The sequence below is a fragment of the Amphiura filiformis genome, chromosome 15 (assembly GCF_039555335.1).
Source record: "Amphiura filiformis chromosome 15, Afil_fr2py, whole genome shotgun sequence".
NCBI classification, from domain to species: domain Eukaryota; kingdom Metazoa; phylum Echinodermata; class Ophiuroidea; order Amphilepidida; family Amphiuridae; genus Amphiura; species Amphiura filiformis.
In genome coordinates, this window is record NC_092642.1 from 64,978,892 (window position 1) to 65,123,070 (window position 144,179).

Here is a 144,179-nt window from a genome sequence, read left to right on the forward strand (position 1 = left end):
AATACCAGCTCATTGTTCATTGCACAGGTAAAACAGACACAAGTGCAGTGTGTATTTAACCAGAGAAGATCTGATGTAACATAGTTGAGCTGTTTTCATTGAGTGTTATCTTGGTTTAATAGCTTTTAATGGGGTTTAAGTCCTTCAAAGGTCATGCACACAATTCTGCGATCTGCAGTGTATCGCCGGGAGCTGATTTATACATCTTGCGCGGCGTGGCCTGCGGAATTCGACCTTCAGCAAACCAGTTCGGATTTACTTTATATACTAGTAGTAGGGATGCCCACTCTCAATACAGTTTCCACTAGAACGATTTTTCATTTACTGTGTGCGTGCACTCACACACGTATTGTCTATGGAGAAACTGATCGATACAAGAAATCCCAGGCATGTTAAATGGCGTACATACTTGTTTTGATCCAAATGTAGGCCTATATCAGGGTGTTTCAAGAAATTCCTGATTCCACCAGAAAACATTCACCAAACTTTTTCCTGTTTAGTCAGTAAATAGAGAGGACCTTCCTGCATGAAGAGATCAACTTTTTTTAATGAAAAATGTAATGAGATGAGAACTACAACAGGTTGAAGTGACACCATTCCGTGCATCAGGTGTTCAAACGCAATTATCTCCGAATTTGGAGTGAGTCAGACAAGCAAACTTACATACTCATAAAATTTAACTATTTATGAAGACAAAATGTGTAGGATGTTAAGAAATTTAAGAATGTTTAAGCCTACCGCGGCCCATCTCAAATCATGCACTTCCCCGTGCACTTCTCACTACCATGTCCATTTCATAGGGAGTATAAAAACCGGGGACCATCATGGCTTCCACGCACACAGTGTATTGCTCAATGTAGTAAAGATAACCTTTGAGTTGGAGCAAATTTCTCAAAATTGGTAGTGATTAATGTTACCAAACTTATGCCATGATGAAATATAATAATTTTTGAAGATAAAATGTGCTGACCTTAAAAGATTGAACAATGTTTAAGACTACCGCTTTTCATTTGAAATAATGCACTTATTGTTCATCTCCTCTATGGAGATATTTTCCATGGCGGCCATCTATGATCATGCTTGAGGTTTCAACAAACAAACCATGGGTTTTGAGGTCTTATAGTTTTTGTTGTATGTCAACAAAATCGATTAAATTTTCAGGATGATCTTATTTTCATGTTGTTATAAGCAAATATAATGTTCCAGATAAGATAGTTAATAAATACATTAAGAAAAAGTACCTTAAAGTTGCACTTTCTGTTAGTATTCCTTTTGGACTTTAACTTTTTAACATGTTCTAGCAGCCCTATATAAAACCGTGACACTCGAAAGGCCATATCTCTGGAATGAAACGTCCGATTAAGATTATTTAAACGCCAAAATGTTTCTTTCATCAATTCCCATCCAATAAGTTAGGTCTGAATCAATTTAAAAGTACTTCAATTTTTAGTGGACATGCCTACTAGTAGTAGGCCATACATACTGTAGTTACGGTACTGCCCCTTTTCCTATACACAATACTCAGTGCGCTCACCATTGACGCGTGACCTAGTGTATGTTAGAAGTATTATGCCATTGCCTATATGACGTCACTGTGTAAAAAATAACCAGTCAATATTTAAAGTATTCTCTGAAATTCTAGAAAATATAGTTTTGTAACATTTCCTAAATTTTTAGCTAATTTAGGTGTTTGGAAATATTGGTACTTTTGTGTTTTAGGAAGGATATGTAAACGACAGATAACACCAAAAAATATGAACAAATTATTTCTAAACCGTGTTAAGTCTGCAAACCATTATGCTTCTCATTTTCAAGAACGCTGGTTAACAATAAGCAGACTATTGTCTCATTTCGTAAACAAAAGCCCAGACAGTATTGTTACCTTGCGTTCGCTTTATAATCATTCACCCAACTGAAACTATAATACCAGCTCATTGTTCATTGCACAGGTAAAACAGACACAAGTGCAGTGTGTATTTAACCAGAGAAGATCTGATGTAACATAGTTGAGCTGTTTTCATTGAGTGTTATCTTGGTTTAATAGCTTTTAATGGGGTTTAAGTCCTTCAAAGGTCGTGGTGAATTCTACTGTAGACATGACTGCATCATGATTATTTTAAAGTCAACAACATTCAACAATATGATCACCGTGATAGTATGACAGTATCAGTACCGTGGGTGTCAGTGATCCTGGCCTGACACAGTAGACAAACAAACAAACACGCCACACACATGGCACATGCATGCAAGGTAACATTGACTATACACTAATCAAACAATGGTATTGATCCCGTACAACTGTTTGTGGTTTATTTACATTCGATTCATTTAAAATCCACATAGTAAACATTAATTTTGGCAAGAGTTTTCTCTCTCTGGAACGATGATGCATCAACTGGCTCCGCGTAATGAAAAGATCTAACATGATTGGTCAATTTAGCTCCGCGAAGCGAAAAGTAAGCTACGCGTAGCAGCTCCACGTTGTGGCGGTTACGGCCAGCCATATACTGATCATGCGAAAATCGTAAAACATAGAATAGAAACAGTGTGGCCGGCTCTCAAAATCTCAAATTGTATGCATAGCCTGAGTCGCACGGCCTATCTCGAACAAAATAGCTCAAAATCACCATGCGTAGTTGTTGAAAAACGTGAGGATTTATCGTACTACCACGGCAATTTTTAACACGAAGATATAGGGATGATGACGGTGTGTCTGGGTTATCCACAAAAGCCTCTATCTTCAAATATCGACGCCCTGCTAAGAGCTGCACTGATTGGTCGGGGCGAGATATAAGTGGTAGCTTACACAAACGGTAAGGCAGTGAGAGCACGGACGTGATATTTTGAAAACTTGCTTGACCCAGGAACGGTATAAGAGAAATTTATGGAATGTGGAAGGAATGTTGGTGTTTTGGGTTGATTAAAAATAGCATAATCTACATTACCAGGCTTTATCCACGGACCCGGGAGGCTCTGTAGTTAATAGCGACAATTATTTACGGACATTTCGTTCAAGGGTTAAGTATATCTGCATAGGAAGCATAAAAAGGGTTGAGCATATCTTACATAAGCTGCCAAGCACGTTCAATGGAGTTAAAAATTACAAAAAATTGATCCGGACCGATGAACGTTTCTACTCATTAATAGAATAGAGTATTCATCGAAATTGGCGAAACTTATTTTCTCTAGCTTTGGTGTAGAGCAAGAGCCTTTGCCATCAGCCTGTCTGTCATAGGAGCATTTTCTTTGAACGCCTTTCGTTCTGCCAATAGAGACCTGCATCAATAAGAAAAATGGCGATTACAAGCAATTACACATTGGGGATACCGAGAACGATTGCTTACGAGAAGGAAGCGGATGAAGCTGAAAACTAATAGGAAACAATGCACAGTTACTATCCCAAAGTGTTCACAATTACACCAGACAACATAATAAACGAAATCCTGGCCGGCGTACAACTCAAGTAAAAAAATCAAGGGATTGTGCCGGCAAAGAACTCAAACCCACGAATAAAACAATTGAATACGTCGTTTAATTGTTACGATCAAAATATTTAGTCGAACGCGTACGCGATGTGCATCGAAGTAGGACCGACCTCAGTCACGTTCGATGAAGTGGCTCGCATTAGCGACATATGCGTTGGAATTAAATAGTGATTTTCATTGTATTACCTCATCTGTTCTGGCCAGAATTAAACGGGGACATATTATCTGACATTGAAAAGTAATATTTTGTGGAAAAGAAATATTTACAATTCTATTTCTTATGGAAACATTACAATATTATGGCTGTAACTTTTAAAGATAAGCAAAGACTTGCAATACCTGGCCAAACAATGATGTTCTTTCTTTGGTGAGTTCAGAGCTGCGTGAATCAGGAATAGGTTGAATAGATCCCTCTGAAAAAACCCAACAACAATAGGTCACAGTTTCAAATATATTAATTTTGAAATATTTGGTAGGTAAATTTAATACTTTGTGTTACAAATGGAATATCCACTGGTTTAAATGTTTGGAAGCCGTAAATATACGAGGACAAGACCTGCTCTGTCTTTTGCATGATCTACCCCTGTTTTACTTTTAATGTATACTCAAGTGTGGCCGAGTTTCGTACGTGCATGTAATATCACACGACAGGCGTTTACCGATCTCAACTCAAAGCCTTTTATACCCTTCAATGTTTGACTCCTAAGGCACTAATACCAGTTTGATCTTATAGCGCTATCGCTTCCTGAACTGTAGTGCTAGACATATAGAGCCATTCGGTACGTATCGGCTCGGTGTGATGTGCGTTCATTAATGCTTACCTGAGCGTTGCTTCCTCCAATGGTAACAATCTTGTATCTGAGTGGGTGTACCAGATCAACAGCTTTTGCGTAGTCTCCTTCATCAGCCGCTATAAATGCTGCACACAACTGAATACCTACTTCTTTGGCGATATCATTCTGAGTACCAACTTTTTCACTTTAATGAAGAAAGTAACAAACACCGAATTTTACAACTCATATGACCAAACATTGCGTATCATGTGTGGGAGTTTTGCAGAAATTTTAATTTGTAACACTTTTTGCTGGACTTTTATCTTGCTTTACAGGGACTTCTTCATAATTTGCACGAATCTGTTACAGTTCTTATTTCTTTCAAGATATTGAACTTAACAAATACTAAAATACATTAATACACTAACATATTCAACTTTACTTAACCCCCTGAGCACTGAGCCTGAACCCCCTGCCGATCTAACATTGCCCCTGGTTGGCCAATTACATCTTCAATTTAATCACCAATCAAAATGGAGCTTTGCAAATAATTAATCCCATTTTTTGTGTGTGGTGAAATTATTCTAACAATGATTGGTCCAATTGATAATGAAAACTTCTTTTGGTCAATCGGCAGGTAGTTTTCATGGGGTTAAGTCACCCCGGCCCTAATAAAATGGTGTATCTTAATATAAGCATCACCAAAAAAGTACTTCGAGATTAAAGGTTGTACATACAAAGATATTAAAACATTCTTACTCTCTTTTGTCATGGGCAGGGACAGGCGATTTGCGCGGAAAAAAATAGCAAATTGCGCGGAATTGCGCAGAACTCTTTTTCAGTGCAAATCATGTATCCCTGTCCATAGGAAAAAAAATAGCCAATTGCGCGGAATTGCGCGGAAAAAAAGTTCCGCGCAAATCGCCTGTCCCTGGTCATGGGTTAACTGTACTTTAGCAAAAGAAAGTAACGTCATCTTATTGTCGTTCCAAGTTACATCGTTTTACCATGTGAGGGTCGTTGAAAAAAGTCAACAGGGCGGTAAATAAGAAGTGAAATTCTTTTCATCTGGGTGGGTGTCTCCATTGTTGTTGCCCACGAGTGATATATATATATATGTTAGTGAAGTAAATAATAGATGCATCTTTTTCCATATTAGTGCCGCATACCTTACAAACTGCTTCATGGATTCCATCATTTTAATTGTAGCTTCTTTCTTCTTGGCACCCAGACACGACAGCAATATGTGCACATCATTGAAGACCAGTATGTGATCACTGGTATGTGGACGGCACATCTCATACATGTCATTCCATCTGTCGCCCGTCTTAACACCTTACGTTTCAAAAATGGGTAAAAATCAATAGTCTTTGAATTAATGAGGTTTCATGCTATCAACCATGTGAAAGCCAGTGAAAACCGAAAGTTTCAAGCCTAGCAAACTGCAACTTTGAGGACGTTTATACATTTTCCTATTCGTTATAGGATACGATGAAGAGCCATCGGTAGGTATCAGGGTACCGATGTCGCTGTAAGGCCAAACTAAACGTAGAGGCGTACCCTATTACCCCAAAGCCCCGGGCAAAAGCCACGTATCCTAATTGTGCTATCGATTCACTTTTAGCAATAACGAAGTGTATAATGAACTTTCACATCCAGATTGCTGCATTAGGACTTCCGCAAGGTTCCATATTGGGACCACTTATGTATCCTTAATACAGAGCACCACAAAAACATGTTTCATAATGTGTAATTCTACCTTCCATTTCTAGCCTGTAGATTAATGAACACGCGTCGACCATATCTATCAAAGCACCAGAAGCTTTGCCTCGTGAGATGATGTCATCCAATATTCCCAGCGCCGATTCGTACTCCGCCCTCTCAGTGTGATAGAGGGCCCAATGCCAGTAATTGTGAGCTGCAAGATAATTACAACTCTGAAGAGGAATAATTAAAGTACATTTTAGTCAATGTGCATATAACATGATACGGTTTCCTGAAAATATGAAGACAATTTGTTTGTTCAGTTCAGTTCAGTTCAATTCAATTTGTTTGATGTTTGCTTCATCTAGGTAATACACTATAGTACCTGTATACTACTTACGCACAGGGAGGCTAAATGACTTCATACGGGTATTAATCTTATATTCTTATATTCTTATGTTCTGCCTCCCCCCCCCGCACCCTCTTTTTTTTCTTCTTCTTTATACAATCTCGCTCCTAAATCATATTCTTATATATTTAATATTATACACACGGGTACTTAGTTTTTCTGTATCAAATTGTATCTTATCGCTATTATTCTCTCTGTATAAAACATCTTCCATGATATAAATATTTAGTGATTGTATATACCCTTGTTTTTCCTTTAAATTTATTATGTATAAATATGCTTATTCCAATTTTGTATTTTCTTTTTTTCGTAATTGTATTTATATTAGGCCCTTATGATATTTTTTTGTTAACCATGGGGTGCCACCTAATTCAAGCTATGCGTTCAGGTCTGGCATCCCCGTCTCTTTCATATGATATTTCACCTCCTATTATCATTATTATTATTATTATTATTATTACTTCAATATTACAATTAGTATTATTATCATTATTATGTATATTTGTGAAATTCTATGTTGAGATGAAAACAAATAAATGAATCTGAATCTGAATAATCTAAAAACGTGGTGCAAGATAGCCATGTTAGGCTTGTACCCAATGCTCTGCAGGGTCTATTGTTCTATTGTTTCCGATTAGAGCGCTGACATATTGGACAATGTTGCCAATCAATATTCATGAGAGTGTACATTCAACGTCCAGTTTGCGAAATTGGGTGAGTTGTGTTTGGTAGGTGTGAAATACATCTGACTGGGCGTTTTAATTACGTAACGAATAAAGGCATTGACATCATCGAATGGCTGCCCAGTGCTGTTCTGTGTTTAGTTATTATATAGGCCTAATAGTTATTATTAAATGCATTCGTCACTCCTTTCTTTTCCCTTCTATGTACTTATTCTTTCCTAGGCCTACACTTTATCACTCCCTCGCTCTCATTGTCCCCTCTCTCACCCTCCCTATCTCATTCCCATCATTTTCCTTATATTTCTATTTATCTACTTGTCTTTATTATGTCTTTTTATTTCTCCCTTCCTCCAGCCCTCTCTCATTCTCCATATCCCTCCTCCCCTCTTCCTCCCTCCCCCTCCCAAGACTTCTCACAGAGTTGAATCTGCCCCTCCCCAACCCCCTCCCCTCTTTGGGTACGCCACTATTTCTATACCAATCTCTTTCTTAAAATAAAAGTAATTGGAAATTTCTTAAAAACAACCTTTATAGGCCTATACTTATACTTAAATGTATACGATTACCATTATAGTGTAATATAGATATATGGACTGGACACGGCAGCCTTCATACATTTGTAATCGATCAGAAGAGCATTCAATTTATTTAAATGAAACGCCTAACTTCAGGTGGGTGGTAAAGATGATTGCATCGACAGCTAAAGCCTCCTTATAGAATTCAGACCCACACAAGCACACATTTGGGATACGTGAGTACAATGGTACCACTTTACACATGACTGCCCTTACACACGACTGTAGTGTGGTCACTTATTGATACTCGCCTGTTGTGTATAGAGCGTTAATATGATGCCGGATCAGTGACCAATTTAATGGCGGAACCCCTTTATTCGAAACAATGGTACCACTTTTATGAATAGCCTGTCGCAACTTCTAATCGGCATCAAACGAACAAAAGATTATATAATCTATTGCGACTCTATTTCTATTTAAAAGCTCTTTGCTTGTACCTAATAACTTTTTGTCCATACAGGTCACATTAATATAGATACTACAAAAGGAAGCACAAGCATAACCCATATGATACAAATTACCGGTACATTCTTTTGACAGCGTTAGACTTCGAGGTTGGCTGTAAGCATATTTAATATGCATGTAATGTACATGGCCTCTCCGGGGTACCGTAGAATGAGCCATCGGGTGTCAAACGTCTACCGATAGCGCTATCGGACCAACCTAAATGTTATGCCTAAGACGAATTGTGAATGAGTTATTTGTATTATACTTGCCGCCCAATCTGATTCTGTTCCTTTGAGGAAATTTATTCCTTCCATCTGTCTCCCTTCCATCTCTAAGACATGGCATATGGTATGCGTTGACCAAGCATCCTTTTGATTCAGTTCCAGGCCCTGCAATGTTCAATTAAAAATGGAAATGTTGTTCGTTGTTGTTTGAACTCTTATCGTGAAGGCAAGTGGTCATATCATCCTTTGTTCAACTTTGGAATCTGCATCTTTTTCATTTACATATTCGTTATGTCAATATTTGAGAGGCGATTGATTCAATGAAGTTGTTACATAACTCCTTGGTAACTGGATCACGCACCTTTTGGAATTGGTAGTGCATACCATAGACTTTGTGTTGCGATCATTTCGATCGTGGTGCAGAACTCAAAAGCGTGATCCAGTTAACACTTCGCTGGCAGAACCAAATTTGTTCGATCTTTGGATCGACCGTCAATGCTACTTCGATGACTGTATTAATGAACTTATCAACTAATTAATCAGAAATACCGGTACATTTGCATTGGTCAATATCGTTACATATATAGATTCATGTGTACTCACGATTGAATACATGATTACAAAACCCACCCAAGTCCATGGGAAGTGATTTTGAGAGAAAAACCTGTGTATCATTTTAATTCCTTTAGTTATATTTACCTGGTCAATATGGTAAGTTTTACGTGCAAATGAGTGGGTTAAACTGTATTAAGTATGACGATTAGCATTTCAGGGACTTCGTGGGGTTCATTTTAAATGCTGGACTTGGGTGGTTTTTTGAATCATATACAAAGACAACTATGTTGGAATGAGATTACCACTAGTAAGATAATACAAAATAAAGCACACAGGTATGTATAATGTTGATAAGCATTCTGCCATGTAATATAAACCACACACTTTCCTTTATTAAACCCATTTTTTTTCATTAGTCACTCTCCAGCAATGAATGTGTTACAAGCGGACTTTTATACATAGGCCTACTGGATTTCAATCAACGTGTTATATACTCAAATCATGAATTTGGATGGTTCTTTCATACATGCTATTTTTCACATGCTCAATAGACACAGAGGATGAATTTGAGTTGTTTTTTCATACATATGACAGGCATATTTATAGCAATAATTTCCCATGCTTAACTCAATTTGGCCACAGTATGGACTTGGGTGGGTTTTGTATTCATATATTCAATTAACTGATTTTTATAATAATAAGGATCGACCAAGCATCGATGGTCGATCCCAACATCGAACTAATATGGTTCTTTTACCTAACGTACGTATCAAAATGTACGGATCATCAGTTTGACATTTGAAGAGTTTTGTTTCAAAACCCCTTACATCCACTTGAGCAATTTTGAAAAACTCTACAAAAGAGTACTGATATATGGGCTTGAAGAAAAGCAGTTTTGGAGGATGCTTAGGTAGGATGAGCATCCCGCCAAAAACTGCTTTTGTTGAAAACCCTCTTATATCAGTGATTTTTTGGATGATTTTTTGATGTGTTCTCAAAATTGCTCTAGTGGATGTAAGGGGTTTTGAAACAAAGCTCTTCATTTTATGACCAGCATGTTTGGTTTGGGTCCACTCGTCTTTCAGGTGTCAATGTTTTTTTCACGAGGGGCGGGGGGAGGGGGGAGGGGGGGGGGAGGGGAAAGACCTTGCTCGCTTTTGTTTTTTGTTTTCATTTTGTTAATAAAAATTACATTTGATTAATCAATCAATTAAGACATACCTTCTTTGCAACTTTTTCCGCTTGGTCATAAAAATTGGTTTCAATAAGTCCAAATGAATGCATACCCAGCACATAACTGCAAGACGTCATTATAGCAATGACAAAGATGAAACAATAATCACAGAACACATTACAGACGATGAAAAGATGCCTAAATAAATGCATCGATATACCATAGCTGGCATTTGCGAACATTTTGGTAGTAGTAAGTAACTGCTTTTCTAAAAATTATAGGCGCTGTTATCAACCCTACAAACATAGTTTACGGTGTTTTGGTTTTCTTTTTAAATTCAAACACTGAACATTTTTAGACTCCATCACATAACACCTACAGTATTCCACTTCCTAAAAATCTGGTAGAAACTCTAATGAATAACATTTCTTCGCTGGGCGGGAAAAACCTCATTTTGTATTTTAAAAGGTCAAATGCACAACCTCATATATAAAAATGGGCCATGTTGCATAAATCTTGTAACGATTTTATCATTTTGTTTGAGACGCAAAGAAACTGTTCAACATTAACAGGATGGTGTTGGTTAATATTTGGTCATTTACAAAGAGACAAAAATGACCAAAATTGCACAAATGAGGTTTATGTAACTGGAACCCACTTACATAATGTGGTTTTGCATTTTGGCTTTTGAATTACAGAATGAGGTTTTTCCCCACCCACCGATGTTAACATTCCATTTTAACAGACAAACAGAGCAACCAACAGAAAACACATGTTACCCATAGAGTGGTGTAGTAGGTTTCCAATGAGGAAGCACTCTTGCTACGGAGTCACGCATTTGTGGTCCCATGGCACGATAGAAATACGAATCATGTGCAAATCTGAGGGCTAGCATGTCAGTAGGATGGTCCAATAAAATATCTTCCCATTTATTTCCAGCTCCCAGCATGTCTCTGTAATGTCAAAACGTTTTAAAAATGTTGATTAAGTCTTTGAATTTCATATCAATTTTAAGCGCTCTTTAAGGGATCTAAAATGAGCGTTTATTGCGTTTCGACAGTATTTTTTGTGGTACATGAGAGCACCTCAGACCTATCGAATTGCATTCTGAATACGAAGCATGTCTTTCTGATATCAAATAATTTTCATTTTTTGAAAATTACAATATAATACAAATTTTATGACAAATTATAAAAATTTGATATTTTTCAAATTTTTGATATATAACAGTCCTCAAAGTAAATTATATAAATCTAATGACATATTCTTAAAGTGTATGTAGCAGGAGGAAAGCCGACGGTCAATTGAAAATTTTGACCTTTCATATTGAAGATATGGATTTTTTCCCAAAAGACCTATTTTTTTTTTTAGTGTTTTGGGAAAAAAAATCCATATCTTCAATACGAAAGGTCAAAATTTTCAATTGATCGTCGGCTTTTCATCCCACCTACATACACTTTAAGTATAAATCATCAGATTTATAAAGTTTACTTCAAGTACTGTTAAATATCAAAAATATCGATTTTAATGATTTGCCATAAGATGTGTATTAAATTGCGAATTTCACAAAATCAAAATTATTTGATATCAGAATGACATTCTTCGTATTCAGAATGCAATTGATATGTCTGATGTGCTCTAATGTCCCACAATAAATACTGTCCAAACGTTCATACCCCAGCCCTTAACAAAGTCATAGTTCATTGAATTTACAGGTATCGCGGTGCATGCAAAACCAGACCAAATAGGAGTTTACACTACAACATTCCCCCTCCTTCCTTATTTTTTCAAAACCTGGTGGACGCTAAACATGTATTTTTTTATTCGGCCTTAACTGTATGAGTATAAACGTTTTCATATGGCATGAACTTAATAACAACAGATGGCGCTATCACTGCACTAAAATGATTGATATGATGATTTTATGATCAGTTGTAGAATGATCCATAATGATCATTTTATTATGAGGTGACTATCGACTGTCCATGCTAAACACGGCTAAAACCGAAGCTAATGTAGGACCAGAGAAGATGATGTAGGACAGAACAAATACATTTTTAAATTAAGAAATAGAGTTACATATCGTGGACCATGGTCCACGATATGTAACTCTATTTCTTAATTTAAGCTCTTCCCTGCAGGGAAGAGCTTAGGCGACCGCCATCCCCCATATCAAAAAGAAATTTATATGCCACTGGTTAAGATCAAAAATTGAGTGATTAAAAACATTCCATACTGCAGTTACTGTCCGTTTTCCTATACACAATACACAGTGCTCTCACCATTGACGCGTGACCTTTACAAATGATGTATGTTGGAAGAATGGACACTTGCCTAGATAACATCACTGTGTGAAAAATAACCAGCCAATATTTTATTTATTCTCCAAAACTTCTAGCAAATATATTTCTCTAACATGACCTAAAATTACAGCTAGGTTAGATGTTCAGAAATGGTCGCACTTTTGTAAAATATGAGTGAGGGCAAGGCATAGCTAGCCAACTCCCGTGTTAATTGAATGGAGATTTGACCGAAAATATTGGTATCGGACCGCTCACTTCTGAAGGATGCCACAAAAAACGGTAAAAGCTACATTTAAACTATTCTAAATAGGTTCTAGAAAATATAGTTTTGTAACATGTCCTAAATTTTTAGCTAATTTAGATGTTTGGAGAGGGTCACACTTTTGTGTTTTAGGAAGGATATGTAAACGACAGATAACACCAAAAATATGAAGAAATTATTTCCAAACCGTGTTAAGTCAACAATCATTATGTTGCTCATTTTGAAGAATGCTGGTTAACAAAAAGCAGGTCTTTGTCTCATTTCGTGAACAAAGATACACATACCATTGTTTCCTTTCGTTTCCTTTATAATCGGTTACCCAACTGAAGCTATAATACCAGCTTTATTGCGATGTCGCACATTGAAAACAGACACTTGTGCACAACCAGAGAAGATCTGATTTAATCAGTTGAGCTGCTTCAATGAGTGTTATCTTGGTTTAATAGCTTTTAATGGGGTTTAAGTCCTGCAAAGGTCGAGATGAATTCTACTGTAGACATGACTGCATCATGCTTAGAATCTGGAGAGGAACGCACCCCTCGAGCCCCCCTTGAAGTGCCCATGCGCAGCCTGCTTTGGTATTGATGGAAAAGTAACTGAATGTGCAGTGTCTACTCGAGTATTATACTCCTCCCTAAATAGCTCATAGTCCGAAACGTTTCAAAAAGTTAGGGTTACGTTATTAGCAGACCTTACGGACCCAGGGCTTACGGACTAGCGCACCTTAGGAAACCTTACTTGAGAATAACGACACTTAGAACTAGGGAACCTTACTTTCGGATAAGCGAACATTAGGACTAGGGTACATTACTTGAGAGTAACGACACTTAGGACTAGGGAACCTTACTTTTGGATAAGCGAACCTTAGGACTAGGGAACCTTACTTAGGACAAGCGAACCTTATTACTGTAGTCAATCGGATCATCGAATGTAGACCGATAGTTCGTTTGAAGTAATAAACGAGTGAAAGATTTGACATACCCATCTGCGAAGAGTTTGACTGCATCCACATGTTTCCTTTCTCGCTGACTGATGTCACTGGTAGTTGCTAGTTTAACCATATCATCCACGCGTTTCTTAAAATCTGCACTTGTATAAATGGACTGGCCAGTGGCCATAAGATCCAATCCATTCGCCAATGCTGAACCCATTACTGAAAATGAGGTATATGGTAAATGGTGTATTACACTCTAGAGCTAGGATTAAGGTTTTGGGATAAGGTTAAGTATATAGGGTCAGACTCTATATGGTCTTTTTCATTGTCCGATATTTAATCAGAGGCGTATGCAGCTTCGTTTGTGGTGGTGGTGGTGGTGGTGGGGGGGGTGGAGGGAGGGAGAAAGGTGGTGGTGGTGGTGGTGGGGGGGTGGAGGGAGGGAGAAATATTAATTGGGGGGGGGGGCGGGGGGGGAACAAAATTTCCCGGTTGCATCATTTTGACCCGGTATTATTAGCGGGATATATATATAATATACCAGCCTTTTAGAGAGACTGCATGTACATGCAAAGGCTTCGAGCTTTAAAAAAAGGTTTTCAGTGGGACAAAGTGCGTGCTACGTGAGCAATAAATAGTATTTTACATTATTTTGGCCCATGATCGGGGTGAATATTAACGGGCTCCTTGTCCCTTTTCTTTTCCTTTGCATTCCCGACTTCTCTTTCATTTTTGTCAGGAGGGCATTTTGTCTGTCACTTTTTTCAGGGGGCACTCTGTCTCACCTATCCACCCTCCCCCGCTGGCTACGCCACTACATGATATGAAAAGGTAGGCACGTAGGCCTGTATTATGTACAAGTTGTTCATTGCACAATTTTACTAATTTTTTACTAATCTCATGGAGATGTTGGAGCCATTGATATTACAAATCTAAACATCCATAGTAACATATAATGTTTGCTTGTTTAAACGGTCGCTCCGTGTGGATACACACTTGGGTCCTGTTGGGACCACGCTCAAGCAAAATGCTCAAGCCAGCCTATAAAAAACCCCTAAGCTGGCCTATAATGGAAAGAGAAGTAAGAAACAGAATGTGCCATAATGTGACGTAAGAAAGCTTCAAATAAATTATTTTTTACAAAACCAAGAGGGATTACATCAAGATCAAACTCTTGGTTAATATTAATAATGTCACTTACCAAATTGTGGATCTGCTGCCATCATAGTTTCCACAGACTTTTCCATTCCTCCAACACTATCGTTGTCGCACCAACTAACATACTGAAAGAAGTATTAACATTACATTCAACGTGAAATCGGTGCTAAGAATGAAAATTATTTTCCATAGAAAATGTGAATCTTTGATAGAAAACAAAAGATATGGCTCCACGTTTAATTCGGTCGATAGCGCTATCGGTAGTATCGATGGCTCCTTCTATCGTACCCAAGACAAGGAGGGGTCTCTCTGGTTGAAGGTGCACGTGGATGTGCCACAGTTTTGGGATACCTTTTAAGCGATTTTGGTATATCGATGGGTGGGTTTTCAGTGAAGACCAATGCGCCCAATTGGGTGCAATTGGGCAAAAGTGCCCTTAAAAGAATTTGGACAAATTTGGGCACTATTTGGGTGCTTTTTGTGAAAAATTGGTATAGATTGCAAAAACAGGAAAAAGAATCAACCCGGGGAGTCCAATTGCCCATCGTATACTATTATGGCTTGAAACTTACCCGAGGTCCATCAATTATTTATTCTGGTGAAAGATAGAATTTACACCATAACAGATGACCGATGGATCTCTCAGTTTCACGGGGAAAGACTCGCTGAATACACGAACAGAAATAGATGGATAACAAAATATAACTTCACAATCATCAAATATCAACAAAGTATCACAACATAGATCATGGATTGAGTACGTGTCGGAGTGTCCATTCTTGCCTCGACGACTTGCATGGATCCTTTCCTCAAACAGTAAATAATGCGAGTTGTAACACACAAGATATATTGCTATTTCACTGGACTTTAATTATTGCTTCTCTTCTTCGGTTAGGTAGTTAGTAGTTGTAGCGGCTGAATAGGTCTTCTCTTCATGAGTTCAAAATAACGAGTGACTAGAGAAGTACCTAGGCTTGCTTAGGTAGGCCCCAACCCCTGGGTGGGTCCAAACTCACTTTGTAAAGATTTGTCATTATCATCTCATTAACTCAACCAGATCTCTTGGAGTATTTATTTGTAAACATAATTATCCCCTTAACTGAGCCTATTTCTAAAGGTGTTTTTGGTACTACTGAACCCTTGAGAGATCATAACATGAGAGATCACGATGGTGCGTTTGGACTGCACTTAAAGATACTTAAGTGATCATTATGATGATAATGTAAGTGGTTGACACTTACTAGTTACCATGATTTGGTACACCCAGGTGTTGGTGCCACCTAGCAAGCTTATGAATTACTAAATATGTTTTGATAAGATAATTAATTGGCAATTAGTATCGTGATTCCTAAGACAATAGGAATCACAATACCAATTAGTATGTATGATATATCTGGCCTCTTACATACGCTTGCGGTGTGTCTCCTTCTAGAGCTGGCCATCGACTACGGAGAATCGTAGTGATTGATGAGAGAAAGACCACGGAGCGATATATTTAAATAATTGATAAATAGAAAGAAAATAGTGTCAAAACAATACTCTAACTTGTACATTTATACATAAAACACCAATTTGTATTAATTTGTGCTTAAGGGGTTGTTTGGAATGACAGGTGAGTCAGGGGTCAAAAACAAATTTTTTACCTTTTTGACCTCAGCACATGTGTATGTATGATCTGCCATATAAAAATTAAAAAACAATACCTCAAAGTATCATTTTTAATGTTTTTGTCATAATCACGCTTTTCTACAAATTTCATCTGTTTGTACCGGGGCGTGTCTGTTGCCAGGTAGGCCTACATGACAGCATAGACAAACGTTACAACCTTGAATAATAATACAGAATTGTGACGTTATATTCTTCTTAACCTATCTTAGAACTGCCTATTATTTCAATTGTTATACTGTTCTGGTTGGTTTATTGCATATACTGTATAGAAATTATGCAATATGACGTCGAGCATGACAGAGTCACCTTCATTCAAATAAAATTCAGGTACCCGTAAGGTACCACGGAGCAATTCGCACGATAATACAATAAAACAGATGAAAGGTATGAATGGTTGTGGAATCGAATTGCAGACCTGTCCCTCTGTCACCTTAGAACTGCATCTCGTAGGCAATGGTAGGTAATCAACCAACCGGAACGGTATAACAATTGAAATAACAGCATGTCTTGGCCTCAATTCAAGATGTGCAATTTGGACACACCTACTTGTTGGCTGATTTATACTTCAACAGTTCCTCAAAGCTATATCAGAAAAGCCACTATCTGATTGTTCATTGGCCCGCAGTATGCGCTCGCCCCGGGGCACTCAACTTTAGAATTGATGGGTATGTGCCTACAAGCGTCGCGAAGTAGGCGCATATCAGTACAAAACGTTGGGTTTTTTTTTTAAAAAAAAAGGGTCATTATGTACAATCAAAATGAAAAAGGGGTCATTGGGTATAATATTTTGAAAACTGAAGGTGCCTGGTCATCGGGTATAGTCGGCTTCAAAAGAGGGGCATATATTGACAGGCACATACTGTCACCTCTAAAGTTGATGCCCCCGGGTGCTCGCATTATATTTTGTTCATGGCTCGGCTTTTAAAACTCCCACACATCACAATAAGGCTATTGAAAAGTGTATAGAATAGCTAATGATTGACCGGTCCATGCGATTAGTCGCGGACCCGAGCGACAATATAGTAAACACATCGAGTTTATAACACAAGTGACAGCAGTCGTGAATTATGGAGGGTTTCATTGAACTTCTACCAGCAAAATATGGAATAATACTAACACAAGACACCAATCGAGATGATGATACCAGCCATAATGGAAGGCTTGTATTTTACCTTCTTATGAATCCAATTTCGTGGCGAGAAAAAAAAAGGTAATGTATATTTCAAGAAATTTGGGTTCAAAAATTCCGTATCAGCTCGTATCATCAATTCCGTAAATATGGCGTATAGAGGCACAACTTGACAATAAACTGAACTATTTAAACGTAAAGGACGCACTGGATACACATAAATTTGTGTTTCCTTGCTGGCGGAATAGTTGCAAAACTCTTTTTGTCAAAAAGTTGGACAATTTATGAATTATGATTGGCAAAATAGCGAAAGGAAATAGACTTTTCCAACCATGTAAAACTACACTGGGTTGTTGACATGGTCGACATACATTAAGGCAATATGCATGTTCCTAAAGTAGGAGGTAAGTACTATAATTAATTGTTTAAAGTGCTCAACATACCAGCAAAAAGTCATAGGGTCATCAGAGTACAGGGACTTTGTGAAATACTGGGTCAAAAAAAAAAGTGCGTGAGCCGATATGCAACATCAAATATAAAAGCCGATTTACATAATTTCCCATGACCTTACAGAAGTGATCGTGCTCAAATATAAAACTATAGAGTTTGGTCCTTGATATGCACCATCAATTGTGTACTTGTGATCAATATTGCTAGGCAAACAATCACAGCAAACATGCCAAAATCCTCCCATTTCTCCTCCATTTACACACATATAAACCCATCCCTTAATTGATTTCGCTTCTTTTTTACAACTGTGTTCAATTAATTATGTGTTTTAAGAGCAGGGGGCTGGTGGTTGTTATCTTTGTACCAGAGATGTGAGTTTTCGGGAAATTTCCTGGGTTTAGGCAGAGAAGATGGTTTAGGTTTTATTTTGTTGTTGTAATTTTACCGTCAATTTCATTATTTCAGGAATGGTCTGTCTTCCTGTTCGGTTGTTTTTGTTTGGTTCTTTTTCGGGACATTTTCATGCATTTTACAGATTTTCATGCATTTTTCATGAGTTTTTTCGTGGCTTACATCTCTGTCAGTACAAGGAATAAAAAACAAGCAAAGAAAAGAAAAAACAAAAACAAAAACACACAAAAAACCCCCAAAAAAACAAACAAACCATGGCGAACAATCTGGGGTGGTGATGCTGTCGATCGGGTTACGGACTTTAACAATGAAAATTTGTATATAGATATATGTCTTTAAAAAATGGTAGTACTATGCAAATATTAAGATAGAAATTGCCATCAGTGTATAGACGAATTAATCCAATTTCACACATTCCTACGGCAGCCATAGCTGGGTACCCGTCGGCTCCTTGTCACCTAAAATGTGAAATGATGCGACCTTGGAGGGTATTTTAAACTGCATTCTATCACCCGTGTTACACGTAGACAAGAGAATGATGACAGTTTACAACACGAAAGAGTCTAACAGCTTCTAACATCGAATTTTAAGCGGCTTTAATCCACCCAATTGGGCAGTCACAACACCAGTTTGGTGCTGGGGACCCAGTAATGGCCGACCAAATCCTGACCATGACTTGGCAGCTCTTGGCTCGTTGGATTCGTCTATAAGGCACAGATAGTACTGATGTATATGACCAAACTGATCCTGGTGTCTAAAGTCTTGTTGATATTTTTACCTGTGTGACAACAGCATCATACATTTTGACAGCTTCATTACTGGTAGTAGACAGAGGCAAACCGCTATCGAGCCACTCCTGTAATGATGAAAACAAAGAAATATGTGATTATATGTCAATGAACATAAAAACGCTTTTAACAATATTAATTTTCAAAATAGACTTTAATAGTCTTTTTTTTTTTATTTCAGCTTAATTTAGCAGCTGTGTTTGTAATTGCAATTAGATACGTTGCAATAAAACATAATTTTAAATATTTGTATACTAATTTTCTCTGAGGACTTATAGCAAATTGATTGATCTGATATATTTTTGTTGGTGTGGTGGTGTGGCTAGTAATCAGGCAATGACGACGACGACGATGATGATGTTGATGACAGATGATGATGATGATGATAATTAATGTAAAAAATGGATCTCTTGTCTTCTTGCAAATTATGCATACATTGTATAATCACATCATACGCCAAAACTTCAGGTTAACTTTGTTGAATGAAGGCTCGAGGTCACTGAACCATGTCTGTGGAGATGTCTTTTTTGGCTCATAGTATGGTTTCGCTTCGTTATTCCGAAGGGTCGTTATTCCGAAGGTTCATTACTCCGAATTAACGATAAGGTTCGTTATTCCGAAGGACCGTTATTCCGAAGGGTCATTACTCCGAATTTACAACAAGGTTCGGTATTCCGAAGGGTCGTTATTCCGAAGGGTCGTTATTCCGAAGGGTCATTACTCCGAATTTAAAACAGGGCTCGTTATTCCGAATTTACAACTAGGCTCGTTATTCCGAATTTAAAACCAGGGTCGTTATTCCGAATTTAAAACAAGGCTCGTTATTCCGAAGGGTCATTACTCCGAATTTAAAACAGGGCTCGTTATTCCGAATTTACAACTAGGCTCGTTATTCCGAATTTAAAACCAGGCTCGTTATTCCGAATTTAAAGCAAGGCTCGTTATTCCGAAGGGTCATTACTCCGAATTTAAAACAGGGCTCGTTATTCCGAATTTACAACTAGGCTCGTTATTCCGAATTTAAAATAAGGCTCGTTATTCCGAATTTAAAACTAGGCTCGTTATTCCGAAGGGTCATTACTCCGAATTTAAAACCACGCTCGTTATTCCGAATTTAAAACAAGGGTCGTTATTCCGAAGGGTCATTACTCCGAATTTAAAGCAAGGTTCGATATTCCGAATTTAAAATAAGGCTCGTTATTCCGAATTTAAAACAAGGGTCGTTATTCCGAAGGGTCATTACTCCGAATTTAAAACCAGGCTCTTTATTCCGAATTTAAAACCATGCTCGTTATTCCGAATTTAAAACAAGGGTCGTTATTCCGAAGGGTCATTACTCCGAATTTAAAGCAAGGTTCGATATTCCGAATTTAAAATAAGGCTCGTTATTCCGAATTTAAAACAATGGTCGTTATTCCGAAGGGTCATTACTCCGAATTTAAAACCAGGCTCGTTATTCCGAATTTAAAACCATGCTCGTTATTCCGAATTTAAAACAAGGGTCGTTATTCCGAAGGGTCATTACTCCGAATTTAAAGCAAGGTTCGATATTCCGAATTTAAAATAAGGCTCGTTATTCCGAATTTAAAACAAGGGTCGTTATTCCGAAGGGTCATTACTCCGAATTTCGGAGTAATGACCCTTCGGAGTATTGACCCTTCGGAATAACGAACCTGGTTGTAAATTCGATTCAATAGGGTTCGTTATTCCGAAGGGTCATTACTCCGAAATGACAATAATGGGCCTTATAGGTAAAAAAAGAAAGAAAGAAAGAAAGAAATGAGAAAGAAACAAAGAGAGAAAGAAAGAAAGAAAGAAAGAAAGAAGAGGAATGGAGAGAGAGAGAGAGAGAGAGAGAGAGAGAGAGAGAGAGAGAGAGAAAATATAGACAAAATGAAAGGATATAAAGAGAGGAATAAAAGAAAGAACGAAGAAAGGGAGGGCGAGAGAGAGAAGAGAGACAAAGAAAGACAAATAGAAAAAAGACAAAAAGCAGACAAAAAATAAAGAAAGTAATAAAAGAAAGTAATAAAAGAAAGTATTAAAAGAAAGAAGGAAAGAAAGAAAGAAAGAGACAGAAAAAGAATTAAAGAAAAAAAAATGACGAAAGTCAGAAAGGCAGGCAGACAGACAAAACATAAAGAAATACAAAATTTAAAAAAATGACGGATAGAGAGAGAGGGAGAGAGGAAGACAGACAGAAATATAAAAAGAAAGAAAGACATACAGACACACAGACACAGAAAGAAAGAAAGAACGAAAGAAAGAAAAAAAAGAACAAGAGCTATATAGAAAGTCATGCGAGACATGACACACAAGCCGACCTGTTAATGGGTCAAGTTTGAGCAATTTAGAAATTTGACCTTTGACCCCTAAACTTTGACCTTTGGGGTCATAAATATTTTAACATGTTTAGAATGTCGTAAGAATAATTCCTGTTGAATTTGAGCTCGATTGGACCAATTTCGAAATTTGACCTTTGACCCCTATAACTTGACCCTTGGGTCACGGATGGGGTCAACTGCTCTTGCATTGTGCTTAGGATGTCATAAGAAAGATTCCTGGTGAATTTCAGCTTAATCGGAACTTATACATGGATTTTGATTTTTTAAATTTTGATTGACCTTCTGACCCCCTTAATGACATTTGACCTCAATGAAAAAAAAACCTTATGTACACCGACAAAATGCATTGTTCCAATTTTAATTAAAAAATTCTGACATGTTTAGTTCTTGAGATAAAAAATTCTTGAAGTTATTCAGCTAAAAACAGGAAGTGACCCTTTAATGACCTTTGACCCCCAAAATAAAAATACCATGCATACATCAGGGAACACTGATTCATGTATGATGGTTATATTATTCTGGTCTGTTTATCATTTGAGATAAAACATTTTTGAACATTTTTGATAATTTTGGTTTTTGACCGGAAGTAACCCCTTAATGACCTTTGACCCCAAAACTGTAGGCATCCTAAAGACCCTGTCTAGTAGCAATGCACGTGTGCTAATGGCGACACTCTGCTATGTAATTTGTAAAGACAGTGATTTTTTGAATATTATTTACAAGTTTTTCAGACTGTAACCGGAAATGACCCCTTAATGACCTTTGACCCCATATCAATGAACACCCTATATACACCGACCATAGACGAGTCATGTGACTAAACCGTGTCATCATCGCATGTTGTTTGTAGGAGAAGATACATTTTGAAGAAAAATCACATTGTTGACCTCTTTATCTGGGTCAAAGGTCACACGTAGTTCAAAGTCATATGACATGTGCGGGCAATGCCAACGGTCCTTCTGACAACGTTTAGTTAAAATACGTCAACCCGTGACTGAGTTATACGTACGAATGTGGTCGACAGAAAGAAGAAAGAACTAGACTTAGCTGTGGTCTAAGACCACGAACACAGCCGTGTTGTTACCCCTTAATGACCTTTGACCATAAAATATATGAAAACCCCATAGACATTGGCTAATGTCAATGTATGTGTGTACGTGGCATCACTTTGCCATGTTATTTGTGGCAGAAGGGGCATTTTGAAAGTTTTTTGTCTCAAACCGGAAATGACCCCTTAATGACCTATGACCCCAAATAAAAAAATACCATATATACATTGGGAAAACACAATTCATGTGTGAACATACCATCATTCTCCTATGTTTTTCTTAGCTAATAACATTTTTTGAAAGTATTTCGATTTATACCGGAAGTGACCCCTTAATGACCTTTGACCCCAAATCTGTGTACACCACATTGACACTGGGTAATAACAATGCATGTGTGCAAGTGGTGTCACTGTCCTACGTAATTTTTGGGAGAAGATGCATTTTAAAGGTATTTCGTTTTATACCGGAAGTGACCCCTTAATGACCTTTGACCCCAAATAAAAAAATACCACATATAAATTGGATAACTGCAACTCATATGTGAACATACCGTTATTGTCCTATGTTTTCCTTAGATAATAAAATTTTTTGAAGGTATTCCGTTTTATACCGGAAGTTACCCCTTAATGACCTTTGACCCCAAATCTGTGTACACCTTATAGACACTGGGTAATTACAATGCATGTGTGCAAGTGGCGTCACTGTTCTACGTAATTTGTAGGAGAAGATGCATTTTGAGTCGAAATCACGTTTTTGACCCCTATGACCCCTGCGTGACCTTTGACCCCACAAGTTTCATGTGACATGTAGGGGCACGGTCAATGATCATTGTGACCAAGTTACGTCAAAATCGATGTAAGCATGTGAGTGCTAGAGCAAATGTAATGGTTGACAGAAAGAAAGAAGAAAGAATTAGCTGTGGTCTAAGACCACGAACACAGCCGTGTTGTTACCCCTTAATGACCTTTGACCCCAAAATATATGAAAACCCCATAGACATTGGCTAATGTCAATGTATGTGTGCACGTGGCATCACTTTGCCATGTTATTTGCGGCAGAAGGGGCATTTTGAAGGTTTTTCGTCTCAGACCGGAAGTGACCCCTTAATGACATTTGACCCCAAATAAAAAATGCCACATATGAATTGGGTAACCGCAATTCATGTGTGAACATACCGTTACTGTCCTATGTTTTTCTTAGCAAATAAAAATTTTTGAAGGTTTTTCGTTTTATACCGGAAGTGACCCCTTAATGACCTTTGACCCCAAATCTGTGTACACCCCATAGACAATGGGTAATGACAATGCAGGTGTGCAAGTGGCGTCACTGTCCTACAGAATCTGTGGAAGAAGATGCATTTTAAAGGTATTTCGTTTTATACCGGAAGTAACCTCTTAATGAGATTTGACCCCAAATAAAAAAATACCATATATACATTGGGTGACTGCAGATCATGTGTGAACATACCGTTACTGTCCCATGTTTTACTTAGCTAATACAAATTTTTGAAGGTTTTTCGTTTTATACCGGAAGTGAACCCTTAATGACCTTTGACCCCAAATCTGTGTACACCACATAGACACTGGGTAATAACAATGCATGTGTGCAAGTGGCGTCTCTGTCCCACATAATTTGTGGAAGAAGATGCATTTTAAAGGTATTTATTTTTATACCGGAAGTGACCCCTTAATGAGCTTTGACCCCAAATAAAAAAAATACCACATATACATTGGGTGACTGCAGATCATATGTGAACATACCGTTACTGTGCTATATTTTACTTAGCTAATAAAATTTTTTGAAGGTTTTTCGTTTTATACCGGAAGTAACCCCTTAATGACCATTGACCCCAAATCTGTGTACACCACATAGACACTGGGTAATAACAATGCATGTGTGCAAGTGGGGTCACTGTCCAACGTAAGTTGTGGGAGAAGATGCATTTTAGTTGAAATCACGTTTTGACCCCAGACCCCTGCATGACCTTTGACCCCACAAGTTTCATGTGACATGTAGGGGCACGGTCAATGATCATTGTGACCAAGTTAGGTCAAAATCGATGTAAGCATGTGAGTGCTAGAGCAAATGTAATGGTTGACAGAAGAAGAAGAAGAAAGAAAGAACCTGTAAGAAAAAAGACACAGCCGTGACTAACGTCACGGCTGTGTAACAAGAGCTATATAGAAAGTCATGCGAGACATGACACACAAGCCGACCTGTTAATGGGTCAAGTTTGAGCAATTTAGAAATTTGACCTTTGACCCCTAAACTTTGACCTCTGGGGTCATAAATATTTTTAACATGTTTAGAATGTCGTAAGAATAATTCCTGTTGAATTTGAGCTCGATTGGACCAATTTCGAAATTTGACCTTTGACCCCTATAACTTGACCCTTGGGTCACGGATGGGGTCAACTGCTCTTGCATTGTGCTTAGGATGTCATAAGAAAGATTCCCGGTGAATTTCAGCTTAATCGGAACTTATACATGGATTTTGATTTTTTTTAAATTTTTGATTGACCTTTTGACCCCCTTAATGACCTTTGACTTCAATGGAAAAAAAACCTAACGTACACCAACAAAATGCATTGTTCCAATTTTAATAAAAAAATTCTAGCATGTTTAGTTCTTGAGATAAAAATTCTTGAAGTTATTCAGCTAAAAACAGGAAGTGACCCCTTAATGACCTTTGACCCCCAAAATAAAAATACCATGCATACATCAAGGAACACTGATTCATGTATGATGGTTATATTATTCTGGTCTGTTTATCTTTTGAGATAAAATTTTTTTGAACATTTTTGATAATTTTGGTTTTTGACCGGAAGTGACCCCTTAATGACCTTTGCCCCCAAAACTGTAGGCATCCTAAAGACCCTGGCTAGTAGCAATGCATGTGTGCTAATGGCGACTCTCTGCTATGTAATTTGTAAAGACAGTGATTTTTTGAATATTTTAGCTTTCAGACCGGAAATGACCCCTTAATGACCTTTGACCCCTTATCTGTGAACACCCTATAGACACCGACCAAAGTCAAGTCACATGACCTAAGCATGTCACCATCACATGTTATTTGTGGAAGAAGATACATTTTATAGTAAAAATCGCATTTTAGCCATTGTGAGCAGGTCAAAGGTCAAATGGAGTTCAATGTCATGTAACATGTGGGGACATGGTCAGTGGTGTTTGTGACCAAGTATGATCAAAATCGGTCAAAGCATAGCAGAGCTAGGGCGAAACGTGGCAAATCACGCAAAATGTCACGTTTTGCTAAGAAAAAGCAAAAAATCACGTTTTTGACCATTGTAGCTAGGTCAAAGGTCAGATGCAAGTCAAAGTCATATGACATGTGCGGGCAATGCCAACGGTCCTTCTGACAACGTTTACTTAAAATACGTCAACCCGTGACTGAGTTATACGTACGAATGTGGTCGACAGAAAGAAGAAGAAGAAGAAGAACTAGATCTGGTTACAGATCTGGACCTAGCCGGGGCCGGAAATGCCAGCCTTAACTTAAAGTTTGACCTTTGACCGGCTATTATGGACATCTCACACCATTAATGGTGCATCACTGTATCATGTAGGGGCTTTATCCGTCTTCCATATGCTGAGATACAGCTACTTTTCCGTAATTTTAAACATTTTTTGCAAATTTGACGTTTTGACCTCCTTAATGACCTTTGACCCCAATATAAAAAAAAACCTCATTTACATCGAGAAAATGCATTGTTACAGTTTAAATTAAAACAAATCTACTATGTTTAGTTATGGAGATAAAAATTCTTGAAGTTATTTAGCTTAAAACCGGAAATGACGTCTAAATGACCTTTGACCAAAAAAATAAAAAATACTGTGCATACATCGGGTAACACTAATGCATATATGAAGTTTATGTTACTCTGGGCTGGTTACGTTTTGAGATAAAAAAAATGAACATATTTGATGATTTTTGGGTTTTGACCGGAAGCGACCCCTTAATGACCTTTGACCCCAAAACTGTAGACACCCCAAAGACCTTGGTTAGTAGCAATGCATCTGTGCTAATGACAGCACTCTGCTATGTAATTTGTAAAGACAGTGATTTCCTCAATATTTTTAGCGTCTCAGACCGGAAATGACCCCCTTAATGACCTTTGACCCAAATTCTGTGAATAAATTATAGACACCAACCAAAGTCAAGTCACATGACCTAAGCATGTTACCCTCACATGTTATTTGTGGAAGAAGAAGCATTTTAGAGTAAAATCACATTTTGCCATTGTGAGCAGGTCAAAGGTCAAATGGAGTTCAATGTCATGTCACATGTGGGGACATGGTCAGTGGTGTTTGTGACCAAGTATGGTCAAAAACTGTCAAAGCATAACAGAGCTAGGGCGAAACGTGGCAAGTCACGCACGTGTTGCCAGAAAGAAGAAAGAAGAAAGATCCGATAGCATCACAAGACCTAGCCGGTGTCCCGGCTAGGTAAGAAGAAGAACGCCAAGAAGACAGTACAAGCCGACGTTCGTCGTCGGCTTGTAAAGAAGAACGCCAAGAAGACAGTACAAGCCGACGTTCGTCGTCGGCTTGTAAAGAATGAGAAGAAAGAAAATAAGTAAGCAAGTAAATAAGAAAGAAAGAAAAAAAAAGAATGGCCAAAACTTGCAAAAAATATAGTCAGTCAAATATTAAAAAGTAACACAGAAAGCTCATAAACAGTACCACACAACTTAAGTTATAATGAATCATTCAACACATTTTTTGTCTCATTTGATATGATGACACATTTCAGTGAAGTGCACTTGTGAGCAATGACACCCAATGCCTTTAATTTCTTATACTTATAATAGCAAAATCTGGCCTTATTAGGCCTACAGTCAGAAATATTTTTTGTTACATAATAATTAGTTTTGAGATGAAAAAAAATTAAACATTTATCACTTATTTACAAATGCAAATTGAATCACAAAACATGGCTTGGCTATTTGCAATAATAAAAAAAGATACAAAAACAAAATTTTCTGTAATAAAATAGGTTTAATAACCAGTTTAACTACAAGTTTGTCAAAATTGCCTCATAAAAACAATAAAATACAAAAGAAATTGCATACGTGCATTAGTAAAGGAATGATTAGTCTCGGTCCCAGCCGGTTTGTGCTCCTCCGTCACTTTGTTTAGTGACGGAGGAGCACAAACCGGCTGGTACCGAGACAAAGGAATGATAAGTGGTTTCAATTTTGCGTTATCTTGTCCACGTCTATGACCATAATGAGAACCGAATATCCGATATCTTTCAAATAAAAAGCCAATTGAAGCTGCAATTTCAAAGAAATTAAATATGAGAAAACCCGAATATGACTTAATTATAGGTTAATACATGCGTATCACTTGTTGGGAGTGAAATTATACAAAATAATGCACGCGTACTGAGATGTTGATGCGTCTAATGCACGAGCCTCGAAGGGGGAGTGCATTAGACGCATCAACATCTCAGTACAAGTGCATTATTTTGTACAATTCTCGAGCAACAAGTGATACGCATTTATTAACCTATTTCATACACGAGAAAAAAAAATCCTGTTACTTTTTCATTTTTGTAACAAAATTGTTACTAAAAATTTGGGAAATGCAGGCAAATACAAATGCACCAACTCGCAAGTAAAATGAACGCGTCCGAAAGCACTGCGAGTACTACGCGGAGTGCGCGCCCGTGCAATTATACAACATTTATGCACGGCTAGTAATTTACTAAAGCTGGTTTCATACTTTCTGCCGCTTGCCGCTGAGCGGCATGACGCTTCATCATGCCGCTTGTACTTTTCTGCAAGCGGAGCGGCACACCGCTAAGCGGCAGCGGCATGACTCTGAAAGCTACTCTTGCCGCTCAGCACCGCTCCAAAATCGTATTTTGTTCTCATACGTCAGAGCGGCAGCGCTCCGAGTTGACTTGAATTCAGATGATGGTGGATGCGATATCGCTATTTTTGACGTCGCCATTGGATTAACACATAATCATGAAATCTTCACAAACAATTCTAAATTTGTTATGTGGTGTCAAAGCAAAATTATCTTACTCTAAAACCGTTGGGGTTCTGCAAAGTACCCCACTGCAAGTATGTTAATTGTCCATTTATAATCGCTAACCGTGTATTGTGAATGGGGCTGTCAGCCCTGTATCTTCGCCAGCCTCGTACGTCCGTGTTGCGTGTCCTATGCCGCCTGCTTGAATTCAACTCCCAGCGGTGCTGCCGCCGCGGCAAAGCGGTGGAGTAATCGATATATCGGCTTGCCGCTGGTCACCGCTAGCGTTTTTAGTGAGATTGCGCAGTGAAGTAAAATCATCTTCAGAGCGGCAAAGCGGCAAGCGGCAGGAAAGTATGAAACCAGCATTACGGAGGCTTTGATTGGTTCTCACTATCTAGGAGTGTATACAATATCATCATTTCGCCATTTGCCCACTTCAGTGCCCCCCCTTTGTTTTTTGGTGTTTTTTTTGTTTCTTTGCATTCCGTACCCATTCAAATCTTCGAGGTGTAACTTTTCATTAATCTCCTAATCTATACAATGAAAATTGAGTTTCTGCATGACTATTCCGACACGCCTTAAGGTTATTATGATGTTGCGATTATAAAATTTGAAAACAAAATTTGATTAGCAAGCTAGCCAGAGCTGCATCATCTTTTCTTCCATAATATAGTACATGAAAATACAATGCGTTTGGTGAATTGTAATTCATTATGGAAATATAATAGACATATTAATATTGAATAGCAAAAACTTGTTGCATCGAATATTCGACGTGGACCAAAAAGTGACACTAACAATACCAAATCCTTTTATCTAAAAACATTGAAAATCTCACCGTATTATCAAACTTTTGATAACATTTTCAAACATATTTTCTCATTTTAAATAGGCCTATATCACATTCTCAAAGATCATAGTTTGCCAATACCATGTTCCTGGTTTTGAGGAGCGATTGACATATTTTGATACAGTTTTCTTATAATTGACACCCTTCCTGACGTTGATGACGTTTTGGGCGCTTTGGCTCGGCTAACTCTAATCAGCCGGAATCAGTGGACCGGAAATTTCAGGGCAACTTTCATTGCATCAAAATGCGTCATTAAAGGGAAAACCCGGGAAAAACATATCAAGTACTGAGTAAAATAAAATCATTTACTAAGATATATTATTACTGACTTTTCCTTGGTCTCACATGAAATTTCTTAACATATCCAAACTGAATGTAGAACGTAGCTTTTAAAGTGTAGGCCTATACCCGGGGCCTATACGAGGGATCCAACATGAAAGCTTACATCGGCTTTGCCATTTCAAGCAGCTTTTGATGGCATAATGGTAATCTAGCTGAAACTTAACCAGGTATTGTCTTGTTTTGAAAGGTCCAGTAGCTTCTAGTGACAGAATTTAAACTTCTGAAGTCCAAAATCAAATATCTACAGTTGGTAAACATCATTAGCAAACATTCCTGACTTGAATATCTAAAAGTTGATATCCATGGTTTAAAAAAAGGGCACCTGAGTTTGAGAATAATTGTACAAGTGTGCTCTTTTCAAATATGTATTTGGATTTCCCTTACGATAATACATGTGAGAGATATAAAGGCTCGAAATGGTAAAGAGACTTTCGAGATAACCTATACTTAGAATGTCATGTACGTAGAACTATAATAAAAGCGTTATGCAAGGGCCAGAAAGAACCATTTTAGGCATGAGAAGCCAGGTTCTGTTAAAGCCAGAAGGAACCATTTTGAGTTCTTGCAATTTCCTAGAACCCCTAGTTGTCCTGTATGTAGAACCCTACAACCTGTTTGTTTCTAAGATTGTGTCATCAGTTGATTAATAGGCCTACTCTGTCTTCGTGTTCATGGATTTCAACCCTAAAAGTTCAGTGAGAGCACTCAACTTTTGAATAGACGGGTATAATGTGCCTGTCAAGAGTTATCTTATAACTGGCACCCATCCTGACGTTGATGGCGTTTTGGGCGTATTTGGCTCGACTAACTCCAATCAGCTGGAATTAGCGGACCGGAAAACTGCCAGCGAGATAGCTAGATCTCACACCACTCTTCGCCATACATACATTCTCCCAGCCACATTTCCCTAACATAATATGAAATGAAAAAAAAAAGGAAATTTAGTTCGGCAGAGGCGCCATCCAGTTTTCCGGTCCGCTAATTCCGGCTGATTGGAATTAGCCGAATAATAAGAAAAGGCCCGTTTTTGAAAGTCAATATGCGAGATGAGACCCTGCTTCTTTTTTACATTCTACCCAATTTTATCATAAAAATGCCATGAAGTAATTAATGAAGAAACTTAAAATCAAACTATTGGCATCTATATTTCTATTGCAAATTTGCAAAAATTAAAACTTTTGAAATTTGTTCCATATTTATTGAAATTTCTCTACCCGATAACTCCCTTTTCAAGTCTTATACCCAATAAACCCATTTTGTCAAAAATTTACACGCAATTACCCTTTTTTCATTTTTATAATACCCAATAAACCCTTTTAATCACCATTTATTACCGACAGGCCCCTACTACCCAACGCCTGTCGGCACTATACCCCCACCCGTCCCCCCCCCCCCCCCCGAGTTCAGTAGGGCATACATGTTTAGAAAATGAACGCTTTTCCAGTTTTTTTACATAGGGGCCAAAAATTACTTATATGGCCAATTTTGTCAATAACGAAGCATTTTAGACAGTGCAAACAAATCCTTCTTTGACTTGCTTTTTGCATGACGAGCAATTTGAGACCATTTGCGTTGAAATCGGAGCATTTTTAATTTTTGGCCCTGTGTGGCCAAAAAAACTGACCACCGCCCAAAATTTGACCTTTTGCTTATAACTCAAGAACGGTAAGTCGCAGGTAGGTCAAGCTATACTTTTTCTGAATCCTTGCAATGAGAGGAATAATTTGTTAACCAGATTTGAGCAACTTTGAAATTTGACCACTGTGTTGACCTTTAACCTTGAATATGGCCGGAGTGCCGGGACATATTTTTTGTTAACATCTTGAATGTGTTATAGGGGAATTAAAAGCGAAAACAAACATTTAAATAGGAATCTATTCTTTATGCAAAATCCACACATTATTGCTTTAAATGTGTTTATCGTTAGGCCATAGACCTAGGGGCTATAGTTAGCCCTTAGTGTTTTTGAGTATTTACGTGACTGTTTAATTTACTGTTTAATTTGGTTAATTTAGTCTTTACCTCATGTACCTTAACTGTAATCATGGTAACCTTTAAAGGTATTACAAAGTAAACGTATTGAAGTGTTTAAACAAGTATTTAAAACCCAAACATTTTAATTTTCGGTGCATTAATAGGGAACGCTATTATTATACCAATTCATGCTTAACAAAAATCTAACTCCATACTTTTTTTATCGTTCATTAAAAAAAGTTAGGTTTCTAGCATGTTTCGTTTTGTACCTTTACTCTGTTGAAATCCCGACATCTAAAAACCCAAGATGGCCGCCAATTAAATATGCAAATTAGGTTATTTTTGTATTTTTCGCTTTTATTTAACAAAAGTATTAATTAATTAGTTAATTGATTAATTAGTTTCTTTAGTTCTTTCTTTCTTTCTTTCTTTCTTTCTTTTGTATTGGTTTTTTTACCTATAAGGCCCATTATTGTCATTTCGGAGTAATGACCCTTCGGAATAACGAACCCTATTGAATCGAATTTACAACCAGGTTCGTTATTCCGAAGGGTCAATACTCCGAAGGGTTATTACACCAAAATTCGGAGTAATGACCCTTCGGAATAACGACCCTTGTTTTAAATTCGGAATAACGAGCATGGTTTTAAATTCGGAATAACGAGCCTGGTTTTAAATTCGGAGTAATGACCCTTCGGAATAACGAGCCTTGTTTTAAATTCGGAATAACGAGCATGGTTTTAAATTCGGAATAACGAGCCTGGTTTTAAATTCGGAGTAATGACCCTTCGGAATAACGACCCTTGTTTTAAATTCGGAATAACGACCCTTTTTTTAAATTCGGAATATCGAACCTTGCTTTAAATTCGGAGTAATGACCCTTCGGAATAACGAGCATGGTTTTAAATTCGGAATAACGAACCTAGTTTTAAATTCGGAATAACGAGCCTACTTTTTAATTCGGAGTAATGACCCTTCGGAATAACGAGTCTCATATTAAATTCGGAGTAACGACCCTTCGGAATAATGAACCTTAATATAAATTCGGAGTAATGACCCTTCGGAATAACGACCCTTGTTTTAAATTCGGAATAACGAGCCTGGTTTTAAATTCGAGTAATGACCCTTCGGAATAACGACCCTTGTTTTAAATTCGGAATAACGAGCCTTATTTTCAATTCGGAATATCGAACCTTGCTTTAAATTCGAGTAATGACCCTTCGGAATAACGACCCTTTTTAAATTCGGAATAACGAGCATGGTTTTAAATTCGGAATAACGAGCCTGGTTTTAAATTCGGAATAACGAGACTTATTTTAAATTCGGAATATCGAACCTTGCTTTAAATTCGGAGTAATGACCCTTCGGAATAACGACCCTTGTTTTAAATTCGGAATAACGAGCCTTATTTTAAATTCGGAATATCGAACCTTGCTTTAAATTCGGAGTAATGACCCTTCGGAATAACGACCCTTGTTTTAAATTCGGAATAACGAGACTTATTTTAAATTCGGAATATCGAACCTTGCTTTAAATTCGGAGTAATGACCCTTCGGAATAACGACCCTTGTTTTAAATTCGGAATAACGAGCCTTATTTTAAATTCGGAATATCGAACCTTGCTTTAAATTCGGAGTAATGACCCTTCGGAATAACGACCCTTGTTTTAAATTCGGAATAACGAGCGTGGTTTTAAATTCGGAGTAATGACCCTTCGGAATAACGAGCCTAGTTTTAAATTCGGAATAACGAGCCTTATTTTAAATTCGGAATAACGACCCTTGTTTTAAATTCGGAATAACGAGCGTGGTTTTAAATTCGGAGTAATGACCCTTCGGAATAACGAGCCTAGTTTTAAATTCGGAATAACGAGCCTTATTTTAAATTCGGAATAATGAGCCTACTTGTAAATTCGGAATAACGAGCCCTGTTTTAAATTCGGAGTAATGACCCTTCGGAATAACGAGCCTTGTTTTAAATTCGGAATAACGAGCCTTGTTTTAAATTCGGAATAACGAGCCTAGTTGTAAATTCGGAATAACGGGCCCTGTTTTAAATTCGGAGTAATGACCCTTCGGAATAACGACCCTTCGGAATAACGACCCTTCGGAATAATGACCCTTCGGAGTAATGACCCTTCGGAATAGTGAACCTTCGGAGTAATGACCCTTCGGAATAATGAGCCTTGTTGTAAATTCGGAGTAATGACCCTTCGGAATAACGGTCCTTCGGAATAACGACATGACCCCCATAGTATATGCCTAATGTGTTAAGGGACCGTTCATTATTTCTACCGGAGGGGGGGGGGGGGCCGGGAGCAGACAGAAAGTCACTGCCGAAAACTATATGACCCCCTTCTCCGATAATAAAACCATATAACCCCCCCTCCAAGCTACATGAAAATCATATGACCCCCCCCCCCACCAACCAAAATAGAAAGTATTGCTGTGGAGGAGTGGGGTCTTTGTAATTTTGGTTACAGGGATGTGCCACACAGACCTTTGAATGCTGACTTTCTCGCATCTGTACCATTTTTCATCACCATGTAGCAGTGATGTCAGTGTGCATTTCATTTATAGACACAGCTTCAAGTAGCCAGTGGACACTTAAAGCGCTGACGTATGCACACGCGCAATGACTCGCAATAGATGCGCGCATGGATCAGCTGCCTCAACGCATCACATCACTGCCACATATCAGGCTGGAAAATTATGCCTTTACTCTTTTGTTTTTGCCACCCGGCTATCAGTATACCAATTTTTCACAAATTTGCACAAAAAGCACCTAAATTTACCCTAATTGCAGTATTAAATTGGGCACTTTTCTCCAAATATTGGTCTTTACTGAATAGCCACCCATCAATATACCAAAATCGCTGAAAAGGACCCCAAAATCGTGGCACATCCTCATATACCTTCAACTTGGTAGAACCCCACAGGGTATTTTAACTTGATTTATTTATTTTTCTAAAATATTATTTATTTCACATGCATGTACACGGTTTTGGGTTCAAACTGCCACCCTGTGCTCCAGCTAGTACATGTACATGTACTTCAATACCACAGGTCCCTGAACAAACCACAGTGATATTACCCATACGACTACAGTTTTGGCAGGTTTGGAAACTTGGGGTCAAAATTATTATAATTCATTAGTTTTATGTAATTAGGCTAAAATGGCTGTAAAACAAATTTATTTCATTTTTTAAGTTGTAATTTAATTCAATTCAAATCAAATGAGTTTAATAAACTATCAAGCTGATTTATTAATTTTCAATCTCTTAAATTGTAAGTATGCATCAACTTCTCACCCGGACTTCTCATAAATGTTGATACTGGGTGCAGTACATAGCCCCCTTTGGTGTAAAATGAATGAGTTGCAAAATCTTCATCAGTATATTAAAAGGAATAAAAAGTAGTTTATCCAGCACCTTTTGGCTTCGCGCGTGAAATTTTTTGATATTTTGAAGCTAAACTGATGAAATATGGTGCTAAAGTTGAATAAATGCCCGCGAAGCGCGCAGAAATTGCACTTTTGGAGCTAAAATGGGCAAATATGTGGTCAGAAACCTATATTCAGGCGTCAACATTGGGGGGATGATTGTATGGAGCACCCCCTGGCAAAATAATGGGGGGGGGGATCTACTCCTATGGTGATGTATTGATCGGACTCAAGTCCACTTTTTGCTGGACTCAGACACAAACAGACTCGGTTCGGCTCAAACTAGGACAAAGAAGGTCCAATTAGATTGATGTAAAATGTGAACTGATTATCTAAAATGTCAAAATAGATCTCAAAGTTGATTCAAAATTTGTTGTCATAATATCCAACATATCCACAAAATTATTTAGATTTATCTGTCACTTCCCAGAATCATTACTGTTATCGTTAATGAAATAATTGATAATTATACGTATTTTCTTTCATGGAACTTTCTAATTCATTCAACTCTTGAACGAGAGAAAACATGCACACAGACATGTACACCCCCATCCATAGGGCTAGGGTGGCTGTGCTTTGTGCAGTGGCAGTGGAGTCACTGCACATTTGTCCGGAACATTTGTCCATCACACAACCATAATATAATTTCTGAAAGGGTGAATTTCTATTAGTATGATGATGATGATGATGATGATGATGATGATGATGATGATGATGATGATGATGATGATGATGATGATGATGATGATGATGATGATGATGATGATGATGATGATGATGATGATGATTGATGATGATGATGATGACGACGATGACGATGATGTTATTTTTCTATAATGTATTTGAATCTATTGCCCAAGTTTACTGTCATGGTGGTTTGGGCGAGTCTTTGTAAGTGTAGTTGAACTAGGGTATGGAAATGACACCTGTGTGGGGTGGGGTTTGATAGTGGATGTGTATTGGGGGAGCGGTTTATTTGGGGTGGTGTAGTTGTCTCTTTTCATTGTAAAAGAACAAAGAAGAGTCTGACCACAGCATTACTGTGCAGCAGCTTGATTATTCTTAATTCTCTATTACGAAAATGGTTGTGTACATGTATATTTATGAAATATGGTTCAAAATTCTCTTATTTCAGCAAATTTGTATTGTACATTTGGCAAATTAGAAGCAACATCTAGAATTTTTCTCCATTTTTTGGAATGTTTTACCCAATGACCCATTTTTTTTCAAAATGTTATAATCAATTACTTTATGTGCAAATTTATGTCAATTCACACCGTGGCAGGTGAAAAACAAGTGAGGCCCGACTTAAGTCCGGACTAGGACCAAAGTGTCGGCCGACATGCAAAGCGCAAATCTAATGGTCAGGGGTCCAGGGCAATGTTCCAGATGGGGTCCAGGGGCGAAGCCCTGAAGCTCAGGATTTTTGAGATGCAAAACCATCTGACCCCCCCCTTTCAATAACTACAAACCCCGCTGACCCCCCCTTTTTGCCCGACAAACACCACCTGACCCCCCATGTATTCTCCCCCCCCCCCCTCCGGTGGAAATAATGAACGGTCCCTAAGCAAAAGAAAAGAGAGCAGGGTAGTTGAGTACGTTTGCTTTGTAACAAGTAACATCAGTGACAAATTAAAAAGTCTCCAGCAGTTCCATTCACATTTATTCAGAGTCTGATGAGTTTATGGCAAAATGATTTATACAATAATTTTCTATACACTTTCCTTCGAAGGTTGATACCAAATTTGATATCAAAAGTTTAATCATCGTGAGCATAGGAGCCGTTGTTTGGAAATTCGTGCAATTTTAAAAATGACAAATTACGAATTGACCACGCAAAAGTCAATGCATGATATCAGCTTATTATCAAGGGGGTGACACTAAATTCACGGTTATTCTATTACGCACGCAAACCTATGACAAATCCCGCTGGTTTGCTTGGTAGAAAATGAGTCCAGTTATCGATCGGTTATGGATACTCATGTTCGACCCCTTGATTATGTTAATTACGGTTGACAAATAAAGCCGCCATTCAGTTTGCGAACTTTGTCTGTTCAATGCGAGTACCAGGCTTGAAAGTGCGCCCCCTCTGAGAGCTGAGACCACTGACCTCCACTGACCTCGTTTGTTTTTGTTTCCTCGTGTGATGATAAATATCATTCAAGCTATAGTTATCGGACCATGATCGGACGTACACGTTGTATTACCGCCCTAAGCAGTTTGTTTTTAAAAACAAGTAAATAATCATTACTCGCCGTTCTATTTGATCTTGTGCATTTCCCAAATCACGTAATAAATTGAAACGCCCTCAATTGAGCTGAGGCCACTGATTATGTAATCACCTGAGTGTTTTGAATTTTGATTTATACACTACACAGTTAGCAACCTGGACAACAGATTCTTTTGTTTAGCAAGGCTCACTCAGTCATTTAATGTGGCAATACAAACGATCGAATTTGGTGTTGAAACGAGCTAAATTTTGAGTTACACCTTTTCAATGTAAAATTAATTTTCTCGGCCAAATGAAATGTAATCATTTTTATTTTTTCAGTAAATGTCAGGTCAAATTGTAGTGCTTGATACTTATTTTTTTTTTCAAATCCTAGTGTTAAACTTAGGCGTGAAATTCAGTCATTTCGTGTAAGATTTTAGATTTTGATAGGCTTAAACTCTGCCCGCGAGCCTTTTCTTGGATCAACCTTTTAGCTTTTCAAAGTAATATAGTTCGCTAATGAAGGATTTGTCCCAACTTTCTAACGCACATCACCGTGAGCGATATATCATAGTTTTGTCAGAATTTACGTTTTGATTTCACCATTTTTTCACCGGCTGAAATTTATTTCAAAATCAACGCGTGAAATATACGGTTAATAATACTAAACCCCGATATCCCTGGGTTTATAGGAATACCGGCATGATACAGTGTTGCCAGAACTTCAATATAGCAACGAAATTCCCAGGCCTAATAGCGCTCCTATACTGATCATGTTTATAGCACGATGAGGATATTTCATCATCACGTGAGTGATTCGGACCAATGTGTTGAAATTTGCTTCTCCTCAAAACAACTTTGCCCGAAGGCTTACATGCAATTGGGCAATATTTTAAACAAAACTTTCTTTTACAAAACATCATATTACGCTGTATGTTTTATGATCAAGCAAACTGTTTGGAACACACTTCCAAAGAAATAACCTTCGTAACGCCCCGGCGTAACGCCCCAGACTTTCGTTATTTAAACGCCAGAAATAGATTGTCCTTATAAGAACCATCAGAGATTGTGGCTTATAAGAACCGTTCATTATCATTGTTAACTTAAACAGGTTTTGTTTTTAAACATCTTTATAAATTGATTGTTTTTATGTTTGTTTGTAAATTTCGTGCTTTACGCGCTTTGAGTCCCTCATCAGAGATTGTGCCTTATAAGAACCATTCATTTTCATTGTTAACTTAAACAGGTTTTGTTTTAAACAAAACCTGTTCAAGCAATTATTTAAAATTGCTTGCCTAAAAACAGAATAACTTGGATGTTAATACTTGACGTAGTGTTTCAATTGTCATGAAGGTGACTGGGTATGGTGCCTTTTGTTTGTGTTTGTTTGAAACTGCTTTTGGAAACCCACCGAAAGTCATAGGCCCTAATGAAGCAGCCAAAACAATACCAGGTTAAACATGGAAGTTTATAAAAACTTATTAAATAACCTTAAGGAAAAAAAAAAACATTTGTGGCAACAATAAGCCTTGCATTGAAAGTCATGGTTAAAGTGTGTTGATTACACACCAAAGTTTCCCTACATACACCCCCACTACCCACCTCACACACCCCTGCACCCACCCCACCCTATAGGCCTACATGTACATGATATTACATAATAATATATAGCATAGCTATACATTTAGGTATACATAATATGGTTAGGCCTATATATAGGCCTACATGTCAAATTAAAAACAAACCCGAACACTGATGAATCTCTACAGAAACCCGAACACAAGTCTGAAGGGTGTAATGAAAATGGTAACCCGCGATGGGGGGGGGCGGTGGGTAGGTCATACAAAATTCACATGGAGATAGGAGGGACAGAAGATTAAAATCGCCTATAATAATACGCTAATTTTTCTAGGTTTGGACCGTGGATTTTCATGAACCTCAAGCGTGCGTCTCTTAATACGGACTAACCTAGGTAAACAAACACACAGACAGACAAAATGGTTTTCATAATCATGGAATCCATATAAATTGAAATTGCAGGCTATCACGGGAGCGCATTTTTAAAATTCACCTCATTAACCAGAAAACCCAATTGGGGATTTGGGCTACCAAATCGCTAGTCGGGCAATCTTCATGATCTTTGCTTTTCAATGGAAAATTGCCCTGGATGACAACAATGAAAATATCGACTATTTCTGCTGGTTGCGCACGAGATAAAAGCACCGAATTTGACATTTTCAGAGCATGAAGGGAAAAAGGGTAAAATAAAAACGGAAATTCTGACAAAACTATAATATATAGACCCACACGATGTGCTTTACAGAGGTGGGAAATATCTTTCTTTAGCAAACTATATTAGTTTGAGACGCTAAAAATCAATTCCGTAAAAAGCTCGCAGGCGAACTCAAGGCCTATAAAATCAAAAATATCACACTAAAAGATACAATTTGATGCTTAATTTTAACACCAGGATTTTAAAAAAAAATGCATATCCAAGCACCAAGTTTTTAACTGACATTACTGAAGAAAAAAAAAAATTGCTTTATATTTGACCGAGAAAATTAATTTCATAGCAAAAAGGTGTATCTCTGAATTGTGCTGATTTTAACATGTATCGATCGACTTTTAGCGCGACTAAGCATTTCTAAAGAATCGGTTGTCCAGGTAGGTGACTGTACAGTGTGTGAGCCGGTTAGTAATATTAATGAAGTGACACACTGATGCACGGCGTTTATAGCACTAAGTATACATCTTACTTGCTGAATACGTATAGGCCTACTCATAGTATTTAAAATCTATGGCCTACTAGAAGAGTTTAGGTCTATCAAAAGAATGATTGAATGATTTTGGAGATTATCCCCGGAGATTATCAAGGGCTGTGTAATAATTCTGAGCCGGGGGGGGGAGGGTTTTTATTTGCACATAGGCCCTATTCATGGTAGGCCTACGCCTATTAAATAAAATGCTCTAAAGAGGCTTAGGATAACAGTACGTTACCGGGGGTAAAATTTCCGAATGGCCCGCCAAATATCGTTCCCCCCTCTCAGCCTGCCAAAAATCGCTTGCACCCCCCTCTCGGTCCGCCAAAAATAGCCCCCCCCCCCCTCTTGCACATGCCAATGATTTGCGGGTATCATGCGGTATGGCTTATTATGTTGCGAGCGCGGCGAGCAGGAAAATTTGCATATTAAAGCGTTTCCGTACTGTTTTTCGAAGCCTTTTTAGCGCGTTTTATTTAAAACGCCTCCCCTGGATGTGTGCCAAAAATCGCGTTCCCCCCTCTCGGCTGGCCAAAATTGCTTGTCCCCCCCTTGCGGCTCGCCAAAAATTCTTGCCCCCCCAATTTTACCCTCCCCAGGGATCATAACTATTGCACAGCCCCTAATGATTTCAAAAGAGAAATAGGCCTACAGCAATTTTATTCATTCATCTAATAATTAATTAGTTAATTAATGAATGAATGTATGAATTAATTACTTAATAAATTAATGAATTAATAAATAAATTAATAAATTAATAAATTAATAAATTAATAAATTAATAAATTAATAAATAAATAAATAAATAAATAAATAAATAAATAAATAAATAAATAAATAAATAAATAAATAAATAAATAAATTAATGAATAAATAAATAAATAAATAAATAAATAAATTAATTAATTGATACATCAATTCTTCAAGTTATCAATCAATCAAACAATAACAATATTAATAATTATATAATAGTCAATTTCGATCAATAGACTTATCAAACCATCAAACAATGAAACAATGAACTGATCGACCAATCAAGTTGTCGATCAATTTTAATTTTATGACTTGTGATGACGTGAGACTAAATGACTGACAGATTGACTGATTGATATGTTGATGTATGGGTTGATTGATTGATGAATTGATTGATTGATTGATTGATTGATTGATTGATGATTGATTGTTGGAATAAAGTGTGAAGGTATAACAGGTAAATGAATGAATGCAAGAGTAATTGAGAGGAGGGAGTTGATTGGTTGATTGATTTACTGACCATATATTATTTCACACAATATTATTTTGTAAGATGGATGATTACTGAATCTGTCATTATGGTAAAATAGACAGTGGTGACGGTAGATTTCTTGGCATTGGTGGATGAATTAATTTTTCTGAAATAAATGCGAGCAATTAATTGCCATTTTGAAATTAAAGTGAGACAGGTGTCAAGAGAAATCAAAAAATCATCATTATATCAATGTGTTTTTCATTATTAGACACATTAACATAATGCACTTTTGATAATACATTTAACAAACTTTCAAAAGTTATGCAAATCGGATAAAAAATTTAAAACAACGTTTTTTTTAAATTTTCAAACGCGTTTTTACACATTTCATTTTTTCACCATATTTCGACCTGAAATAAAATGTAGCTCCAAAAGTATACCCACCATAAAAGGCCTTAAACTTTGCATATATTGTCTTTAGACTATTTTCTACTGCATTTTCTACAATCAAATTAATCTTTCTGGGACAATTATAAAATATTTGGTCAAATTTACAAAATTTTAATAATTTAAATAATATTGTTCATGATATAATTAATTGGGCTGTTTTGTCATCAGAATGAGATTAATTTTAAGTGAGTGAGTGATGAAGTGAGTATAAATGTTAGTGATTAAATAATTAAATAATTAATTAATTAATTAATTAATTAATTGATTGATTAATTAATTAATTAATTAAGTAATTAATAATAAATAAATAATAAATTATAGTACACACAAGTTATTGTAATATATTTTTTTCCAATAGAGGCATAACATTCTGTTTCAAAATATTTATTTAAATTTATTTGATTATTTTCTAACTTAAATATTTTCTTTACAGCAAAGACAAATATTTTCCCTTTTCTCTAGTAGAGCTGTCTCCAATTTGAGCCCAAAATAAAACTCTGCTTCTTTTATTATTGATTTAATTTCACGATTTATTCCATTGAGCAATATCAAGGATTAAAATCACACGTCTCACAGCAGATACTAGAGAGCTTGCGAAATGACGTTACGTTAACTTTAACTTTAATCTTCTAGAGGATTATAGAGGATTATGTATTCAAAACCAAGATGGGTTTGGATACATAATCCTCTATAATCCTCTAGAAGTTAAAGTTAAAGCTAACGTAACGTCATTTCGCAAGCTCTCTAGTTACTTGGCGTAGTGGTCGTACGCTGTGCCTTTCAACCGAGAGGTACCGAGATCGATTCCCGCCTCCGCCTACTATTTTGTTCAAGACTGGAAAGAATGAAGCTTATTTGACTTGACAACACTAAATTATTCATGGCTTACCCTACCTGGTGGTGTAAAGTGCTACTGGTAAACATGAATTTATAACACAATGGCTAATTTAAATAAGAATGCGGCCTCATGCTAATTAGGGAGTGCCTCTTCCTATCAATTATTCCATGTTATTATGTGGCCTGAAGCAACCCGTACAGGAATCATTGTACACTTGCCTGCGCACAATTGAAAGAGCAGGGTATTTGATTTGCATTTTGACATGCATGGGTAAACCTTTAACCTGTCGGCCTATTCAGGCGACGTAATTCTTGGCACTCACGCTAGTTCCGCTACGTGATACAATTCCCTGTCATTTTTAAAATTGCACGAATTTCCAAACAACGGTTCCTATGTTCAATCACGATGATCAAATTTGGTATCAACCTTCGAAGGAAAGTGTATAGAAAAGTATTCTATAAATTATTTTGCCATAAACTCATCAGACTCTGAATAAATGGGAATGGAACTGCTGGAGACTTTTTAATTTGGCTGTGTTTATTAACCCTAACACTGACCCATGCTTTTTGGTATCGGAAGTCAGAGAAGATCCGAATTTTTCAAGAAGAAGAAGAATTTTTGACTTGGCACCCCCGGGATTCGAACCTTTGACCCCTCGCATGCCAAGCGAACGATCGCGGACCGGTAGCTGCTCGGGTTATTGCTGCCCGGCCAGCAATTCCGTGAGCATATCACACTTCGGGTGATTGCGTCATCGCAGACCCTGGGATGCATGCATGTTATGAATTTTTCATTGTGGTATTTTGTGGTTTTTACTGGTGTTAGGGTTAATGTTTCATATTACTTGCAACCACCACCCCCCTTCCGACAACCAATGTTGGAGCCAACACTATTTGGCATTCAGCGTTTTCCAGTAGCATTGAACACGAATGTACGTTTGTATGTACTCGTATGTATAACATGTTCGGGATAGCATGCATATTATATTCACTGACATAAAATAATGTGGTGTTCAGGTCGTACATCAATGATTATGTCTGGTACGGCATCGGTATCAAATAATATGTCTTCAACTGTGCTAAACCGGGTGCTAAACTGTTTGCATTTAATATACACGTAGGCCAGCGTTATTAACAAATAAAATCAACAAACTTACCTTACAGTCTCTCCACTGACAATGCATTTTGGTCCCGGGATTTTGGTTTCTATTTAGTTCAGCTTTTACCACTCGCTCCCGGCACTCGCTATTATAAGGCTATTATACATGTACACAATACAGGCCAAACTGCAGACGGCAATTTAATAGGCTTATCAATAAGGGGCTGTGTAATAATTATTTGCACCCGAATGGAGAACTTAATGTGAGTGGACACTACGAATGAGCCGTAAACTCGGCAAATTGTATTCTGAGATACAGTGCAAAATGTGCCGCAAGTCGTATTCATAGGTGTCTCAATTAGGCGCGACATGTTTCTCATTTGATAGCGTTTAAACCAATCAATAATCCTATTGCTGAAGAGGATAATACTTCTACATATAAAATCATTAAATAGCTCTAGCCTTTGTTTGTTTTGGCTAAATCCTGTTCAAGTGGTGCGTTACAATTGCATTGTATTTTGGCTGGGTATGTATAACCAACAATTAACAATGAGAGGACATTTCTGTACCTCGTTGACTCGGGGATGATTTGAAATGACCGCCAATTATGATGTTATTACCAGCAAAGTGGAAAAAGAGACACATTATAGAACCGAAAAGGGTACTATTTTGTTGAAGGAGCAGAGTTCAACAAACCATAACCCCGCTTCTGGATATCGTTTGAAGTCAAATGATATACTATTTTAAAGCTTATTTAGAGAAAATTTGGGCAAAAATGGGCTAAAAAGTACAAAAAAGACCTAAGGGCCTGTGCAATTATTATGTGTACCGGGGTGGTGACTTTTCCCTCCCCTTTCGACATGCCAAAAACCTTTGCCTTCCTTTCGAAAAAAAATCCTTGCCTCACTACAAAAATAAGATTTTGGGGAACCCCAATTTAACAACTGTTGTCTAGGGGCTGTGAAATAATTATGAGCCCTGGTGGGAGGGTAAAATTTGGGGAAGGGGGAGCGATTTTTGGCACACATTCATCGGGCGCCTTTTAAATAAGCTTATTATAAACCCCTCTAAAAAGGCTTAGGAAAACAGTACGGAAAATATTTGCTTCCATAGATAACAGTCTGATCCCCGCCAAATGCCCCCTTTTATTATTAATTCCCCGATTTTTACTTCCCCCCCCCCCCCCACCTTTTTACAAATAATTCCCCCTTTTTAATTTCCCCTGTTTGCAAATAGTTCCCCCTTTTTTGTAAATAGTTCCCCTTTTATTTTTACCCATTTTGTAAATAGTTCCCCTTTTAACAAATAATTCCCCGTTTTAAATTTCCCCCTTTTTACTTTCACCCGTTTTGTAAATATCCCCTTTTTACTTTCACCCGTTTGGTAAATATCCCCTTTTACTTTCACCCGTTTTGTAAATATCCCCTTTTACTTTCACCCGTTTTGTAAATATCCACCTTTTTACTTTCACCCGTTTTGTAAATATCCCCCTTTTTACTTTCAACCGTTTTGTAAATATCCCCTTTTACTTTCACCCGTTTGTAAATATCCCCTTTTACTTTCACCGTTTTGTAAATATCCCCTTTTACTTTCACCCGTTTTGTAAATATCCCCTTTTACTTTCACCCGTTTTGTAAATATCCCCTTTTACTTTCACCCGTTTTGTAAATATCCCCTTTTACTTTCACCCGTTTGTAAATATCCCCTTTTACTTTCACCCGTTTGTAAATATCCCCTTTTTACTTTCACCCGTTTTGTAAATATCCCCTTTTTACTTTCACCCGTTTTGTAAATATCCCCTTTTACTTTCACCCGTTTTGTAAATATCCTCCTTTTTACTTTCGAGCTAAATAAAATGAATAAAATGATACTTATTGTGTAATTTATGAATTCTATAGGATATAGATCTACATTTAAGAAAAATCATAATCTGAATTATATCATGCAACTAAATATAGACCCAGGAATCGAATCAATTCGATTGGCTTATTAATCGTTATTATTTTGGACTTGTCTCGACTTAAAAAAAAGACTAGGCTTAATTGCTACTTAATTCTCCATCTAACATAATAGGGCCTACTAATTCTTTTTGGATTTTTGAGGCGTGCACCACTGACCGAAGTCCCTGGTTCATTTGTCTGGTCAATTGAATATACGCCATAGAGCCTTTGATTAGAAAGCACATTTTTATTGTTAACGGAATTGTTGACAAACAAAGAATAGCGAAAATTACTCGGAACTGGCTTAAAAATAAAGTTGCATAAAATCACACAGCCACACTTGTCATAAATATGCAATGCCCATTTTGTCCAGGCCCGTTTTATAAATGTATGCTTTTATTGTCATTTCACTGTTAAGACCGCTTGTTTTAAACTTTGGTGCTAACTTAAAAAAAACCCTTTTGAATAATATAGCACAAACAATTCTTATTATCTAGGCTTCTGTAACAATGGCAGCCAGTTGTTTGTTGTCTCTGACATATCCCTGTTTATAGACAAGTTCTTCACAGACTTTCAAACATCATTGCTATGAATTTGACCAGCATAAATATTTATGCATGCCAGTTTCACCCGTTTAACATTCTGAACATCATTTGGTTTATCAATCATATCGGATTTGCTCTTTGTACAGCCCCTCTATAAACGTGCATAAAAGTTGACGGATCCCTAACCCATTGAATTTAGCGGCGCTTGCACAACAGGCTATAAATCTACCTACGTTGGTATCCAAATTCATATAGAACGCCTTTCCAATAATGGATGTAGCGAAATGAGCTGTAGTGAGTGCACGGTACTCTCCAGGGTCCAGGCTTACTGGTAAAGCCTACGCACGGAAAACGGGGAGTACCAAACAAAAAGGGAGTATTAAAAACAAAAAGGGAGTATTATTTAAAAAGGGATAAACTATTTAAAATGGGAACCTATTTGTGAAAAGCGGGAGGAAAGTTAAAGGGATTATTTGTAAAAAGGGGAACTATTTACAAAATGGGTGAAAATAAAAAGGGTATTATTTGTAAAGGGGTAATTCGAAAACGGGGAAACTATTTGAAAAGGGGAAATTAAAAAGGGGGAAACTATTTGAAAAGGGGGGATTCGAAAAGGGGAAACTATATGAAAAGGGGAAAGTTGAAAAGGGGAAACTATTTGAAAAGGGGAAAGTCGAAAAGGGGAACTATTTGAAAAGGGGGAACTATTTGAAAAGGGGGGAAAGTCGAAAGGGGGAACTATTTGAAAAGGGGAAAGTCGAAAAGGGGGAACTATTTGAAAAGGGAAAGTCGAAAAGGGGGAACTATTTGAAAAGGGGGAAAGTCGAAAAGGGGAACTATTTGAAAAGGGGAAAGTCGAAAAGGGGGAACTATTTGAAAAGGGGGGAAAGTCGAAAAGGGGGAACTATTTGAAAAGGGGGAAAGTCGAAAAGGGGGAACTATTTGAAAAGGGGAAAAAGTCGAAAAGGGGGAACTATTTGAAAAGGGGAAAGTCGAAAAGGGGGAACTATTTGAAAAGGGGGAAAGTCGAAAAGACTATTTGAAAAGGGGAAAGTTAAACGGGGGAAATATTTGAAAAAGGGGAAAGCATTTCGCAAAAAGGGGGAAAACTGAAAATTTGGGGAGATGAATTATAAAAGGGGGAGTTTGGCGGAGATCAGACACCGTATAACAGAGTACCGTGACACATAATTATTGCACAACCCCTAAATGATTTTATTATCAGGGCGGCCAGCAGACTGGGGTGGGGGGCTAAAGCTTTCACAGGAGCAGTTAATCCCCTTGGCTACGCCACTGCAGGTGGAATCATTTTGGTAGGACATTTTGAAATTTCCCCCCTGTCCATCCCCGGCTCGGGGCAAAAAATAGTGCACAGCCCCTAAATGCACACAATCCGATCACGTACGCGCAGACCTCCTTTGCGTATAGACCTATAACAGTGACACTGTCTATGCAGTAATCATGATTAAGCGTTGAGCAATACCAGGGCTATGACACTCTATTCACGTGGTTTCTTTTCCAACGCTAAAGATTACGAATTTTGGTGGTTTGTAAATGAAAAGTGTCCGCACTATCGATTGATTACGTAACTGTTATGAATAATTTATTAGTTTTTCAATGCAATCGCCTCGACCCATTAATACATATTATCTGTATTTATCAAAGTACTTGGAATAGCAATCTGGTGAGTTCACTGAACTACGCCCAAATACTGATGGAGTTTTAATGGCGCTAATCCTCTCCATACACAGATGAACAAATACAATAGGAGAAGGTCAACACATATGACCTCCTATATGACATGTTATATGAGATGTACAACAACCTGAATATCATAAAGATCAGTGTTCGTTTGTGCATATGAACTGCATATTTACAATACTAAATATTACTCGTTATATATTATGTCAAATATTGGTATTATGACAACACGGTATATACATTGTATATAAAACGACTAATAGATCCTACTATCATGGCGTCAGGTCATTGGTTCATCATATCCCGTATGTTTCTTAAAATTCATTCATATTTGAGACAAATTTCTGTGCCCATTTTATAGGCGTACAGGTGGATCCGTTTTTTTTTGTCATTTTCATTTCTTTTTGATGAAAGAATTAAGGTTTTCCACTGCACGGAGGCCACTATGTGATACTAATTTAATGCTATTTGTAAATGAATGCGGATTCCCGGTTGTTGTTTTTCCACAGTGTGACAACTGTCCACCCATCCAGACAACATCATCACATAATAAAACGTCTGTATTTGTACGATGAGTAAATATTAAACTGAACTTTGCCTTGGAACATTGTGTAAGACGGTGTAAGATTTTGTGGGCGCCCTCAACATTATTATCCTCTTTGTATCCGTAAATGACATGGCATAGACTGTGTGAATTCTATGAAGACTACTTATACATGGGGTCATATCCATGGACACAAGTAACGATAATTGACAACACGATACGCGACTGTATTTAGGAGGCTAACCACTAATAATTAATAATGCCGGGTAGGGCCTACTCCTGGGCGACTCGTGTGGGCAAGGACGCTTAGGACGGTGACCAAATGAGTCTCAAATTTCACCGGGGAGGGGGGAGGGGCACTCAAGTATGATAATGTAGGCCTATACACATGTGGCCAACTTTTTTAAACACCCCCCTAAAACGAGTTTTACCCTACCAGCAAATTTAGGATCAATAGGCCTAAGCTAACTTAATACACTAAAGGAAGTTTTGGATGAGAAAACGGACATTTTGATGAGAAACGGCCAAAATGGTGAGAATTTAAATTTTCTCATTCTTTTGGATGAGAAACTTCCTGGTGTGTGTGTCAATCATTATTAGCTATTATTGTCTTATTAAAATCCGGGACTTTGGTTGACCTGTGCTAGACTCCAGCACATGTTAATGACGCAAAGACAGTTGTGGTAACACCATGGTCGCAGACCTGCAAAAAAGCTCAAAAACAGATAGTAATGAAACCAGTTTTTATTTTCCTTGCTCTAGCGAGTTCACAGAGACGGTGTTTCTAGTACAATGCAGCGTCGGACTCTAGCTGAGAGCGTAGCCTGAGTCCAAACGGACTCCAAGAAGGGCTCTCCATACACAAATGAACAAACACAAAGGAAAGTAGTCTCCTCCGTGACCAGCTTGATTTCGATGGAGCGAAACCAAATTGGCTGCAGAGGAGACGGGTAATTTTGCCATGCAAATGAGGTGAGTGCCCTCTCAAGAATAACTACTCTCTGGCAATACCCGATACCAGTGGTATCGGTATTGATCACTCGATACTATTAGGTATCGATTATTTGCCGCTACGATACTTGTATAAATAAATGCATTTTAAAAATGATCTAATTATGATTAAGGGATCTAAAATGAGCGTTTATTGCGTTTCGACAGTATTTTTGTGGGACATGAGAGCACCTCAGACCTATCGAATTGCATTCTGAATACGAAGCATGTCTTTCTGATATCAAATAATTTTCATTTTTGAAAATCACAATATAATACAAATTTTATGACAAATTATAAAAATTTGATATTTTTCAAATTTTGATATATAACAGTCCTCGAAGTAAATTATATAAATCTAATGATATATTCTTAAAGTGTATGTAGCAGGGAGGAAAAGCCGACGGTCAATTGAAAATTTTGACCTTTCATATTGAAGATATAGATTTTTTTCCCAAAAAGACGTATTTTTTTTGGTGTTTTGGGAAAAAAAAATCCATATCTTCAATACGAAAGGTCCAAATTTTCAATTGATCGTCGGCATTTCATCCCACCTATATACACGTTAAGTATAAATCATCAGATTTATAAAGTTTACTTCGAGTACTGTTAAATATCAAAAATATCAATTTTAATGATTTGCCATAAAATGTGTATTAAATTGCGAATTTCAAAAACCAAAATTATTTGATATCAGAATGACATTCTTCGTATTCAGAATGCAATTCGATATGTCTGATGTGCTCTAATGTCCCAAAATAAATACTGTCCAAACGTTCATACCCCAGCCCTTAAACAAACCGAACTTTGAAGAAAAATTAGCCTAAAAAGAGTAACAAGTTAATTCTAAGCATATATAAGAAAGGTTTAGTACATGTATTTGTATGGGATGTAGAGAATCCTATCCAAATTCAACATCACACATGATATAGATATCCCCCACAACCTTTATTACTACAGTTTATAACATATTCATACTGTAGTTACTGTCCATTTTCCCCTGATTTTCCTATGCACAATATACATTGCTCTCACCATTGACGTGTGACCTGTTAGAGGTATATGACATTGCCTAGTTAACGTCACTGTGTGAAAACTAACCGGCCAATATTTTTTGTACTCTTTGAAATTCTAGAAAAAAATAATATCACAATAGCACTGGATGTTTAAAATTATGTTATCCTTGATTAATGACAATAAATTGTTTAATAAAACATTGAAAAAAAAATCAGTTGTTCACCGGGTTTCGAACTCGGGATAGCGTATCTGGAGTCAAGCCCCCTAACCATTAGGCCACGGACCTCTGCTGTAAATTACTGTGTCGAAATACAGCATTTATTATATTAATGGATGCGTCGTCCGATAAGAACAAAAGAATTGTGAAAAACTTGATTTTTTGGCTAATGGGGCTCAGAATTTGTATGTAGGGTATCTCAGAAACTGCTAGGGTATATTTGGAAGTGAATCTGAAAAAGTAGTGTGAAGGTGATAACCAGGTAGGCCTAGACCTGTAGCAGTGTCCAAAAATTCTGGATCAGTATGATTTGCAACTAATTTTCGCTATGAAATACCGCGTGAAATGGAAGCAAAAATATTTGTTTATTACGAACAATGATTGACTGTAGGATTGGTGGCCCTTTTGGAATTAATGAGTTGTCAAGATATTACATATGGGACTGTAAATAACATTTAGCATGGTTTTAGATACATTTTGTACCCAGCGAAAAATAACATCGAACAATAGAAGTCAAGTGTTTTAATGTTAGGTGTAAATATAGTCTCGCGGGAGCATCTGTTATTAGTCTTCTTTATCAGTCTTTTTTTTAAAAAACTTGCTGGTCATGGCTACCGCGTGACTCTAATGCAACTTTTAGTGACTATCACTCATTTTGTGGACCGCTCTCTTCCGAAGGGCATTAAAACTAAACCACTTGACGGATATTTTTCTGCTTCTGCCTCCGCAGGAGGTAGTTTGCTTTGAAATTGACACCTAAAATGCCGCACATTGCGCGGCATGTAGGCCGATTGTACAAATTTATATTCTGACAAGTACTCTAATTTCCGCCCAATATTGAGAGCCCAATATATATCCCCCACCTCTCTGCGCCATACATAAATTCGACTATCGCCATTTCCGAATGTTCAAAAAGGTAATCACGCTTCCTCAGCATGTGCAATAAATGAGCATTAAAATTAATCTTATTCTATAGGGATTCTAGAAACACATAGCACGTGGCGCCAATGGCGTGGGTCTATCAAGTTAATGAATTATGCATTAGAATATTTTCAAACTCATATGTTGTATAATTGAAGACCGAATTAAAAAAGACTAGCTTGCGTATGCCATCCTGTAAACCAGACCAAAAATGCCATACTGCGCAGGTCAGCAACCAATCACGGCGCGCCTTTGTCATGACGTCAGACGCAAACTAGTCTTTTTAATTCGGTCTTTAATTATAGGTTGTAGCCTCAGCGCTCATGATTCAGCAGCTTTATCGTAGAAGACAAGTTGGAAAACCGTTACCGTGGCAATGGGAATACACATCAAACAAGGTTTAATTTCATGATTACATGAAACCTGATTATCAATGCAAAAACTTTGGCTGGAGAAGTTGAAGCTGACGTTCATGGCGACACTTTGGATGTGATAATTTGACATCATGGATTGTTTTGTGCAAAATTGAGGTATTTTTGTGCCGCGGCGAGTCAGCAGACCGACTGGCATGCATGCTAGGCTCGACTAGGCCACAATCATGATCATGATGCATTTGAACTGCAGCTTAGCAATGTATGGTATGATACGCCTAGCCGCGCCTATGGCGGGCTTCATTGCTGTTCAAATACTTGTACTAAAGTATTGCAATTTTATTGCGTTGATATAATTCGGAATAATTCGTTTTAAAGTATTTGCTTCCCCAATTCCCATGCGTGGTTGGTCATGTATCAGTTTTTATGTTCTACTGAGTACTGTTGCAATATTTTTGCATGCATACCCATGACCGTTTCAAGACTTTGACTGAGAAATTTGCTTTTTGTTTGTTAAGATAAAAATAAAATGCAAGAATCATCACACAATACTTCTTACAAACAAGGTGTTGATATTGGCCCTTTCGATGCAAGACAAAGCACAAATGAAGGAAACAAAACAAAACAATAATGTTTTTGATTTTTTATTCAATTACACATACAAAAGAGTAATGGCCTATAAAAAGACCCCCCTAAATATAATAATATTAATATTATTTTAGTCCTGAATACAAAATATAATAAACAAGCATAAACAATCTGATACGAAAATGTGTTACTCTGAAACGTTACAATCGTAATTTTCAGTCAAAAAATCCACGAGAAATGACTCTTGATACAACTTGGGCATATATGCATTTAAAAAACAGAAATGGCTGCCTGCATCTGGAACTCTTCATATCTGAAAGTTTGAAGGTCTTAGGGACCGATCGTTATTTACGGCAGGGGGGAATGGGTGTTTTGGCAAAATATCGACAAAAATTTTGCGTTCCCCCTCGCGTCCGCTCACAATTTTGCATTCCCCTTGTTTTCCCAATTTTCTCCATTTAAAATTTAACAATCCCCCTCCTGGTTCAACTAAAATGTCAGGTTCCCCCTCAAGACCACAAGAAAATTTCGTGTTCCCCCCTAAATTTACCCATTCCCCCCCCTGCCATAAATAACGATCGCTCCCTTATTTCATACATCAGAATTATCTGCAAGATTGCAAGATGGCTTTAGGTGACCGTGGCCCTATTGGCTAATGCACAAATTTAGATTTTCTTTCTATTTAAATAATATGTTAAAGCTTATGCCCTGTGTAGATTACATTCGGTTCTTGAGATATGGCCTGTCAAAATGGTGCGAACCCAAAACAAAAAATTGGCAACAACTTTCTTTTTATTTTCTATATTTTGACAAGTCCAGTTGCCAGATGATTTTCTAATTACATGCATGAATTATGCAAAGTAAAGATTTCAGATACAATTAAAAGAGCTATAGTAGGCCTACTGAGGCATGGTACATGGGTAGAACACACACTGTAGACCTACTACAAAATTACGGTTGCGTTTTGGCAAATTTCAATTTGCATAATTAATTAGGGCCACTTATTAGAAAAGCTGATTAGGGCCCTAATTAATTATGCAAATGGAAATTTGCATGGAAAAAGGCATCCATGGGTTTTATATCTTATTTTGTAGCCGATCTGAACATTTTACTTTGTACAGTTCTTGCATATGGCCACGCGTTTTGAACTGGTAGATTTTCGCGTGACATGAAAAGTTCACTTTTTCTGTTCCGAGAAATACACCAATTTTCATTTGAAACTAATTATTTCAGTGGTTGTGTATGCTACTACAGGAAAAGTATACATATTCTGCAAGGAAATTTCACAAGGAATCCAAAAATGACATTGTTTTTTATGGGGGGCTAATGGTTAGGGAGATATTGCAAGAAGAAAGTGAGATTTTTCATGAAAATTTTTCTGAATTTTGTGTGATTTCTTTATTTTTGATCTTATACCCACATCAAAAAGAACATTATATTTGAGCTCTATAGAGCTAGAGCTTTCAGAAAATGTGTACTTTTACTATGCTACCTGCTATAGATTTTCCATGGCGCGAACATTTTGTCGGAACGCATAAAAATGTACACATTTTTTTCAAACTCTTAATGATATTGATAATGCATGTACAAATAATTACAATTTATGTTACAAGACACAATTTTGCACAAAAACACATGTACAATGTTTTCTAACTGATTGATTAGGAAAATTTAACAATCTTTTGTAATAATGGGGCAGTTTAAAGAGAGAATCTAGTACCGGTATGTTACACGGAAATGGAACACATGATCTCGCATTCATCTACGGACTTCAGAAGGTACAACTCTGGTGAATTTCCTCTGTCTTGTAAGCTCTTGTAAATCCACACCTACATAAAGAACACTTTCCTTGGGCACTATGGTTTCCTTCATAAGTTTCTTATAAAAGCAATCTTCTCTGGTGGTTTTAGTATAGAGCCAATAGCCTTCAATAACCTTTTTGCACCGGGAAATTAGGTGTGTCCATATTCTGAAACATGGATATAGTTTCAGTTAGTTTGATGAGTGATGACACCATCAGATGTAACATGAAAGAGAAAATATTCTCTGTTACTATAATACTATCTGATGATGGCTTTAGTGCTATGTCAATTCCTCAGAAATGCCCATATTGTCATCATCAAATTCTTCAGTATCTGTTCCAAATATATGATATGACAAAAGGGTTCCACATAGCCTGTGATGGTGGCATTATTGATCTTACACATGGTAAACTAGGTCTAGGTCAGTGTCACATTCACTCTGTTGTGATTTTTGCCAAAATAATTACCAGAGTGTTCAGTTCAGATTTGATTTTTTATTGCAAATTTTGCTCAGCACTTTTGTCCTTCTTTTTCTTCGCATTTAAGGCCACAGCCCAAACAATTCTAAAACTTAATTGCTTTTAACTTACTGTAGGGACAAGCAAAAGTATTTTTCAATTACACTTATAATAATAAAAAGTATTAATTAATAATTTCACCAACTAGAATACATACAACATGATTTTACCAATTTTGCGGTATGAACATTTTGCCTTTCTGCAAGGCAACAGTCGTAATTCTGCTCCAGGGCTCCATCAACTTCCAACCTCTAAACTTTAATAAACTGATTATAGGCCTAAATTATACAGTTATCTTTAATGCTGTATGCCAATGATGAAATGAAAGTTAAATTAGCTGAGTTAAATCATTTCAGGTAGGTAACAAGCTATTGGTAAATTAGCAGAATCCCATTCTAAATTTTGACGTGTGGGAGCCACCGTGTGGAGCCACGGCTCCACCCTGTCATTTTTTTACTTTAACAGTCCTAACTTTAGAAGTTTACATGGTATGTGCAAACCTATGGTACCATTTTAAAGAGCTCATCAATAGCTTTAATTTGACATGTATTTTACCTATATAGGGTATCATGATGTGAACTAAAATTGGCAAGAACGTATAAAAATCTCGCGCCAATGTCACGGCTCCAGGCTATCAGTGTACCAGTTCAAAACACATGGCCATATATAATTAGAAAATAAGGCCTACCTGAAAACATTGCATAACAAAAATAAAAGAAATTTGTTGCCAACTTCTTGGTTTCGAGCCATTTTGACAGGCCATATATTTTGGTAACCGAATATCCGATTAAAATAAAATTTTCAGTCTTGTAATCAGGAGAGAATGGACTCACATATTTCAATCAGACAAAAATCTATATCCAATAGCGTTACCTTCAAGCTAGCATTATAAGTGTCTCCTTAACTAATAACAAAAGGTGCCCACTGGTATCTTGGAGGCATTGTCTTTTTTAAAGACATTTCTTGTTTGTACTCGTTGTCAATCAAGAATGATGTATACATTACATGTAGGCTAAAAACTGAGTAGGTGGGGCATCTGCAAATGGTCGAACTTTCCTGATATGTAAACGACAGATAATAGCAAAAACAACTCCCAAATCTGTCCATAACTTTGGTCAGTGAAGAGAGTCAGGGAATTTCAAGTGGGTGATTATTGATTGGCAAGTGCCATATTTGGGCATAAGTGCAGTCCACCATTCAATGTGGAGGATGTACTAGACTTTATCGATTGATTTGGCTGGAGCAATTTCCTGTTGACCAGGTTTAAGTACTGCAAAGGTCGAATCATGTTTGCTCTGCAGCATAACTGCACTATGTTCTGAACACAAATCTGATTGAAACTTTCATGAATAATACTATTAGAATGTACACCTGCTGTCATATGCGGCGGAAGTAGGGAGACGGGGGGGGCACGTTCCCCTCAATTTGTCCATGAGATGAGGGTAAGAGAAATAAAACCTTAAGAATATTCCTTTTTAGCTCGATAAACGCCATGTTTTGGGCCAAAATGGCGCTCATTTGTGCACACTTTGCGGATGATCGCCTTCTCCTTGAGTTTTTTTGAAAGAGTTTAGCGTGGATGAAAATTATAGTTAAAGAATAAAGATGCAATGATTGTGGTTGTGTTAAATGGGTCTGATGTGAAACACAAAAACTAACAATAAAGATATAGGCCTATATTGTTAGCCTGTTTATATGTGTCATAATCAAAACGATATAGGCCTAGTTGAAAAAAAAAAACTTGCCCTCGTTTCAACTTTTCTGTTTCGGGAGCTCTATTGTTCAGAAACGAAAACGCAAGGGATTAAGTAGGATGGTGTGTAAGTTGACTTCATTGTTACGTTTGGGGCATCATGCTTCTCATTTGAAGAGGTAATAATAGGTGCTGTCAATCACACTTATGTCTGTCAATAAAGGTTGGATAAGTCAATTATATGCAACACTGGCGTCTCAAGTGGGCAATCTTACTCACTCTTACTTTAAAAAAAAAAAGGGACCCCCTGCCCCTTCTCCTCTCGCTTTCTTCTCTTTCTAGTCTGTCTGTCTCTCCCCCTCCCCAACTCTCACCTGTGCCATCTTTTGAATTATGTGGATATCTGAATTATATTGGATGTTGTGTTTCCTTTACCCTTCTCCCCCTCTCACTGTTTTAGCAGTAGGCCTATGATCAACGTAGAAAAATCAAAATAAACGGAATAAACTCCTCCCTACTCTGCTCGCCCCCTCTCTTCTCTCGATCTCCACTCCTCTCCTCTCCTCCTCTCCTCCCCTCCACCAGATCATCTCCTCGTCTAGCATCCCCACTCTCTCATATAATATACATTTAAAATATATTTTGAGTCGGGCAATTTTGACTGAAGCAATTATCAGATTACCAATTCCAATGAAAGAAATCCTATTAGTTTCACTTCAACGCATTTCTCTGGTGTTGCATATTACCAAGTTTTAAGGTGTATTTGGGACGAAAACAATTCCCCGTTTAATCGCTACATAATCATAATATAACCGATTTTTGCGCGATTGCACGAACAAGTACGTAATTCTTGGCAACACTGATTACTCGTGTTAATGTTTATATTTCTACGTTGGGCAATTTTCACAATCTACTCCCGCTTAGGCTGGAGTACCTATACACCCAACGCAAGTCAATTGAAGCCGTACAATTTATCGCGAATTTACGACCGTAAAATTTAGACACTTCTTTTGTCTAGATTAGCATCAACCCTCTCATCCCACTTTTTTCCTGCCAGAAATTAACATAACTCCCGAAACCGAAACCTAAGTTATCTTCGTTCAACTTTTCTGTAGTCAACAAAAGACTAGAATAAAAGGATTGTTCACACGTACCATGCTAACACTTCAAAATAACAATGAGATCCGAAACCGAAACCGGAAACCGAAATCGAAACAGAAAAGATGAAAGGACCCTTGGTACCGATTTCAGGTATTGTTTGAAATATAATAAAAGCTGAAACAATCTGAAAGAAAACATTTTAGTGTTTATGAATCAGCATTTAGTATAAAAAATGGGGGGAAGAAATTTTGGCGAGCCGAAAGGGGGGCAAGCAATTTTTGGCAAGCCGAGAAGGGGAGGGCAAGCGATTTTTGGCACACATTCTTGGGGCGCCTTTAAAAAAAATAATAAAACGCTCTAAAAAGGCTTAGGAAAAACCGCTTAAACATGCAAATTTTCCTGCTCGCTGCGCTCGCGACACGTAAGGTTTGCAAATTGGGATCCCACAAATTTGACATGTGCAAGGGGGGCGATTTTTTGGCGGGCCGAGGGGGGGGGCGCAAGCGATTTTTGGTGAGTCGTTTGGAAATTTACCCCCCTCCGGGCTCATAATTATTGCACAGCCCCTTAGGCGTAAATACAATACATACAACTCTACTCTTGTATATGTATATAGTGAAATACACAATGCACCCGAGTAAAATGGTATCGGTATCGGAAGTAGCCTGTCGGAGTATCGCCAATGATACTTTTTGGTATCGGTATCGAAAACCGATTCCAAAAATGATGCCCATCCCTATTGTATGTTATTGTAGTTCTGATAAAACATGGTGAACTGTAGGTCAAAGACGTTATCTGGTGTAGTCTCTGTCCTAGCCAATTTGTGCTCCTCTGTCACTAAACAAACCATAGCTAACCATCTGGCGACAGCCTCGATAACAATCACTGATTGCATAGGCTTATGAACCGGGGGGGGGGGGTTTGCTCGGCCCCTCAATAATTCCAGATAATTATAAGGCCTATTATTGACCTCTTTTTCGCAAAATTTCCTGACACCGAAGGGGAGCCCCCTCGGGCACCCCGAGAATGGGTCAGCCCCCCCCCCCATGTTGAAAATCTTTCTAAGCCGATGGATTAGTTTATGAATTTCCATATAAGCATGTTTTCAATTGGCTAAGAACCACGTGAGTGCGTACTTTTAATAACAAGAGTCTGACCTCTGTACGCCCAAAATTGTAGCTCCGGGAGCCACTGGACACCTTCCAGGGCTGTATACGCAGTGACGTAGCTAAAGTTTGTAGCGGCGCCCCGCCGCCCGGGGCTAGAAACAAAATTGGCGCGCCCCAACCGAGAATATCTTAGACGCGGGCAGTGGCGTAGCTAGGGGTTGTGGCGTCCAGGGCTAAGGATACATAATGCCCCCCCATTCTTGAAACAATTGCCCGCGGAGCGAGTGAAATTTTGGACAAAATAATAAGACCTACCACTAATTAATGTTGGTTACTAGAAGTTGAATATCGGTCTTAAAATGTTCTTTCAATTGATTTGTGCTGAAAATTTTTCATCGCTTGGAAGGGCGCAGAATCGATGCTGAATTGGTCAATTTGGCGCCCCCCTAAGGGTGGCGCCCGGGGCACGTTGCCCCCCCCTAGTTACGCCATTGTGTCTACGGCTTTGTAGCCTCCACCAACACGCCCTGCCAGAACAGTGTGAGCATATGGTAGACCCAGGATGTGAGTAGGCAAACTATACCATATACCCTGGATCCCTTAACCCACAGTCCCGTGAAGGACCACATTCATAACCCTTGTACATGTTGTACAAGCATGAGAAAGAATTAATTAACCTAATCAAGACACAAGAGCCCGTGGAAGATATTGAAAATATGTTTATCATTTTTAATTATAAAATTATATTTCTATTAATCTTTAACAAGATGTTTAAAGCCATAACGATTCACAATATAATTATAAACATTTTGCGCCCTTTTCACGTTGTCTCCAAGCATGGCACTGCTGTTTGGGTGGATATCAGAATCGGTTAGATTGTGAATATCCAAAGAGCAGGACGGATGAGACAGTCAGGGGTTAACACCCTACTCTTTTCGAAACTGTCGTACTACAAGATACATTGTATAGACATGACTTTCTGTACACAGGACCGAGATTAACATCCCCTCCGTAGAACGGAGAACTCTCACGGCTCATTTATCCAATTCTAAATACACCATAATCCATAAAGGGCGAAAATTTGAATTTACAGTTATTTCCCATAATTAAGTTCATACTTTTGTTTTCCCCCCAAGTTAATACGCCAGCAAGTTTCCCCTGACATAAATTGTACATGCATAATTATACTATCTGAAGAAAAAACCAAAAAAAAACCAGTATAGCTTTGACGACTAATCCATAAAATTCGAGGTAGAAAACAAGCCAACAGCTTGATTTAGTGTTACAAGTTGTGGTCTGATAATACTTTTGTACTCTCCGCCCTATTATATAATAAACACAGCCAAAATAAAAAGTCTCCACTAGTTCCATCCCCATTTAATCAAAGTCTGACGAGTTTATGGCAAAATAATTTATATGATTTTCTATACACTTTCCTTCGAAGGTTGATACCAAATTTGATATTAAAAGTTTAATCATCGTGAGCATAGGAACCGCTGTTTGAAAATTCGTGAAATTTTAAAAATAACATAGGGAATTGTATCACGTAGCGGAGCTAGCGTGAGTGCCAAGAATTACGTTGCCTGAATAGGCCGGCAGGTTAAAGGTTTACCCATGCATGTCAAAATGCAAATCAAATACCCCGCTCTTTCAATAGTGCGCAGGCAAGTGTACAATAATTCCTGTAGGGGTTGCTTCAGGCCACATAATAAGCTGATAAGCATTGGCTTTTGCGTGGTCAATTCGTCATTTGTCATTTTTAAAATTACACGAATTTCCAAACAACGGCTCCTATGCTCACGATGATTAAACTTTTGATATCAAATTTGGTATCAACCTTCGAAGGAAAGGGTATAGAAAATTATTATATAAATTATTTTGCCATAAACTCATCAGACTCTGATTAAATGGGGATGGAACTAGTGGAGACTTTTTAATTCTGCGGTGTTTACTTCGTGTACATAATTTTGAATATATAGCCTGATGCAAATTATATTTACTTTTCAAAATTACAAGAATTAAAACTGGCTATCTATTAGACATCAACATTCTGCATGTCAAGACGATTGGTCGGTTCAAATACTTGACTTACAACTTGCAGCTCGCAGACAAAGAAAAAATCGGACCTAAGCTTTAAAAAAAAGGTTTGTACTCTGTTGTAATAGGGACTGTTCGCTCGTCCTATAGACGAATCCAACGAGCCAAGTCATGGTCAGGATTTGGTCGGCCATTACTGGGTCCCTGCAGCACCAAACTGGTGTTGTGACTGCCCAATTGGGTGGATTAAAGCCGCTTAAAATTCGATGTTAGATTCTTTTGTGTTGTAAACTGTCATTATTCTTTTGTCTACGTGTAACACGGGTGATAGAATCCAGTTTAAAATACCCTCCAAGGCCGCATCATTTCACATTTTAGGTGAGAGGGAGCCGACGGGGACCCAGCTATGGCTGCCATTGAGGTGTAGGAATGCGTGAAATTGGATTCGTCTATAAGTTTCGCCAGGCTCGCTTGTCCGAGAAAAATGAGTTCGTTAGTCCGAAAAATATTAGAAGAGGTCGCTAATTCGAAACGTTTAGGTTCATGGTTAGAGTCACGGGTTAGAGTCACTCGTTTATTGTTGGAAAGGACCGCTAACAAATTCCTGACTAGAAAAGTGAAATCACATAATATGATAAGAAAGTGTCATCCTAATGTTTTGACATACAAGGGTTGGCCAGACTTTAATAAACGTTAGTACATTCAATGGAATTACAAATACAAAAACCCAGACCAAAACCAAAAATTAAACATTTTAACCGGCCCAATGAACATTTCTACTCAATAATAGAGTATTGTCAAATTTGGCCAAACTCAATTCTCTCTAGCTTTGGTGTAAAGCAAGAGCCTTTGCCATCAGCCTGTCTGTCATCGGAGCATTTTCTTTGAACGCCTTTCGTTCTGCCAATAGAGACCTGCAGCAATAAGGAAGAATAAAGAATATTGCTATTAAAGTGTAATTGGGGTTGTTATTTGCAAATTCATACAACTAGTCCAATAAAATTCCACTTACATGCAGACGTTTCGTAAACTACCAGATTGGGGATTGGGAAGGTTGGGAAGAGATGTGGATATAAAAAGTGGTTAAAGACATAAATTCAAGGAGCACTAGCAACAAACTGCACTAAATGAGCTGCAAAAGTAAGAAGTTCATTGTGTCTTTCATACAGATTTGTATTTCAGGCCAAATAGTTGCGTTAGCGTTGATGACCCAGAAATATAAACTAGGGTCATCCAAAACAAACGGCAACTTGTCTTCGGAAAACTTCGATTTGAAGAGGTCTATTTGTTGATCGTTTGACAAGTTCAGACAAAATATTTTGAACAGAACATCTCCGATGTACCCTTTATAAAATTGGTTGGTCAGACAATAGCATATATTGACCTTCAAATGCATTGTCATTGTTCAAGGACCTTGATAATGATGACAAGAGAACTTTTGTTGGGGGAATTGAACAACTACTTTGTTATTACTGCCACCAGTCCAACAATAATCCTAACGCTAGTATCTTAATCTTAACCCTTAAACATCACCCTAATCTCTTGAGATAAACAAGTTGCGGCTTGCAATACCTGGCCAAACAATGATGTTCTTTCTTTGGTGAGTTCAGAGCTGCGTGAATCAGGAATAGGTTGAATAGATCCCTCTGAAACATAAAAGAAACAAAACACCATTACAGGTCACGTTGGTATAATTTGTTATTACAACTTAATATTTGGGTAGGTAAATTTGTTATATTTTTTGTTACTACATCAATGGAATATCTACCGGGGCAAAGTGTTGCTACCAGCGAAAATGTGAGGATAAGACTTGCTCTCTTCTACATGATCATCGTGATCTGCCCCTGCCTTTTTACCTGCTTTAAAAAAAAAAAATGTTTACTACAGAGTTAAGTTTGGTCAGGGATCTACACGAAGGGATAAGCATCCTAGACTGCTGCCCTCATTCGGAATATGTATCCTAGGTTTAGACAATAGGCGGATTAGCGGCCATTTTGTCTTCGACATGATTTTATTCACGTGTGCTTATACTTTAGTACACAAATATATAAGTTAACAGGTTTACAATATTGAAATTATATTTTGAATATACAATATATATAGTAAATCGATCAAATGACGGTGATTGTTCAGGTATTATATGCTTGATAAAATTAAACTGTCTGACCAGCTAGTATTCTCCTCCGCCGTCAGTGTGATTCCAGACACACCACGTACCGTGTTGCGAAGGTGGAGGAGACTAAAGCTGTAATGACGAACACGCATGCGTTAAAAATATGTAGCCTAGGTCGAACAATAGCGTGACGTAGTTTCCGGCATTGTTCCTATGCACTTTCACCCTCCTGGTTTGGTCCTATAGTTCTCTACATTGCCCTATGGGTTCCGATAGCTCTTTCTATCGTACCATGAACATGGAAAAAGAAAGAGTCATCGGTACCACACTAAAAGACCACACTAAATGTGGCGTGCTTTCATAATTGCTTACCTGAGCGTTGCTTCCTCCAATGTTAACAATCTTGTACCTGAGTGGATGTACCAGATCAACAGCTTTTGCATAGTCTCCTTCATCAGCCGCTATAAACGCTGCACACAGCGGAATACCTACTTCTTTACCGAGGTCACTCTGAGTACCAACTTTTTCACTTTAATGGAGAAAGTAACCGAATTTTAAAACTTAAAGAGAAAGCCCCGCCAGAGCAAGTTCTTCTAGTGTGAACCAAATCTGCCTGGTTATCAAATTAATCAGTGACATGGTTATCTATGAAACGTTCTAACGTGATCGCATTTGACTGTCATCAGTGGGCTTGTGATCGGATACACTACGTCGCTTTGTATGTAATTGGTTTGAAAATTATGGCATTTGTCATTTATACTATGTATTTTTGAAGTTGCGAAATAAATGTTTCTTGAATTGAATTGAATTGAATTGAACTGAATTGAATATGACAGGTGCTAATTGATATAATAACATTAAAACATCAATTAGCATCTGTTAATCAATTAGAATTCAGAGATAACCTTGTCACTGTTTAATTTGATAAACATGATAAACCGGCAGGTTTGGTTCACCCAAGAGGAACTGCTCTGGCGGGAAAAGGTTTTGATTATGGAAGTGTCCAAAATGTGAAGTTCTGGCAATACCGAAAATATAAATATGTTTGTGCAGACGTAGATTTAAGGATTCGGATAAGTTTTAAAATCAACTTCTGGTGTGGTATAAAATGTAACTGGATACCGACCTACCCACCTTCGTCACCACCCGTCCCCCACCCATCCACAAACAATAAATGCCTACCTTACAAACTGCTTCATGGATTCCATCATTTTGATTGTAGCTTCTTTATTCTTGGCACCCAGACACGACAGCAATATGTGCACATCATTGAAGACCAGTATGTGATCACTGGTATGCGAGCGGCACATCTCATACACATCATTCCATCTGTCGCCCGTCTTAACACCTTACGATTCAAAGATGGATAAAATCTAATAGTCTGTTAGGCAATAACTATAATAATTATTGCCGCCAAAACACTATATATTCTAATTGTGCATATATTCATGACTTTCTTCTATATTGTCAAATAACATAAATATTGTAAGGGTTTGCTTAAAAAAGTTCATCATATACATATTGATATTGCTAATAACAATATCGATGTATATAATTAACTTTCACATCCAGATTGACACTTTTGGACTTCCACAAGGTCCCATAATAAGGCCACTTATGTATTCTTAATACAGAGCACCCTAACAAACATGTTTCATAAGCGATTTTACCTTCCATTTCTAACCTGTAGATTAATGAACACGCGTCGACAATATCTAACATAGCACCAGAAGCTTTGCCTCGTGAGATTATATCATCCAATATTCCTAGCGCCGATTCGTACTCCGTCCTCTCAGTGTGATAAAGGGCCCAATGCCAGTAATTGTGAGCTGCAAGATAACCACAACTCTGAAGAGGAATAATTAGAAGATTTGAACAGCTCATATTATAATGAAAGATCGAATTAAAAAGACTAGTTTGCGTATGACGTCCTTTCAACTAGACCAACAATGCCGTACTGCGCAAGTCAGCAACCAATATCGCCGCGTCTTTGCCCTAACGTCAGACGCAAACTAGTTGGTCTTATGTGTAGCTAACATCGTTATAATTTTTGCAGATTGCAGAATATATATTTTTCAGTTGAAGTGTTACAATTTGCAATAGCTGACATGTGTTATATGGGTACATAGAATACAGAAATTGTCAGTGTATATGGCAGCTGTTACTGATAGGGCCTTCTTGCACTAAACGATCGATTTGTATGATACTTACTGCCCAATCTGATTCTGTTCCTTTAAGGAAGCTTATTCCTTCCACCTGCCTTCCTCCCATTTCTAAGACATGACACATAGAATGTGTTGACCAAGCGTCCCTGGGATTCAGCTCCAGGCCCTGCAATATTCAATTAAAGTATAAGGTAAAGGTAAAAGAGACGATCCTGTATAACCAGTGATCGGAGTGCCCATCTCTCTTTCATTGGCGATTGGGCCAGACTCCTCCATGTAATGATGCTACAGGGGGATCGCTACACCTCCTTCACAGCGAGTCTGTTATCTTCCCGTCATTTAAGAATGCCGGTACCCATTTATACACCTGGGTGGAGAGGAGTAATCGAGATAAAGTGCCTTACTCAAGGGCACAACACGATGGCGTCGCCGGGGCTCGAACCCGCAACCTTCTGATTATGAGGCGGAGCCAGTTTCCCTCGGCCACCGTGCTCCCTCAAATCAATGTTCAATTAAAAATATGTTTTCCGTTGTTTGTTTGTTTGTTTGATGTTGCAGTTATTGTGCCTCCTATTGCAACTGCAAAAGGCGAAGACACTATATTATATAATTTCTCTAAAGATCATGAGTTTTATTCGTCATATAATCGGTGAAAGCCGCCTTCAACTGTATGGCACGATGGATTGTTTTCATATTTCGGACTACTGCGTCACTATTTGGTCACCGCATAATAAAGGATCACACCACTAAATTAAGTTCCTATTTTTTATGTGTTAAAAGGTACAGAAGAATTCGCAATTTTATTTTCTCATGGCGGTTAAAACGTCATCTGCATTCAAAACACCATTTTCATGATTTTGCCAAAGGTTTATGACATATCCTACCCTAGAACCAGCATTTTTTGATAGTTGAGCGGCTCGATTTTTGCAGTGGTGCATCGAACATGAGGTACCGTATACCAAACTCTACAGCACAGTTTCTCTGTTGTGACGTCATATGGTCAACTGAACTACACCCATCGTATGTGTGAGTTACGGCTTTTCACAATCCTTAGATGGTTTATATACCGGCTCCATACATTCGATGTATGTACAACTAATTAACTGAACTAAAACACTTTCCTAAAATTTCTAAAAACTGTATATTTTTATGCTTAGATAGTGAGAAAAACATCCACAGAGCAAAACTCATCCTAGACTTCTCCGTAGTCCACTTGCCCATTTTGCATACTCTGGCTATTACATTTAAGCATAAAACTCTGATTTATATTGATTTGTGTGCAACTGATAGATTTTCACATCTGTATCTGATCTTTTCAGTCACCGCACTCCCTCTGTTTGTTAGCTTCCCAAGTGGACTACTGACTTTGCCTTGCGGTTACGATTTTTAACACGGGACTCTATGGAGAGTTAGGCCAAAACTAAAATTGGCCATGATGTAATGCATCTTTAAATGGATCTGCCTTGTGATTGGTCGCCCATATCTCGCTATGGTTTAAATCTTCCGGGCCCGCGCCATTACCATTGACTACACCGTACACAACTATCTGTAGTATTTGCGGCGCTTTTGTGTTGACGCGAAAGTTAATCTCTCATCAAACATCTAGCGCGTCTTGTACTATACCATGCTTAGTACCTGTGGTTAATGGACTGATAAACAAGTATGCTTGACAGTGTGTTTTAGAGAGCAAAGTCCCGGGGCAAAGTTCTGCTTAAAATTCAAAGTCCATAGTCGGATTTTCGTGGTTCGCTATCAATAAACTGGTAGATTCCAAAATCAGAATTGTTCAGTATTAAAGTGAGCCATTATAATTATGCAAGATAATGTTGCATTCAATTACTTTTATTGTCACTAATCATCTGATATTCTTAATTCTTTATGACCATTTTACTATTGAATACTTTAATTTTAATAAACATCAGTATAATTTTGAGTTCAACGAAATGGGTTCATCATGACTAATAATAACATGTTTTTAATAAAATTCGACTATGGCATAGTCTAAAATCATCCCAACTAAATGCGCACATCAGCCTTCGTTCCAAACTTTTTTCCATTAAAACCAACCACGTGTGGTCAGCGAATGGAAACACTGGCTGCCGTTGTTCGGTCAGATAGGTGGCGATCTGATTTAGTGGTGTGATCTCGTAACACTATTGAAAATGCTCTAAGGTACGATAGAAAGATGCTGCGACATCTGTACCCATCGAGTACAGACTCAAGTAAAGAGTTAACAAATACAATGAATAATAACGGTCCCAAGATTGATCCTTTAGGGACCCCGATACCAATTTCCTTAAAATCTGAAAGGGTTTATATACTGATCGTTGTATGTTTATGACCAGCTCGTATTTTAGCTGTCAATGTTCCCTTTCACTTTTGTTGGGTAGCCCTTATGGTCCATTTCGTTGTTTTCATTTTTTCTGCTGAAGTATAAATTAAAAAGTAATACAAAAATTGATTAATCAATCAATCGATCAATCAATCAATCAATCAATCAATCAATCAATCAATCAATCAATCAATCAATATTTATTAAACAGGCAATTAAAACATACCTTCTTTGCAACTTTTTCCGCTTGATCGTATAAATTGGTTTCCACCAGGCCAAATGAGTGCATACCCATCAAATAACTGCAAAACGTCATATAGCAATTACAAAAGATAAAACAATAACGACGGAACACATTATTTACTATAAAACGCTGCACAAGTGCATCGGTCTTCCAACACAACACAAAAAGAAAGTCCTCGTTTACATAAAACCAGTCATATAAGCTACTGATGACCATATGATTGCCAAATTAGCTCCCAATTTGATACCGCATTTGTTACCAAAAGCTCTAAATTGATCAAGATTGATACCAGCATTTGAAATTTGACGCATTTTCAAAAGTTGCAAATCAAAACGACCCCGCAATTAGAATTCTAGGCATGGCCAGGATCGTTTGCCAGCGACGATCCCCTCTCGAATGTCCCAAGTGCCCGGTTTATTCAATTGTTAACTTGAAACCCATGGATTGTTACAATGCTTTGCGCTGATCATATTTGGGCATGATGCGACGGATATTACCTATAAAGTGGTCGTTTTGGGCTATGCCATGGCCATGCTCTGCAATTCACCTCTACAACTCTGGGTGCTCCTTTTTAAAGTTGCAACTTTTGAAAATGCGCAAAATTTCATATACTGGTATCATTAATCTTTGTCAATTTAGAGGTTTTGGTAGCAAATGTGGTATCAAATTGGAGCTCAGAAGATACACGATCGTATCAATCAAATCGTCAAAACATATGCATATTTTATTTATGGCGTGTTATATAAGTGAGGACGTTCTTTTTGTGATGTGTTTATTATATTCACGAGGTCCGCTAGTCCTAAGGATCACTAATCCCAAAGGTTTGCTAGTTTATTTGTAAAACTTCGGGTTAGTAAACTGTTCTTTCTTCCTTACAATAAACCTAACACTAATCCAACTTGCGGACTACAGCGAACACTTTTATTTTTCGGACTAGCATTTGTCGGACTAGCAAACCTTATTTTCAAACTAGTAAACCTTATCGGAAGTCCATAATGCATATCGATACCCCATATACAGCTGAACATTTCGGTAGTACGTAACTGTTTTTAAGTATAAAGGCGCCGCGCGTTTTCAACCCCAAAACGTATATTACGTTTTTGATTTAAACTCTGAACATTTTTTAGATTCCAACATCCTGAAAAGCTGATACCAGAGAAGATGAGAACTCATCTTCTCTACTGATACCAACTTTGATGAATAACATTTAATGCATTATAACATTTTCAGTTTGACAAACAATCAAAGTAAACATGTTACCTATAGAGTGGTATAGTTGGTTTCCAATGGGGAAGCACTCTTGCTATGGAGTCACGCATTTGTGGTCCCTGGCCGAGGTAGAAATACGAATCATGGGCAAACTTGAGGGCTAGCATGTCGGTAGGATGGTCCAATAGGATATCTTCCCATTTATTTGCAGCTCTCAACATATCTCTGCAGTGTCAAAAACGTTTTAAAATTGTTGACAAAGACTTCTGTTTGGTCATAATACCGTAAAAATTCGTTTATAAGCATAATGTCCCTATTAACGAGTAGCTCGGACAAAAACAAATTTTTTAGGGTAGTTTGTTAACCTTTGTCATTAATTTTCCTTTTAATTTATTAAAACACTAAACATTTTTCAATTCCAACATCCTGAAAAATTTATTATTTTTTCTTTTAATTTATTAAAAGAAAAAAAGTTAATCAAACTATCCTAAAAATGTGTTCTCAAGCAAGTCTATTTAAATCACTATAGCAAATTACTTTCTTTTGCTATTGTTGCGGTTAACCTTTCTATTTGACTTGCGCGGGAAAAGGGTTAACTGTCTGGCACATACTTTGGTAAAAGAAATTATCTTGGTAAAAGAAATTATCTTCCTCAATGTTGCCTTCACAAGTTACTAATGTTTATGTTTGTTTAAAAAAATGCAAATTATTTTGAATGAAGTTTATGGTGTTCTGGTTCGGTAGTGATAATTGTAGTCCGTTTAAAGAAAAACATGGGCTATTCCAGTAGAATTCCATACACCCCCTATAGATATTCTGATATGATATGACCTTAATATTCTACAAAAGGAGTGTGAATTTAAAAAGGGGTTACCTGAATGTGAGATCCCATTTGAATTCTACACCCCTTGTGTGGGAGATTAAGGTCATGTCTTCCATAGGGGTGTATGGATTTCAACTGAATAGCCCAATAAACGAGTGAAAGAGTCGACATACCCATCTGCGAAGAGTTTGACTGCATCCACGTGTTGTCTTTCTCGCTGACTGATGTTACTGGTAGTTGCTAGTTTAACCAAATCATCCACTCCTTTCTTCAGATCTGCGCTGGTATAAATAGACTGGCCAGTGGCTATAAGATCCAATCCATTCGCCAATACTGAACCCATTACTGAAAATGAGGTACACGGTAAATGGGTAAATTGTAGGCCTACACGGTGCAGTAAGGTTAGAAGCTTAGGATTAGGGTTAGGGCACGTGTCAACCGTGTCACATGATCACGTCTAGTCTATTTTTTTATGTTTGTAGCTCGGCTTCTACTAAATAACGTAATGGACAGTTTGTATCTTACCAAACTGTGGATCAGCTGCCATCATAGTTTCCACAGACTTTTCCATTCCTCCAACACTATCGTTGTCGTACCAACTAACATACTGAAAAAATGTACAATATACAAATTACATTTTACAAATGACATCGGTACTAAAAATCAAAATTATTTTCATAGAAAAAGTTATAAATATATAAAAACAGAAAGATTTCAGCCAGATATACCAACTTGATGTGGGGAACAAGACAAAGACAAAGAAAGATAAAAAATAATGCCGTATGCAAACCATGCAAGTGTATACACAGCACTAGTAAAAATACAGAACCGTGGGGATAAGTAGACAAAACTTAACAAAAAACCCAACCGATGTTTCAAGCATATAAACTACCCTTCCTCATCGGGACAAACAACACAAATCTATTACAGCAACACAATTACACAATTATAAATGTTTGTCATTCGTCCCTGAGGAAGAAAAAGTTTCTGTTGAAACGTCGGTTGTATAATTTTTGTTCTTTTGTGATTTTGGATTGTTACAACTAAATACAAGTATACTCTTCCATGATTTGCACACTGCATTAGTTTTAATCTTTCTTTGCCCTTGTCTTGTTCACCGTATAGCCTATACCTTTAATTTTAAATAAAAGACGAAAGTACTATGCAAATATGTGGTTTTCGTAATATGTATAATAAAGGCTTATGCCTGACAACTCGTCAAAAAATAATTTTAAAAAAGTACTATGCATATGTTCAGGGCATCGGGGCACCGATGGTGCTATATTGGCTAGAAACTAAATAGCGAAGTATAAATTCAGCTTTTCTTGTTGAAAGTTTTACCTGTGTGACAACAGCATCATACATTTTGACAGCTTCATTACTGGTAGTAGACAGAGGCAAACCGCTATCGAGCCATTCCTGTAATGATGAAAACAAAAATACAAGTCTTATGTAACCAACTTATCGAGGCGAGTCGGATGGGAGTATGACTTAGCGGTGCATGGCTGCACTCAAATATTAAGACAAATAAAGCTGACACACATTACAGGTATGTTTAGGCCTATAGGAGATTCCCCGGGAACCCCCAAGGCGTGGGTTGTCATATGCCTCGAAAGGGGGAAAAATGCCCAAAACTTTCATGGGCTCATTATTGGCCTTAACTCAAGAACCGCGAGACCTATGGAAATTTTAATGCGGATTTTGGCTTCCTTGACTCACTTTCAGATAAGATCGTTGTGTTATCATTAAAGTCATAATGTACGATTTAAATAATATGAAATATGTTAATTTTTTTCAAACTTATTTTTTGGCATTTTTGTAGGCTTAATTAATGTTTAACTTAACACATGTCCCAACTTACACCTAAAAATGGTATCAACCAAATGTATCATGTTTGTCAACAGAACAATTTTGACATAAGGCGACAAAAAAAAAAAAAAAAAAAATGTCAAATTTTTTAGCAAAACTCAATAATAATTTTCCTGGGCCCAAAACTGGTAGGCCTAAGTTGAGCAAAAAGTGAAACTCTAGGTCGATCGGGCTCGTAACAGGGATTTTTTTTCGTCGACTTAACGGTTTTTTTTGTGGTTCTCTGGTCAAACAAGGTCCCATCTGCGAGCGTATAGCGGGCGAAAAAAAAAAAGCTTCATTTTTAGTTTTATGCCTAGTTTGAATGTGCAATTCAGGAATTGACAGAGCTCGAATTCGTGTGCAAATGTGTCGAGTATGCATGAAACTATGAAACTAATGTTTAAATAAATCTGATTCTATGTAGGCCTATACATGTATGCATGATTGATATCATTACATAGGCCTAGTATGTATATACAAGTATATTGACATATGTAATTTTTTACTACCATGGTGCTGTTAATACTGCACAGTAGTGTCTGGTGATACAGATTCTACTGGTGGCAACATAGGTATTACATATGGCAAGCCACATCATTCATAAATGCGAGTTTTGCCCGCTATACTGGTCGAGGAGCCCGCTATACTGGTCGAGGAGTACGCTATACTGGTCGAGCAGCACGCTATACTGGTCGAGCAGCACGCTATACTAACTTATACTGGTCGAGCAGCACGCTATACTGGTCGAGCAGCACGCTATACTGGTCGAGTTTCACCACGCCGAACGGCGAGTTTCACAACGCCGAACGGCGAGTTTTCACCACGCCGAACGGCGAGTTTTTCTGACGTCGATCTAAAATATTCACGTAGTATAAGGCCAAGTAACAAAAATAACATGTATATCGTCCCCGCCCTCACCGATTGTTGGAGATTTTCAAATATTTTTGTTATTTTTCCTATTTGCTCCCTTACTTTATTTCTAAAATTGTTGTGATGAAAAGACATGTTCAGAAGTTCTTGGTTATCATTTATAAACACATTGCAAACACTTTCTTCAAGCTAGGGGTAGTTCTTTGGGGAAATAACAAAAATATCTAGGGGCCTCCCCGGTTTGATGATTTGTTGACAAACACTTTGCAATTGCAATTTTACACAGAAATGAATGGTAAAAAAATAACACAATAACAAATAATAAGTACCTCCCTCACCAATTTTTGAAAAAGTCCGGACGATATACATGTTATTTTTTTTACTTGGCCTAATAATAATAGGCCTACACGTAGTATAATAATGTTTTAAAACAATTTTGCAATATGAAGGCAATATCGTGTTTTACAACCCACTGTTTTTGGCCCCAAAGTTGGACTCACTAGCTTACTGAAAATTGGTCGCTCTATGAAAAATGACAGGCCCTACATTTATATATCAGGTGTTGCCCTTTGAAAATGTGACTGAAGTTATGTTTAATGTGTAAAAATGGAAAATAAATTGGAAATATCACAAATGAAATTAAAAGAAAATTGTGCTGTGTTTTAATTTAAATGTTCTTCTTTTCTTTTTCGTATTAGGCCTATAAATTAACGTAAAAATGTTGCCGCTCTTTTCTAGTTCAGAATGTTGTATGAACGGGGTTCATAGGATTTCGGGCACGATCGCTTAAACACTCGTATAAATCAACGATCATGCCCGAAATCCTATGAATGAACCCCGTTCATACAACATTCTGAACATTGTTCAAGTAGCAATACAAATAAGACGTGTGCGCCGGGCGCCACCCTTAGGGCCTATCATTTTTCCGTTTACGTACCGGTATAGAGCGACCAATTTTCAGTAAGCTAGGGAGTCCAACTTTGGCGCCAAAAACAGTGGGTTGTTACAATATTGCAGACAAGTTTTCCAAAATTGTTATTAAACATTATTATAATCCTACATGTAGTATTTTTCGTGAACTATAAGTATTTTAGATCGACGTCAGAAAACTCGCCGTTCGGCGTTGTGAAACTCGCCGTTCGGCGCGGCGAAAACTCGCCGTTCGGCGTGGTGAAAACTCGCCGTTCGGCGTGGTGAAACTCGACCAGTATAGCGTGCTGCTCGACCAGTATAGCGTGCTGCTCGACCAGTATAGCGTGCTCCTCGACCAGTATAGCGTGCTCCTCGACCAGTATAGCGGGCTCCTCGACCAGTATAGCGGGCAAAACTCGCATTTATGAATGATGTGGCTTGCCATAATTACAACATCACTTGTTTACATTTTACGAATTGTCCCTGGCCTTGAGTTATGTGAGCAAAGGAATTCCTCGATCTGAGAGTTGCTTTGAGAGCACTCAAATCGATGAAATGTCCAGTTTGAGAGTCTCTCAAATCCAGGAAAACCCTCATTTGAGAGTACTCACAGATCGAAGAATTGTCCAATATGAGAGTCTCTCAAATCCATAAAATAGCTCGTTTGAGAGTTACTCTCAAATCGAGGAATTCTGCCAAATGAGAGTGATAGCGCCCTCACCATATCTGGCGACAATTCATACGAGCTGCATTTATGAAAACAACAAGACGATTTCCGTATTTTTAAAGTTCAAATTAAAAAAATATCATATCAATTTATAATTACTCCTCAAGCCGAAGTTAAATTGTAGCATGATCACGGACGGTGTAGTACTATTGTCAAAAGGGAAGAAAAAGAATGCGGTTTCTTTATCGCAAGTTCCGTGTTTCAACAACCAAAGCCAAGGCGTTAGCATGTAACTTGTACATGTTGTAAGCTTACTGAATGACTGACTCACTCTGCAATGCCAATGGCCAATGCTCTGCCGATGAGAACCCAACGACGACGTAAGTTCCAATATTTTTATGATCTAATTGAGTACTAATTCATAAATAATTATGCAAAGTGAACCCAAACAGTAAAAATGTTATCCCATATCTAACAATTAAATATCAACTTTTAATATCTTTCTTTAATTTTTACAATAACACTTCATTTCGTGATCCTGAGTGCTAGCCTAGCATCTTCTAAGTTAGTCAAAAGCTGTGTTTTGCCGTAAGCGCCGGTATTTGCCTATACGCTCAAAGGCGCAAATAACTGCGCACTCCAAGTTGGCTCTCATGATCGAGAATTTAATATTTTGGTTATAAACAAATTAATCTGCAAGAAATATTAGGTACATAAACATTATGTAGCCAGAGGTATCCAGTGGTATAAAAATCTCAACTTTTTTTGAGAGAAGTAGGGGAAGAGGCTGTACGTGGATCACAAAATGAGGCTGTGTGATCCCCCAGCACAGCATCATCCCCCAACTTTTCTCAAAAAAAGTTGAGATTTATATATCACTGGAAACCTCTGGTTACATTTATGTTTATTATGTACAAAATATTTCTTGCAGATTAATTCGTTTAGCAAAGATATCTTGAAATTTGAATTTCGTTCTGGTATTCCAGAACAAAATTACAACACATTGTCTATGGAGCAGTATATACACATAATCATGCATAATCGGAATCAACTGAAATTTTGGGAATAAGCTTTTTTCATGGATATCTACTGGAAAATGTCGAAAAAGAGGATGCTAGGATCACGAAATCGAAATACTCCTTTAATGCTTAGCCCCTTCACAATTGATTCTGAGTTTACTGTTCATGATTTTAAAAATAGGACAAGGTGACTTTTAATTATTAATTTATATCTATTATTTTCTTTATTTAGTAGGCCTATCACAACTAATTATCAACCCGTTTTGACGGGAGTCGGCATTTGATTATTTTATTAATATGCTTACTTTTACACATAGTATATTAAGTGCAGTTATGCTGTTTGTTTATTCATCATTATTGTTGATATATGATTCATGTTAGAAAGTAGCAAGTAAAAGTCATTAAAAGTTATTTTTTAAAGGAGAAAATCCAAAATTAAAATAATATAATTAAATATAAATTTAGCAATTTTGTTGTGTCCGAGGGCGCAAGATGGAACAGCTAAACCCAGGCAAAAACAACCAATGAGATGAAGCGATCTATGATCGTGAGTGACGTCATGCCGACCAAGAAATTAAATAATTATTGTAATTTGTAAAACTCGCCCCAAAGCTCGTTACTTTTGCAGACAGCTTAAAACAAGAAAAGTGTGTCGTGCCTGTAATAATTTGTCATTTACATTGAATACGGTATCAGTATCACACTACATTGTACACAAAGAACCCTGACAAAGAAAATGTGTGAGCTTTACTTCCTTTTTACAGGCTCCCGGTTTTATAGTCATGATCAGTGCAAGCTTAAATCTTCAATGTAAATAAAATGATATTTCTGTGTACAAAAAAATGTAATTATTCAAATGATGCTTTCTTCTGAAATTTGCCATTCTGAACTTGCTCGAGAAGTCTAGTCACAAATTTGCTCACCAATTAGGTTCACATTTGAGGCTAGAGAGTAGAGATCATTGCATTCAAAATCGAGTCGGATTCACTGAAGCATGACACCACTCACACCGCAGCCGATCGCGACACAACAAGTGGGTGTTTGTTTTTATCATACCACTAAGGTAAACATCAAAGAACACCGCTAACCTAATATATTTTCGTATCTTGTCAGTGAGTGCGTATTTTACGCTTTATATCTAGTCAGTGAGGCGTATTTTGCAAGGCCGATCACGCGTGTACGGCGAGTTACGCAGTATAAAGGCGAATCAGCGTAAACCGGGCGCGTAAAATGCACGCAACCTGTAATACGCGGAACAGTCATCTATTTTTTGTAATATTTTTCCAATTTAGCAGGAATTAAAATGTTTAAAAACGTAATTATTTCAATATTTAGAATGACTTGGTGGTATGATAAATTCGTTATTAGGTTCAGCGTCGGTTTGGTACGGGAAATTATCGTGCGCTCAGTGTCATACTGGTATGACACATCGGGTACGATAATTTCCCGTACCATACCTCCGCTTCACCTAATAACTAATAATATTATTATTTATTGTTCAGTGGTGATTTTACACAGCAGTTTGCTTGGCAAGAAAATTACTAATTATTTTATTCTTGTTATGTTGTCTTTTGCAGACTTGCCGGTTATATGATGCATCTACTGTGTACAGCAGTCAAAACACTACTATGAAGGGCCTACTTATACATGTGTTGTCGCAGACTGTGATTCTTCTACTGGACACCTTCTCAGCACCTAGATGTTATTGTGAAGAAGCTTCTCTTCAAGAGTCCAACATGAGGCAACCAAGGAGCTATATTTACATTGTGTGGCCATGGTAAATACATATTATCGGTACCAGTATTTCGGTGGGTTTTTTTCAGTTTCTTCATTTATTATCCTGCCTGAATGACATTGTCAGATGTAAATCACCTTCCCATATTATGTTGTATACAAGTCATTCCGACAGGATAATAAAAGAAGTGGAAATACAAGTGTAATTTTTCACATATTCAAAAGGTTTGAAAATCACAGACAACCGATTATGTAGCAGGAAACACTTGTATTTTTAACAATGTTATGTTGCCCCAATAAATTTCAAGACAAATCACAAATGCGATATACCTCAAAAATACAGTTATACTGTATAATGTAGGCATCAAACTTACATGCATATATATTATATTATCAGAACAGACATCAAATTTATAATCTAAAATATTCTGAACTGATAATGTAATAACACTTAAATGTGTATATAATACATGTTAATGATTTCTAAAATACATTTTGTCATATTCAGTTTTTTAGTGGCTTTTTAGTTTGACCTTTTCATTGTTTCTCAGCTGATCTATTTCTGTATTAATTTTGCTGAAAATATAAAATTGTAATTTTGTATGTCTGGTCATTTTCAAAATCAATGTTGTGAACTTCAAAAACTAAACATTTAAATTGTTTAAATCTGATCTTACTATAAAATGCTTCCCCGACTTTTGTTTCCATTCCAAAAAGTTTTACATACTAAGTTTGGACTTAAACTTGGGAAATAATGAAGCTGGAAAAGGGGCATGTTCTCTTCCATTACTCTGCCCTTAAAGTCATATTTTCGTAATTGTGCAATATTTTGAAAAAACCTTTTACACTGTCAATAAGTAATACAGAACTAAACATGATGTTATTTAATTTTTCAATTAATCCACAAATATTTGGATTTAATTCACTACCGGTAATGTGTGTAAATTCCAAATTCGCAAGACATTTTAAGGAGACCCTGCACAAACGCTAAAGGGTTACCTTCCAGTGCAAGTGTGAATGTACAAACGAATGAACAAACTGAAGGACACAAGTACCGGTACTGCTTGAGCTGGCTTTGTCACTGAAAATACCAGAAAACAAGTCACATTTATGATGAATTAATTATTATGCCAAACAAATGAGGTAAAACAAAGAAAATTGCTATTTCATTCTATGAGTGCCAACAAAACGTGTATTATAGCTCACCAACCTTATACAAAACCATGCCTAACTCAATTTAGCAACAAAATTGAGCATTTGCACCAATGTCTTGAATTGGTTGATGATTGTATTCATATAGTTATTAAATTTAAGAAGACTTAAGGGATCTAAAATGAGCGTTTATTGCGTTTCGACAGTATTTTTGTGGGACATGAGAGCACCTCGGACCTATCGAATTGCATTCTGAATCTGAAGCATGTCTTTCTGATATCAAATAATTTTCATTTTTGAAAATCACAATATAATACAAATTTTATGACAAATTATAAAAATTTGATATTTTTCAAATTTTTGATATATAACAGTCCTCAAGTAAATTATATAAATCTAATGATATATTCTTAAAGTGTATGTAGCAGGGAGGAAAAGCCGACGGTCAATTGAAAATTTTGACCTTTCATATTGAAGATATGGATCTTTTTCCCAAAAAGACCTAATTTTTTTTGGTGTTTTGAGAAAAAAATCCATATCTTCAATACGAAAGGTCAAAATTTTCAATTGATCGTCGGCTTTTCATCCCACCTATACACTTTAAGTATAAATCATCAGATTTATAAAGTTTACTTCAAGTACTGTTAAATATCAAAAATATCAATTTTAATGATTTGCCATAAAATGTGTATTAAATTGCGAATTTCAAAAATCAAAATTATTTGATATCAGAATGACATTCTTCGTATTCAGAATGCAATTCGATATGTCTGATGTGCTCTGATGTCCCAAAATAAATACTGTCCAAACGCTCATACCCCAGCCCTTAAGGTAAAGGTAAACATTCTAAATTTCTTTTTTTTTTTGATTGACAGATGATATGTGCCATACAAGCTATGGAGAAGTGTTCCGCATTATATTGGATTGGGAAAGGGAGACAAGACAAAGTCTATTATCATCATCAAAGAGGTTAGTACACCTGGTATCACATACCATATTCCCTTGTTTCAAGTGAACTTCTGTGAATTGTGTGCATTTTTGTACTGCTGACTGAAAAAATCTCAAACAGTGCATGTACAGTTAAATGCAATTTTGTGTGATACACACAAAATACACTGTAAAATATGACACGATAAATGCGCATGTATGCGCGTCGCATCATACAAGTTGAATCCACGCAGAGCACCACAAACTTCCGACAATCATGCAAGATGCTAACTGCTGCTTGTCCGAGAATTTTTGTATAACAATATATAATATATTTAGTATAAAATGGGCAAAATCCTAAAATTAATACCATATTGAGGTTTTTTTAGCTAGTTATTTGCTATGCAATATTTCTTCACTAAAGTGTTACTATAAAATTCTCCAATAAAGTGTTACTATTTTAATGTGACCCCTGGGCCTCATAGAAGAACATATGATACCTTAAAACATCCACTGAATGAGTAATCCAGGCAAAAGAAGAAAGAAAACAAACAAAACAAAAACTATCTAGATGCACATGTCAAATCAGAAAGTGACTTCGAGCTTTTTGATAACTTAGACATGGACCAAACTGTGAATCAGGTGTCCTTTGCTCTCCTCTCTTCTCTCCCTTCCCTTTTCTTTGCCCACTCTATCCTCCCACTGTACAAGTTAATATCTTTTGCTCTGAAGTCTTAAAAGTTAATCAATTAATATTTAAAATATAATGTTGCAAGATAATAAAAAACGAGATTTATTTAATTCAGGCCTCGAAATAAGAAGAAAAATCCAAGGGTCCTCCGGACCCTTGCCTTTGAAATTTCAAGGGTCCTCACCAATTTTCAAGGGTCCGACCACGGACCCTTGCCTTTGAAATTTCAAGAGAGAGAATTAGCTACGGCGATCACAGTATGTATATTGTAGAAAATTGAAAACCGGGTTGAAAACTTGAAGGAAAGAAAAATGAAGTGTACCCCAGGGAGCGGGATGTATCACGTGAACCAGATTTTCCTGTGGAACAAAAAAACTAGGATTTTCTGCTCTTTGCTTGGTTCAATTTTTACGGGTCACGCTGACCCGTGCCGTAGGAAATTCTTGGTCGCGCCTACTTTCATGGGTATTTGACACAAGGGCGCTTTATTTCGAGCGCTGATTTAATTCCATAACCTGGTTTTAAATATTTAGGCTACACATGAATTATAATGATTCCTTTTGTGTTTTTATGACAGGATGTGTCAAATATCAACGCTGCATTGAAGAGTGGTGAGCTGCCTCATCTTGTAATATTCAACGAAACCAACTACATTGTAGGAGATGGTGTGAACATACAGTGTATGGATAGCTCTGCAGGTGCCTTTCTCCAACTGATTGCCTTGTAAATGTATTTGTGTATATTCTCAGTTATCCAGGTATAAAAATATCAAATAATTTAAATCTAGTCAACTGGAAATCTAGACAAAAATAGTAAGTCCAGTTGACTATATTTAAATTGTCAACTTGATATCTTGTTTTATGTGTTTCAATTTGAGTACCTGTAACCTGTTGTGTACTGCTGGGGGCAGGGGAGTGATAACCCTCTGAAAAAAATCAACATTGAACTTGAATAGCCTTGTGTGCATTTTTGCCTGAAATATGTGTAGTGTAAAATATACAAATTTTGCATGCTTTGTGTCACCTGACTAAGAAAACGTCACTGAAAATTACCTATAATTTAGGGTTATAATATTGAGAAACCAAAACTTTGCATGATGATAAATTCCTCAACAAAAAAAAAGAAAAAATGGGTTCTCATTATTTATAGTCCTAAATCAAAATACAATTTTCTACTTTTATTAGTCAATTGCACACAAAGCATGTGGTATTTAACAGTATTGCAGGCAAAAATTGTACTGGGCTATGGAAGAACAAATTGAACATCATGAACAATGTCATACTTTTTTAATGGGGTGATTGTGTCCCGGCATGTACCCGACTGTCTAACATTCATCCCACCAATGGTTGATTTAAGTGACAATTACCAATAATTACAGAACAGTTTTCGAAATGGATTCAAAATTTCATGTCAGACATTTAGGCTGTGTTAACCTTAAGATATACTGGGTGTTTTTTTTGTAACTTAACTGTTCATGCAAGATATATTTTTAGAAGTTTCTAGATTTCAAAAAGTGTACCAAAAACAAATTTTGAGTTTCCAGTGTTTTTGAAAACTATATAATTGAGCCTATACCTGTATATAAACTATAAAAAGTCTGATGTTTTTATGGTCTCAAAATCAATGTTTTTACCCCCCCCCCCCCAGTATTTTTGGATTACTTCTCCATTTACATTTCAATTGTAAACATCTTAAAGAAAACAACTAACCCCCTTAAATAATGGCCATTATTAAAAAACAGGCTATTGAATTACAAATCTGTAAAATACATTGGAAGCAGAATTTATTTCTGTGCATTTTAACACCTCATTTGATACGATAGCCCAGAAAACAACTGAATACCTGAGTGGAAGAAGAGCCCAACTCCATCAACACTTTTTTGGAAAAGTTTTAAGAGATAGACTGTTTTTGAGTACTGGTACATGAACATAAAATGGCCTCAAAAAGAAACTTATAATTTTTTACAAGGTCATATCTTAAAATCCTCTGCATAAAAATGAACAAAAATTGCACACAGGATTACTTCAATAATCTACTCTAAACACATGTCAGTAACCAAGCAGTTGTTCAACTGACACAACAGCAAAATGCACTGACATGGAACACCTTTCTGGACCAAAATTCACATCCCAACAGATTTCCTTTGTTGGGTTCCAATTATTCGCCTGTGAATGTGATCCCGGAAGCTGTTCGTGCATTTTACTGTTGTGTCAGTTGGACAACTGCTTGGTTACTGAAGTGTGTTTAGAGTAGAGTATTGAAGTTATCCTGTGTGTAATTTATGTGCATTTTTATGGAGAGGATTTTAAGAATATGACCATGTGAAAAATTATAAGTTTCTTTTTGAGGCCAGTTTACATTATAACATACCTTCAAAATGATATATGTTGCAATGACAACGGTACAGGTCTTCTAAGATATGATAAACTCATTTTGGTAAAATGGAGTTGAGTCCTTCTTCCACTCAGGTATTCAATTAAACACAGGTCAATTTAATGTAGTGAGGTCCAGATTTGAAAATTGCACTTGTAAAAACAACAATGCAAAAACACTCTGGGATATCTTTACAGAGATTTCCATCCATTATATTGAATACAAATCAATAGAATTTACTGCAACTTTCAAATCTTGGGTTACATTGATTTAAATGTATGCCATGACGTCAATATTTAGATAATTGCTACAAATGAGGTGTTAAAATGTGCAGAAATAAACACATTTTACAGATTTGTAATACAATTGCCCATTTTGAGTAATGGCTGTTATTTAAGGGAGGGGTAGTTACTTTTGTGAGATATTTATATATTTACTATAGCTTGCATGAATAATTAAGAAGTTTTGGCAACTCACAATTACAGTATTTCTGAGAGGTAGACTTGCCAAAACATTATAAAAACTGTTTAGCAATTAAACACATTCATTTATCACTCTGTAACATGTTTAGAAGGTAAACAATGTGTAAATTGCTAAACATTTGTGTTTATATCATCCATCAATTTTATGTATTTGTATTAAAATGTTTAATAAGTCATATAGAAAGAAAAATGTGTTTAAATAAGTCAAACATTTTTTTCAATGAACGTTGATACTGAAATAGCTAAATATTTAAAGTGTTTAGAGTATATACACCAATGTGTGTACTTTGTACATGTGTTTAATTTCAACTGTATTTTCAACATTGTGTTTAGTATTGGTAAAGTAAATACCTTGCTGTGTTTAAAAATTGTTACAGCCTGATAAACACTTACATGTACATGTGTTTAATTAATAAATGCAATGTGTGTTTATTTTAATAAACAAAGTGTTGATAACTTAAACAGAATGTTTGGTTTAGTGTCTATTTGTGTCTGAGTGCAGTGTTCGTGATATTAAACATGTTTAATACTGCAACACTAAATGTGTTTATCCATTACGCAGAGTGTGTAGGTTGTAAACACACCATGGACGAAATAAACACATTTGTGTTTTAAAAGTGTTACACCTTCATATCTGGGGTGATTAAATAAGTGCTTAAAACCTAAACGTTTGGATTTACATTGTAGGTGTTTGCTAGAAGTATATGATGTGCATGTATAAAAGGCTAAAAGCTATAGTTTAAAATTAAATCAATGCCCCTATATTATCGCACTCTTGTCATCACTTTGTAAACATGTTTAAATGTGAAACATGTTTGAGTATGAGGGTTAATGTTTATAGACCTTCGAATGAATGAAGAAAGAAACAAACATGGTTTTCCTATTCAATCTGCCTTCAAACAGATAATTAGCCCGATTTTATATGAAAAGAAAGGAAGAAAAAACAAATGAAGGAAAGAAAATCAGTTCAAAACTGTTTAATATATCGGCCTATTATACAAAAACATCCAAAAAGCAGGCAAAATAGACAACTTGAAGGAATGGTTTGTGGAATTAAATTGAAAGAAAGTCACTGAAAGAGAGAAAACAAAATAAGAAAGAAATATATTTCATTTTTAATTTTGATGCAGAAAGTTATCCCCTTTACAAAGATGTTTAATAATTATCTATGAAATGGCTACAGCCTGACTAAGCACACGGCAAAAACCGACCCACTTTCTATGCTTCCAAATCTGGGTATTTGATATACCTAGATATGGAAGACCTATGTGCGCGCGTGAATAGGAGAAATAACGAGTTATTTATATGAAGCTTAAAATTAAACCAGTTTGTGGAAAAAAATGCCTGAAATATAGTCTGTCTTACTTTATGTAAGAAATAGGTGCTATTATTTGTGTCGACAGCCTGACCATGCACACGGCATAAAACCGATCCACTATTAATGCTTCCAAATCTGGGTGTTTGATATACCTAGATATGGACGGATGATGTTTGATATACCTAGATATGGACGGATGACATGTTTGAATTTGAATGCTGAACATGTTTGAGTATATTGAGGGATAGTGTTTACAGACAAAAACATGCTAAAAAGACAAAGTAATATTTTGTTAAAATGTGGAATAAAATTAAAAGAAAGTTACTGAAAGAGAGAAAGAAATATATTATATTTTTTTATTTGAAAAAGAAAGTCATCTTAGTTTATGTAAGAAATAGGTGCTATTATTTGTGTCGACAGCCTGACCATGCACACGGCATAAAACCGATCCACTATTAATGCTTCCAAATCTGGGTGTTTGATATACCTAGATATGGACGGATGTTTGATATACCTAGATATGGACGGATGACATGTTTGAATGCTGAACATGTTTGAGTATATTGAGGGATAGTGTTTATAGACAAAAACATGCTAAAAAGACAAAGCAATGTTTTGTTAAAATGTGGAATAAAATTAAAAGAAAGTTACTGAAAGAGAGAAAGAAATATATTATATTTTTTATTTTTAAAAAGAAAGTCATCTTACTTTATGTAAGAAATAGGTGCTATTATTTGTGTCGACAGCCTGACCATGCACACGGCATAAAACCGATCCACAATGCTTCCAAATCTGGGTGTTTGATATACCTAGATATGAACGGATGATGTTTGATATACCTAGATATGGACGGATGACATGTTTGAATGCTGAACATGTTTGAGTATATTGAGGGATAGTGTTTATAGACAAAAACATGCTAAAAAGACAAAGCAATGTTTTGTTAAAATGTGGAATAAAATTAAAAGAAAGTTACTGAAAGAGAGAAAGAAATATATTATATTTTTTAATTTGAAAAAGAAAGTCATCTTACTTTATGTAAGAAATAGGTGCTATTATTTGTGTCGACAGCCTGACCATGCACACGGCATAAAACCGATCCACAATGCTTCCAAATCTGGGTGTTTGATATACCTAGATATGAACGGATGATGTTTGATATACCTAGATATGGACGGATGACATGTTTGAATGCTGAACATGTTTGAGTATATTGAGGATAGTGTTTATAGACAAAAACATGCTAAAAAGACAAAGCAATGTTTTGTTAAAATGTGGAATAAAATTAAAAGAAAGTTACTGAAAGAGAGAAAGAAATATATTATATTTTTTAATTTGAAAAAGAAAGTCATCTTACTTTATGTAAGAAATAGGTGCTATTATTTGTGTCGACAGCCTGACCATGCACACGGCATAAAACCGATCCACTATTAATGCTTCCAAATCTGGGTGTTTGATATACCTAGATATGGACGGATGATGCTCTTTCACCCGAAGACCCCTTATTTTTCCATTTGATCTGTCACCCAAAGACCCTTGCCAGTTCAATTTGAACAGCAACTTGGTTTATCACTGATTTTGCTGCTTATTTTGAAAAATGAAGACATTTGAAGCCATTTAGAACTAGAAATTCGATTTTCGAGGTTTCTGTGGCGCTGTTTCGGTTCTCACCCAAAGATTCCATTTAAAAAAAGGTTATGTTCTCACCCAATGACCCCGCTGATATTTTTTGCATTTTACTCTCACAAATGCTTAAAACCATGCTCTCACCCAATGACCCCACATTTTTTACATTTTGCTCTCACCGAATGCCCCTTAGTGCGGAAGTGCCTACACCTATATCCATTTCAAATTGAAGTGAATCCCCAAGATTCTTCCACTCCAATGTTCAGCTGAATTATGACTATGAGTCGATCAGAGTCAATTTGTTTCAGCTCACCTATGACCGTTAAAGATGGTCAAGATCCTAAAATGGGTTCAGTATAGGGTCAGATGCTAAATATTGGGTCTTTTGGAGCAGAGTGTTGTAACAGTAGGGTATTGGGTGCAAAAATATGCATTTTGGGGAGGAATGACAAGGCATTATGGGGTCGGGGCCGGGGGTCGGGGATTGCATGAATCTCATAATATTAGAGCATTAATTGCCTTTTTGGAGGAGAACAAGAAAAATATGGTGCTGGGGAATCTTGGGAAGGCACTAGTAAAATATGAGGTCTCATACGTGGGGTAAACGGGCCAAAAACAAAAAACATAGGCCTATACATACAAAAAACAAAAACAAAAACAAAACAAAAACAGGGGGGTTTTAGGGGTGCGCATGTAGGCCTATTTATTGTGGTACAATAATGGGCTAAAATTATCAATTTGTCATTACAATGACATTCTGAAAAAGAAAGAAACAAATACAGAACAAAGAAAGAGATCCGATCTATTTCCTGTGTCTATTTAAGTGCAAAGAGAACAAATATCTAGCTCATTTGACAAAGATTGTTTGTTCGTCCATCATGTCATTTTGTTTTCTCAAAAGTGACCAGCATACCTACCAACTTCGGTCTGCAAAGGACAGAGGCGCGATCTGATGACGCTTCAGTGTTAACAATGCACTATTTTGTTTGTACATACTTCTCAAATTCAGAAATCAAATATTTAGAGTTATATTATGCAGAAGAATGAAACTTGAAAGAGTGAAAGTCCGAAAAGCTACATGCGAATTCCAAAACGACTGCAACGGAAGTCTATGAACAAATTAGGCAACTCGGTATTAAGGACATAGGCACGATCTGACGCCTCAATTCTGGTTAACAATGCATTATTTTGTTTGTATAAACTCCTTTCTTAAATTTCTCAAATTCGGAAATCAAATATTTCATCAAGGGTGGAATGACAAAAGACCGAAAAACCACATGCGAATTCCAAAACGACTGCAACGGAAGTCTATGAAAAAAAATAATTATGATAAAAATGATCGGGTTTTTTTTGGTTTTTTGTATGTTATTTATGCATGTGTATAGGCTTATACAATGCTTCCAATATTCAATGTTTGAAATTAGATGCAATACATTTTCTTAATGCCTACCGGTATTATTTATAGGCCTACTATAAGCCTCTCCCTAATAATATCATTATTTTCTAATAAATACACGCCGGCAATGATACCAGTATTCATTTTTATGATAGGCCAATATCGTAAACACCACAGAAAGCTTGGTCAAATCACACGTGCGAAATTTTAAACGACTACAACAGAAGTCTTATTGAACAAAAATTCAAATTAAAGTATCTTAGAGTTGAACTGAAAAATGCTCTGAAAACCATGAAAACTTTGCACCTAATTATTTTGAAATTTAATGTTTACTCGCGAGTCGCGATATGCTTTATTTAATACAGACCATTGATGGGGCCATATCCGGGAGCAACGATCCGTTCGTGCACTTCCTCCTCTAAAATCAATAACCCATTGAATCTGCAATACTCTCATATCGATGATTTAGCCGATTTGAGAGACTCTCAAATCGATGATTTAGCCGATTTGAGAGACTCTCAGATCGATGTTTTAGCGCATCTGAGAGACTCTCAAATCAATGATTTGGCCTATTTGTGTGCTCTCCTCTTTACTCTCAGATCGTGGAATTCTACCTCGTTAGCTACCTGTGGCCTTTGATAAACTGTTATTTATACATGCAGGCCTAAAATATTCAATTAACAAATAAATACAACATAGGCCTACTCACCTTGCAGTCTCTCCACTGGCAATGCATTTTAATAATGTAATAATGATGCTGAATGAATCATACCAGGGATATCACAGATCATACGGTGCATGTTTGTTACATATTCTCATTAAGGTGCGGGATTGTAACTATCTAAAATATCCTGACAAATAGCCAATTAGCTTCAGCTATTAGCTATTAAGATATTTGGATATTATTAAAGGATATTATGGATAATTTGGATAATAGTTGCACCTACTGATATTTTGGATATTTGGATATTTTAGATAATTTGGATATTATCAAGGATATTATGGATATTTATATATTTCAGATATTTGGATATTTTAGATATTATGGCTAATTAAGATATTTTAGATATTTTGGATATTATTATGGCTAATTAGGATAATTTGGATATTTGTTATATTTTTCATATTATTATGGGTCATGAGGATAATTTGGATATTTCAGATATTTGGATATTTTAGTTAATTTGGCTATTATTAGGGCTATTTTGGATAATTTGGATATTTTGGATATTATTGTGGCTAATTAGGATAATTTGGATATTTCAGATATTAGGATATTTTAGATATTTGGATATTATTAGGGCTATTTTGGATAATTTGGATATTTTAGATATTTTGGATATTATTAGGGCTATTTTGGATATTTTAGAAATTTTGGATATTATTATGGCTAATTAGGATAATTTGGATATATTTAATATTATTATGGGTCATTAGGATAATTTGGATATTTCAGCTATTTGGATATTTTAGATAATTTGGATATTATTAGGGCTATTTTGGATATTTTTGATATTATTATGGCTAATTAGGATAATTTGGATATTTGTGATATTTCTCATATTATTATGGGACTTTAGGATAATTTGGATATTTCAGATATTTCAGATATTTGGATATTTTAGATAATTTGGATATTATTAGGGCTATTTTGGATAATTTGGAAATTTTAGATATTTTGGACATTAATAGGTCTATTTTGGATAATTTGGATATTTTAGATATTTTAGATATTATTATGGCTAATTAGGATAATTTGGATATTTGTTATATTTTTCATATTATTATGGGTCAATGGATAATTTGGATATTTCAGCTATTTGGATATTTTAGATAATTTGGCTATTATTAGGGCTATTTTGGATAATTTGGATATTTTGGATATTATTGTGGCTAATTAGGATAATTTGGATATTTCAGATATTAGTATATTTTAGATATTTTGGATATTATTATGGCTATTTTGGATATTTTATATATTTTGGATATTATTATGGCTAATTAGGATAATTTGGATATTTTTAATATTATTGTGGGTCATTAGGATAATTTGGATATTTCAGCTATTTGGATATTTTAGATAATTTGGATATTATTAGGGCTATTTTGGATAATTTGGATATTTTAGATATTTTGGATATTTTTATGGCTAATTAGGATAATTAGGATATTTTTAATATTATTATGGGTCATTAGGATAATTTGGATATTTCAGCTATTTGGATATTTTAGATAATTTGGATATTATTAGGGCTATTTTGGATATTTTTGATATTATTATTATGGCTAATTAGGATAATTTGGATATTTGTGATATTTTTCATATTATTATGGGACTTTAGGATAATTTGGATATTTCAGATATTTGGATATTTTAGATAATTTGGATATTATTAGGGCTATTTTGGATAATTTGGATATTTTAGATATTTTGGATATTATTAGGGCTATTTTGGATAATTTGGATATTTTAGATATTTTAGATATTATTATGGCTAATTAGGATAATTTGGATATTTGTTATATTTTTCATATTATTATGGGTCAATGGATAATTTGGATATTTCAGCTATTTGGATATTTTAGATAATTTGGCTATTATTAGGGCTATTTTGGATAATTTGGATATTTTGGATAATATTGTGGCTAATTAGGATAATTTGGATATTTCAGATATTAGTATATTTTAGATATTTTGGATATTATTATGGCTATTTTGGATAATTTGGATATTTTATATATTTTGGATATTATTATGGCTAATTAGGATAATTTGGATATTTTTAATATTATTATGGGCCATTACGATAATTTGGATATTTCAGCTATTTGGATATTTTAGATAATTTGGATATTATTAGGGCTATTTTGGATAATTTGGATATTTTTGATATTATTATGGCTAATTAGGATAATTTGGATATTTGTGATATTTTTCATATTATTATGGGACTTTAGGATAATTTGGATATTTCAGATATTTGGATATTTTAGATAATTTGGATATTATTAGGGCTATTTTGGATAATTTGGATATTTTATATATTTTGGATATTATTATGGCTAATTAGGATAATTTGGATATTTTTAATATTATTATGGGTCATTAGGATAATTTGGATATTTCAGCTATTTGGATATTTTAGATAATTTGGATATTATTAGGGCTATTTTGGATAACTTGGATATTTCAGATATTTGGATATTTTACATCATTCTCATATTATATGGGCTAATTAGGATATTTTTCAGATATTATTGTAACCGGCATCAGAATGGTTGGTTTTAATAATAAGGGTAGGGTTTGAAATGTTAGGACTTACGGTTTATCATTATTTACGATGTTTATTATTTTGTTTATTTTGATTGTGTCATTCTTAATTAATGTATGTATAATCATAAATGTGTTATGCATGTAGGTTTTTTTTTTCATATCAAATTATATTTCCATCTGTTGTGTGACTGTAATTAATCGATCATAATCATCATCAAGTTAAGTTATTTTCCATCGTAATCATCATTGTCTTTGAAACTATTTTTAATCATGGTTTATCTTTAATTTGAAGGTCATTTACCCCATTGGTCATGAACACGCTGCATCCTTTGATTCTCAAGTTTATGAGTACTTCAAAATGTTTATGTCTTCATTGTTTATTGTCTTCCATTCATGAGGTTTAAGTTAAGTACACTTTAGCAATTGATTCCTTTTATGAGTGTGTATTGTCATCCAATTAGTTAAGTGTGGTGGAATTTATGGCCACTTATCTTTTAGCTCAAGATTGTAGGTGATGTACTTATGAATTATTCATGAGAAAGTTTTATCTCTTTAACAGGTTATGTATTGTTAAGATTTGTATTAAGTAAATGCTTAGTTAAAGTTATTATTTATGCTGTTGTAGAGATGGTACTTAAGTTGGTTTTCAAGTGTTTTTCCCATATGAACTTGTTTCTTAGAATATTTTCACTTCACTTCCATGATCTCCATCCTAGCCTGCAACTGATCAACATCCGAATCTTCCATCCAAGATTCCAACTGATAAACATCAAACCTTCGATCTGAGCCTCCAACTGCTCAACATCTAGTCATTCAATCGTCATCATATTATCATTGCATCGATCTTCATTGTTTCTACGAATCATCAGATATTATTATATTAAAGCCCGAGCATAACATTGTATATCTTCAAGTCTTCCATCGTATTTATATTTATTTCTGTGTCTCGGGAATTCTTCAACCCCGTAACATTATTATGGCCATGCCTTCCTATTTCACAACGTTTACAAATATGAGTTTTCAAATGATACATCTTTCTCTCATATTTTTTTCAACTTTAATTTACAATATTATCATCATCACCATAAATACACTGACATGTACAATACAATATGCGTCGTTCTTTTAAAAGTCTTTTCCAAGTATACATGCTTTAGGAAACTTTATACATATGCAACTTTAATTATCATCATCACCATAAATACACTGACATGTAAAATACAATATGCGTCGTTCTTTAAAAGTCTTTTCCAACTATATATGCTTTAGGAAACTTTATGCATATGCAACTTTAATATACAATATAGTATGCGTCGTTCTTTCAAAGTATTTTCCAACTATATCCATCGTTTAGGATTACACTATTATGAACTAGAAGACAACATGCATGATTCATTGTAGGCTGTTCATTAAATGGTTCTCAGGCCTCAGGCATATTAATTTCACATCTTTTATGAACTAACACAACATGCATGATGTATGCGTCGTTCTTTCAAAGTCTTTTCAAACTATATCCATCGTTTTGGATAATGCAACTTTAATGTATACTATAATCTGCGTCGTTCTTTAAAAGTCTTTTACAACTATATCTATCGTTTAGGATTATGAACTAAAACACATAATGAGAAATCATCATACAACTACATAGTACATTAGTACATTCACATACAATTACCACAATGTAAAATACAATATGCGTCGTTCTTTAAAAGTCTTTTCCAACTATACATGCTTTAGGAAACTTTATGCACATGCAACTTTAATGTACAATATAATATGCGTCGTTCTTTTCCAACTATATCCATCGTTTCGAATTATACTATTATGAACTAGAAGACAACATGCATTATCCCTTCTAGGCTGTTCATTTAATGGTTCTCAGGCATATTAATTACAAAGGCATATAAATTTCACATCTTTTATGAACTAACAGTGTAACATGCATAGTGTATGCGTCCTTCTTTATAATTCTTTACCAACTATATCCATGCCATATTAATTTCACATGTTTTATGAACTAACACAACATGCATCATGTATGCGTCACAATGTAAAATACAATATGCGTCGTTCTTAAAAAGTATTTTCCAACTATACATGCTTTAGGAAACTTTATGCATATGCAACTTTAATGTACAATATAGTATGCGTCGTTCTTTAAAAGTCTTTTCCAACTATATCCATCATTTTGGACTACATGCATGTGTTTTTGCACATCTCATGTCTTTTATTTACATCCAAAACTCTTGCATGCATCGTTCTTGAAATGCTTTTCCAACTATATCCATCGTTTAGGATGCATTGTGGACAAAAGCCACATCGCCATTGCAAGTTTGCAATGCATTAGATAATATCTAAATTAGCAGATATTTTGGCTAATTTAGATAATACCTAAAGTTCCTAATATCCAAATATCTCATATAGCGGATATTTTGGATAATGTCTAAATTAGCAGATATTTTGGCTACTCTCTAAATTCCTAAGATTTAAAAATAAGTCTAAGAGACTTGTTAGAATGACAAAACCTTTCAGAGACTTAAAATTCAAATCTTTATTAGAGTAAAATTTAAATCCATTAGATTTGAATTTTAAGTCTTTTCAAGGTTTTGTCCTTCTAATAAGTCCCTGGAATTTAGAGAGTAATTTAGATAATACCTAAATAGCTGATAATATCTTATTATCCATCACTTACTAAGTAAAAAAATTTCAATTAAAATTTTATTATAAGTTCCTAATATCCAAATATCCGATATAGCGGATATTTTAGCTAATATCCAAATTAGCAGATATTTTGGCTAATGTAGATAATACCTAAATAGCTGATAATATCTTAATATCCATCACTTACTAAGTAAAAAAATTTCAATTAAAATTAACTTCCTAATATACAAATATCTGATATAGCGGATATTTAAGCTAATATCCAAATTAGCAGATATTTTGGCTAATTTAGATAATAGCTAAATAGCTGATAATATCTTAATATCCATCACTTACTACGTAAACAAAATTTCCATGAAATTTTATAAGTTCCTAATATACAAATATCTGATATAGCGGATATTTTAGCTAATATCCAAATTAGCACATATTTTGGCTAATTTAGATAATAGCTAAATAGCTGATAATATCTTAATATCCATCACTTACTAAGTAAAAAAATGTCAATTACAATTTTATAAGTTCCTAATATACAAATATCTGATATATCCATCCTTAATACGTAACAAAAATGTCAATACAAATTTTTTTAAGTTCCTGATAATAGCTAAATAGCCGCTAATATCTTAATATCCATCACTTACTAAGTCAAAAAATTTTCAATCAAAATTTTATAAGTCCCTAATATACAAATATCTCATATAGCGGATATTTTAGCTAATATCCAAATTAGCAGATATTTTGGCTAATTTAGATAATAGCTAAATAGCTGCTAATATCTTAATATCCATCACTTACTAAGTCAAAAAATTTAAATTTAAATTTGATAAGTTCCTAATATACAAATATCTGATATAGCGGATATTTTAGCTAATATCCAAATTAGCAGATATTTTGGCTAATTTAGATAATAGCTAAATAGCTGCTAATATCTTAATATCCATCACTTACTAAGTCAAAAAAATTTCAATCAAAATTTTATAAGTCCCTAATATACAAATATCTGATATAGCGGATATTTTAGCTAATATCCAAATTAGCAGATATTTTGGCTAATTTAGATAATAGCTAAATAGCTGCTAATATCTTAATATCCATCACTTACTAAGTCAAAAAAATTTCAATCAAAATTTTATAAGTCCCTAATATACAAATATCTGATATAGCGGATATTTTAGCTAATATCCAAATTAGCATATATTTTGACTAATTTAGATAATAGCTAAATAGCTGCTAATATCTTAATATCCATCACTTACTAAGTAAATGATTGGACAAAAAAATTTCTAAGTCCCTAATATACAAATATCAGATATTTTAGATAATATGAGATATTATGATACACAAAAATAGCCAAATAGCCAAAAACAACCTTGTAACTATCTAAAATAGCAGATTTTCACCCTATACTACAACACACAAATTAGCCAAATTATCTTTAAAAAAAAAAAAAAGTTACAATCCCGCACCTAACTCCATATTCTGCAGGCTGTTCTGTTTATATTGGTTGGGTTGCCTCATACAAAAGGGACTCAGGGTTCAAGGACACTTACCTGGATGCCCAACCGTGTCACATTACGCCCAAAGAGTGCACCTAAATCTGAAAACATGCATACATGTATGCCTGCTGCTGCTTGTACCCCCGCTTGTACCATGTGTACCAGGGGTTAAATACAGGCCTATAAAATAATACAAGGTGTCCCAGAATGATTTATACCGGGAAAGTTGAATTTTATTAGGCATGAAGAGCATTACTAGTAGGCCTACTATTGGTAGTATTGTTTAAATTTCTAAAATACACATTTAGCTTTCTTAGGAATTTTAGATTTTAGAAATTAGACGTTTCTAGAATGTTGCGTAAAAACGGTGAATTACAAGTTTTGACAAAACTACATATTTTGAAAACCTGTAAAATTACTAACGGTCACTTAGGGGCTGTGCAATAATTATGAGCCCTGGGGAGGGTAAAATGGGGGGGGGCAAACAATTTTGGCGAGCCTAAAAGGGGGGCAAGCGATTTTGGCACGCATTCATGGGTCGCCTTTTGAATAAAACGCTCTAAAAAGGCTTAGGAAAACAGTAGGCCTACGGAAACGCTTAAGTATGCAAATTTTCCTGCTCGCTGCGATCGCAACATGTATCTACACCATTTAAAATTTGTAAATTGGGATCCCAAAAATTTGGCATGCGCAAGGGGGGGGGGGTGGCAAAGTTTTTTGGCGGGCCGAGGGGGGGGGGGGGGGGAAAGCATTTTTGGCGAGCCGTTTGGAAATTTTACCCCCCCCGAGCTCATAATTATTGCACAGCCCCTTATACGTCCCACATCTTGCTGATACCGTTGATAAGTTATACCTTGAACTGAATCGACATTCCCTTTTAAAGGGAATTTTCAAAAGGATGTTGCACTTTTTTCTGCCCTATGAGACATGTGTTGAAGCTTAAAAAACCGGACAGTTTTTATTATCCCACTATATTTTATCTGAGAGCTGAGCAACGCTCCTTCGCCTCATATCTATGCCTCACCCCACCCAGGTGTGCAAAGAGAAGCTGTTGGTAACTAGTTGTACTGATCATGCTGATGAACCCTGCGCCATTTGTAGGCAGCAGACGTGGTTCCGACATAATGACGGCGGAATAAATGTAAAGCGCTTTGAGACTGTTATACGACATAAAGCGCTATATAAATATCTACATTAATTTTCTTTTTCATTTATATGGATTTCTTTATTTTTGGTCACAAGTCGATTATCTATGAATAAAAAAGGTTTTCACTAATTTGCAGAAAACCGCTTTATCATGTTTTATCAGAAAATTTTAATTTCGAAATAAGGTTAAAAATATTGTAGGAACATACGTCAAATAGTCTCATTTTGTCATAATTCACGCGGCCTATAATCATGATTAGAACACACATAATAAAGACAGTAAGTATAATAATCTGTTTTGTTTTTGTGTCTTTTATTTGTTTTCATTCGGCCACATAGGGGGCCTACTAGGCCGTTGATATTTTACATAACATTATACCAATCATTAATATCGGATACGATCCTAAAAGGTTGTATGATCTTATATTTACTTCACTAACATGTTAGGCTACTTCCTTTTGCCTTATAGGTTTGGTCAATCTTTTTAAGACGATAAGCGGAAGAGATTTTCTTTCGCCAAATTATTTTCAGTTTAAACCATGGCAAAAGACAGTATAAAGACATTTATTTAATCTATTTGTATGTTACAATCTTTACCCACATGAGTCTAATAGAAAAGTTAACACCAAGTGGTATAAGAAAGTGGTTATTTTTGCGTATAGATGATTATTTTCCAACCTAGATCCTTTTGCTTGTTGATTTTTTTCGCGAAATTTATGCCTTATACCAATGTTATAGTATACGACAAAATTCCATATGCATGTTGGTTAAATTCGCGATAAAACCTCTATTCATGAAATTCGGGAAAATAAACCCTCGCAAAAATGACCACTTAGACCTATGGTAAGTTTAGTAACTATAGAAGACACAATCATCTTTTTACCACAGTCGTAGAAAAGAAAGTTCCTTCATACGTGGTTCTTACAAGAACCATAAAAGGATCTTAAGGCACGCTGAAGAACTATTTCGGTTCTGTGAAACACATGCAGAACATTTATAGGTTAAAGTTCTACAAAAGGATTTTACATTTTCACAAACCTCTTAAATTTGAAGGTTCTAAGAGAAACAACCCTGAAAGTTCATAAAATAGAACCTTTGGAGAACCGAACAAGGTTCTACATTACTCTCAGCTCAGACTTCCAAACAAGTTCATCAGAGTGTCTTAAAAGCTATGGTTCCTCCTAAGAACCTCCAAGGATTCTCCTGAGAGGACCAAAAAGATTCTTTTTGGAACTTTATTTTCTAAGGGCGCATATAAACAGGGCCACACAGATGAAGACAATACACTAATAATAACATGCGTGATACAAAAGATTTAATTAATTTATCAAATATGATAATTTCGACAACACATTTATAGTGATAAATAGTAAGGGCGTCGCAATAATTATTATTATACAATGAATTATTAGTTATGTTAAGATACAATGGTTTATACACAAAGCGACATCTCATGTCTAACCGCAAAGAAGTATGGGATTTACCGAAAAGTTATCTTTAAAGTGGTATCTCAAACCTCTTAGTTACAAATAATTGTCTCGATTAAAATTACAGATCGTAATGCATGCTGGGAATGCTTGATTCCCTACTGTGGCTCAGGACTCAGGACATTCCCATTACTGAGGTAGGCAATTATATCTTCCAAGCATCCATAGTGCAGTTATGCTACAAGGCAAACATGATTCGACCTTTGCAGTACTTAAACCAGTTAATAACAGGAAATAACTCCAGCAAAATCAATCGATAAAGTGTAGTCCAATACAGCCGACTCAGAAGAGATGGTAGAAGAATTCTACGACCTACTACAAACTACTATCATAAGACTCCAAAAAATGACATCCTACTTGTTATGGGAGACCTAAACGCAAAAGTTGGATGTGATTGCACACAATGGGAGAACGTTATAGGAAACCATGGTTATGGGCAAAGGAACGACAGAGGAGAAAAGCTGCAACTTCTGTGCAGTAAACAACCTTTTTATAACCAACACAATGTTCAAGCAAAAGAAGGACAGCCGACAGTGGACATGGGAGTCGCCAGACCAAAAGACCCACAACAAAATAGACTACATTATTATCAGCAACCGGTGGAAGACCTCTGTAACCAATGCGAGGAGCTTCCCTAGCGCAGATGTAGGATCAGATCATCAACTCGTGATAACAAATCTACGCTTGAAATTCCATGCCAAAAAGAAACCAAATTACCCGAAACAATATGATATCTTCAGGCTAAAAAGCCCAGAACACAGGAAAAACTATGAGGTGGAAATAGGGGGTAGATTTGCCCCACTGCTGGAGCAACCAGACACAGATACTGAAACTATGTGGGAAGGAATCAAGACAGCATTCAATGAAACATCCAAAAAAGTCCTTGGCTACAAAAAAGGACACAAAGAAAAGCCATGGATTAGCGAGGAAGTAATCCAACTGGCAAACGAACGAAGTAGAGCAAAGCAAGAAAAATAAAGGACCCAACCAAGAGAAGTAGATACAACTTCTTAAGTCGTGAAATAAAAAGAAAAGTCAAGGGATGCCGAGATCAGTGGCTCAAAGACCTTTGCAAAAAAGTTGACAATGCACATCAGGCAGCAAAGTCAAAAGAAGTGTACTCAACCATCAAGAAAATTACAAGAAAAGCCTCTATCAGAATGCAAACCGTCAAAAGTAAAGATGGACAGATTCTTACTGAATCAGAGGAAGTAAAGGATAGGTGGAAAGAAAGCTTTCAAGAACTATACAATAAAAAGAACCCAACAGATGAGGAGCTAACGCAAAGTGTTCCCCAGATGCCCAGCTGCAAGATAGAACCAGCCATCCTACGAGAGGAAATTGAAAGTGCTGTCAAAAAGATGTCAGATGGCAAAGCCCCGGGATATGACAATATCACAGCTGAAGAACTCAAAGCAGCTGGGAGCGCAGGGATCGAAATCCTACATATGCTATGCACCAAAATTTGGGACAGCGAAATCTTCCCAGATGACTGGGGGAGAGCTATCATCACACCAATTTACAAGAAGAAAGACAAGCTTGATTGCGGCAACTACCGAGGGATCAGCTTGCTTAGCCATGCATGCAAAGTAATTACACTTATTCTACAACGCCGAATCATGAAAAGAACTGAAGAAATTCTATCAGAGTCCCAAGCAGGATTTAGACCAGGACGTTCAACCATAGACCAACTCTTCACCCTCAGGCAAATAGTTGAGCAGCATCTTGAAATGAGGAAGGCCCTTTTCTGTTGCTACATCGACTTCGAAAAAGCCTTCGACTCAGTGTGGCAGGAAGGACTTTGGAAGGCACTTGGCTTCTTTGGTTTCCCAAACAAAATCACCTGTCTCCTGAAAGCTCTCTACAATAAATCTGCAAGTACTGTCAGAGTAAATGGGGAACTAACAGACTGGTTTACAACCCTGGTTGGAGTTCGCCAAGGATGTGTAATCTCACCCCAACTTTTTAACATCCTACTGGAGATGACTATGTTGTATGCCCTGCACAATACCAACATAGGAGTAAACATCCAAGGACAAGTGGTGAACAACTTACGATTTGCAGACGACATTGCACTAATTGCTAACAGTGAAGAAGACCTCCAGACACTGGTTAGCCTCATTCATCAAAGCAGCTCAGCTTTTGGACTCAAAATAAATATCGCTAAAACAGAAGTCCAGGCCATATGCAAAGAAGACACCCATCTGAACATCACAATTGACAATACCCAGCTCCTGCAGGTAGAGGAGTTCACATACCTGGGAGGAAAGATCACCCAAAAAGGATCCTGCTCAGAAGATATTAAACTTCGAATAGGTAAAGCCCTAGGAGCTGTGCAGAGACTACAGAGTATCTGGAGTGCTAAGGACATCCAAACCAACACCAAGATAAACGTCGGCTGTATTCCATAGTGGCGTATAGTGATTTTTGGTCATTTTTTTGAAAATTGGCACATATGTTTTTAATGATGTTCTCTTTAATTTTTCTAAGTCTCATCAGTCATAATTAGCTAATTAATTAGTAATTAATTAATTAAAATGTGGCGTATAGTTACAAAGTGACATTTTTTGTATTCCATAGTGGCGTATCGACCATACGCCACTTTTTATACACATTTTATAATTATGAAATATCGGCAAAAATGAAAAACATCGTATGTCATAGTGGCGTACGCGTATCGGACCTATACGCCACTATGGAATACGAACGACGAAAAGTAACGCCATAGGGATTACACGGCGACCGAGGTGGCGTACGGTTAACGTAAGGTTAGGGTATTGCGTTTTGTTCGTTTTCATAGTGACGTATAGTTTTATTGTCAGTTTGCCAGCAATAGTATGTATTTATTTCTTTTGAAAATATATAACAATAAAATCTATTTAGTTTACTACAGAAATTTCACATCATTTACAAAATATAATGAATGTCTGATTTACACAACTCGATTTTAAATTGGCATTTCTTCAAACCCGATTTTCTCGAAAAGTTGTTTATTTCGCGGCGCCCCACTATACGCCACTATGGAATACGGACGACGGTGAGCTTTACAAGGTCCTTGTTTTGTCAATATTGCTATACGGAGCAGAAACCTGGACATTGAAAAGAGAGGATGAGAATCGACTGCTCACTTTCGAGATGATGTGCCTTAGGAAGACAATGGGAGTAACACGGAGAGACAGGATCAGAAACACCATCATCCGCAAAACCCTGGGTGTTGAATTTTCCATCTTGGACAGAATAACTCGGAAGAGACTGCATTATTTTGGCCACGTCCAGAGAATGCCTCCCTCACGCCTTCCAAAGATGGCCTTTGAATGTCACATCCAGGGAGTCAGACCTAGAGGAAGACCGCCAAAGAGGTGGAGAGACTGCCTGCTAGCTGACTGCAAAAGAACCGACCTAAACTCCATAGTAAATGCCAGCCGTACAGCAGATGACAGAACAGTTTGGCGGGACATTGTGATGCGGATGCCACCACTCAACCCCCAGTTGGAGTGAACGGCATAGGTCAAGGTAGGTCAAAGTGTAGTCCATCCTCCACACTGAATGGTGGGCTGCACATATGCCCAAATATGTCACTTGCTAATCAATAATCACCCACTTGAAATCCCCTGACTCTCTCCACTTACCAAAGTTATGGACAGATCATGGAGTTGTGTTTGCTGTTATCTTACATATCTGGGAGGTACGACCATTTGCAGATGCCCTACCTACTCAGTTTTTAGTCTACATGTAATGCATACATTATTCTTGATTGACAGCAAGTACAAAAAATATCCGTCAAGTGGTTTAGTTTTAATCCCCTTCGGAAGAGAGCGGTCCACAAAATATGTGATAGTCACTAAAAGTTGCACTCGATTTACACAGGGAATTTTGAAGGCCATACCGTGCCCTTCCTTACTAAAACACAAAAGTACGAATATTTCCAAACATCTAAATTAGTTAAAAATTTAAGTCATGTTACAAAACTCTATTTTCTAGAATTTCAGAGAGTCCAAAAAATATTGGCCGGTTAGTTTTCACATAGTGACGTAACAAGGCAATGCCCTATACCTATACACTGTTTGAAGAGGTCACTCGTCAATGGCGAGAGCACTGTGTATTGTGTATAGGAAAATGGACAGTAACTGCAGTATGCATGGCCGGAGATGATATAAATTACTATACTTCTCACAATGCATTTTTTCAATTACAGTTGTAGGCTACGTAACCGGGCTGTATAGCTCAGCATGTTAAGTAAGGGATAAAATCAAAACTCGGTCGGCGGATAACTGCCGGTTCCGTCCCGTTTCTATTGTTCCAAACAATGGAAACCGAACAGAACCGCGCGGAACTAGCGGTCAACCGCCGGTCGAGTTTTGATTTCATCCCTAACTAAAAGTGTCTAAATGAACAGAGCACATCCTAATCATGCAAATTATGGTACTTCAACTGGTACCATTGTTTCAAACAAAGGGCGGTGAAGGGGTTCCGCCATTAAATTGGTCACTGATCCGGCATCATATTAACGCTTTACCCAACAGGCGAGTATAAATAAGTGACCACAATACAGTCATGTGTAAGGGCAGTCATGTGTAAAGTGGTACCATTGTACTCACGTATCCCAAATGTGCGCTTGTGCGGGTCTGAAGTCTATAATGGAGGGTTTAGTTCAGTGTCGATATAATCTTTTTTATCACCCACCTGACTTTAGACGCTTCATTTAAATAAATTGAATGCCCCTGCTGATCGACTACACATCAGAATGTATTAGCTGCCAGGTTAACATTTCTATAGTATTCTATAGTATTCTGCGCGTATACATGTAAGTGTAAGTATAGGCCTATAAAGGGTTTTTTACAAATGTCCATTTATCTTTTATTTTAAGAAGGAGATTGGCATAGAAATAGCGGCGGTGGAAGGGGGTGGGGGAAGATTCTCCCCTGTGAGAAGTCTTGAGAGGTGATATGAGGGAGGAAAAGGGGAGGAGGGATATGGAGAATGAGGGGGCCTACAGGAAGGGAGAAAGAGGACAAATGAAGAGAAAGAAAATAATGAGAAGTAAATAAAATAATAGAATGATAAGGACATATTTATATTGGAATGATAACGAGGGAGTGATAAAGTTAGTGTAGGCCTAGGAAAGAATAAATACAGAGAAAGAAAAGAAATGAAAATAAAATGTAATAATAATTATTATAAAACACATAACAGCACTAAGCAGCCATTCGATGACATCAATGCCGTTGTGCGTTACGTAATTAATGAGCCCAGTCAGATGTATTTCGCACCTGCCAAGCACAAGTCACCCAATTTCGAAAACTGGACGTTGAATGTACACTCTCATGAATATTGATTGGCAACATTTTCCAATATGTCAGCGCTCTAATCGGAAACAATAGAACAATAGACCCTGCAGAGCGTTGTGTCATATGATTTATGACGAGGTGGTGTAACATTTTGCAATGACTTTTGGGAAGGGTACGATATATTCTTTACAGTAGTTTTCTGTAGTGCTAAAAGTTTTAGTGTATACGTGAAAAAGGTATGAGGTGATTACATATCTTGCCTTGTTGAATCACTAGGATCCAGAACATGCTCATCTATCAGGGCACGGTTCTTTAACCCCAATACATCTGTACATTCATTGGATGACCTCTGAAAATTTGGGCACAAAAACTCATACCCGGCAACTTGAGGTCAAATTTTGCACTATAGTGTTTAATTGAGGTTATTGTACTGTAGCATTGGGATGAGACTATTGTGGTCCATAGTGAATGTGAGTTTGATAAGTAAATATCCCAGTGTTTTATTCTAATAAATTACTCCCTGCAGCTCTTCCTGATTAATAATAATTATTCAAATATACAATTAAGTTTATGATACATATTGAACGTACAGGTTTCATTCATAATGACATGATATAGGTAAACATTTCAGATAACGAAACAACTACACTATAATATAGTAGCCCTAGTTCAAACTGACATTTTAAAAATCGCGGCATTTTGTAAGCTAAACCTCATTGGGGCAGTAAGTAAAATAAAACACAACGTGTTCTAGATAATGTTTTAGAATACATCAAAACAAGATTACATTTCTAATGAATTAAAGTACATCCATACAATTATGTCAACATTATAACTTATTAATTTGCTTTTTGTCCATTCATCATCATGGCTATTCGCCGTAGAAGTAGTTACGTAACCGGATTAATTACCATAGCACACTATCTTTGCATGTATCGCCCTGCACTATAAGCAGGTTGCACTCATGACATGTGTATGTCTGCAATTATAGATTGAATAGAATACCGCTCTTTACACATAGACTTGCTTCAAGTCCTTTGGCGTCCATAGTTAGTGAATGTAAAATTCATGGAAGCTTTGCCACATGCATCTTCCAAACATTTCTGTTTCAAAAGTTATTCTTTCGAAATAATTATTTACCATCATATATTAAACTTTGTAAAAATTTATTTGACATTCGAATTGTTGAGACCAGATAGTGGACTTTCTTATCTTTACTTTACTCCAGGCATACTGTGCACTGCAGGGGTAGTGTTTAAGCAAAATGCCCACCACGCCCACCCCACAAGGCACATTTCCTCCCTAGCTCATGTTGCCAACGCCAACGTCCTACACAAAAAATCTGACCTGACTAAAAAATTTAGAGAGTCCAGTATAGGCCTATTTCTACCACTGATTATACAAGGGTCCTATGAAGAGCATAAATAGAGAAAAAGTAAGGAGGAAGCCTTGATCAAGGCTACTCTTTACAAAGATACTAATGATACAGGTGCGTGTGATCAGCATGATATGAATATTCTATTACGATCAGATTCTATTAGAATTACGATCCAGGCATTTATCCCACTAATTCTTTGATAATCTATGTGCAATGCAGTGTAATGACGTAACGTCTAGTGCAGTGCAATACATTCAAAGATAGCGTGCACCCACAGCTATGGTAATTAATTCGGTTGAGTAACACTATGGACCACAATAGCCTCATCCCAATGGCATAGTTCAATAACCTCAATTAAACAATCATAGTGCAAAATTTGACCTCAAGTTTCAGGGTATGAGTTTTTGTACCCAAATTTCCAAAGGTCATTCAATGAATGTGCAAACAGCTAAAGCCTAAACGTATTGGGGTTAAAGAACTGTGCCTTGATAGATAAGCATGTTTTGGATCCTAGTGTAACTACTTCTACGGCGAATAGGTCATGTGGAGGATAATGGCCAATTATTAGAACATTCATGATAAGGTATCGCTCCATTCGTGCAAAATATGGAGCGATAAAATAATAACATGAGGTCACAGGTGTGTTAAAGCGATTTCATTTTTTAGAAAAAAGGGTTGCCGTCTGGTTTGCCTTGTGATCGGACTCGCCACAAGGACTACATCGCCTGCATTTCCCTGCAGATTTAAATGCCGCCCTCTGGATTGATCTCTGTTCTCTAACTCACGAAATTTCATTCGTATCATGATTTTAACATAGATCTTCAAAAATGACGATCTATGATTTTAACAAACAAGCGAATACAAGCAATGACAGAATTAAAACATTAGTTAGCGTCTGACGTCATCTGTCAATCAAACTCGAGCACGGTTTGATTACAAATGTCGTGATGCCTGAGTTAACGAACGCGGCGGTAAAACATCGTGCCCGGTTAATTTTGCACCTTCAAATATTGTACAGACCGTCTCAAAAGTCTTACTAGTCTTTGTACATTACATTAACTGAGTAGGCACTACACTAATTGATATTTACTCCGCACCAAATAGTCGTGCGATAGACTCTTTTCATGCTCATTCACCAATGTAGTAACAGCCTTGAGCCAGGTGGGAAAGGTTTATTAACATGACAAAGAAAATCTCAGTGTAAAAGCTACGGAGCGTAAACTGTCTCATTTGCATAACAAGGAACCACTTTAATGAGAGCCAACGCCCTTTATATCAATTTAGATATTAAACCTGGTTTCTCATGAATAGGAAACTTTCCTTCCCTTGCACCATATCTACAATGCCAAGAAAAGTTCCTTTTTGCCTTGTAAAAAGTACCGTAATTGTTCGTCATTTTCTGCGATTCCTTTTCTCTGATCGGCACCAGATGAACCAACCTTCCTTTTACACGCTACGCTAATAACCAATCCAGGGTCGTGGGAGTTTGATTGACAGTGACGTTAGACGCAAACTAGTCTTTTCAATTCTGTCTCGGATTATAGCTACTATTACCTGTTCCAACTCCAGTGACACCTCACACCTGGGTAGGATTGGGCCTCTGTTCACTGCAGGCCAGACTGCAGGGGCAAGGAAAGTAGCACTACAAATTATCAGTCTTTTATTGATTTTTTAAAAAGTAAAATGCATCCAACGGTCCATGAAAATTAATGAAGTGTCACCAGTGGCGTAGCCAGGATTTTGGAACCGAGGGGGCACAACTTGTAAATTTACCGACGGAAATATTTTTTGCCGACGGAAGTTGTGATTTGTTGACCCTTTTTTTTGGCATGGTTTGAAAAATTGAAGAGAAAAAAAAAATTATGTAAAATTCAATTTCATTCATTTAGACGTATAATATTTGATGTAACATATCTACGTTATTTAATCTAGTCCCATTCTATTTCCTGTAATGTTTAAGTTCTAACGAATGTTTGATGACGAAAAATCGATAATATGTTACATATAATATCTAACAGTATATTATCGATTTTACGTCATCAAACATTCGTTAGAACTTAAACATTACTGCAAATAGAATGGCAATAGAATAACGTAGATATGTTACATCAAATATTATACGTCTAATACTCGGAGTCTGCATACGACTTAAAAATCACGAATTATAATTTACAAATTCCTGGCTGCCAGTTGTGAGGCCATGAGTTTCAAGAATGTTGAACTATTTTACATTGATGATTTCATACTTTCCTTAAAACACATTTAATAAAAATACAATATAATACAATAATGTATATACAGACATAATCATCGACTATAATAAGTTATTCTATATAAGTAATTGAAGGAAACAATATCTTTTTTATTTTGTAAACCAGAGCACGGTATTCGACCCCATGAGTTTTCGGGCCAGTAAATGTCCACTTGGATCAGCCTGTAATCATGCTGTAATAATCACTACCGGTACTTCAGGTCGTACAGCTTTAAAATAGTTATTATTTCCTATAGCCAACATATACGGACTTTTAAACCCTGAGCACTACCTGCCGATCTAACATCGCCCCTGATTGGTCAATTAGGGGATATCTTCACTTTCATCACCAATCAGAATGGAGTTTTGCAAATAATTCACCCCAATTTTTGCGTGGTGAAATTATTCTAACAATGTTGCTGATTGGTCCAATTGATAATGAAAACTTCTTTTTGTCCAATAGGCAGGTAGTTCTCATGGGGTTATACTATAGTACACAATTCAAACATCAAAACGTGTATATAGAACTACATTTCAATATTAAAAATATAATAACAAGTTGTCTATGATAGATTATATTCACCAAGACACAGTAATGGTACAATTACCTTTATATAAATATAATGGGTCTAGAAGTATTTTCAATACACATTGGAAAAATTGCGCAATTGCTGAAACTCGTAACCATCTTGGCTCACAACGGGTGTTTGACATTATTGTGTTGTCCTCGATATCTACATTCAACCAACACTGTTCATACATTGACTTCAAATATCAAATCGATATTCAGGATGCTTTAAACACCTTACAGACCTGTCATTTATTTTCAAGATGGCCGCCATTTTGATACGCAATGATTACTATTACAATACTACCACTTCTTCTCAGCGACACGAGCAAGAATCGACTTGCATGTTGGAATAACTTTTCAGCAGAACGTTCTTATCTTCATCGAAGAACAGGATCATGATTGAGGACATCTTTTCCGGGACACAACATGGAGCTGGTATGTTGGGAATCGCACCCAGGGCGTTGATAACACTTTGTAAAGCAGCGTGGTTGGATGGGTTTAACTCCTGTAAGTACATAAACAACCCGAGAAAAAACATGTTAATTGATTATTCACTACGCGGTAGATCTATACAAGTGTTCATTACAGACGTGTTTTTGACTGGGGTCGTCACAGATCGTATCTCATGAGAATAAATATTGGATGATGGTTATTAGGTCCGATGGAGTACATCATCAATAGAGTCTAAATATGGGACGCTGTAATAAAATTACCTAATATTATGGTAAAAGAGTGTATCGTTTAGTTGCATCACTAATAATTACTTTTTGACACAGTTGAGGTTAACTTTTCTTTTTGACTCATTAAAAAAAGTTGACAAAGGTTCTTTAAGAAGGAAGTTATATTTATGAAGAGCTTGTTTCCAAATCATGTTAAGTCCACAATCACATGCTTCTCATATACTTGTGTGATACAATCACAATTACTTTGACAAGTTTGACATTAGCAACAATCAGTTGTACCATGAACAAGCCATTATTTACCACAACAATGGCGGCTGCTAAACAATATGCAGACTATTGTTCTCATTTGGGAATCAAAGGCCTCACCAGTATTGTTACTGTGCATCCATCCACTGTTTGCTTTGTAATGGTGCATCCAACTGAAATTACTATACCTATAGCATCACAACCCATTGCAATATCGCACAGGTAAATCAGAAACATGGGTTTGTGGACTTTTAAGTTCAAACATGGTTTGGAACCAAGCTCTTCATATACATGTTCGTGAAGTAAAATATAATATACGCTTCTTTTTACTATATTAGGGGCATATTAGGGACATCATTACTTGTATTAAGATCTATAATACTGCATGTTCCAACATAGTGTGGATGCAAGTACGTTAGTATTTTGATATTGGACGAACAGAATTCAACGCCAAAGATCTGACAAATACAACTATCGCAATATTAATTTATTACGTTCGTTGCACCGCAATTATTTTAAAGTATCATCTCCTTAGACTATCTTGACCGTTAACCATTTCTTTCAAACAAGTTTCTAGGCAATAAATGATAAATTTGTTTCTGGGCAATAAATGATAAATTTGACCGAGAAAGATTAAAAAACTAAACAATGATAAACAAAACGATCTGATATGGCGGGAGTTATGGTTAGATATTTTATCATGACAGGGCGGGAAATTAACATTTCCGCAGCAGATTAGTGGTCATAGAATAACCAGAGAAGTTCAATAACCAGGAAGGTAAGAAATGCATTCAAGGGGTGACGGTCAGTTGTCTGTGATGTGCCGCGTTTCCCCCTTTTTGGCTTGTTCTTAGTCTTTTCTTTTCTTTTTCTTTTTCTTTTCATTTCGGTTCTTTTCCGTTCTTTGATTTTTCGTTTCTGCTTTCTTTTCTCTTTCTTTTATTTCTCCAGTTTCTTTATTTTCTTTTCGCTTCTGTTCTTTTGTTAATTCTGTTATCTTTCTTTCTTTTCTTTGGCTTTTCTCCTTTCTTCTTTCTTTTATTTTCGTACATATGTCCTCTCCTCTCCTCTCCTCTCCTCTCCTCTCCACTCTTCCAGAATATAAGATATAAACAGTGGAAAGGAGACTTACATATTATTGCTGAACATCAAGAAGTTAAATAAGGGATGACTTCAAAAACCAGGCGCTGGTCGACTGCACCTTGGCAGAACCAACGGTTTAACCGCGTTCTATTATTCCGAACAATATAAACCAGGTTCAATCGATGCGGTTCTGCCAGCAGGGCACCGGTGGTCGACCAGCGGTTGAGGTTTGAATTCATCCCTAACTTAACCATGTTAACCTCTGTACTTACTTTGGCCAGGGGGAATGGACACTCTCCCGCACAATAGTATGCATCAAAACCTTCTGGCGCGATGACGTAACCATCCCATCCTAATGTTTTGAAATCAACACGCATTGATTGACGCTGACATAATCCAACTTTAGACGGATGTATCGTGTTTTCATTCCTATTTTGGGTCACGTCTTCCTCCGATTCTCCACTGTGATGGTCTAATAACGGACCATGTTTGGATTTTTTCCCTTTCTTCTTCTTGTCCTTCTTTTTGTTTTTCTCCTTCTTTCTCGCCTTTCTTCGTTGTGAATTTTGCTCGGCAAAATAAGGGAATGTTGCATCAGCAATATTTGTAATGTCATAATCTTCTGGAAATTCATTTGTGTTCAGAGAATAGGTGTTATTTTTCATCAACATGTTACTGATACTTCGCGCTCGTCGTCTGTTGACAGGTACAATTTTCGATTTTCCCGCCAAATCTTTTGCTAGTCGTTGCCACGACAACTGCGAATCTTCTTCACGGGCTGATTTATCTTCTGTGAACACCAACATAAATGGTTGCACATGCTTGGACAAAATTTTTCTCACAAGGGCGGCCTCAGACATCTTGCGCCGTATCCGATCCGTTGTAACTGAAAATGTTATACCAATTCGAACTTTCGATACAGTTTCATTCAATAACCGCTCAATATATGACGTTAGATTTAATATTTGCCATCCACGAATATTGGCGGGAAGTTGTAATGCACCAAGTTCATTGCAGATTGATTCGTTGTCAATATGATGGACTTGTACACTGAGTCTTAAATTATCGTTGGACCATCTTTTTAGTTTTCTGACAAAATAGTGCATCTCTATTGAGTCCAATTGTTCTGTTATTTCTAGCGTCCTCAGTGGGAACACAAACGTGTCTTTGCCACAGGTTTTATCTGCAAGGAAAAATAAAGAGAAAGGGACAAATAAGTAAAAGTTACTGTGCAGAAAGGGACAACATTAAAATTTTTTAAATTGATATGCAACATATTTTGGAGAGATAATTTACACACTGGCTCTAATATGGTAAAAGGACTTATATCACTAACGATTTACTTCCTTTTGTCATGGTTGAGGTTAACGTTTCTACTTGACTCATGTGTAAAAAAATTGTAACATACAAAGAGATTGAAACAATGGTACTTTTTTCCCACAAGTTGGTAAACTGGCACATACTTTAGCAAAAGAAAGTATCTTTCTCTTACTGTCTTACGATTTACACCCTTTTTTATTATGTGAGGGTCATTAAAGTTGACCAAGACTATGACAAAGGGAAGTAATATGTTAGTAGTCTGTAAGTAAACATAAGTATCCATGATATAGAGTCCGCAAAACAAAGCTACCAGCCTGGGTACCAGTTATTTTTTACCCCTGTATATCCTAAACAAAGGCAGATATGTCATAATTAGAACCAGCCAATAGCTGCATCTTTTAGCTCCGATTTAAGACCTCATTCGTAAAAATCGGTAAAGAAATAAAGACACGATGATCCAAATACCCAAGGAAGATGCAAATTCAAAGTTGCAGTTTTGCTCCATTGCATGCCCTATTGATTTATATTATACACAAAGCGTTCTCGATATTAAGAGAACCAGCATCGTGCTTCCATTGGTACGCACATTTTAACTATAGCCCCGTCCTTTCCATTAGAACATGAAAGTGCAACTTTTAATTTCGTTACTTCCTTGGGTTTATAACCGTTTCTTTAATTCTCAACTAATTTCAACAAATGAGGTCTTAAATCAGGAACTGGATGCTCATTTAAATTTTGACATATTTATCTTTGCTTAGGATATACAGGGGTGAACATAACTTTTGCCTTTAAGAAACAATGCTCAACATTTGGGCTAATAAGTAGACGAGAAGAGGTGCTCTTGATATTCTTGTAATGACAACTTAGCACTACATGTATATCATTAACCTTTTACCATGAAATGTGATAATTAGAAGGACCTATGAGTATTTAATGTGGCTTTGATCATCGTAATTGGGTGGTCTTTGTTAATTGAAACGTTGGAGCCGCAGCCTTTGCAAGAGCAATGTGTCTTGCATTTGGAAAGGCGTCATACAATGATACAAGCCTTGCAACTCATGACCTCAGATATTCTGAATAGGACAACTAATAATGCTACAGTAGTATATCGATGATTACGGTGATGTCGCCCGCTTGAAAGTATCGTGTTCTTTTCATCAACACCTACCAATAACTGACTGAATGAGCTTTATTCCAAACGGGTTTGGGATATGCATTCGAAGCAGAATTTATTTCTGCAGATTATGACACTTTATTTGTTGCAATGGTCCCGATATTGATGTCGCGCGCCGGGGTCGCGCGTACATTTTAAATGAAAGTAACCCAAGATTTGAAAGTTGCAGGAAAATCCTATTGCCTTGTTGTATTCAGTATCGATGGAGGAATATGTTTTCGGCTTTTATTAATTTTGATTATTTTTCTTGTTTCGAGAATTTGGAGGTCACAACAAGTGATAATCAATAAAAAAAAATATGCAAAATTGTCTGAATTTGCTCATATCGGGAAAATACCCTTAAACCATTTTCTTGTCAGAAATATCAGAAAGATCCCAGAAAACACAAAACGTTTTCGACATCATTCGCAAAAGGTTATAAAAGGTTGTCAGAAAACGTTTAAATGTCGGGTTATATAAAGGGTATATTAAGAGTATAAAACGTTTTCATAACCTTAAAAACATTTTTTGATAATCTACTGCTCAGCAAACAAATATGTTTTACAGAATACGTTTAAATGTCGGGTTATATAAAGGGTATAAAAACGTTTTAATAACATTCCAAAAACATTCTTGAAAACTTGATACAAAACATTCTAAACAGAATGTTATTTTGGGAGTCGAAAAAATATTTTGCGAAAAATGTTTGCCCAAAATATTTTCAATAACGTTTTAAAAACGTTTTCATGACCTTAATATAACCCGACATTTAAATGTTATTAAAAGGTTTTGAAAAGAACATTTTAAGAACATTTCTGTGTTTGCTGGGTTCAAATATTTTAACATAATGTTATTTAAGTATTGACACAATATTTGGCAAAAATGTTTGCAAAAATATATTACAATAACATTTTTGAAAACATTTAAAAATATTGTTGTAGTGTGTTTTCATACAAAACGTTTTAAAACGTTATCATGACCTTTATATAACCCGACATTTTAATGTTATTAAAACGTTTTTACCTAAACCAAAAGCCAAAATATAACTTATTTAAAACGTTTTTAAAACGTTTTTGTGTTTGCTGGGTAATGATGAAACCAAAATGATACGTCGATCTTTGGGATCGCTAGGCCTGTTGGATCCACACAGAATACTGTATGCATCATGAAAGAATTAGAGAATGAAGGTATTGGTTTTAGCACCAGGAGTGCGTCTATCGTCTCCTATAACACGGGCGACATCAAGTAAAACAACTTGGCGAAGCCGAGTAGTTTTACGCCAAAAATAATGATGTCGCCCGTGTTATATGAGACGATAGATACATGACAGCGGCTAAAAACAACACCTTTATTCTCATTCTTAAACACTTCAATTCAAATAGAAATATCGTAAGTATATTACAAATTTTAATCAAATTAAATCCTACATTTTATAAGGAACTACCTAGGGCTTAAAATCGATCAGTCCCGTTGTTGCTATACGCCTCCCGATTAGTTCAAATAGCGAGCACCCGTATCGCGTCGACGCACACGCGCTGACCCGTGTGATATCGTGTCATATCACACGGGTAAGAACCAATGAGATTGCAGGAACCGGGGCAGGAACGTTCTCTAGTGTTTAAGAATTAAGATTATCTCTCGCATGAAAATGCAGTTTCTGATTATTTATATTGATATATGTAGTTGTAACTAATACTATATAAGGGCTAGTAAAAATTAGTAAATATAAAAATGATGATATTATGTGTTAGAAATATTGTAATTCAGGACTCGGAGATCGCTGAATGTATCAGTCTTCGCTATAGTGATAATGTCCTACACCATGATGCTATACTTAGCACTGTAATCTCAGTTCAACTTGACGTTCATTATAAACAGAAAGATATCAATTACAAACGCGTCTCATCTATGATCACTAACAAGCTGATTAGATGACACATATATGTGGGTCAGTGCAGTAAACTAAAAAACAACACAAAAGTACAATCTAGGTCTACCTATGTTCTGAAATGGAGAGTCTAATACTTTGCACGCTACTACCTTTTGATCTTCTGACCTAAATAACAATAATTAGATAATAACTTGAAAGTGCAGCCGGCGACAGTTAATGTGATGATTATTTCCGATCAAAATTGGACGTGTTTCCTAATATGAAGCAATTAATGAAATTCTTGATGTTGGACTATTATAAATCATAGTGTTTGACAATTGACGCTCTGGACATCTTGTAAGTTGTATCATACACTGTACATTTTTCAGAACATCAAGTCTGTTCAGATTTAAAAAATTTTAAAAAAAGGCGTGCGATGTGTTCAAAATGTAACAGGTTTTGAACACATCTGACGCGTTCTGTTTTGTTTTTTTATCGTCTTTGCAAACATTTATCCGGACATAAAGTAGTATTTTCTTACACAAAAATTAACAGAATCCTCAACACACAAGGACTTGGACAGCGTCAAATAACTTGCTATGAGTATGAGTATAATTACAAAATTGTCATCAGAGATGCTTTTAACAAGTGTAAGCGTAGTTAGTTCCATTTGCTTTTAGATTCAGCATCCCTACACATTCACCAGTTTTTGAGATTGCCACGGTCAAAAGGCGCTATAGCTGGGCTACGTTCTCGAACAAGTGAACTAGCCCCGTGCATTCCATTGATTTGAAAATGCAACTTTTGATTTCGTTACTAACTTGGGTTTTCTATTACCGTTTCTTAAATTCTCAACCAATTATGTTATACCTGTCTTTGTGGGGTGAACATAACTATAATACCTTGATTCTTTTGCGCACGGTAGATGAATGAACAATGATAGCAAATTATTGTGTTGAATTACATCTTGAAGGGGGTATAATTCCCTGCCACATCCTTTTTAAATTGTTGCCAAATTCATTTAGGATACTATTCAAATCCGTAGAGTTTAAAAGATCAGTGGCTGGCACTATAGCTTTTCGATGTACATTATTAAAAAATGCATAAAGTCGTGTAAGACGATACATCGACAGATTTTTACTCATTTTCATCGGTTTTCTGTACTTTATAACATCGTCGTCCATTAAAATTAATTACCCATAATCCTTGTTACCTGAAGGTTGCCAGTTCAAAATCATTTCCATATGCTGACAATCGATCATCAATCAAATTTTGAAATTGACTTTAACAGTGATTCACACCTCAAAGTGTCAATTTTACCGCAATATTAGTGACTAATAGTAACTGGGACGGCATGCAAATTAATCTATTGAACCTTCTTCGGACACATTCCCACCCTCAAGGAGACCTGGATTAACACTTGCGCGACCTTTTGGTCCTGATGATTGGACGTCGAATACTCAATGCAACAAGTGTTCGTTATTCAATCGGTTCAGTGTCGGTTTCAGTTAATGTTTATTTTCTAACGAATGTTTGTTGACTCGACAGACAGCAAAAGAATTATATGTTTATTTGTTTGTTTGTTAGTTTGTTTAGTTATCAGTTATGTTCATCCTGTATATTCTAGCAACCAATAGGACTATCAGTGTTCCCTTTAGCTCTGATTGAAGACCTCATTTGTGAAATCGGTTTAGAATTAAAGAAACGGTAATAGAAAACCCAAGTCAGTATTTAACGAAATCAAAAGTTGCAGTTTCAAATCAATGGAATGCACGGCGCTAGTTCCCTTGTTTGAGAACGTAGCCCTGCTATAGCGCCTTGTGACCGTGGCAATCGCAAAAACTGGTGAACGTGTGGGGATGCTGAACCTAAAAGCAAATAGGAATGTAGTGAACGTTGGAACTAACTACGAATACACTGCAAATTTTTCAAAACACCTCTGATGACAATTTCAAATTAAGCCCAGATATCATCGTACTCGCAGCAAGTTATTTGCCTCTGTCCAAGTCTTTGTGTGTTAAGGATTCTTTTTGTGCCTGGTTTGTGCAAGAAAATACTACTTTATACCTGGATAAATGTTTGCAAAGACGATAAAAAACAAAACAGAGAACGCGTGAGATGTGTTCAAAACCTGTTATACATTAACACATATATCGCACGCCTTCTGGAGGTGTTCATTTAAAAAAAAAATTTAAATCTGAACAAATTTGATGTTCTGAAACATTTGCAGTGTATGATACAACTTTCAAGATGTCGAGAGCGTCATTTGTCAAGCACTATAATTTATAATAGTCCAACATAATTGCTTCATATTAGGAAACACGTCCAATTTTGATCGGAAATAATCATCACATTAACTGTCGCCGGCTACACTTTCAAGTTATCATCTAATTATTGTTTTTTAGGTCAGAAGATCAAAAGGTAGTAGCGTGCAAAGTAACCGACTCTCCATTACCGAACATAGATAGGACTAGATTGGACTTTGTCTTGCTTTCTAGTTTACTGCACTGACCCACATATAAATGTGTCATCTAATCAGCTTGTTAGTGATCATAGATGAGACGCGTTTGTAATTGACATCTTTCTGTTTATAATGAACGTCAAGTTGAACTGAGATTACAGCGCTAAGTATAGCATCATGGTGTAGGACATTATCACTATAGCAAAGACTGAGACATTCAGAGATCCTCGAGTCCTGAATTACAATATTTCCAACACCTAATATCATCATTTTTATACAGTTCTTAGAATACTTATTAGTTACAACTGTAAAATGTCTGGCTGGAAAAGTTTCACGTAAGTGATAGATGTGCATTGTGCAACTCCTTGGACAAGTTTTCAGCTTCTTCTGGAGTATTTTTAAGATTCAAGATTCAAGGTGTATTATGGGATAATCTTCTATTGATCGAACTACTCTACTTTTCCGAAAATAGTAGAACCCCAACTGAATTGAGGATACTTTTGTGTGAACTAGAAGCTATTTGTACCAACCAAGAGGAAATCTTTTGTCAGTAGACAGTTTAAGCTTACAATTAGCTCCCGGTCATGTTATGTAGAATAGGCGATCGGGAGCTCTTTGATGGTAGCCATGACAGGCCAATAAAACTTAGAGCCCACTTTCCCCTTGAAAATTAAATTTGAATTATTTACTGGAGTACTGTACGATAATCCTGTCAACTTATTCTGTATGTCAACTTGGTAACTATCATTAATACTGAATCATGCAGGCTTCAGATTCGGTACTGTCATGTTCTTATCCAGCGTAGCATCTCAAAGCGGATGTTCAGGTCACTTAATGTAAATGGCTCAATTTATTATAAATGACCTTTTATCATGCCCTTGAAATTAAGTTGTCTTGATAAGAAAAGTGCAATGGTAAACTTCAGGACCCGGCTTCAGGATTTGTCTGCGTTTTTTGCCCGATTTTTCAAGATCAGAAATAAAGTTGATTTGAAAGTATCGGAAGATCTGAAGAGCTAGTGGGTGTTATTTATTGTATTCATTGTAGAGCTGAAGTTCGAACATTTACAAAACGAACTTAGGGCTATCACACGGCAATAAGGGATGCCTTCAAATTCAATAGTCGGTCGACCATCGGTGCCCTGTTAGAACTGGTGATTGGAACGGGTTTCTATTAATCGGAATATAGAACGCGGTTAAACCACATGTTCATCCAGGGCGCCGGCGGTCGACTGGCGGTTTGGTTTTAAAAAGGTCTTCTTTGGTCATGAAGTTTGAAGATTGCAAAGACCTGTGAAATCTTAAATGAGATATTCGGCACGACATCTTGTATTAAACAATCAAAACCAAATGTTACATCAAAGTGATCGAATAAAATTTGACGTGCAAATATATCTTAGACAAAAGATTTATTAAGTAAGAGCTAATAAGTCAATTGACAAGGTCCGTTGATAGTAAAATATATCGTATGCGACGTTCTATCTCTGTGGAATACAAACGGAAATGTGCGGTCAAATTGAGTCGGTTGAAAAGGTTCCAATATCATTTATTTTGACCCTTGTTGGGACCTACTTCTTTTCAACTTTATTTAGCTTCTCGATATCAAAGTCGGGTGTCACATCAGAAAAATTTGGTCGTAAAACATGTCAATAATCATGTGATTCTTACATCCCGAATGCTTTGGAATGATTCGGTAGTAGTTAGTACTTTCTTCCCGTATTCTCTACGGAAGTTCCATGTGCGCCGTTGCTACTTGACTTTGCGTCCGCGTACGAGGCTATAAGATTATGAATTTACGCATAATAAATTTGATTATGTCATTTTCACTCGACTTTGCGTACGAGGCCAAAAGATTAACTCAGAATAATACTTTACGTACGAGGCTATATAAGATTGTGAATTTACACATAATAATTATGTTATTGTCACTCAACTTTGCGTACGAGGCTAAAAGATTATAAATGTATACTCATAATAATTATGTCATATTCACCGTACTTTGCGTATCGTGAGGCTATATAAGATTGTGAATTTACGCATAATACACACCACTCCACGCCATACATACATTCTGCCAGTCACATTTCCCCAATATGAAATTTTTTTAAAGTAAAATTTTAATTTTACTTCATTAAAGTTTGGCGGAGGCGGGGTTCGAACCCACGGCGGCGGACTGCTTTGGATACACTATGAACCCAGCGCCTTAGACCACTCGGCTACCTGTCTTCTTGGAATTCATTTGAAACTTATTGGAAGATATAATCGCAACTTCAACATAGGCCTACCACGTGACAAGCAAAGGCAGAAAACGTACCATATTTTGGAATTTTATTTGCCTAAAAACATTTATGTGTATTATTAGCACTCAATTATTGTTAACTGCGTGTTTATACAAAAAAAAATCCAATAATGAACATGATAACTGGGCGTCTGTATGGACAATACATTATATCGATTTTGACACGTGCTTGTGTCTCAGTACATTTCCATGGTCAGTAAAATACTATAGAGGAAAACCTACCATTTTCTTGTATACACGTTCGATGTTTTTATCAATTACATAAAAATTCCATTTTAGACCCCAAATGTTTTTTCAGGAAATAAAAGATTAGATTACCATAAAAACGAAACAGTAATCTTTTGCCGGGTCTAATGTAATATTCACATAGGATTTTCAACGTTTTTTCTATCCTTATTCTTGCTCAATTAAAAAAAATATTTTGGCGTATATAAAATTGAAATAAAATTCTCTGCTTCTTAAACGACATCAAATGTGCCACAATTGGGTATCACGAATCGTTATATATGATGTGCAGTTAATATTCATATTTTCTTTTATACAGAGGATGCTTCAGTTTTGACAGGAAAAATATTATCTTGAAAACCCTCTCACTCGGTTATTTTAAAAAGGTAACCACGCTTCCCTAGAATGTGCAATAAATTAGCATTAAAATTTTTCTTATTCTAACAGCAAGCGTTTCTAGAATGTATTTTGGCGAAATGTGGTGTACGCATAATAATTATGTTATTATCACTCGACTTTGCGTACGAGGCTATAAGATTATAAATTTACATACATCATGTGTTAGCGAACGAGGATAGAAGATTATGAATTTACGTTCGTGAAAACTATGTTACGAAGCATTTATGTTGATATGCTTATAGATCAGTGGAGGAGCCTTCACTCTTTGTGGTATGATTTAATTTTGTTTGACACTGTACTGGAAATAGACAATAATTGGGTTTTCAATACATTGTAAGGTTAACAGTACTAAATAAATAGGCATGGACTTGGCAGAGTGAGCAATAGTTTTTAACAACACAGCTTAAGGGATACTACACCCCTGTGGTAAATTTGTGACTATTTTTGCATTTTTCTCAAAAAATAATAACACACTGGTAACAAAAGTTGTGTATATTATTGGGGCAAGGAACCAAATTACTACACCAAAATTTCAGTGACTCAAAACAAGCGGTTCAGTATATATGGTCGGAAATGAGGTACATCCTAGCGGTACCTTATTTCTTATCATAAATAACGAACCGCTTGGCTTGGGTCACTGAAATTCCAGTGTAATAATTGGATTCCTTGCCCTATAATATACATAAGTTTTGTTACCACTGTGTTATTAGTTTTTGAGAAAAATGCAAAAATAGACACAAATTTACCGAGGGGTGTAGTACCCCTTAAACTGAAGTTTTTTCCAATGTATTCTATAAATGTGTTTAATTCCACAGTCATTGCCCCGGATTGTTGCTAATCATTTTACACATATAAAACCAGACTCTCATATCTGCAAGTGACATTCATGTATCCCTTTTCAAAACCCTATAATGATGTGTCAGCAATTCTAAATGTATCCCTAATATGATTCCGGACTTGCAATGCCATATACTCAGTACACACATCATTATATAGGAAACACATAACATCACGTTCATTCAAGTGCAATGTTTTCATTGCTGCAAACTATTTCTGTTGATAAATTAATTCCCCATGCTAAATGGGAAGTCGGAAAGTACGTAAAGGATAGTTCAGACATAAAATCAAGTTTAATATATACCAGCAGACAACTCAACATTTCATTATCAGATATATCACTAGGATCCACAACATGCTCATCTATCAGGGCACATTTCTTTAACCCCAATACATTTGTACATTCATTGAATGACCTTTGAACATTTTGGGTACAAAAATTCTTACTCATACTTGAGGTCAAATTTTGCCCTATTACTAATTGTTTAACTGAGGTTATTGAACTATGCCATTGGGATGAGGTCACTGTGGTCCATAGTGTATGGTTGATGAGCATGATTAAGAAAAGTACGGAGTCGCTATGTGATTTATACAGGCAGTGGCGGTGTAGAATTTTGATCGGGATGGGGTGCAACGGGGAAGGGGTATAGTTTGGTTGAAAAAAACATCGCATTTATAATGGATCATTCAAAATCTATTTTGTGTCATTTTCACTACATAGACAATGTATTGCTTATATTAGTGGCAAATGATAATACTGGATGAGAATAAGCTCGAAATAATGCAATAAGTACAAGGTGCAAGATTTAGAGAAGAAGGTAAAGATTTCTCTTAGGCCTATAGCACGGGCTTCTCCTCGTTATTTTACTCCAAAAATAATGATGTCGCGTGTTATATGAGACGATAGATGCACGACAGCGGCTAAAAACAATACCTTTATTCTCATTCTTAATTAATTAAACACTTCAATTCAAATAAATCTATTAATCATAAGTATACCATATTTTAATCAAATTAAATCCTACTTTTTACAAGGAATTACCGTAGGGCTTAGAATCGATGTACCTCCGATTGGTTCAAATAGCGCGTACGCGTATTGTGTGTGATATCGTGTCATATCACACGACTAAGAACCAATAAGATTGCAGGAACTTTCTTAATTGTTTAAGAGTTAGAGAATAAAGGTATTGTTTTTAGCCGTTGTTTTACGCCAAAACAAATGATGTCGCCCGTGTTATATGAGACGATAGATGCACTCCAGCGGCTAAAAACAATACCTTTATTCTCATTCTTAAACACTTCAATTCAAAAAAAAATATGACAAGTATTACAAATTTTAATCAAAGTAAATCCTACTTTTTGCAAGGAATTATACCTAGGGCTTAAAATCGATCAGTCCCGTTGTTGCTATGCGCCTCCGATTGGTTCAAATTGCGATTACGCGTATCGCGTCGATGCAAACGCGCTGACCCGTGTGATATCGTGTCATATCACACGGGTAAGAACCAATAAGATTGCAGGAACATTCTCAAGTGTTTAAGAATGCATTATAATCAATTAGACATGTACAAGGTGTCCCAAAAAAAGAGGCCCCTTATTGCACCCTCTTTTTCTCCTATTTCTGAAAAGTTGATCAAATATATTTTGGTATGTGAAGAAACCTTGAGTCGTTAGCTGTAATAAACCAAAACAATTATATCAATTATATCATATATTAACTTTTGAAGATATGCTCTTTTAAAGAAATGTACCTGTTTTTCACTCTGTCCACGGAGAAGGTTTGGCTACTTCAAAGATTGAAAAGGAGTACACATACCATGCATGAATATCAAACATTCCTCAATGATAACTTTATAAAATAACTTTATTTATGGAATGGGCTTTACCGGTGGGTTTATGGGCAATGGAATTTGTTAATAGTGTCATTGATCTGTGGGTAAAATGGATGCCGATATGGACTTCTCTTGCTTACTTGCAATTACTTATTTTTTCTTGGTTATTTATGCCTTTTTGTTTGATTATGTTTCTTACTTTCTTACTTTGTTGTTTCTTGTTTTTTTTTTTTAATTTACAACATAAGTCATTTCTCTTTTAGGATAAAAGGTAGCCATAAAAGGCTGTTTGGTTTTCTTTGGTTCTTCTGAAGTGAGTTTACTGTGCTGCTCTGCCCTCTACCTGGTTGCCTCCTTGGCGAATACAGGTTTCAGCCCTGGTCCTCATTGCATCAATTGCGTTGCGTACCATCTTTGTGCGCCGGATACTTGTGAATGCATTCAGTAATACGTTTGCGAAGATCTTGGATTTTGCCACAAAGGAAAAAAATCAAGTGGTGTGAGATCTGGTGATCGTGCAGGCCACTCCACAGCATGAGCCATCCCAACCACTCTGTTTGCTATCCGTGGACAGAGTGAAAACGGGTACTTTTATTCAAAAGGGCATATCTTCAAAAGTTGTGAGCCGATTGAAATAATTGTTTTGGTTTATTAAAGCTAACGATTAAAGGCTTCTTTACACACCAAAATATATTTAATCAACTTTTCAGAAATAGGAGAAAAAGAGGGCGCAATGAGGGGCCTCTTTTTTTTGGGACACCCTGTATTTAGATGAAAGAAATGACCAAATTTCACTTACTACTTGAATCTACCGTGACGATGAATAACTGGGCGCATTTCATTACCATTTACGACGTGTAAGTCCTGTTACTCATCGTAAGCATAGTCGTAAGTCCATACTGATCTTAACGCTTACATTATGCATGACTTACGATGGGCTTAGGGCGTATAATACGTCGTAAATGTTGGGCGTATCATACGTCGTAAATGTTGATGAAATACGTTATTAAAGTGTCTTCACTATATAATACTATATATGGAAAATTGGATTCAGCAATGTAAATTGTTTGCATCGTGGCAGGAAGAGAAAATCCACTTTGGCAAATAAAGAGCTATACTACATATATAAGTCTCTTAGTCTCCTCCTGTCATCGGGATTTATAAGTTATTGAAACAAATTCCTAGGAAACGAATCGACATCCCGGCTTAAAACTTACAAGATAGATAATAACACTTTTGTTACACAGTATACACACAGACTTTATTATTTTGACGGGAATGAACTTTATGACTCAACTTGATCTAACATTATTATCCCAAACAGCCTTTTTCATTTAAACGTACATGCCCGTCTCACACTTAGTACATGTAGTACGTCTCAAGATGACCACAATTAACTCCCAAGGCGTCCAGGATCCCGAAGAAAAGCCAATGAAATTTTACTCGGGAGAAGGTGAGGAAAACGTCAATTTGTAAGAAATCAATCAAATGCTAAATTTGATTTCCTTGATTCACGTACTTTTTAGTCCAAGATTTCTAATAAAAGTTGTCAACTTAAACAACTCCCAAATTCTTTCCCCAGGAAAAGATGGTTATAATGGTTCACTTGTCTGAAACTTAAATAAGCTTCGCTAGCCCGAAACTAAAATAAACGTCTCTAGTCCAAAACTAAAATAAGCTTCGCTAAACCCGAAAACGGGTAGGTTTAGTTTCTGTCTAGCGAACCTTTTTTATTTCAACGAGCGAACCTATTTTAGTTTCGGACTAGCGAACCTTTATAGTTGTGGACTAGTTAACCATGAGTTAACGAACTACTATATTTAAATATTTAATTTTCGGACTAGTAGTAGTATACAAATATTAACTGTCTATGAGTGTGATGGTCGAAATATAATCACGAGGTGAAAGATGGATTGTTCCATTCCACGAGCCGGAACGGCGAGTGGAATGGAACAATACATCTTTCACCGAGTGATTATATTTCGACCATTACACGAATTTAAGACAGTTAATATTTGTTTTATATCACTCATGCATAAATTTTATTACTAAAATACTATTTAAGGTAGGAAATACATTTTTTCATCAACATATAACACCATGTTTTGCCGTGATATACTTCACATTTTGGGATCCACCCCATAACTAAATCGGCGAGTCTAAGAGTCCGCGCACAGCTTGGCGCAGGCGCACTTCGGCAGGCACTTTGATGGTACAGACTATCACACGGAGAGGGTGATAGCAAAAATGATAAATGGTAATCAACCAATGAACTGTTTAGAATTTATGTATGAGTGATATAATAACCCTTACTCGCGCACTAGACACCATCACTTTCGGACTATAAACGATCCTTAGAACTGGTCACGGCCTTAGGACTAGCACACGTTATACTATAATCATGTATATCGTTATAAAGGTGATCAAACATGATATCACTGCCTTTTGGAGCGTGTTTCAGGAGAGAGATAGCCTATGTCATTAATGATGTATAGAAATATTTAAGTCAATAGCTGCTTCTACTATAGGTAAATTTGTGAGACCCATTTTACATTTACAAGTTACAACTTTTACAAAATATGAAGTATTTTGGGCGCTAAATAATGTCTAGAGTAAAAACCATAGGTAGAATAAATGACAGACACCGTTAAAATTGTGAGTAAAGTTGGCCAGAAACAGTAACAAAGGATTACCAAACAAAATAGACATTGAAGGGATAATCCGCGCATTTAACCATCTAGCTCTGCCATCAATAGCAGATGGTGCACAGATGGGAGTCACATTGCGCAAATTCCAACTATACTTTAACGCGTACAAGTGCCAGGAAAACATAGTACATTCTTGTCCTATTGCCATACTGGATCAACAGGTACACGTTCTAATTATTCACATGTGCAGATGTTTAGTCACTACTAAAATCTCTTCTTTCGGTGGTTTAAGTATTGAGTTTCAGGATTGGTTTTGGTTTTAGTCACGTGGTTCCCTATTATCCTGCCTAAGCTCTAGTCTTAACTGTCGTCATTACCAATGCTTTTGTCTGTATTCTTTGTTAGAAAATCCAAAACTTAAGACCCCAGAGATATTGCTACTGTAAAACCCTCCTTCTTGTCCCGGCTTCTTGTACATGCTCAACGGGAACCTGTATGCATCAGAAACCAGTTTTAGGGTCTTTTCAAACGCATGGTGGATTGTGGTGACGTGGTAATAATCTTCTTTGAGACTATTGGATGTATACTGTTATAAAGGTGGCAAAACATGAGATCACTGCCTTTGGAGCGTGATGATGTCTAGATATATTTTAGTTGATAGCTATCCATACTATAAAGAAAATGGTAAAATTGGGAGACCAGTTTTACATTTACAAAACTTTTACAAAATGTGAAGTATTTTGGGCGTTAAATATTTTCTAGAGTAAAAACAACACAAGTAGAACAAATGACATAGACATTTAAAATTGTGAATAAAGTTGGCCAGAAACGGTAACAAAGGATTACCAAAACAAAATAGACATTGAAGGGATAATCCGCGCATTTAACCGGGGCATTTAACCAGTCAATCTAGCTCTGCCATCAAAAGCAGATGGCGAGCAGATGCGAGTGACATTGCGCACATTCCAACTATACTTAGTAGGGAAGTGACAGGAAGGCGTGGTACATTCTTGGCTTATTGCCAAAATTGGATCAACAGGTAATGCGTTCTAATAATCACACTTATGTGCAGACGTTTCGATAATTTGCAGTTATCTTTTACGATGTTTAAGGATTACACAGCTTACGGATTATCAAGCTGTAATCAAAGTCTTGACAATATGCTTTAAGATTAGTGTATGCATTAACGAAGAATCAGAAAATAAAAGGCCCTATATGCAAAATCACTACTAAAATCTCTTCATAGTTAATACTACTAAAGTATTTATTCGTCAAAGAATTTTTTTCCAAATTGTTATTGTATGTTTACAAATCATTGCATAATCAAAGTATGATCAAATTGTTCAACTTTGTATGTTCCAAGTACACATTTTGAAGACCTTCTGATGACTAGATATGTGTCTCACCACAAAAGTAAAGGCTGGTGATAAAACTTGAATGTATTTTACATCTAAAGAATAAACCTACTTATGTTTATTAGACAATCTACGTTAGTTCGTACATGTACCTTTAAAAGACACTTTTAAAGACTTGTCTTTCTGATTAACATGTTTAAAAGACTTACTTGTTGTTCCCATAATCATTGTCCACTTTTATTCTGCTGCTAATGGATAAAACTTGTTATAATGTAATGTAATGTAATGTAATGTAATGTAATGTAATGTAATGTAATGTAATGTAATGCAATGTAATGTAATGTAATGTAAGGTAATTTAATTAATGTAATGTAATGTAATTTAATGTAATGTAATGTAATGTAATGTAATTTAATGTAATGTAATGTAATGTAATGTAATGTAATGTAATGTAATGTAATGTAATGTAAAGTAATGTAACTTTAAACAAAAAGTTCACTTTTAAAGCTTTTAAAAACAACAAAACATGCTCACTTTCTTACAACTTCAAAATGTTGTTACAGTAATACCTTTTTTGATTCATATAAAGTGTCATAAAACCATTCTGCCATTGCATTTTATTTACTACAGGGTGTCCCAGAATGATTTGTACCGTGTTTGCAAAAATAACTAAAAATAGAAGACGGGCAGTGTATCTATTTTTGATACATGCATTATAATGCTGGACATGTCTCCTACTTATTCTGTGAATTTCAGCACGCTACCTTTATTTGTTTTGGCGTGGCATGCAATAATGTAAAATCAATGAAAAACTGCTTTTCATTTTCAGCGCAAACGACTCGCATACCCTTGAAAATGGCACGATACGATTAAATAAAGAACGTGGGATGTTTGGCACAGCATTTCGACGACAACTACTGTTGGGGTTGGGCCTTAAAGCTTGCCAGACAGCTGCAATCTTCGCTCTAGTTCTTACAGTCTTACGAGCACCTGAAGCTTCACTCTGCCGATTCCTGACAGTTCTGTGCTCGTCAAACTTCTTTACGTTATACACTATCGCTCCTTTGACTGGAACGCGTGCTCGCGGAAATCGTCTAATGAATCTTCTTTGCGTCTCAACATAGCTGCCAGTTTGCCAGTAAGTTTTTGAAAGGAATCTACGCTGCTGCACAATAAATTGAGGAGCCATCTTTTCTGTACCACAACCAGTTCGACCTCTGCAAGCATTTCAAATTACATGGACCTCACACCACAATAACTAAAACTACCGCCAAAGAGAGAATGGGATTATGCCGCAAATCCTTAATTCCATGTAATGATTGCTTCGTAACGTCATAAATAATAGATAGATATCGGCTATTTAGTGGAAATATGAACAGGGCACAACTAAAATACCTGCATAACTTTTTCCAAATAACTTTGTGCTGAACGGTTAGTAATGTTACAGATTTTCAAAATAGGTTGCGTTGTCAAAACTTAGAATTCACCATTTTTACGCAATCTTCTATAACTTCTACTAGAAACGTCCAATTTTTAAAATCTAAAAAATCTGAGAAAGCTAAATATATGTAAAACTTAAAATGTAAAACAATATCAACATTTAACATGCCCTTCATACCTAAAAAATTCCATCTTTCCCGGTACAGATCATTCTGGGACACCCTGTATTTGTTTTACCTACCTTAAAGTTAAAAGCAATTATCGCATTTTAAATGAGGTGTTTCTACACAATGAGAAAGTTTTGCGACTATAAATATACTTTTAAGTTCTAAGCATTTTACAATTTCCTAGCCTAAGTTAAAATCCACTTGTTCCGCTAACCTAGAATTATGTTCAAAGCAGGATACATGGCATAGGTTTTCGTATGGAGGCACTTCTCGGCATCAAGCATTGCATATCATTTTCAAATTGGTTACATTATCGTCTTAATATAAATATTTTTGCAAGGCTACACTTTGATTTTACATTTTTTACACAAAAACTGGAACAAAAAGCTACCAATGATAAGTTGCTTTTGACCTTTTACATACATTGCTCTTTATGACCTTGAATATTGAAATCATACGGTACACAGAAACATAAGAAGAACATAAAATTAAATGTAAATGCTTACTGAGGAAAGCCATTATTCAGATAGAATAAGAAATAAAATACCTGTTATGTTCTCCCCTGTATATCCTATCCACCAAAAAAACGTTGACAACGTAAAGAAAGCAGCAAGTTTTAAAAGCCCCCACCTCGGCTCACTTTTTGAAACTTGGTCCCATTTGTAAAAGATACTGATTTAAACTTTGTCATAATTATCAACTTAAAACATTTCCAAAAGTGTTATGTATCTTTAATGTGCCGGCCCGATGCGATATAAAGTTGTTAGCATTCTGGAACGATCAGAAAGGTTATTATGTTGTTCTTGGCCAATATCCTATGTTTTGTTTTATAATAATTATTAAGTTCATGATCAATGATTGAATTAAACGAATAACAAATAGGCATGTTAATAGCAATGATGCTATTGTTTAAACGTTAAAAACACCGATTTGCTGTTGATATTCAAAATGGGACCAAGTTTCAAAAAGTGAGCCGAGGTGGGGGCTTTTAAACTTGCTGCTTTCTTTACGTTGTCAACGTTTTTTTGGTGGATTTTATTTCTTTTTATGAATGTAGCCAAGCAGCTCTAAGTTTGGAAAGTCATCGGGTTACGAAGTACTCCATAAAACGAATAAAACGAAACATAGATGTTTGAAATTATATGTTATCCTTGATTTGTGACAGCAAATAATTTGATAAAACTTTATCAGCCGTTTATTTTAAACTTGCTGGTCACAGCTACCGCGTGACTGTAATATTAATAGGGATACGTATGTTTAATATACTTCAATTATTCAAGGCAACTAAGAAAATGTAAATATGAACAACACATACCCAATGATGACGATGCCAGCGAGACACAGAGTCAGTCCGATTTACTTCAAATTGAAGCTGAGAAATGCGTGTATATGTAGCAAGGCTTATACTACGGAAGCGTCTAAGTGCCATGACTTAGCAAGATAATTATGTTTCAATGATTGTGGTTTTTAGATTTGCGGGCAATCTAGTTGGATATCCAAATTTCGCGGTTGATAGTTCTTTGTAGCCCTGCGGGCAATCTAGTTGGATTTCCTATTAAGCGGCGGTTGTTGGCGGTCTTTCGCGGTTTGTAGTTTATTTTCCTCATTCTTCATGCCAACCATGATTGTGGTTTTTTATGTTTTTCGGGGCAATCTAGTTGGATATCCACATTTCGCGGTTGATAGTTCTTTGTAGCCATGCGGGGCAATCTAGTTGGATTTCCCTATTAAGCGGCGGTTGTTGGCGGTCTTTCGCGGTTTGCAGTTTTAATTTCCCTCATTCTTCATGCCCTACCCTCTATCGGGGTTAATTTAAAGTTTAACCTTGTTGGATAACTGTACTTCGCGGTGTGTGGTTCTTTGTAGCCCTGCGGGGCAATCTAGTTGGATATCCAAATTTCGCGGTTGATAGTTATTTAGATTTATAGAGCTAGTTGAATTTCCCTATTAAACGGCGGTTGTTGGCGGTCTTTCACGGTTTGTGGTTTTGATTTCCCTCATTCTTCATGCCCTACCCTCCGATCAGGGGTTAGTTTATAGTTTAAGCTTGTTGGATAACTATACTTCGCGATGTGTGGTTTTTGAAGCCCTACGGGGCAATCTAGCTGGACGTCTCTATTGAGCGGCGGTTGTTGGTGGTCTTTCGCAGCTTGTGGTTTTAATTTGTTGGATATCCAAATTTCGCGGTTTGTGGTACTTTGTAGCCCTGCGGACCAATCTAGTTGGATATACCTAGTGAGCGGCGGTTTTTGGCGTTCTTTCGCGGTTTGTGGTTTTAATTTCTCTAATTTTTCAGGCCCTGACCTCTATCGGTGGCTACCTGGTTGGATATCCATATTTCGCGGTTTGTGGTTCTTTGTAGCCCTGCGGGGCAATCTAGTTTGACATGTCTATTGAGCGGCGGTTGTTGGCGGTCTATCGCGATTTGTGGTTTTTAATTTCCCTCATTCTTCAAGCCCTGATCTCTAGGGGAGTGGGTAATTTATAGCTTAAGCTTGTTGGATAACCATACTTCTTTGTAGCCCTGCGGGGCAATTTAGGTGGATATCCAAAATTCGCGGTTTGTGGTTCTTTGTAACCATGTAGGGCAATCTAGTTTGACATCCCTATTAAGCGGCGGTTGTTGGCGGTCTTTCGCGGTTTGTGGTTTTAATTTCCCTCATTATTCAAGCCCTGCTCTCTATATCGGGGGTTCCGTGTGTCTGTGGTGGGGACAGTCCCTCCTTTTAATAGGCATTTGCTAATTTGCTAATTTGTCTTTACGTAACTATGACTTTAATGGCCTTCCATATTTGGTTGTATCTTTTTGGATACGTTTTTGTCCCTGCTGGCCTTCCATACTAGTGGAACAATAATTTTTCACACCTATAGAGTGTATGCAATAAACCAACCGGAACGGTATAACAATCGAAATGACAGTCATGTTGGAATACAGTTCTACGATAGCTGAAGATGGCAAAGGGACAGGTCTCTAGATCGATTCAACAACCATTCATACATATCACATGTTTTATTGTCCTATTATCATGCGAATCGCCCCGTGGTAGGACAGAACTAAAAATGAGAAAGATATTGGTAACCTGATCTAGTTTCTTGTGTTATTCAGATTTAAATAAATAAATAAATTAATAAAAAGATTTCTTTTATTATTTGTTCAGCTAGCGGCTGCATTATACATAGGTTGTTTTCAAATAGGCCCTTAATGGAATAAATAATATCCCTGAGAATCAAAGATCTTGCTTTGATAAAAAAAAATTATAATAGCACTGGATGATTAAAATTATGTTATCCTTGATTAATGACAATAAAATTATTGTTTAATAAAATATTGAAAAAATAAGTTGGTCATCGGATTTCGAACTCGAGTCCCCAGATTAGGAGTTCAAAGCCTTAACCATTACACCACGGGAGTCGGCTGTGAAATAGCGTGTCGATGTACAATATTTATTATATGAATTGATGTGTCGTCCGAAAAGAACAAAAGAATTGTGAAAAACTTGATTTTTTGGCGAATGGGGTTCGGAATTTGTATGTACGGTATTTCAGAAATTGCTAGGGTATAATTGGAAGTGAATCTGAAAAAGTAGTGTGAAGGTGATAACCATGTAGACCTGCAGCAGTGTCCAAAAATTCTGGATCAGTATGATTTGCCACTAATTTTCGCTATGAAATACCGCGTTAAATGGAAGCAAAAATATTTGTTTATTACGAACGATGATTGACTGTAGGATTGGTGGCCCTTTTTGAATTAATGAGTTGTCAAGATATTACACCTGGGACTGTAAATAACATTTAGCATGGTTTTAGATACATTTTGTACCCAGCGAAAAATAACATCGAACAATAGAAGTCAAGTGTTTTAATGTTAGCTGTAAATATAGTCTCGCGGGAGCATCTGTTATTAGTCTTCTTTATCAGTCTTTTTTTTAAAAACTTGCTGGTCACGGCTACCGCGTGACTCTAATACAAAGACAATATATGAAAAATAAAATAAAATCAGCAGCCAATAACTGATTACCTGTACCCTAAGGTCTGATTTAAGACCTCTTTGGTTGAAATCGGTTGAGAATTAAAGAAGCCGTTATCGAAACCCCAAAGAAGGAAATAAATCAAAAGTTGCATTTTAATCTGTCAATCCAACTGAATGGAAAACACGGCGCTGGATCTCTTGTTCGAGAATGCTTTGTGTATATATACATGTACAAATCAATAGAGCATGCAGTGGAGCAATCTGCAACTTTTGAATTGGCATCTTCCTCTTATTTTGGGTCACTATGTCTTTATTTCTTGACCGATTTCAACGAACGAGGTCTTAAATCCGAGCTAAAAGATGCAGCTAGTGTCTGCTGGTACTAATTATGACATACGAGGGGTATCAAAAAGTTTTAGAAATCGCCCAGAAGTGAAAGAGCTATATCAATGAAATTTTGTCAGTGCAATCAATGGTCCTTATGTACATTATGGCCCAAAAATGGTCTCATAAGTATGTTTACTTTTTTTTACAGGAGCTAGATGTCACTACCTGCCTATGTAACCGCAAAACCAGCAAAATGGAGAAAATTGAGGCATGCAGCATGATTAAGTTCCATTTTAAGGGTTACAATGCCCAGAAAATCTGTGATAAAATAAAAATTCCTTTTCCAAAAAGCGACAGTGACATATCACAATCACCACCGATGATAACTTTCATTTCATCATCAATTTTCTAGGCACTGCAACCCTTCAAAAGCAGGATCTTAATAATGCTGCTTGCCTCAATTTTCTCATTCTTGCAGTTTATGCGCAGTAACTGGGGCAGCAGGTTATTGGCATCTAGTGCCACCTGTAAAAAAAGTAATCATATCTATGATACCATTTTTGGACCATAATGTACATAAGGACCAGTGATTGCACTGACAAAATTTCATTGATATAGCGCTTTCACTTCTGGGCAATTTCTAAAACTTTTTGATACCCCCTCGTATCTGTCTTTGTTTATGATATACAGGGGTGAAAATAACGGGTACCTAAATTCTTTTGCTGTCTGTGTTGTCAATCATATTGCATTTCCCTAGTAGTCGATCTATGGATAAGGCAACCTTGTGAACGCACATTGTATCGATGGATACGGTTTCATTTTTACCTCAAGGTAGGGAAATGAACATGTAGTTTTAGGACAAGTAGACCTCGACTGTTCAGTGTCAGAAGTGGGTAAGTGTAATAGCTGCCCTATGTAGCTGCCATGTGTAGTTGAGTGCAATATACTGTGTGTAAATTGCCAAATGTTCACAGGACAACTATTGCACTTACACACTTCTGGCACTGAACAGTAGACCTATGTGCATTAATCTCCTTTTCCGTAACAAAGTTGACTGCAACTATAAATGGTGTCAAAGTGAAGTACTAATAATATGATAAATAGCCTTGTCATGCATTAAGAGATTTGTAAGATTAAATGATATTTGAAATGTCAGAGTATGTATATTTTGTGATTTGTTGATGTGACATTGTTGTATCCCAATGCTGAATGACAAGTGTTATGCGGGGTAATAAAATGTTTGTCTATAGTCTTTCATTTTCTATATTATTTTTTTGTTATAAGACTCTGTGATGTTTTGTGATGTAATGTCTACTCTAATAAATAAATGCCTTTTTTATTGTGTATTATAGCCTTATGTACTTGTAAGCCACCTGGAAAAAAAAAGAAAGATCAGTGCCAGTGCATGGTCATCCCGAATTACGAAATTAGGAGACGTAAATAACTTGACAATTAAATAGATAGATAAATAAATAAATGTTGGCTGGTCTGCGGTTGGAATCCTATCATTTCACTGGTTAGTTTTCATTGGAACAGAGCATTTTGATTTGTGAACAATATTACGCATTAATTTGGTAATAAATGGTACTTCGAAAACATTGAGCCATGGAATTAGTAGATTGGGTCACAATTGACCACAAGGTGAAGCACAGAATTGGCATATTACACTCCTTGCGGGCCACTATAAGCCCAATCGGCATTGGAAGTTTGCAATGCATTGTGGGACAGTTTTTGCAGTTTTAGGACACTTTGTCCTTTGACCTATCGGGAAAATTGCTGTAATTATTAATAATTTATTTATTATTGTCATAATGTTATCATTAAAAATATTTAAATAATTAATTCATTTAATAATAATGTTTTTTAAGTTTGTTTTTATTCTAGTAACACGTTTTAAATTATATTTTGTACGCACAAAACCCGAATTTTTCTGAATTTTCCAGATAGGTCAAAGGGCAAAGTGTCCTAAATAAACCGGATGTTACAATAGCGATTTGGCTTATTAGGAAACATGTTGCTATTTGAATTTGCTAATGTTTTCCTATAAATATAAAGTGACCCACAATGAGCGTATTGACACCATTGGGCGATCCCTCAATTCCAAGGTCAACATTTGGAAAACATTCTTTCGGTTATATTAAGATTCAGAAAATATATAGTTTGATAAAATTTGTTTTTAGTAATTAATAACAAAATCATTTTCAGTAAACACAAATTGTAGTTCAATGCTGATAAAGAACAATGAAGAACATAAATTATTTCTTATGTAAAACGCAATCATGGCAATCGTAGTTAAGTTCTACCATTCAAATTCCTCATATCTTACCAAAGTGTAGGAGGTGAGACCAAGACCGGACAAGTGAAATCGCCTTCAGACGTTGTGGTCTTAAGACAACAATCAAAGTCTTGATCGGCAAATCTCATGATCTGTTGGATTATAACGTGTTTATGAGATCATATTTGTCAAAGAAAAAAACGCACTCTTGTGAGAGCTAGTCTGGATTTAGTAAGCTTACTGACATACTACCGTGGATAATATCCTCGATTGTTTTGACATAGTAATATAAATATTCAGCAAAATAATAGAGCCGAGAATTTGATATACAAACACTCAAAAGTCAAAGGTTCAACAAATATTGTTAGATTGGCCATATACGGGTCAAATATACAGTAAGCCAAATAATTAAGGTACCAGTTGTGTTCATCCCTGTATATCCTAAACAAAGACCAATATATCCAAATTAAAACAAGCAGCCAATACATGTGCCCTTTAGCTCTGATTTAAGACCTTATTTGTTGAATTGGTTGAGAATTAAAGAAATGGTGAACTAAAATCTAACCAAAAAGCGACATTAAAATTTGCACTTTTGTGTTCTGATCAGTGAAAGCACGACGCTAGTTTTAACGTGCTAATCAATGGAAGCACGACGATAGTTTTTACGTGCTAATCAATGGAAGCACGACGCTGGTTCTCTTGTTTGAGAACGCTTTTTGTATAAATCAATAGGGCATGCAATGGAGCAAACTGCAACTTTTAAGATCGTCGTGTCTATATTTCTTGAACGATTTCAACAAATGAGGTAAAAATTCGAACTAAAAGATGCAGCTATTGACTGCTGGTTCCAATTATGACATCTGTCTTTGATTAGGATACAATACATGGGTTAAACATAACTGGTACCTTACTTATTTGGCTTACTGTACTTCGTTGTATATGTTACGTTCGGAGCATCACTCCTATATATTTGGGCAATTTAGGGTTCACAAATTCTAAGTACTGAAAGTGCTTTACAAAATCAAAAAATTATAAAACTTATTGTTGGTACAATTGTAGCACATTTTGCTTGACATCACTGGTCCAATTTCACGTCGTCGCATTCGGTCACAATTGCATGTTAATGTAAGAAAAGATGCAGTTTTGAACTTGCACTGCACGGTCCATTCACTTCAGTCAAAGGCAGTAGACCTGATCTATTGTTTCTGCGATGATGCTTTATGAGATTTAACTGGACCATTAAAGGAACACCGTCCGGCAATCACAACATTGTGCCTTATATTAGGGATAACCATCAAAATTTCATGTTGACCCTATTGCTACAAAAGATTGTTTTCTGAGTAGAACTAATCAACAGAAGTATTTTGGTGGTTAAATGGTCAAAATCGGTCAAAAACTTTTCGAATTATGAATTATCAAAGTTTCCCATTCTGACCGGTCATTGGAACGAAATAAAATGACAAGGTCCAAAAATAGCAGTTGGGAGCAAAATTGGCATAAGCATATATTTACCTTTATATATTTCTTTATTTTAACATATTTGCAAACATGAAACAAGCATATTGTGAAAGTATCAAAGGGTTTCTTATGAAATGGCACTTAACTAGTCACTGGCATAACTTATTTTTTCAAACCAAGGCATTGAAATCATGCATTTAGAGGACATTTGCCAAAAATCATCCAAGATAGCCGATATGGCACAAAATCAAAATTGCACTAAGTAGGTGAACTTTTTTTTCACAACCAAGAATTTCAATGTTATTGGGTTTAATATGACCAATTAGTAGGTGTATGTAAACAAAATCTTAAGTTTTGAAGGTCATTGACTCATTCACAACAATAGAGATTATCCTCATCATGCTCATGTGTATTCCTGTAGTATTCCTCATTCAAACCAAAGTAGCACTCAATACATTATGAGTATCTTTGTTCAAACCAATTCAATGCTTGACCTCGGAGTTACCTGCATGACTATCGCGGGCTATTTTGAAACAGTTATGGTTGCACATTCAGGTACTTCTTTTGAAAGTCCTAAACAAGGTATAGCCAGCAGCAAGTTGTAGATATTATATGCCTAAATATAAGAAAACGTTTAGGGTTAAGATCAGGTGAACAATACATCGAATGAGCACGACACTTCACATTTATGTTCAGAAAGGTGTCTTCTTAACATGATTTGAAAGGAATATAAAAATTCCAAAGGGAAGCTGGTGATTTAATTTGTAACTCGAGATCTGCTTGTTCAATTTTTTAACCTTTTTACAGAGGGTATGATAGAGGTATTACTGGCAACTCTGCCAAATTACAGCTCAGTAGGCCACGTTTTTCACCTGATCTTACTGATTTGAATATTTTGTGCCATTCTTGAGCAGTGCTAAACTTAGCCACTGGCAATTAAGCGCACTGTGGCGATGGACCAATTTTGACTCGCACTTACAGAAAAACAAAATAAGTTATGTTGCTGTAATTTGCAAGATAGTTACAAAATATAATTGGCAGTAACTTCCTTAAATTTTACAGAAAAATATTGAAAAATAAAAGAATGAGATCAATTTAGAAATGTATGTGCAAGCAGTGCACAGTTGAGCTCCCTGCATGTCTATGGGAGTGTTCTAATCAAGTTGATGGTTCATTGGTCATCCCTACTTATATGTTACTAAAACAATTATTAAGCACAAATCACATGGTTTCATTTAAAACAAACTCACATTGACCAGAAAACTGAATAAAAACAGCCAGCTCTTAACACGCGATATTCAAATTTCCCGCGCCGAAAGTGTCTAGGGCAATGACGTATTGTTATTTGTGCTCAATTGTCGTCAGCCTTCATTGTGTTACTGGGACGTCATTGTCATAGGCAATTTTGTTACCCGGGAAATTTGAATATCGCGTGGTGAGAGACGGCTGTTTTTATTTGTTTTTAAGGTCAATATATTGTGCTCGATAATCATTTTTTAAACATATAAAGCATCATTGTTGCCGAAGACTTCCCTTAAAATACACTGGCATCTTTTCTTACCTAATAGTGGTAATGAGCCAAGTTGAGTGCATGAGCATGATGAGTCTAGCGATATGTTGTTCATGAGTTAAACGTTGTTCAACATGGCCGTGACCTAAACATGGAATATTCAAAGAGAACCATAAACTGGGCGGTTCTGGATGCCAATCATAATTTAATTATTCATAACCTGTGTGTATTTAAAAGATTTAAAACCCAGGGCACATAATTAATTATTAACATAGTAAGAAGACTTCACAAAGATTATTTTAGTGGTCATCCCCCTTGGTCATGTGTGTCTTGTTCATACAGTCACATTAAACACGTGGTTTTTTTTCTGGGAGGGGCTCTTAACTTAAAAAGTGACAGGAAGGCGGGAAGTAGAGGCATATCGGTAATAAATGTTGGACAGACATTTGAAAAAGGGGGGTCATTGGGAAGAAAAAAGGGAGTCGTTGGGTATAACATTTTGAAGACGGGGTCATCGGGGTTGAAATTTTCGAAAATGGGCAAAATTTGTTTCCAGTTTTGCCAAATTTACGATACAAATTTGCTGTAGAATTAAGAGAATTTATAAGTTTCTTATATATTATGGCATTTTGATAACAAAATTCTAGAAAAAAGGGGTCATTGGATATATTCAACTTTACAAATGTACATAGCAGGCACATTCTTAAGTTTAACACCCTCCGGGGATGAGACGAGACAGTTCCCAAAATGTACAACACAGCGTTTTGATTCAATATAGTTTTGATACAGGTAGGGCATTGAAATAAACCAATTTGTTTACAATGTCCAAAGTGATTAAAAACCACAACACTTTTTTTACATGCAGGCATCGCAATTGAGTGAAGTGAAAGACATTTTTCTTAATTATTACTGGACTTTTAAAGACCTAATCTAATTTAAAGGATTCACCTCAAGGAGATTGCATCAAGGTGTCGGTTGCAGGACTTTCACAACAGTGGATTTAAACTAGGTCAGTCAAACCAGGGAAGTGCCACCTACACTTCCCTGGTCAAACCAGGGGTGTTTTGTGAAACAGGTTCATCAGGTTTGGTAATTGTATAGTGGCGCAAAGAATTAAGGTATATACCAGTTATGTTCACCCATGTATGTCATAACTGGAACTAGCAGCCAACATGTAAGGGGGCAAGGACCCAGCAAACACAAAAACGTTTTAAAAACGTTTTAAATAAGTTATATTTTGGCTTTTGGTTTAGGTAAAAACGTTTTAATAACATTAAAATGTCGGGTTATATAAAGGTCATGATAACATTTTTAAAACGTTTTGTATGAAAACACACTACAACAATATTTTTGCAAACATTTTTGCCAAATATTGTGTCAATACTTAAATAACATTATGTTAAAATATTTGAACCCTGCAAACACATAAATGTTCTTAAAATGTTTTTTTTTCAAACCTTTTAGTAACATTTAAATGTCGGGTTATATAAAGGTCATGAAAACGTTTTTAAAATGTTATTGAAAATATTTTGGGCAAACATTTTTCGCAAAATATTTTGTCAACCCCAAAATAACATTTTGTTTAAAATGTTTTGTATCAAGTTTTCAAGAATGTTTTTGGAATGTTATTAAAACGTTTTTATACCCTTTATATAACCCGACATTTAAACGTTTTCTGTAAAACAATTTTGTTTGCTGAGCAGTAGATTATCAAAAAATGTTTTTAAGGTTATGAAAACGTTTTATTTTCTTAATATACCCTTTATATAACCCGACATTTAAACGTTTTCTGACAACCTTTTATAACCTTTTGCGAATGATGTCGAAAACGTTTTGTGTTTGCTGGGGAGACATTTCCCCCCAAATATTTTCTTGTCCCCGCCAGTTTGCCCCCCACTTTGAGGCACCCCCCCCCCAATTACGTAAATTTCCGCTTTTTGCGGCAATTTTGCGCAAAATTGGTCGATTTCCCCTAGAAATTCACTTTTTCCCATGCCCCCCCAAATAAATTCCTGGTGCCGCCACTGGATCCAGAGTCATCATGTGAGGGAAGGCTTCAAAACCAAACCGCTGATTGCTCACCAGCAGCGCCCATCAGAATCGGCGATGTCTAAAATGTCCATCAAATACATTGTTATGTTTAGAGATATTGTTTTTTGAACTAAGCAGTTGAATTCTAGCCAAAGCTACCCCTAAATTAACCCAAATACTAAACCATATCCCTAACTCTAATCCTTAAGTTATAGACAATCACAGTGTTGAAGTTGATACAACAGGACAAAAATGGTTCAAGTTCGTATCGATATCCAAAAACGTTTACACGATATCTGAGTGAATATAAAGTTCATTGCCATAAATATTACTTAATTTTGAGGACATTTGTATGTATAATCATGAATATACTTTAAGTCCATCTAAAACATGTTCCACTTGATTCAAGTTGATTTTACACGCAATAGGCGCACATGGGACAAGCCTTTGTACTACTATGGTCCCAATTAGGACAAGTTACGCCAATACGAATTTAGAAAAACATGGACGTATCTTTCATTGTCGCATTATCCTCAAGTCATAGATGAAATACAATATTGATCATAACATTTACACGGTAAACTTTTAACTTACAAAACATGTTTTCAATCTAAATTCATGGCATATATGGTTGAATCAGACTTTATATGTTTTCAATACAATTTAGGAATCCCATAGGTTCAATGGTATTACAAGAATATTCATATAGTTTGACAGAGTCAACCCTCGCAAAATTCTTAATAGTACGCGTAACACAACAAATCCTGACAGTAGTGATGTTAACACTAGCGAGACAAGAGTTACCCATAAGAAGGCTACATGATGATGGTAACGTATTAGTGAACATCCCGTCAGTCGTTGGTAATTTTCATGTAAGAGAGTGACGTATCGCATAAAAGTGCATTGCGACAAGTGAATGTTTCACTATGGACCACAATGGCCTCAACCCAATGGCATAGTCCAATAACCTCAATTAAACAATCATAATGCAAAATTTGACCCCAAGTTGCAGAGTATGAGTTTTTGTACCCAAATTTTCAAAGGTCATTCAATGAATGTACAAATGTATTGGGGTTAATGAACTGTGCCCTGATAGATGAGAATGTTTTGGATCCTAGTGAAGTGAATGTTTCTATCTATTTGTTGATGAGAGAGAAGATACAAACAAGACAACCCGCTTTGACTTCTCACATACACGTTAATGTGAATGCATAGTGCAAGCAACCCAGGAGGTGCTATAGTCTAAAAATATACCATTTTTTATTAGGCGCAATAGCTAGTTTAGTTCTTTAGTGCTATCGGTGCCCGATCGGTATTGATAGCACTTCTCTATCGTAAATTCTTAAACATTTGAGAAAATTCCTGCAATCTTATTGGTTCTTAGCCGTGTGATATGACACGATATAACACAGTTTTCCAGCGATGCGATAGTCGTACTCGCAAGAACCAATCGGAGGTTCATGTCAACAACGGGACTGATCGATTCAAGCCCTAGATAATTCCTTGCAAAATGTACAAGGTGTAATTTGGTGGAAATTGGGTATACTTATAATTAATATTTTTATTTGAATTAAAATGTTTAAGAATGAGAATAATTGTTTTTAGCGTTAAATACTTAAAGTAATGATGTCACCCGTGTTATATGAGACGATAGGTGCACGACAGCGGCTAAAAACAATACCTATATTCTCTAACTAGACATTTTGCATTTTAGTGCTATATAGGCACTATATTTTTAAAATTATTATTTAAATAAAAAACGATATCACTGAGGGAAATGTTCAGGATACCAACGTATACGATAAAAACGTATACGATAAAAAGTGCCATCGGTACCGATCGGGACACCGATGGGATCAAACTGATGCAATACATATTTGTATTATTTGTGGCTTAATAGTAAATTCTTAAACACTCGAGAACGTTTCTGCAATCTTATTGGTTCTTACCCGTGTGATATGACACGATATCACACGGGTCAGCGAGTGGGCATCAACGCGATACGCGTACCCGCTATTTGAACCAACCAAAATGGTTCTAGTTCGTATCGATATCCATATAAACGTTTACACGATATCTGAGTGAATATAAAGTTCATTGCCATAAATAATATTATATGATTTTGAGGACATTTGTATGTATAATCATGAATACTTTAAGTCCTTCTACAACATGTTCCACTTGATTCAAGTTGATTTTACACGCAATAGGCGCACATGGGACAAGCCTTTGTACTACTATGGTCCCAATTAGGACAAGTTACGCCAATACGAATTTAGAAAAACATGGACGTATCTTTCATTGTCGCATTATCCTCAAGTCATAGATGAAATACAATATTGATCATAACATTTACACGATAAACTTTTAACTTACAAAACATGTTTTCAATTTAAATTCATGGCATATGGTTGAATCAGATTTTAATAATAGTACGCGTAACACAACAAATCCTGACAGTAGTGATGTTAACACTAGCGAGACAAGAGTTACCCATAAGAAGGCTACATGATGATGGTAACGTATTAGTGAACATCCCGTCAGTCGTTGGTAATTTTCATTTAAAAGAGTGACGTAACGCATAAAAGTGCATTGCGACAAGTAAATATTTCACTATGGACCACAATGGCCTCAACCCAATGGCATAGTCCAATAACCTCAATTAAACAATCATACTGCAAAATTTGACCTCAAATTGCAGAGTATGAGTTTTTGCACCCAAATTTTCAAAGGTCATTCAATGAATGTACAAATATATTGGGGTTAAAGAACTGTGCACTGATAAATGAGAATGTTTTGGATCCTGAAGTGAATGTTTCTATCTATTTGCTGATGAGAGAGAAGATACAGACAAGACAAACCACTTTGACTTCTCAAATACACATTAATGTGAATGCATAGTGCAAGTAACCCAGGAGTTGCTATACAGTCTAATATTAGGCACAATAGTTAGTTTAGTTCCTTAGCCCTATAGGTGCCCCGATCGGTATCGAATAGATGGCACTGTATCGTAAGTTCTTAAACACTTGAGAAAGTTCCTACAATCTTATTGGTTCTCAGCCGTGTGATATGACATGATATAACACAGTTCAGCGCATGCGCGTCGATGCGATAGTCGTACTCGCTATTTGAACCAATCGGAGGTGCATAGCAACAACGGGACTGGTCGATTCAAGCCCTAGGTAATTCCTTGTAAAATGTATGATGTAATTGGATGAAATGGTATATTTATGATTAATATTTTTATTTGATTTGAAATGTTTGAGAATGTATGGTACGAACGTGCTTTGTTATCTTCACCCGTATTTACCGGAACACAAATTTTGATATTAAACTCTATATCAAAACCGCTTCATGAACATGTAAAATGACATAATAATTATTCTCCTGATTTTTACTCGGGAGGAAACAATGAAGTAATACTATTGCACAATTTAAGTTAATGTAGATTACCATGATTATATTGACAGTGTCTGACATTCAATAACAGCCTGTTACAAGTCTGACCACATTAACTGTCAAGTAAGCGTTCCAAAAGTGTTCTTTTGATTTTGCCTGCTCTTGGGATGTAAACTTCTGATACACAGAAGTTGCTGAAGTCGAAACATGTAATGTGCTAACCGATAAGCATCTACAGAACCAACAAAACTTAATTCACTTCAAGGAAATCATGGAAATTATAGCAATTCATTATTATCAAATTGTCCTATATAACAAACATTACAATTGGTTTTGACTGTTCTCTAACCCGCTACTGGAGTTCCGTGTTCAGGGGTGTCTGATAGGGAACACATGGACCTGTTAGAATAACCCACACTTGTGGTTTATCTTCTTCTATATATTTTGTTTTATTTAACACACTGTTTAAGATAAATGTGAGAGGAATAGGCTGCGTTAAACGTTTGAAACATGTCAATACTCATTACACATTTCCTGAGCTATAACAAGATCTTTATCATTAAAATCTGCCCGACAATGTTGATTATGCTATTATTAGTATGCCTATGCTACTTCAACTGCTGATCCAAAGATGTATACAAGGTGTCCCGGAAAGAACTGTACCGTCGAAGATAAACCTTATATAAACCACAGTTTTAAATTTTGATAATTGACTGCGCCGTTCTTGAATTGTAACAATTTGAAAATCATACCTCATTAATCCCTTCCAATGAGTCAAGCATACACTAGAACTGATTGAAATGTAATATTTTCGTAACATTCTCATATTTCAAGAAGGAAATGGTCAATGATTTTCAAAATTTAAACAGTCTATGAAGGCCTGAGACGATTATTAATATTCCTCTCAGATGAAAGCTGCACACTCATAGAAATTGTTCGTTGGCATTATTCAGTAAGTTGATGTAAGTCGTTGCGTCAACTTTCCGAGTAATGCCAACGCGTACAATTTTGAGTAACGCTGACTCGATATCATTATGTTGGTCGCACTCATTTGCACTTACTTTATTGAGTTGTTACAACTCAGAAAATGAAACTAGGTTAGCATAATTTTCTAGAGGTGTGCTATAGTATACAACATTTTGCACTGATTACAAAAATAAATATTTGAATACTGCTAATTGTGCAGAAAATGATCCAATTACGTGAATTAAGTAACAAAGTACCAAATTGGACTCAAAACTCAAAACAAAAAGTACCAGTAACTTAACATGAACGAGTTACATCAACTTACATGTTGACTTACAATAACTCAACTAATTGGTTCTTTGAACCTTGTTTATTTTGTTCCCTGAACTTGAATTCAGAAATTGGCATTACTTAAAAAGTTGACGCAACGTCTTACATCAACTTTTTAAGTAATGCCAACAAAGTTGATTAGTTGACGGAACTTTTGAGCTTTTTCAGCATTTTTAAGTTCGGATAACTAAAATGAATTTTGTTTTGTCAACTTTTACACTATTTTTGAGTTTTCCAAACTTACTCTTTTTGAATTGCGCCAACAAGGCGAACAAGTCATTTCTATGAGTGATGTCTTATATTGTGCAAATACATGAAGTATTCGGCCCATTCGGCCATGTTTGACTTGGGCATTAAAATACCCAAAAAATAAAGTTGACGTCGAGTAGTTTTTTCTGGGACGCTCTGTAAGAAAGTACAAAAGATTGCGTCCTGTCAGGACGTGTAGATGTGAAAAGGGCTGCGAGTGTTTCATGAAACTCAGCTGTACATGGAACAACTATATTGACAGTTATTATCCATACATTTGAAAATGCGGTCAGCATATATAAACCATATTGTCAAAAACAATGAAGGAACGTAAGATCTTACCTAATACTAATTAAAGTGCAGATATCACAAAATGTAATTAAGCTACCGTTTTCATGATGCTTTTCGCATGGACGGTCAATACAAATGCAACCACATGTTCCTGCATTGAAATTGTATTCTCATACTTGACAATAATTATCTAGCAATACATTGGTCCTGGGCTGAACAGGCTATAAATTACAACAATTCATTTTGAAAACTCTTATGCTTCCTTTACGTCATTAAATCTTATCCATGAAGGCTCATTAGGAAACGAATTTGGAGAAAACCTTCTGTTAATAAAATACTATGCTGAGCCACCAGCCTAGGTGGCTCACGCTCCAGTAATTTTAGATGATTGAGCTCAGTAATACATCAAAAAATGTCTTCCAATTCATGAAAACAAATAGATAATCAGCTTATCGGATTAAAAGCTTAGAGGGAAGGTCTTGCTGCTCAGCGAGTGTTTGTAATTATCAGAAGGTTTTCTCCAAATTCATTCTCTAATGTAATCAGTCCACCCCTACATTGACTGAAATTGAGCAAAAAGAGACACATTTTGAGCGCAGAATCATGATAATGGACGCTGTAATTATGTGTGGTGTTGTGCGCCCTTAAAGCCTTAATGTAGGCCTACGATCTTTTTAAATTTTTAGATTTTTCTTTTTTTCTTCTAAAATGATAATATGCAATCATTATGAAAGTTCCCAATACATTTGGACGCGAAAAACATTGGGAATTTGCAAAGAAACAACATCATAAACTTCACCTCTATCACTGCTCGAACATCTCGCACTATTTGGATTAGGATAGCGAGTGCGGCCTCAGAGTTAGTCTCCTACGCGGCCAGTTTGGTTACGCTCCCTCCACACGTGGAGGGAGCGTAGCGTAACCAAGCTAGTTTTGTACGAGACTACGGTTTGCGATCGTGGCTGACATAAAGTCATAATCTTAAAAAATTATGACTTTATGTCGGACCAACAGAAAATCGTCCCGTTTTACTACAAATAGGACGAATTTGACAGTTTGCTCATAGATTTAAGTTAGAACATG

At 36.3% G+C, this 144,179-nt stretch overlaps 4 protein-coding genes and 1 long non-coding RNA gene across 5 annotated transcripts in view; 2 read left to right on the top strand and 3 right to left on the bottom strand.

Annotated features, from left to right (window-relative positions):
- Positions 1–2,126: 2,126 nt before the first annotated feature.
- LOC140171959 (tetratricopeptide repeat protein 38-like) lies at positions 2,127–43,880 on the bottom strand. The gene is made up of 12 exons (XM_072195305.1): positions 43,779–43,880; positions 19,123–19,200; positions 14,730–14,811; positions 13,576–13,747; positions 10,809–10,982; positions 10,077–10,152; positions 8,346–8,465; positions 6,018–6,195; positions 5,428–5,593; positions 4,307–4,463; positions 3,825–3,898; positions 2,127–3,276 (listed from the first exon to the last, which is right to left on the bottom strand). The coding sequence occupies exons 1-12, from the start codon at positions 43,803–43,805 to the stop codon at positions 3,186–3,188; spliced, it is 1,395 nt and encodes a 464-aa protein (XP_072051406.1). The 5' UTR covers positions 43,806–43,880; the 3' UTR covers positions 2,127–3,185.
- Positions 43,881–60,958: 17,078 nt separating this feature from the next.
- Positions 60,959–87,534, bottom strand: LOC140171960 (tetratricopeptide repeat protein 38-like). The gene is made up of 12 exons (XM_072195306.1): positions 87,428–87,534; positions 71,042–71,119; positions 70,226–70,307; positions 69,874–70,045; positions 68,929–69,102; positions 67,651–67,726; positions 65,139–65,258; positions 64,598–64,775; positions 64,110–64,275; positions 63,300–63,456; positions 62,387–62,460; positions 60,959–61,728 (listed from the first exon to the last, which is right to left on the bottom strand). The coding sequence occupies exons 1-12, from the start codon at positions 87,452–87,454 to the stop codon at positions 61,638–61,640; spliced, it is 1,395 nt and encodes a 464-aa protein (XP_072051407.1). The 5' UTR covers positions 87,455–87,534; the 3' UTR covers positions 60,959–61,637.
- On the top strand, positions 74,157–80,277 carry LOC140170691 (uncharacterized). The gene is made up of 4 exons (XR_011861570.1): positions 74,157–74,380; positions 76,597–76,796; positions 78,781–78,874; positions 80,101–80,277. It is a non-coding gene; the product is annotated as an uncharacterized lncRNA (long non-coding RNA).
- Positions 87,535–97,211: 9,677 nt separating the features above from the next.
- LOC140171105 (craniofacial development protein 2-like) lies at positions 97,212–97,763 on the top strand. The gene has a single exon (XM_072194273.1). It carries the CDS (start codon positions 97,212–97,214, stop codon positions 97,761–97,763), a length of 552 nt encoding a protein of 183 aa, XP_072050374.1.
- A 7,688-nt stretch (positions 97,764–105,451) lies between these two features.
- Positions 105,452–144,179, bottom strand: part of LOC140171961 (bone morphogenetic protein 3-like) — a 59,208-nt gene continuing 20,480 nt past the window's right edge. The window contains exons 2-3 of the mRNA XM_072195307.1: positions 108,558–109,468; positions 105,452–106,778 (exon numbers count right to left, since the gene is read on the bottom strand). Coding sequence (XP_072051408.1) covers positions 106,587–106,778; positions 108,558–109,468 — 1,103 coding nt within the window. The 3' untranslated portion in view covers positions 105,452–106,586. The remainder of the gene's footprint in view (positions 106,779–108,557; positions 109,469–144,179) is intronic.

Bases quoted from the DNA above. Each gene is read 5' to 3' on its own strand.
- LOC140171959 (XM_072195305.1), bottom strand. From the start codon at position 43,805: ATGCATTGTCAGTGGAGAGACTGTAAG. The intron at 19,201-43,778 runs GTAAGTTTGTTG...TCATCATTACAG, and splicing joins GTCAGTGGAGAGACTGTAAG to GAGTGGCTCGATAGCGGTTT. The intron at 6,196-8,345 runs GCAAGTATAATA...ATTCCTCTTCAG, and splicing joins GAACAGAATCAGATTGGGCG to AGTTGTAATTATCTTGCAGC.
- LOC140171960 (XM_072195306.1), bottom strand. From the start codon at position 87,454: ATGCATTGCCAGTGGAGAGACTGCAAG. The intron at 71,120-87,427 runs GTGAGTAGGCCT...TCATCATTACAG, and splicing joins GCCAGTGGAGAGACTGCAAG to GAATGGCTCGATAGCGGTTT. The intron at 65,259-67,650 runs GTATGTTTTAAT...TGAATATTGCAG, and splicing joins CGGAAAAAGTTGCAAAGAAG to GGCCTGGAGCTGAATCCCAG.
- LOC140171105 (XM_072194273.1), top strand. From the start codon at position 97,212: ATGGTTATGGGCAAAGGAACGACAGAGGAGAAAAGCTGCAACTTCTGT.